Here is a 144179-nt window from a genome sequence, read left to right as displayed (position 1 = left end):
TTGGGTGGCTTGAACATTGAGTGAATAAGATTTTTCAAGTCATATTGTCTGCATATCTGGATTTGTAGATTATCTTCAAGAATTGTTCTTTTTTTTTATATACCACCACAGAAATAACCAAAATGACAGGATACTCTGAGATTCAGGATACAGGGACTCTGTGACTGACATTCTGAAATCAATTTAACTACAATTAAAGTTGTGCATGATGTGATGAAACTCAAATAACAGCATTACAAAATTAAAATAAGCTATTGATCGTATTGAAGCAATTTAGCAAAATAATTTACTTGCTTGTGGAAAAAAAGACTCAATCCACGTTTCTCTGCTCTATGGCGAAATGCCTGTCTGCATTCCCTGGTGTTTTGTCAATTTAGTTCTCTAGTTAAAGACTGAAATCGGGATCAGACGCAGGCATTCAGCCACTGACACGCTCCACTCAGGCTGCCAGAATGGTTCCTAATGACTTAGTCAAATGTCATCACACCATTTAATTGTTTTGTGATGAATGTGTTTTTTCCATTCATCAAATTGCAGGTGCCATTACAAATGATACACATATATTGAGAGATCTTTTGACTCACCAAATAATCAATGTTCTCCTCAAAAATTAAGTACAGGACTTTAGACTTTAGGGATTAGCTATTCATTTTCTATAGACCTTTCCCCTGACAGATGTTTGTCACTGGAAGTGTATCTCAATAGCCTTTTATACCTTTGTAATTAGTGATTTCCAAAGTGGTACAAACATTACATAATACCTTATATAAAAATGTTTTATGTAAAATGTTTTTATTTGCCTTTTATACATACATTATTTTAATTTATTTTGTTTACTTTGATTCAAAATAATAAATGGATATCTCTAAATCAGCATTACATGTATGTAAAAGTCATCACAACTGGATCAAGACAATTTACTTTCCTTAAATACATTAAACAATACATAAACAGTGTCCTGGGGTGGTCAAGTGGTATAAGCTGCTGCCTCTGATTTACATGTATCACTACAGCATGGGTTTGAATTCAGGCCAACTCATTTGGGAAAGAAAAATGATTTAATATATTCTAAACCTGCTGTCTCTTTCTAGTGGAGCATAACAAAAAATATCTATTAGTGAAATCATAATACAAATTTAATTCACAAGAAGCATTCACATGTTAACTTTAGCATTTTTTTTTATCATTGATGAACAGTTCCATGTCAACAGAAATAGGAATTATGTCTTAATAGCATTTTAAAATGGTGCCATTACTGCCAAGGGGAGGGATACAAATTTTACTTTTATTTAAGAATGATCCCGATATTACCAAGCACACTGTCATATGTGTAACTGCATCTATAATATTGCTGAGTAACCAGAATTTGTAGGGTGTGGATGGACTCCAGAATCGCATGCGTGTACAGCTGATTGTGGAGTAGTTGCTTCGTCCACAATTTTATTTTTTCAAATACTGACTTAAACGAAATGTTGATACCATTCAGTTTAAAAGTGGCCTTTAAAGTTAACTTGAGCTACCATTCAAGTGTTAATGAACTGTTGGCTACTTGAACTGTTCAATGTTGTGTTGCGACCTAAATGGTTCAATATACCTTTCTCAAATGAACAGAGGTCAAAAGAGGTGCCTAAACATTACAACACCCGTAGATATCACTGTTTCTCGAATTGGGTCACAGTCACAGCTCGTCCAGTAGGTTATCTCTTATTTATAACAGTCACATGTCTTCCAGTGGGTGACCACTTATATCAATCACATGACTTACAGTAGGTAACCTCTTATTTATGACAGTCATATGTCTTACAGTAGGTAACCCACCATCTGTGGATATTCCGCACTGTATGATCTGACCAAGAATATCTATTTATCTGTTCATGGTAATTGACTGGCCATGAATGGATTATGGAAAGCAAAATGTAAAGAGAAATGGCCAGAGTGAAAAGGAGAGAGACCAATCTAGTAAGAAATAGTCTTTATTATGAATTATGTGTCACCCCCCTCCAGCCTGCTGACAGCATGGTACAGCAAGCACATCAATAATCTCCTGTCTTTATGATCCTCAAGATGTCTGGCCCACATTCAGTGACCCTGCAAATAAACATCAGTCAAACCTCTTTCTCTCAACCAGACCCAGACACCCACTGTGGGATTTTATTATACAGCACATCCCTTTACATCTGTCTTCTGGGGAAAAGAAAAACAATTACCCTGACTCATACACAATCTAAACAAAAAGAACTGCCTTTATCATGTTAGTGTTAGACCGCTCGGTGGATTGAATGGTTGTGTAAAAAATCCAGCACTGTTCTGGATACCACTGTCAACACTGATATTATGTAATGGTTCTGGAGAGAAAGGATGTTGATCCAGAGCTATGCCAGCTCATTGGAAAATAACTGACTGCAACAGAGCTGGTGGTGGCTGGAGTGAGCGAGGGAGGTAGAGCGTGGGGAGGGTTGGGGGTGAGGGGTGGGGTGGGTTGCAGTGTTGAGAAAGAGTCCAGGATGAGGCTGCATTGGTTTATGGGACGGCGAGTCCTTTCATCTCCTCCTCTGGGCGTTTGCCTTCCCCTTGCCTCTTTCACAGGGTTCTCTCTCTCCTCAGTTCTGTCCCAACGCCACATCCCCTGCCAGACTCGTGCACACAAACTTTAGAACAGACCAGACCCACCAAGACACAGGGAAGGTCAGGAGGGGCGCTGGATGAGGCCGGCTGGACATTGGGGGAGGGCTGCATTTAGAAAACGTGTTTTTTTTTTTCTACCATTGTGATAACCTGTAGCAATAACCTAGCGTGCTGTTGTCCTTTCTCTCACCGGACTCCCCGATCTTCCCACGGGTCTACATGGTGGAACCAAACCTCCCTGGGACAGAGAGTGACGTGCTGTTGGTGACAAAGGGATTCTACGGGGAAAACATCTGTGAAATGACACACGATCCAAAGGCCACCTGACTGGTTAGCTTTAAGGTCAACACTAAGTCAGCTAACAAACACACACCCGCCTGGTGCCTTACCCGCACATACACACACACACACGCACACACACACGCACACACACACGCACACACACACACACGCACACACACACGCACACACACACAGGATTAGGAATTCCTATCCTTCCTATAACATTCAATTATTTCTATATTCTTTTCTATAACATTCAATTATTCCCATTTAAAATGCTACTTTCCCTACTGTACTCCTTAAACCAAACCCTCAATCCCAACCCTAACCCCAAACCCTAACCCTACTTCTAAACCATCAACCCAGAGAACTATCCTCCGAGGACGAAAAATAACATTTTTGTTGTTGGGATTGCCGAAATGGACCCAAGACTTAATTGTCCTTATTTTACTGTACCTTAGATATTATTATACGTGGGGATATTTGAAGCATTTCAGGCTTCAGTGAGAAGGAGCAGTCTGTCTGACCAGGTATTTCAGGGTTTTTTCTGGATCAATAAAGGGTGTGGGAGGTGATGAGTTCATGGTCATGGTGATTGGTGATTTCAGCCCCTCAGACTGCAGAAGTGATCATTTTAAGAGGTCACTATCTTGATAATGTTTAAGGCAATGTTCTACAATTCTACACATTTTTCCATGGAACTGAGAAAAACAGCACTGCAAACATGAGTCAGATCTTCCACATTTAGGTATCATGTAGCTGTCCTACGCATTTTTTTTTGCAACAGAACATTCTGGCAGTAGTCCATCGTCCGGAGAATATGTAACAATGTTTTAAAAGTCTTACAGATGTCCATGTTGTATGATATTTAAATATGACATATTAAGTCACTTAGCAGACACACATATCCAGAGCAACTTTCTGATAAATAGATGGATGATGTCATTTGCAAGCATAGGCCAATTCATCGTCATCGAAATTATGTCGATCAAAGCGTCAAACTGTCATTTTGACACAGGACGAATTGATTTTTTAAAATCTATACCACTTGCTTACTGCTAGATGAGGCTGTCAGCTTACCAAAAATACATGGAATGCCCATTGCTACTAGTAACACTGGATTGTTCCGCCTAAAAGGAATTTGTTAAGAACACATTGGCCGGCATCGTTCTTTGGATGCAACTTATTCCAAACCCAGCATTCTGATAACCCTAACCCCCGAACTGGGCTGGCACAGTGTTACCAGTGCATTTCAAACAAATACGCTCGCTCCTTCTGCCAGACAAACATCTATTCTGTCAGACTTTATTGAAATCCTGGTGGGTGATGATTTCCAGGGATCCAGAGGAGGGTTGCTTTACATTGAAGCTGGGGTTTCTTGCTGTGAGGCCTCTCTAAACTGACACATGTTTTCCATCCATATAGTCATTGATAGACAACAACCCCGGGGCCAAGTACACACATTCCAACAATCTATAATCATAGTAGGGAAAACCAAGCTGAAACTATTAGTGATCTTATAGAAGTTTTATGGATGAACGAGATTGTATAATGTACTGCATTTTCTCTGGCCTCTCATCCTTTACTTGGTTGTTCAGCTGACCTCATAGAGTGCTGTTAGATATCAAAGCCACCCCAGGATGTGCCACCATTATAGCAAAAATGTCATGGGATTTTGGTCCGCAGGTTTGGATGTGATGGAGCGCAACTCCCCTTCTCTTTTCCATTGCAAGTTGCAGAGTTGTAGGCATCTTCAGTGACTGAGGAGAACATTGAGGTGTCTGTGCATGTGTGTGTTATATATTTTCTGGGAGGGAGTGTTTTTACCGGCTGGCAATCAAGGTGTGCAGTTGGCTGAGGAGAAAAAGACTGAAGATTGCCGGGCAAAATGACGGAGATGAGACATGAGGTTGTTGGCAGCGCCAACCTCAATGGGACAGGTCTTTATGGTGGTAGTCACCAGCTAACACACAAGCAGTATGTTTTGTAATTCACTGGAAGCATGTGAGTGTATGTTCACATTTTACTAACTCGGCCAGGGAGGAAAACCCCCAGAAGGATAGTAAATAACAAAACATTTGACATTGTGGAACTTATTTCGCTGGTCCCCACTATAATTTGACCAAAAGGTTAGCTTTAGGGGGAAAATTTGAACTTCTCATAGAGAGAGAAGTAGAGTTAGGTATAAAGATAGGATTTAGGGTAAAGGGTAGGTATTTTTCAGGTTAGGGTTCAAGAAATATATAGATTTTGAATGGGAATATTTGTTTGTGTTCCCACAATGACAGAGAATTCTAAAATGTGTGTGTGTGTGTGTGTGTGTGTGTCAAAACGTATGTTTTCAATTGAGAAGCTGTTAGAATTTGGGCATCCATCAGATGCTACAGCTGGTAGGCAAAGAAATTTCTGTGCCTGAATGTAAGATGTGCTCTCTGAAGTTGTTGAAGCATGGTAACTGATCAAACAGGGTGCACACACACACACCAACTCAGACATACAAATGTGTGAGTGAGAGAGGGAATTGAGAGAGAGAAATATATATTGCATTCAAGGACTCAGTAGCCTGCTGAGAAGTTTTTACCAGACAATGTTGAAAACCTCATGAACTATGTTCAAAAGGTGGATTCCTAAAAAGACGTACAAAAATATTTCATGAAACGTTCCTTTGAACGGTTGCGTTGCTTTGAAAAGATCCCACTTTTCGGCTAAAATATTTTTAATAAGACAACATGAAAAATCTTTAATTGTCCTTCTGTTAAATGTAGGTATAGAAATGCAAGCATATCTTGTTTGTTTGAAATGGTTGCTTGAAATCTGAGTACCGTAGAAATCTCCAGACACTGGGTATCTTCAAGGTAAAGCTGTGCCAGGACCATACTGCAGCCATCTTCAGTTTCTGCTTATTTGAGGCTAAGTGAAATCCAGTTGGATTCAGATCAGGTAATTGACTTGGCCGGTTTTTTTACTTAAAAAACTTGTTTAGTAACTACAACAGTGTGTTTTGGATCACTGGTGTGTGATTAATCACTCTCCAATGAGTTTAGAAGCATATGGTTTTATCTCAGCTTCTGTTTCTGTTAACGGTTGTCAGTGGTTTCATCATAAACTTCAGTTTTGTCTCCCACATGGTGACCAGCTTGACTTGCATTGACTCTTCTTTGGTCGTTATGTTATAATACACCAGCAAAATAATCAAAATGCAAACGCAAGGGCTAGAATAAAAACTACACAATTACAGCTCTCAGCCTAAAATGTATGGACTATGTAAAATACAAGCTGCCATTTCAAAATGATTCCTCTGATATGGATAAAAAAGTACTTCAAAGCTTTAAAGCTGACCGTTTGCACTTTTACTCCATAGTCATTATATTCTGGGTGTTGCAATATACAGCTCTGGAAAAAATGTAGACCACTGCAATTTTTTCTTTCCTTTACAAAAAAGTTGGAAAGGAAGGTTTTGAGTGAGGAACAGAAGGGTTAAAATTAAGAGACCATTGCAAATTGAACGCTTCTGTTCCTCACTCAAAACTTTCCTTCTGAACTTTTTTGGAAAGGAAAGAAAAAGGTGCAATGGTCACTTAATTTTTTCCAGAGCTGTAAATCTATACAGTGGATATAAAAATTATACACACCCCCCGTTAAAATGACAGGTTATTGTGATGTAAAAGAATGAGACAAAGATAAATCATGTCAGAACATTTTTCACTTTTAATGTGACCTATAATGTAAACAATTCAATTGAAACACAAACTGAAATCTTAGAGGGGGAAAAATTAAAGATATATAACTGGGGATGTGGCTGTGTTCAGAATTAACCAATCACATTAAAACTCATGTTAAATAGAAGTCTTTACACACCTGCTATCATATAAAGTGACTCTGATTAATCACAAATAAAGTTCAGCTGTTCCAGTAGGATTTTCCTGTTTTCTTAGTTGCATCTCAGAGCAAAAGCCATGGTCCACAGAGAGCTTCCAAAGCATCAGATGGATCTCATTGTTGAAAGATATCAGTCAGGAGAAGGATACAAAAGAATAAGCAATAGATGTACCATGGAACACAGTGAAGACAGTCATCATCAAGTGGAGAAAATATGGCAAAATAGTGGAGACATTACCAAGAACTGGAGGTCCCTCCAAAATTGATGAAAAGATGAGAAGAAAACTGGTCAGGGAGGCTTCCAAGAGGCCAACATCAACATTAAAGGAACTGCAGACATTTCTGGCAAGTACTGGCTGTGTGCTACATGTGACAATAATCTCCCGTATTCTTCATATGAATGGGCTATGGGGTAGGGTGGCAAGACAGAAGCCTTTTCTTACAAAGAAAAACATCCAGCCTGGCTGAAGTTGCAAAAACAAACATCAAGTCTCCCAAAAGCACGGGGGAAAATGTGTTATGGTCTGATGAAACCAAGTTGAACTTTTTAATTCCAAAAGGTATGTTTGGCGCAAAAAATAACACTGCACATCACCCAAAGAACACCATACCCACAGTGAAGTATGGTGGTGGCAGCATCATGCTTTGGGGCTGTTTTTCTTCAGCTGGAACTGGGGCCTTAGTCAGGGTGGAGGGAATTATAAACAGTTCCAAATACCAGGCAATTTTGGCACAAAACCTTCAAGTGTCCGTTAGACAGCTTAAGATGAAGAGGAAGTTCACATTTCAGCACGACAACGACCCAAAGCACACACCCAAATCCACAAAAGCATGGTTTCACCAGAAGAAGATTAACGTTATGGTATGGCCCAGCCAGAGCCCAGACCTGAATCCTATTGAACATCTGTGGGGTGATCTGAAGAGGGCTGTGCACAGGGGATGTCCTCGCAATCTGACAGATTTGGAGCGCTTTTGCAAAGAAGAGTGGGCAAATATTGCCACTTCAAGATGAGTCATGCTAATAGACTCCTACCCAAAAAGACTGAGTGCTGTAATAAAATCAAAAGTTGCTTCCACAAAGTATTAGTTTATGGGTGTGCACAGTTATGCAACCAGGTTATTGTGAGCTTTTTATTTCCCCCCCTCAAAGATTACAGTTTGTTTTTCAATTGAATCTTTCACGTTATAGGTCACATTAAAGGTGGAAAAAGTCCTGACATGATTTCTCTTTGTCTCAGTCTTTTACATCACAAAAACCTGGCATTTTACCAGGGGTGTCTAGACTTTTCATATCCAATGTATATTCTGTAGCATGTGTGCATGAATACTGCATATACATGCACACATATGCTATATATTCTTTCTCCTCAATGAAAATAAATAGGAAAAATGTAATGTATTAAAAAGAGAACAGCAGAACCTATAGAATTGGGGGAGCACACTCCCCCATGTGTCATGCCCAGGGTGGGAATTGGGAAGCCACAGAGACAAACTGTTTAATTCATGAACGATGATATACAATCTGTACACTCAGCTCCAGACAGCTGGCATGACATCAGTCAGAAAGGGACGGTTCCCAGTTCCCACCCGGTCCCAAATGCAGTAAACAAAAAACCAGCGCATCACAGACAGCAGGAAGGAAAGAAACAAAGTGAGGTATTAAAGGGGCATTAGTCATATGATAGAAAGGCGAAACATGTCCGAAGCCAGCCATCAAGCCAAGATGAAAACATTCCACACTGTAGCATATCGCAGCACATCCTATCATGGGTGATCATTTATTATAGGCCAGTAACGAACCACGGTTTGTGGAGCAGGTTAAAGCATGTGACTCAATTATGTGTCTGAAATAAGGAAGTGTGCATTCCAGTGGAAGCACTCAGAGAACAACCGTTGGGCTGTATCAATTGTAGAACCAGTACAGAGAATGATGATGATATCATTGCTTTTGTTTGGTTTTGTAGTCTATGTGGTGTGTCTTACCTTTGTGGTTTAACTTTGTTCCCAATTCCTTAGCCAAAACCCTTACCCTTACTATATTTCCTCAATAACCTAAGTTCTAAGCCTAAACATAACCCTATTTTCTAACTCTACACCTAACCCGCAATGCCTAAATCTAACAATTACCCCCATTCTAACACTACGCTAAATTGTAAGTTTTCCACTAAACTTAACCTGAAAATCGTATTTTCATTAATGAGGACCTGGCAAAAGATTTTTGTTGGGACATACAGACGGGTGATACATTAAAGGAAAAACTAACATGAAGTGTCTCATTGAGGTGTTTGATCACAAGACGCCAGAAAAGCTTCAATGGGCATTGGCATAGATTTTATGAGCCAATGCTCCATTCTTCCAAAAGATATTCCCTCATTTGATGTTTTGAAGATGGTTGTGGAGAGTGTTCTCTAACATGTTGGTCCAACATCTCCCATAGTTGTTCAATTGGTTTGAGATCTGGTGACTATGAAGGTCATTGCATAAGATTCACATCGTTTTCCTACGCATCATTGCCATAACTTACAGTTGAATGTGTTTGTGGAGACAGGTAGACTGGTAACCACATGATGATTTTAGGAAACACAGACCACCTCTCAGCCCTCAAGATATAGTGCTCAGCTGTTAATTTGGCTGTATTATTAATTCCAGTCGGTCTCCCACAACCTCAGATGGGAGGACAGAATTACAATGATCAACAGGAAAGGTACACAACCGGAATGTAACACTCGGGCATCTCCCAGTCAATCCTGATCTGTCTCCATCTTCCCCTTCTCATTCGCCATCTGGTTTGGGTCTGAGTCTGCCAGATTCGGGGGGGAAACTGAAAGCGTCTGCCACCCGCCCTCCATCATGGTCCTACATCACTTCAAAGCAGAGAAGCATGCGGGAAGCGCCCATTCACCCATTACTTCAAACTTATTCAGACCCCTGAACAGTGTATTTCCCCATGCTGTGGCCCTTAGCAACCGGCAATCGGTAGAACAGGGACTGGTCACCACATCAAGCCACCTCCAGACTGTTAACTAATGCTCTCTCGCATATCTCCCTCTATCTAGATATACCATACTGTAACAGCCATGTGTATTTTATATTCGCAACTCATACCTCATTATCGTATGTTCACCACTCATATAATTGTACAGCTCTGGAACAAATTAAGAGACAACTGCACCTATTTCTTTCCATTCTAAAAAAGTTGAAAAGGAAAGTTTTGAGTGAGGAACAGAAGTGTTCAATTTGCAGTGGTCTCTTACCGTTTGCACTTTTACTCCATAGTCATTATATTCTGGGTGTTACAATATACAGCTCTGGAAAAAATATAGACCACTGCAATTTTTTCTTTCCTCTACAAAAAAGTTGGAAAGGAAGGTTTTGAGCGAGGAACAGAAGGGTTAAAATTAAGAGACCACTGCAAATTGAACCCTTCTGTTCCTCACTCAAAACCTTCCTTTCCAACTTTTTTGGAAAGTAAAGAAAAAGGTGCAGTGGTCTCTTAATGTTTTCAAGATCTGTATGTCAGCATTGTGTAAATTGTCAATTCTGTGCATGTTTCCAATCAATAGCAGCCCCATTAAACCAAGAACAATTCCAAGTATGGCTTCATTTAAAGGGGACTGTAATTCCAGTAGCAGACCAAACGGGCCATGCAAAGCGAACTAGCCAAATGACAAACTCTGGTTGGTTGCTACATATTAGCTGCCCAGAGGTGGAACTGCAGTGAATTGCAATATCAAAATAGTGAGGTAACCAGCTGCACATTATAATTACAAACCTTGGTTAAGCAAGGCACAGACAACAAGTCAAAGTAGGATTGTCTTTCATCAAAAGGAGCTTCTGTCTATATCAAGCCTCTCAGAAAACATTTAAAACAACATTGACTGGCACAACAGGAAATGTGAAGGAGCACACACACTCATATTATTTGCATACATCTATAAACAGACAAATATAATATTGGTGATAAATGCAGCTCAAAGTGAATTCCATACTGCTCCATATATAAGAGTTAAAATATTATGTCATTAGGGATTGTTTCTGTACACAAATTCTTGTAATTTTTCTTCCTGTTTTCTCCAGCTGATTTATGAAGGTCTGAAGACCCTCTGTGGTTTTCTGAGTTCACTGGCAGTATTGTACTGGTCTCTGGCCTCAGCTCTGCTTCGGGGACATTTTGGCTTAATACAAGACCATAAGTCTATGAAACTAACACATAAATTGTTAGAAACCTTAGCCTGATGATGGTCTATTGGTCCAAAGACCACTTTAACAGCTAAGTACAGCTGTAATAACAGTTCTGACCAGCTTTGTGTTCCTGATACTATAACTTCAGAAACATTGTCTTGTCGAACCAAAGTTATTTTCATGAGAAATGCACATAAATCTACCTAGGCATTTCTAACATACTAATCCATTTGTTCTACAGACGCTATTTACTGGCCTAATAATGAAGATATTCTGCTAAACTCCCAATTAAATACTTGCCGAACTGCCCTGTCCATCAATCAGTAAAGTCATGGCTAAAAGGAGGAGACTTCACTGTCATATGGTTATTCTAATATCAAACGACCATTAATGTATGGTGAGACATGTAAAACATGCAACACATTATTCCCTGTCATTGATTTCAGTCAGGAATATTCAAACTACAATGCATCACACTTTGCCACACTTTTCGTGGTTGTTCACATGCTACAAACATCCCAAATCATTAATTGATCATTTACAGTTGGTCTCAAGCTAAAGGTGGATTCATACTATTACAGACAATGAAATGTACCTTTATAATGTAAAGTTAAAAGTTGATTCCTATTATATGGCCAAAAGTACAGTATGTGAACACCCGACCATCACACCTACGTATATGAGGTTGTTGGACATCCCATTCTAAAACCATGGGCATTAATATGGAGTTGGCCTCGCCTTTGCAGCTATAACAACCTCCACTCTACTGGGAAGGCTTTAAACAAGATTTTGGAGTGTCTCTGTGGGAATTTGTGCACATTCAGCCAAAAGAGCATTTGTGAGGTCAGGCACAGATGTTGGATAAGAAGGCCTGGTTCTCAATCGTCGTTCAATTCATCCCAAACGTGTTCAGGGGGTTGAGGTCAGGGCCCTGTCCAGGCCACTCAAGTTCCTCCACACCTACCTAATCAAACCATGTCTTTATGGACCCCGCTTTGTGCACAGGGGCACAGTCATGCTGGAACAGGAAAGGGCCTTCCCCAAACTGTTGCCATAAAGTTGGAAGCAGATTATTGTCTAAAATGTCTTTGTATCCAGTACCATTATGATGATCCTTCACTGGAACTAAGGGGCCTAGCCCAAACCCTGAAACACAGCCCCAGACCACAATCCCTCCTTCTTCAAACTTTACCGTAGGCACTATGCATTCCAGTAAGGAGTGTTCTCCTGCCACATGCAGATTCGTCCATAAGACGTACAGACAGTGAAGCGTGATACATCACTCCACTGCTCCATAGTCCAGTTGCTGCGTGTAGACCACTCCAGTGTGTTTTAGAAGCTCTCGATGCACTGTTCTTGTGCTGATGTTGCTTCCAGAGGCAGTTTGGAACACTGTGGTGAGTGATGCCACAGATTACAGGCAGTTTTTACGTGTTACACGCTTCAGCACTAAGCAGCCCCACTCTGTGAGTTTGTGTGGTCTCCCACTGTTGCTCCTAGACACTTCCACTGCTTTCACAGTTATAGCACTTACAGTTGACCGGGGCAGATCTAGTAGGGCAGACATTTCACAAACTGACTTGTGGCAATGGTGGCATCCTAAGACAGTACCACATTTAAAGTCACTGAACACTCCAGTACGACCCACTGTACTGTCATTGTTTGTCTATGGACATTTCATCTCACCTGAACTCAATTATACCTTTGGCCATATAGTGAATATTATTATTTTTTTTTTTGGGAAAGCAGCTAAAACAAGCAAAATAACAATATCATGAAAAATAAGACAATATCCACAATGACGTGTAGCATCAGTGACTGTTCAGGCTGCTGCTATGATGAATTGCATAAAATTGTCAATACCTAGATATATTATCAAATATTACAGTTGTATTCCTAAGTATAAGAAATCAAACTCTTCACAAACAAACCTCGATGGAATGCACAGATGACCGTAATATAACATTCACATGAATGATAACCATTCAATGATGTTTTACATTTAGTGATGTAGTGATACAAAAGATTGGTAGCTAGTGAACTATTGACCTTATTCACCGCGCCTCCATCTTGAAATCCAAAACGAGGCTAGGGGGTACACTCTAAACCGGAAGTTCATTGACAGAGCGCAGCAGCGGGAGTCTGTCATCATGGCGATACCTGTGTGGACATCAAATCTTTCATGTCTTCCCGAAATAACAGTGGACTATGTCGAAAAATGGGCCAATAAGGACTGCATGATTCCCCGGGATGTTTTGCTGAAAGGATACAGCAACTGGTTTGAGGGATATGTGCACGACGTGGAAGGTAATGCACAGACGATCACAGCTTTTTTTCTGAAATCAACATTAGTTAACGTTACTTTTAAAGTTAGCTTGTTAGCTAGATAAAACAACAGGACGTGACAACATTACAAGCTGATGCTAAGCACTGTTAAGATATATTAACCACACCAGACTGACTGTTATTTTGAGTGTTAACAAAAAATTATTTTACCAACAGTCAAGAGGAGCGAGACAGTCAGTGTGAGAGCGTCGCTCAATGCGAAAAAACGAGGCACCTTACAACATTCAGGTATCATGACTGTGGATAAACTGCTCAGTTTGCGGAGTGGTGGCACTGCTAGAACAAATACGCTAGCTAAACGTTCAAATGTTCATCTTGATCGTTCATATCAACAGTTCATCTTGATCGTTCATATCAGCAGTTCACCTTTCCATGCTAGACTAAAAATAACATGTTATGTGCAGTTGAAGTGTATTGGACCCATCAGTCAAAATAGCTTGTTTCCAATGTGTCACTACAAAGCAAGGCAGGGTGCTACTGTTGGTTATTAAAATTAATAAATATTAAGTATAAGTTAATTTGTTTACAGGCATGGGTTACTCAGTTCACATAGCGATGTTACGTAGGGTTGGGGAAGGTACTATTAAGGTCTCACAGGTAACACAGATGCTAAAAACGAATCAGTAATGTCGTCTACTGGGATGCACAAACCCAGTAAAATGGATGTTACTGTTTATACGTAGTTGTGTGCTTAACATGGTCTAGATTAGCAATGGTTATTATCATAAACATGCACAGATCACGTCTTGTTTATATTTTGCTGTAAGTCACGGCGGCAGGACGTTAGCTGCCCAGGCTAGTAAAAAGAGCAACAACTTGCTTAACGTTACCCCCGAATCAGCCCTTCGCTTGTTATAACTTAAAAAGGTCCGGTTCGTGGCTAATCAAGTCATGTCTATTTAGCCAGAAGGTTTAGCTAGCTATCTCTATGACAGTTACCGTAAATATGGCTAACGTTAGCATCGTGAACTAATGTTAATATCTTACCTTGAAATGGCGACCGGGATCTCTTCTTATTTTATAAATCCATTCACGGCAAAGTACATGATCTTTGGGGAAACGATGGAAGGTTTGACCTGTATAGGATTTCTTTCTCTTTGAAGACGTACATTTGGGAACACAACAATGCGGCGGCATTGTAGGTAACGTTATGACAGAAGTCTACAGATGGGCGAGCCAACGTTACTTCCGTACCCCGCAGCCTCGTTTTGGTTTAAAGGAAGTGACGTGGGTGAATAAGGCGAATAAACTCCAGTGGGCCATTGTGATAAGACCAAAAATGACAGAAACAAAAACATGACATTTTTAACAGTGCATTTTTAAGGTTATATATGAGGATTATAGGCCATGGGAAGATTTCTATATTAAAACAATAATATTTCAACCAATTACCCTATTGATCAAATTGTTAAGAGCTTTTCTGAAAGGAGCATACATTGATCCTACCTACTAGCCCACTCTATGTAAAGCAAAGATCTTAGGAGAACATGGTAGCAAGACAAATCTTCAGAATTCTAGTTGGCTACAACAACCAGAGACTTACGAAGTGTTACTACAATAGAAGTACGTGCTGGCAAATAAGATGGTTGGTTGACATACCACATGGTTGATTGAGGCTATCTACACTAAACAAAAATATAAATGCAACATGCAACAAAATGTCTAAGATTTTACAGATTCTATAGAGATATTAGTCAATTGAAGGAAAGGCATGGCAAGTTTGTTTGTATAGCACATTTCATACACAGGGGCAATTCATAGGGCTTTCCATTAGAAAAAACAAACATCAGGCATACTAGAAATAATTAGCATTAAAGACAATGCATACAAATAAAAACATCACATTTAAGATGTCTAAAAGATTATTAAAATGTTAATAAAAGGCAGAAAGCAACATTAAGGTTTTAGCCTAGATTTAAAACTGGTCTATTTCTGGCACTTTGTTACAACTATGCGCAGCATAATGACTGAACAAAAGTCACTATGTCATTATACCATAATCTATGAACTTCATAAGAAGGATATGTACTTTTCTGGGATCTTATATTTTAGCTGATGAGACACAAAATGCACTAGTTCCCCATATTCTTAGTATACATTGTTTGCATGTTTGGAAAATGCTTATAGACAGGGTAGCTAAGGCAGGGCTTTTTAAAAATTGTCTTCGTCCTGCTGGGTGCTTGTCATGTTTCAAAGGCACTGCTGCCCACCTGCTGCACAGTTAATATAACAGGAGAAGGAATTATAAAATGTTCCCATGGGCCCAAAAAATATACATATTTCCAATGCGCCCATGCCAGTCTTTCATGAAGGAAGAAACTTGGCCTTAACCATATGGGTGTGTGGTAAAACTTAATGCGAAGACCAAAGGAAGTCCTTGATAAGAAAGATTTTGATGCCCATTGGCCATGAGGGATTACAAAGCCATTTTCAACCAATTCAAAGTGCATCAATCCACTGTCTGAAGGATCATCTACAAATGGAGAAAATTCCAGACCACTGGCAGTATACATAGGACAGATTGTCCCACCCAATTTGATTCCCATCAAGTGATCTACATGCCTCTCTTGACAAAATCAATGTCAAAGTGTGTTAGCCAACTGTTAGGAAGAGACTGCACATTTGGCCTACATGGGAGGTCAGGAAGAAAGTAGCCTCTGCTCTCAAAATTAAATAGACAAGACAAAACTGACATTTGCCAGACAACAGCTGGGTAAAAACCAAAAGTATTGGAACAATGTGCCCTAGACAGATGAATCGAAGATGGAGTTGTTTGGCTGCAATGCCAGGTGCCAATTGTTAATGTAGGTCATATCGAAACACTGTCATTGACCAGAGAAACCTCAAATCAGCTGTAAAGCATGGACATGATGATCTTATAATTTGGAGCTGCTGTTCTACCTCAAAGCCTAGCCAACTTGTAATCATTGAGGCAATTACAGTGAGGGATTTATTTTTTTTATCCCCTGCTGATTTTGTACGTTTGCCCACTGACAAAGAAATGATCAGTTTCTAATTTTAATGGTAGGTTTATTTGAACAGTGAGAGACAGAATAACAACAAAAAAATCAAGAAAAACGCAAACATTTGTAAATTTACTTTTTTAATGAGTGAAATCAGTATTTGATCCCCTCTCAATCAGAGATTTTCTGGCTCCCAGGTGTCTTTATTACAGGTAACGAGCTGAGATAAGGAGCACACTATTAAAGAGAGTGCTCCTAATCCCAGCTTGTTACCTGTATAAGACACCTGCCCACAAAAACACTCAATCAATCAGATTCCAAACTCTTCACCATGGCCAAGACCAAAGAGCTGTCCAAGGATGTCAGGGACAAGATTGTAGACTTACCCAAGGCTGGAACTGGCTACAAGACCATCGCCAAGCAGCTTGGTGAGATGGTGACAACACTTAGTGCGATTATTTGCAAATGGAAGAAACACAAAGGAACTGTCGATCTCTCTCGGGCTGGGGCTCCACACAAGATCTCACCTCGTGGAGTTGCAATGATCAAGAGAAAGGTGAGGAATCAGCCCAGAACTACACGGGAGGATCTTGTCAATGATCTCAAGGCAGCTGGTACCATAGTCAGCAAGAAAACAATTGGTAACACACTACGCCGTGAAGGACTGAAATCCTGCTGCGCCCGCAAGGTCCCCCTGCTCAAGAAAACACATGTACAGGCCCATCTGAAGTTTGCCAATGAAGATCTGAATGATTCAGAGGAGAATCATAGGTCAGATGAGAACAAAATTAAGCTCTTTGGCATCAACTCAACTCGCCGTGTTTGGAGGAGGAGGAATGCTGCCTATGACCCCAAGAACACCATCCCCACCGTCAAACATGGAGGTGGAAACATTATGTTTTTTTGCTAAGGAGACAGGACAACTTCAAAGGGACGATGGACAGGGCCATGTACCATCAAATCTTGGGTGAGAACCTCCTTCCATCTGCCAGGGCATTGAAAATGGGTCGCGGATGGGTATTCCAGCATGACAATGACCCAAAACACACAGTCAAGGAAACAAAGGAGTGGCTCAAGAAGAAGCACATTAAGGTCCTGGAGTGGCCTAGCCAGTCTCCAGACCTTAATCCCATAGAAAATCTGTGGAGGGAGCTGAAGGTTCGAGTCATCAAACATCAGCCTCGTAACATTAATGACTTTGAGAAGATCTGCAAAGAACAGTGGGACAAAATCCCTCCTGAGATGTGTGCAAACCTGGTGGCCAATTACAAGAAAAGTCTGTCCTCTACGATTGTCAATAAGGGTTTTGCCACCAAGTAGTAGGTCATGTTTTGCAGAGGGGTCAAATACTTATTCACTCATTAAAATAAAAATCAATTTATAACAATTTTGACATGTTTTTCTGGATATTTTTGTTGTTTTTCTGTCTCTCACTGTCCAAATAAACCTACCATTAAAATTACAGGCCGATCATTTCTTTGTCAGTGTGCAAACGTACAAAATCAGCAGGGGATAAAAAAAAAATTCCCTCACTGTAGCATGGATAAGTCAGAGCCCAGATCTCAATCTGATCGTTGTGTGAGGGGCTTGGTGCGGGCTGTGAATGCTAGAAAGACCTCAAACATGGCAGATTATAAGAAACAGCTTGATTACGTTTTTTTCTGATAAAGTGGGCAACACTAGCTATTGAAACCAGGAGTGTACTTGTTTTTTCTGCACTATGAAATGCATTTGTGTTGATTTTGGATAATTTATTTAGTGTAGCCTACAGAATTATTTATTTAATACTTCAATCACATTTGAGGAGGATAACAGAATTCCAGCTTACTCCCTTGTGATGAATGCTCCAATGGAGATTTCAGGAAAACTAGAAAATTTCTTAAAAGTTCCAGGAATTTTGCAACCCATCTCATGACGGTACAGAGAACTACCTCACTTCAAAAAGCTCTCCAACCATCAGTCTGCCCACTCTGCCTCAGATGTTTGTATATGTGGATGCACTTTCTCATCAGAGATTTTGCACTTACATGTCTCTTTGATGTCTAATATTCTCTTTGAACTGTCTCAACTAGAGGAGGTTTTTTATCAGAAAAACAGAGCTCTCTACCTATAATCCTCCTGTTAGTCCTTGGTCTACACAAGAAATCCAAGCTATTGTGACTCTCTTTTCAAAATTGGCTTTGTGGACTCAAAAATTGGCTTTGTGATCAAAAAGCAATCCTGGCAATGTTACGTGTTTTCTGTGTTGACCTCTATCTGAGGTAGATGATTACCTTCTTTTTTTTTTTTTACTATGTTGCACTTGACTGCTTGAATTACATGAAAAGCATGGCAGCAAAAACAACTGCCATAATAATGCAAAGAAATGAATGACTGTTGCCATGAGGAAAGTTTATTGGCAACCCAGCTCTGTACCAACACTTACGCAAGGATTCCTTTGTTCATTAAGAAATGCACTCCTCTGCTGCTCTCACCGACAAGCATTCTTTCACACCTCTTCCTGTCCTACACTGTCTCACTTTTCCATGGGATTTCTGGGTATTTACAGGCCAAAACCTTTCAATGTCTTGATAACATTAGTACCACCTGGTGTTGTATAGTATAATCATTCATTTTACATTGAAAGTGAATATACTTGCCTGGTATGGAACTGTAACACAGATATAATCATTAATCAATTCATTTGGGAATGTAATCTGTTTACTTTCAGCATAGATTTGATATAATACAGGTTTTTGAAGTGTTAAGGCATGTACAGGTCTGTACATGCCTTAACAATTCAAAAATCAATGTATACAGTATCTCACAAAAGTGAGTACACCCGTCACATTTTTTCAAATAATTGATTATATTATATTTAACACTGAAGAAATGACACTTTGCTACAATGTAAAGTAGTGAGTGTAAAGCTTGTATAACAGTGTACATTTGCTGTCCCCTCAAAATGTCCCCTCAACACACAGCTTTTTAATGTCTATACCGCTAGAAAAAAAAGTGAGTACACCCCTAAGTGAAAATGTCCAAATCTCACCTTTGTGAGATACTATATATATATACACTAAACAGAAGTATAAATGCAACACTTTGAGCATGTTTGGGATGCTCTGGATTGACGTATACGACAGCGTGTTCCAGGTCCAGGTCAGAGTGGCCTTTTATTGTGGCCAGCCTAAGGCACACCTGTGCAATAATCATGCTGTCTGATCAGCATCTTGATATGCCACACCTGTGAGGTGGATGGATTATCTCGGCAAAGGAGAAGTGCACACTAACAAAGAGTTAGACAGATTTGTGAACAACATTTGAGAGAAATAGGCCTTTTGTGTACATAGAGAAAGTCTTAAATCTTTGAGTTCAGCTCATGATAAATGGGGGATAAAGTGTTGCATTTTTTAAATTTTGTTCAGTGTGTGTATATATATATATATATGCACTCACCTAAAGGATTATTAGGAACACCTGTTCAATTTCTCATTAATGCAATTATCTAATTAACCAATCACATGGCAGTTGCTTCAATGCATTTAGGGGTGTGTTCCTGGTCAAGACAATCTCCTGAACTCCAAACTGAATGTCAGAATGGGAAAGAAAGGTGATTTAAGCAATTTGGAGCGTGGCATGGTTGTTGGTGCCAGACGGGCCGGTCTGAGTATTTCACAATCTGCTCAGTTACTGGGATTTTCACGCACAACCATTTCTAGGGTTTACAAAGAATGGTGTGAAAAGGGAAAAACATCCAGTATGCAGCAGTCCTGTGGGCGAAAATGAGGTCAGAGGAGAATGGGCCGAATGATTCAAGCTGATAGAAGAGCAACTTTGACTGAAATAACCACTCGTTACTACCGAGGTATGCAGCAAACCATTTGTGAAGCCACAACACGCACAACCTTGAGGCGGATGGGCTACAACAGCAGAAGACCCCACCGGGTACCACTCATCTCCACTACAAATAGGAAAAAGAGGCTACAATATGCACAAGCTCACCAAAATTGGACAGTTGAAGACTGGAAGAATGTTGCCTGGTCTGATGAGTCTCGATTTCTGTTGAGACATTCAGATGGTAGAGTCAGAATTTGGCGTAAACAGAATGAGAACATGGATCCATCATGCCTTGTTACCACTGTGTAGGCTGGTGGTGGTGGTGTAATGGTGTGGGGGATGTTTTCTTGGCACACATTAGGCCCCTTAGTGCCAATTGGGCATCGTTTATATGCCATGGCCTACCTGAGCATTGTTTCTGACCATGTCCATTCCTTTATGACCACCATGTACCCATTCTCTGACGGCTACTTCCAGCAGGATAATGCGTTGACCTTGGACCTTGGACCAACACCAGCAGATGACATGGCACCCCAAACCATCACTGACTGTGGAAATGTTACACTGGACTTCAAGCAATGTGGATTCTGTGCCTCTCCTCTCTTCTTCTAGACTATGGGACCTTGATTTCCAAAGGAAATGCAAAATGTACTTTCATCAGAGAACATAACTTTGGACCACTCAGCAGCAGTCCAGTCCTTTTTGTTTTTAGCCCAGGCGAGACGCTTCTGTCTTGGTCAAGAGTGGTTTGACACAAGGAATGCGACAGCTGAAACCCATGTCTTGCATACGTCTGTGCGTGGTGGTTCTTGAAGCACTGACTCCAGCTGCAGTCCATTCTTTGTGAATCTCCCCCACATTTTTGAATGGGTTTTGTTTCACAATCCTCTCCAGGGTGCGGTTATCCCTATTGCTTGTACGCTTTTTTCTACCACATATTTTCCTTCCCTTTGCGTCTCTATTAATGTTCTTGGACACAGAGCTCTGTGAACAGCCAGCCTCTTTAGCAATGATCTTTTGTATCTTGCCCTCCTTGTGCAAGGTGTCAATGGTCAACTTTTGGACAGCTGTCAAGTCAGCAGTCTTCCCCATGATTGTGTAGCCTACAGAACTAGACTGAGAGACCATTTAAAGCCCTTTGCAAGTGTTTTGAGTTAATTAGCTGATTAGAGTGTGGCACCAGGTGTCTTCAATATTGAACCTTTTCACAATATTCAAATTTTCTGAGATACTGAATTTGGGGTTTTCATTGGTTGTCAGTTATAATCTTTAAAATCAAAAGGAAAAAAACACTTGAAATATATCAGTCTGTGTGGAATGAATGTATACATTATACAAGTTTCCCTTTTTTAATGGAATTACTGAAATAAATCAACTTTTTTATGATATTGTAATTATATGACCAGCACCTGTATATATAGTTTTAATCATTTAACAAACAATCTCATCCAGAGCAACATACAAGAACAATTAGGTTTCAATTACTTTTAGGCTCAAGGGTACATACATTTTATTAGTTTTTATCTTGCTGGATCTTTGATATCTGATGTCCCAAGGACATAACTGGAATTATGAAAACCTCTTTCACACTAAGTCTTAATAATTTACCAAAAACATCCTTTGGAACTTGCCAGGAACTATTCTGAACTAAAATGAAAATCCAGAGAACCATGAAGACTTTTATTTGTTTGGTGGGATAATTCAGACAACCTTCCGCATGGCTGTGGTGTACCTAGCTGTTTGTTTATAATTCTAGGTGTGACCACACAACTCACGCATTGATATTTAATAGATTTTTTAAATAAACTCCTCTAAATGTCTCCAATTAAAGTAAATGTAAACAAACAGTAACCCAAAAGTGTGTTTATTCTAGATTGGGTGACTTGGATGGCAGCTTCGCAATCTTACCATCTAGCACAGGAATGATACACATGTCAGTGATTACATTCTACACTCAACTTCTTAACTTTTTGTTCACCTCCTTGTATGGAATGTTAAAAGTGCCCTGTGTAGAATCCTGCCTCTAACATTTAGAAGACTAAATTTTAAACAATGACACGACTTCGTCTCCTCCCCTTCCCTTACCAAATGACACCAGAATAGCATTAGCTAGTCCACGGGGGTTTATGGTGGGGGGAGAGCACTTCGATTGTGTAAAGTCAGTGTGAGGAGAAAGCATTTGAAACATTAACTTAAAACATTAACTGCAGATGTCTTCTTGTCATTTATGCTTCCAATTATGTAGTACAGTAAAAATCTTACATGAGTATCTATTCATATTCTGTAATTTTACAATTGTAGGCTACAGCCAAGAGAATTCCTGGTTGTATTCCAGTTACTGGAGTTCTGTATAGCAGCCATTGCAAGAAACTAGTGGGAATGTAATACACAGTAACCTTCTCCCAGTTGGCTGTTGTTCTCAATGCGCTGTAGGTAGGTCTATATGTAACTAATCCCATGTAAAAGTGTGCACAATTCCAAGAAAATAAATGCCCTTGAAAGTATGTTAGGAAAAGATGTTAACCATTGGGTGGTCTCCTGAATTTGTCTTCTGCCTCTTCTTATGTACTGATTTCAATGCCTGGGAAGTCCTGTAGCTGCGTGTGTGTGCATATGTGTGAGTGTGTGTGCATGTGTGTGCATGTGTGTGAGTGTGTTTATGTGTGTGTGTGTGTGTGTTGGCGTGCGTGCGTCCGTACGTACATGCACGTGTGTGTTTCATGAATACACACATCACGCTTTTGGCCCTTCGGACGGAGAACTTAGTGTTTTGCGGCCTGTAAAAGTGCAAATAAAAGTTAACTCAGTAGAATCTCGGTCATAAACTGAGAAAGAGAGGTTAGCGGGAGGTGTTTCCAGAGCTTCGGCTGAGTTTCTAACCCTGTAGGGAAATCACTCCGGCAACAGTTCTTGACATGAACATTCAAACGTTTACACAAACCGATCCATTCACCGCACTTGTTTGTTGGACAGCCTCTCTGTAAACTGTTCTATTTCCTTTCCATTTATATTGTTTTATGACAGAGGTGGAGTGTGAGGAATGGACAGAGGAAGACAGAGAACAGTGTAAGGTTCTTCAGTTGAGCTCCAGTTGCTCTCTGTGCTATTTATGGGCTCTGCATGTTTCTCCCCTAATGAGTCCAGCGTAGCTGCTCTCTGTTCGCTCAATGAAAATACGAAGATGCCTTGCTAGTTGCTGGCAAGGCTCTCTGTTTTCAAAATAAAGCTCTGCATGTGAGAACAAGGCCGCTGGGACAAGCAGGCAGATTGAAGAGCCACCCGGAACCAAGTAGCAATTCAGAGGGGTTGAATCAGGTCAGCGAGACTCCAACCCTCCCTCAGTTCACCCAACTGGGTGTCTTATCCCCAACCCCCGAGACATGAAAAAAACACGCTCAATCAGAGTGAATCAGCATTGCTATTTCTGTTTGAACTGGCTTGTCCTTCTGATGCCTGCCTGCCTCTATCAATTCTAATCACACTCTTGTGTTCACATCCCTTTAAGTGGCATTCAGTGTAAAAAAAAAATATTAATTTTTAACCCACACTGGCTGACAACTGTGGGCCTGGAAGGCACATGGACCTGAGGGTCAACTGGGAGCAATACGAACACAGCGACTTTTTAATTCTAAGGTCTGAATCTAAGGTTTACAATGCCTTCAGAGAGTATTCAGACCACTTTACAATCTCTAGATTGTGTTGCGTTTTTCCAAATAATTTATAATTAGAGTAAATTAAAATTATTAACTTAAAGAAATTTGCTTTTCACATGAGAGAAATATTGACTCCTGGCGTTTTGTATACAAATGCATAAATAAATAAATCAATTAGCCTTTCACTGTATAATTACATTTTACATTGTACTGTTCGTTATATGCAATATATTTAGACTTTTCCAGACAGTTTTCCTCTCCAGTTTTCTGATGCCAAATATGTATGAATAGATTTATTACAAAACTGTGTGACTTCCTGTGTTCTCATTCTTGAGTGACATGGCCATGGCTCAATAATGGTTTATATACAAACCCAAATAAGACATTCTTACAAGTCAATGAAATTAGGGAGACGCTGCTCTGCTTCAGGCCGTTCAGCAAAGAGCTATTGTGTATGGAAAATAATGCAGCATCTCCAGTGCAATGACCTCTTTTGCATTTGCTCATCAATCTCCTTAAAGACTCTTGGTGAGGAAAGCATCCCACCTGCCTGGGAACATGAGATCTCATATCACTTCTTTCACTTCTGACATTATACAATAACAGTAATTATGTAATAAATCTCTATATTCGTAATGTATATGCTATTGGCCAATGATTATATTGGAATAGGCCAATTCGGGTTACTGGGCCCGTATACCAATTCCAGAAACTGGAAGCAGCATATCATTTGTTGTCGTGATGCAATTACTTATAGGCTAGTACCAAACAAAGATCCTGGTTCTGGGAATTAGCAAATATAACTTTGCTTATAATATTCAGCCAAGCATCAGTTTTTGAGTCTCTTTAGGGGAAAGGTTCACAGTTTGGAATCAATTAAAATGTCAGCACATTTGCTAATTCCGTTTGCTGAAGGTGAAGTAAAGTTTACCAATAAAAAAATCACAATGTAGAGTAATGCCTTTAAGTCAAAATCAACTAATGTATTTCATTCCTCTCAGGGGAAAAGTAACATTACATGGAACGTGTGGAGTGTTAGAACACAATGACACTGTAAATGATCATTAACACATGGCTGTGTATGGCTTGTACACTCATGAACCTGGTAAACCAGAACAACATTGGTTTATAATGAAAGAGGGCAGGAACTTACCCCCAGTGTGAATGAGGAATTCTTTTTACAATGCTAGTGAATGACAAAAGGCAGGAATGAGTCAACACCCCAGGAATTGGATGGGAAGGTCGTGTCCCAGAGATAGATCTGGCTCATTACTGAACATAATGTAATCTCGGATGTAACCTCGACTGAGCTTACAGACGCCCAAGCTGCCAGACGGAGTTGCTAGAGTGCAAAAAGGCAAGAGGAAGACATATTCGATTACGAACACCACAAATTCAGACAATGCTGGCCAACTGTATATTGCAAAACATCTAAGTCTTATCAAGTATATTTATCTTGTTTTCAGGTTAAAAATCTTACTGTCCTTAAAATAAGATACATTTCCTTAACAAGCTACATTTATATTAGATAATGATACTTGGTTTGAGTAAATATGCCTTGAAAATCTTGTTTAGCATATAAATCTTGTTTTGAGTGGTTTTAGGTGAAACAAGTTCTGACTTAAGAGAAAAACTGAAACAGAATTTAGACATCAGATCAATATTATTAACCTTTTCAGATTGAAAACTGCTCTATATTTTCAGTCTGAATTGCTCACAGTTAGTTTTGTCAACTAATTTCAAGATACATGCCATTTTCAGATGCCTAAATTTACATGCTTGTGTGCTAGTTTCAAGAAGTCTTACCTAGTGTAATTTGTCTTGTTCCATTGGCAGATGCCCTCCACAGGACCCATGGGCCTATCTGCTTGTTGGGACAAATGAAAGAAAGTAAAAATTCAAATTAAGCTAATGGGTCATGACAAAGAGGAAAAGAGGGCAGGATACAGGGATGTGTCTGCAATTCTGTTACATCATCATGTTGTAGCTTGGCACCCATTCCAATTACATAAACTGTATGTAGCAGACAAAAGTACATTGTTAGGAAGAACCCTGGATACCTCCAAATTAAGCTTGTGAAGTGTTGTTTCATGGTCCCCTGGAGGTGTTTTGCTAGATCTTGGCTAGATTCTGATGGTCGCAAAGAAACAGAATAATATGACACAACAACATCTGACAACGGTCCTAAATTAAGTAAATGATGAGAGATCTAAAAAAGCTGTGAATTTGGCAGTATTGTGAAATGAATGTGTAGAGGATTTCTTAAACTCTTAAAGATTAGCACACTCCAAATGCACCCTCAGTGTCCAGAGCTGAGCCGTGAACCACTTGTCCCCCCACTGGGGATGAACCTGGCAGGCCAGTTCTTATTTGACCAGCATATGAAAAATATTGTGCAAGATGACCTACAGTGACTCTGCATACAGTATCCTATCCTTCTGCCTGGAATTTAAACAACAACCGTCGATACTGTTTAACCTTGTTTGCTTTTACAGTGCATTTATCTGCAAGAAAGTAAGCGTGGGTGGGTGCCTCTTCTTTCAAAACCAGAATATAATTCAGCGTATTAACAAATATTGATATTTGCAGTATATGCCTGGATCCAAAGTTTAGGTTCTAGGCACACAATCAATTGTTCATAGCTTTACAGGAAACAGGACCCTCACTATGTTTGGCGTGGAAACCAGTTTGTTCATTCATTCAGTCATTCATATCAAAGAGACTTGACATCTGTGGCTAAGGATAATTTGAGGAAGACACTAACTGAATTCTTTGCTCTCTGTTGTTGTGTTTCCATTTGTGGTTTTCGCACAAGTCTATTTAAGGACACTGACATGCTTTGTTCTCCCAAGGTTTAGTACCAAAATCACCCAATTCCCTAAATATTGCTCACGATTTTGACGATTTGTTTGAAGGTCAAAATCAAACCAAGATTCAGTTTACATCCACTATAAACAGTGCAGCGAAATGCTTATTGCCAGCTTCAAGTCTAGTACAATTGTTAATATCAATAATTAAAAAAAAACGTCAAACAACAACAGTGCATTTAGCGCCCTAGACTTGTCTATGTTTGGAATTGAGGGTCTAGTTGAGATGTATACCAAGTTCTTCTCAATTAGAAGACTCTAAATACCATTGCCAGCAACAACAAATTGTCAGACCGCATAATCTAATCCTGCCATCTGAAAAGTTATAGCAATAATTGTAACATATTTCTTGGGCTCCAAATGTTCCAGGGCAGAACTAAGATCTCACAAAACACTGATCAAAGACAATACATGTTCAGTGGACCAATCTGGACCAATCTACTAGTACAGTATAACCAGGTGTTGGTGTCTGGTGACGTGTATCACCGGGAACAGAAGAAATGAAGGTATCGTGGGCTGAACATTTTACTTGTTTCTTGAGTCAAAGAAAGTGACATACCCATGATTTTGTAGCATAGACACTTTGAAAACAATGTCCCAGTGTTGAATATGTACACAAAACTATCCAATGAACTATTCATTTAAAAGATTCCAAATTTCTTTGAAAGAAGAGATGGAGAAAAAGGCAAGGGCACCACATCGTGTACCTAAGAATTAGTGAAAAAACTAACCACTCATTCCATACAACACTGGAGTTTACATTGTCCAAACACAGAGCAGATAAGTCACCTTTGTCAACATTGCACTGGTTTCTTTGAAATGCAGAGAAAAATGGCACCTGTGGGGTGGCCCATTTTGAGCTATAAAGGATTTGATTCACAGCCGGTGGCCAGTGTTTTGTCCCAGACTGTAACCATCACTATAGAGTCCATGACTTGCATTCTTGGGTTTTCCCATGTGAATCTATGACAAACAAGTGAACACAGGACAAACGCTTGTTAGGCATAGAGTAGAACATAGGTTAGAGCAAAACAGTGTTCACATCTAAAGGTGCCCAGGCTCAACCATGACATATAACATGTCTACGTTGCACATTTATATTTCTGCTATTGGGAATATCTACACCAAACAAAGATATAAATGTGAAATGCATCATCTATATCAACTGAATGATTTCCTTATACGAAAGGCCACAGTAAAATATTCAAAATGTCATCTCATGTTCATCTCATCTCATCTTCCTCCGCTTCTCCGGTATCGGGTCGTGGGGGCAGCAGCTCCAGCAGGGGACCCCAAACATCCCTTTCCCGAGCCACATTTGCCAGCTCTGACTGGGTGATCCCGAGGCGTTCCCAGGCCAGTGTCGAAATATAATCTCTCCACAAAGTCCTGGGCCTACCCCGAGGTCTCCTCCCAGCTGGACGTGCCTGGAACACCTCCCTAGGAAGACGTCCTGGGGGCATCCTTACCAGATGCCCGAACCACCTCAACTGGCTCCTTTTGATGCAAAGGAGCAGCGGCTCTACTCGAAATGTTTGAAATAATATTTTTACTTCATAATGTATCCTTAGTATATATAACTATTGACAATTATCTTGCAGAAGCGCTCAGGGATTCCCTTTCAGGCAGTCGACATGGTGTCTCTCTGAGGTAATTTGTCAACTTGATGAAAGGCCCTCACAAATCCATGTCTGGCTTATCCTTTCTTCATGTTTGTTTTTATCTCATTATTAATGCTGTCAAGAAAAAAAGCTTTCAAGCCCATCACCTCATCTCACCGGAATGGGCCTAGACATCTAGCTAAACAGTAGTGGAGGACTGGCTGTTCCTTTCACATGGGACACATGACCTCACATGCCCTATATATTTAACCTTGCTTGAATATTTACCTAGTGGGCTGTCCTTAAACTTTTTTTTTATCCTACAGGACGTTATATGTGTATGTTTATGTTCAATTTTTAAAGACCACTCAGTGTCACCGTTCAGTTTTTCCAAGTAATAAAAAAAATGACTGAACCCATGTCTTTATTAAGCACTGTCCTCATGTCAATAACACATGCTTGGTACATTAGCTATATGCTCACCTACACAGGCTAGGGTTGGGCTGCCAGGCGACATACACAAGAATGACACACACAAACGCACACACACTTGGACCAATTATCTGCTGTGGCTTTTTATCCAAAATATCCCTGCTTGTCAAATGTTTAGTTCAAATTCAAATTAATGTTTAATTTGAAGTGCATGTTAACTTTAAAGATGTATTCCGTGGTTTTTGGCCACTTGGTAGAAGTGGTGCTTTCGAGCCAAAACCAAACACCAATAATTGTGTACTATGTCATTTACCGATATGTGCCCCACTTGCTTTCAAACTTGGATTTTCATTATGTATCAATCAATCAAATTTATTTATAAAGCCCTTTTTACAACAGCAGTTGTCACAAAGTGCTTTACAGAGACACCTGGCCTTAAACCCCAAGGAGCAAACAAAAGTAGTGTTGAATTTCAGTATGAAAGGGATTCTACTTGATTCTGCACATACAGTGCATTTGGAAAGTATTCAGACCCCTTTTCACGCTTTGTTACGTAACAGGCTTATTATAAAACAGAATAAATTAAATGTTTTCCTAATCAATCTACACACAATATCTCAATGTCAAAGCTAAAAAAATCTCATTTATATGAGTAGTCAGTCCCCTTTACTCATTTCTTTGTTGATGCACCTTTGGCAGTGATTTAAGAGTCAAGTCATCTTGGGTATGACACTACAAGCTTGGCACACCTGTATTTTGGGGAATTTCTTAAATTTTTCTCTGTAGATCCTCTCACGCTCTGTCAGGTTTGATGGGGAATGACGCTGCGCAGCCATTTTCAGGTCTCTCCAAAGATTTTTTATCTTGGTTTAAGTCTGGTCTCTGTCTGGGCCACTCGAGGACATTGACATTCATGTCCTGATGCCAATCCTGCCTTGTCTTGGCTGTGTACTTAAGGTCACTGTCCTGTTAGAAAATGAATCTTTACCATCCTGATCACTCTGAGCAGGTTTTCACCAAGAATCTGTCTGTATTTTGCTCTGTTCATCTTTCCCTTGATCCTGACTGATCTCCCATTCCTTGACGCTGAAAAACATCCCCACAGCATTATGCTGCCATCACCATGCTTGGAATGCAAGCATGGAATTAAGGCCAAATAATTAAATCATCAGAACAGATCATCTTGTTTCAAATGCTTTGAGAGTCCCCCAAGCAGGCTGTCATGTGTCTTTTACTGAGGAGTGTCTTCTGCCACCCTACCGTAAAGGGTTGACTGGTGGAGAGCTAAGATGGTTGTTCTTTTGGAAGGTTGTTCCATCTCCACACAGGAACTCTGGAGCTCTGTCAGAGTGACCAATGGGTTCTTATTCATCTTCCTGACCAAAGCCCTTCTCCTCTGATGGCTCAGTTTGGCCAGGTTGCCGGCTCTAGGAAGAGTGTTGGTGTTTGTGTTTTTGCCGGACCGTGAAAGCGGAGCCAACCGAGTGAATGGCCAAGAAGAGTGAATGTCTCTTACTGACTGAGTGAGTGACTATCCCGTGTTAAATAGCGTAGTGGTTAGAGACGCGGACCTGAAACTAATAGTTCCTGTGTTCGAATCTCGTTACAGTCAATGCAAATTATGCATTAGGATTTGTTCCATATAAATAAAAACTTCACTAGCTGTAACCTTCAGTATCTATGTTATAGTAAGCCTAAACTAAAACTGTTTATAATGCAAATATTTCTGGTGGATTTTCGAAGTATGCATCCGTGCATGATTTTTGCAGTAATATAGGCTAGATTAAAACCCCTTGGGCAGTAAAATAGTAGGCATTTTCACGAGTCTCTCGTCTTTTCACTTGACAAAAAAGTCAGTTCTCGTCACCTATATTGATAGTTATTGTATCAATGTCAGCTTTTGTGCCATGAAATAGCTTTGACTGTGTTAAGTAGTAAGATACTAGTAAGCCTATTAATGGCTAATAAGCGAAGTTAAAACGTTAATACTCCCTGTGGCGAAAACCATACATATCATAGATGCTATTTGTAGTGGAGGTAAACTTAATAAGAAACTTAAGAAACTTCAAACTTGGTGTGATGTTAAAACACGTGGTGTAGCGGTTAAAGACACAGCCACTCATGTGGGAGACTTCGGTTTGAATCCAGTGAGGGAGGCAACCATGTTTATCACGTTTAATTGTGGGCCAGCTGAACTACGCTTGCCTTTATTTCTCTGGTTTAAATTAGCAAAAAAATATATTCCTTTGCCATCATGGGTAGTGTGTGTAAATTGATGAGGAAAAACAAAAATGTAATCCATTTCAGAATAAAGTTGTAACATAAAACATTTGAAGAAAGTGAACAGGTTCTGAATACTTACTAAATATACTGTGTAATCAATATATTGCAGTCCAGCCCAAAATGGGAAAGTCTCAATATGCATTACTATCTTTCCCCTTTTTTGCTCTTCCTTTATGATTTCTACTAAGCTAACATGAAAATGTTTGAAGATGGTCACAGAAATTTTTGGTTTTAGGACCTGCATATGTAGGTAAGCAAAAATGAAATGTTCAAATATTTCAAAACACTCCCATTTTGTAACCTAGCAAAACAGTTAAAACAAATCTTTAGGAAAACTGTCTTGAACTGACACCAATATTTTTAAGAGAAGAATACAGAATTAACCTGAAGAACTTTGTAAGTGCATGAAAGTTACAAAAAAACATAAATTATGCACCAATGTCAATGGGAGGTAAGCATAAAAAGTTTCTAGTGGTGTTATTCTCAAGTGAGGATTCAGCTCTCAGACCCAGTGTGCAAACATTTCGGAGAAGAGAGGGCACAGACCTTTTTTCTTCTGGAAAATGTGGATGTGCTAGCCAATTCCTTTTAACAGTGACATGTTTTACAGTAAATGATCTGTGATTTTCCTTAGCGGAGGTTAATAAAAGAGGATGAAAAAAAACCTCCATTGTCAAGCTTAAAACAAAGTTATCCTTAAAAATAATTGGCTGACAGAAAACAAAACACCTGCTACAATTACGTCTTCTTATGACAGATACAAGTTTTAGGAAAAAGCACTCTCAACCCTCACTCAAGATGTTTCTGGGAATTTATTGCCAGAGCATGTCAGTTCATGTCAGAGCATTTTGTCTGAACCCATATGCTTTCAGAGTAAAAAATAAATCCAAGTTTTAACTTCATAAACCTGTGGTGAAGTGGATATCAAATTGTGCAAGATGTGTTAGGGAGGGTTGTTTTTCATTAGTATGTGTTTCGTGCAAATGTAAAGCCCAGTCACCAGTGGTAATAGTAGCCTTTTCTGGTCCCATGGACAGGGGAAATTCAGGTCACACATTTTCCTGCTAGGGGTCAAACGCAGAAAAGTATGTGCCTATTACAGACAGTTGCTTTGGATGAAAGTGCTTAACTGTACCACCAGTGATACAAAGCCGGGATGTTGTCATGTGTTGTGCTGGCATGTGCATTCAGCTTCATGCGGGGGCCAGAGGTTTAGGACACTTGACTGGCTCTTCTCTCCCAGGTTCTGTCCTTGTTTGGCCCCTGCATCAGAAAAACGTGGAGCACAGAGCTGTTACAGTTGAAGGGAACATGCACACAAACCCTACCTCAACCCTGACCCTCCCACTGAAGGGAGAGTGTATTTTTCTTCCAACTCTCAGGCAATGTAAGGTGAACAACCTCTGCTACTTAAACATACACACACACACACAAATGTGCCCCACGGATCTTATATTTATTTACCTTCCCACGAATGATTGATGAGGGTCGTCATCACGTCATCAGTGTCAGAAGCTGGGAGTCATTTTATGCTACTGTAGAACGGAGCAACTCATCTGGAATCTACTATCAGAACCAGTCATTACACACAGAACAAGAGAGTTTGGCGAGGTTTAAGAATGGCTGCCATGTTAGCAAATTTTTTGGATTGGATAATGTGTATATAAGTCTGTATTGTTTTGTATTGTCAACAGAGTGCAAATCTTCAGAAGTGCTGAACTTCTGAAGATTTAACAATGAATAACAATCCAGAGTTGTGAAATATCACTTGCGCTACGGCCATAGAGGAGAAAGTGAAGTTTCAGTCTATTTGTTGGTTTTCAGTGATGGCTAGCACAGGAGTTTTTCCTGACCACATTTTTCTTCTTTCCCATCACTAAAAGACCTTATCACAAAGCCTTTGGTTAACCCAATTAGGCAGATTAGGGTTGGTTTGGAACAAAACATTTGCACACCGTGGAGGTTGCCCAGAAATTCAGAATCATTGGTTAACAGGACAATCTTCGCCCCTCATTATCTCCACTTTAGGATGTTATTGAGGATTATCCCATTTACAGTACCAACTGCCAGTAAATGAACAACACTGCTTGGACTGCATCCTATATGCAATGTTTACTGTGTACTTTCAAATAGGTCTTGCACAAAAAGGTCATTATCCCATTATCACATAGTATGGAAATGTCAACATCAACAAAAACAGTGGAAAATCTGTTTTTTAACTGGTCATAAAATCACCTCAGCAGGTGGTGTATACATCTCTTTCAACACTACCTTTAATGCTCCCATACCATGTGGTGGATGTATTTCACACTTCCTCTAACTCTCCCATACCATGTGGTGGATGTATGTCACACTTCCTCTAACTCTCCCATACCATGTGGTGGATGTACGTTACACTTCCTCTAACTCTCCCATACCATGTGGTGGATGTTATGTTACACTTCCTCTAACTCTCCCATACCATGTGGTGGATGTATGTCACACTTCCTCTAACTCTCCCATACCATGTGGTGGATGTATGTTACACTTCCTCTAACTCTCCCATACCATGTGGTGGATGTATGTCACACTTCCTCTAACTCTCCCATACCATGTGGTGGATGTATGTTACACTTCCTCTAACTCTCCCATACCATGTGGTGGATGTATGTCACACTTCCTCTAACTCTCCCATACCATGTGTGCATCCGTGGGATGGATTTTGTGAAGCCCTGACATTTCAAAATGTTTTTGTGAGCTAAAGGATTGGGTTCAGTGTAAAGAATGAGGTTGGGGGTTAAGGTTAGATTTGGACATACAAGTTAGGTTATTGGGGTTAACGTTTAGTTCCTGAAAAGTTATGAAACGATGCGTGTGCATGCGTCTGTACCTACGTGCACAAGCTCAAAGCCAGAATCATGCTCTCTGATCTGTGAGGAGTCGACCTGACCTGAACCCTCTACCATAGAGAAGCATTTCCTCTCATCTCTCTCCCCCTCTCTCCCCCCTCTCTTTCTCTCAGTCTTTTCTTTCGCTATCTCTCCCCTCCCATCTGTTCTTTGCTCTTTTTATATTTCCTGCCCATACTCTCAGCAGTGTGACGTATACCCATTGCTCTCCCTCTCTCTCCCTCTCTCTCCCTATCTTTCTCTCTGACATCCACTCTCTTATGGTTCTGCTACCTCTGTTTTTCCCAACTCCATTCTGTTCTCTTTGCTCTGTTTCTCTCTGTTCTGTTCTTCTGTGTTTCTTTTTCTTATCTCTCTCTCTGTTCAATTTAATAAATGCTTAATTGATATGATTAGGCAGTTGTCACTGTTACCAAAGCAATGAATTGTTGTGAAACAATGTGAATTATTTGATGAAATAAAACATCTGAACATTTTGAATTTTGTTATAGACATAACCTGGGACTTCTGCAAAAAAAATATTTTAAGTGGGCTTTAATTTAACTTCACAAGATTAAGATCAAGATATTGATGTGGTAATTGTAATTGTTGTAAGAAAGTAACAGTGGCTAAAAGGGTCACCTTTTAGCAATGTCCATTTCTATGGCAACAAATCCTTTAGAACTAACCGGATATCTGAGGCAGGTTAACTCACAGATAAATCTGTTAAATCTAAAAGAAATGACTGAGAGTTGAGGACCACTGAAATTCGACTTGTTCCCATTAAAGGTTTTCATTTTTTTAAATTAAAACGTGTATGTCATTGAGCATTTTGTAATGACAGAATGCATTTCAAACTTAACACAGAATTTATAAACACCCTTTCATAGCATAACTTGCAAGATATGGTTCACTTTACGTTAATTATAGGAAATGTTTAATGTGCCACTGACCCACCAATTAAAGTGTGATATTTGAGCATTATTTTAATGCATCGCAGTGCCAGATGAAATACTTGAAAAGTATTTTATTAAAATATTTGCTCAGAGGATATCAAGGGGAATCCGTGAGGCTGACAGCTTAAGCATCTGCCTTGTAGGATGAATGTAATGGATGCTCTAAGCTCTGACAGTGGATGCACTGACAAAAAAGGGTTGGATTCACCTGTTATCAGTCTACATTGTTGCTTTGTGTACCTCCTGCTCACAACAAGTTAAACATGGATGAACCAATCTATAAAACAAAAATTTTGGAGTGCATCTCACAAATGCCCTGCTCCTTGGGTCCTCTCTCGTCACCTTATTCCCAAAACCGACTGGATGAGAGCTCTAGAGGTCCCTCCTTTCTAACCTTCTCTAGTTGATTCTGAAAAGTAAACAGGGAAAAATGAGAATAGACGCTGGAATTAGCCCAGAGAATAATCACTAGCCCAAAACAGAGAGCATATTTCAGTGACACAAGATAACTATTTTTGAATATTGTCTATTTTCCATGTAAGTTCATGTATACATAGCTAACTAGACATGCTTGCTGAGAAAACAGCAATGTGCAGCAAACAATAAATATCAAACTGATTGACGTTTTTTCTTATTAATTATTCTTATTATGTGGAAGGACTATATTTTTTGCTAAAAGAAGTGGGAGGGATTTGAACCCATGATGCAGCAGCACATGTGGACTGCCTACCCTAGACCCCAAACAAACCAATGGAGAACCCTAAACCCCAAACAGACCAATGGATAACCCTAGACTCCAAACAGACCACTGGACAACCCTAGACTCCAAACAAACCAATGGACAACCCCAGTCCCCAAACAGACCAATGGACTACCCTAGACCCCAAATAGACCAATGGACAACCCTAGGCCCCAAACAGATTGATGGACAATCCTAGACCGCAAACAGACCTATGGACAACCCTAGACCCCAAACAAACCAATGGACAACCCTAGGCCCCAAACAGACCTATGGACAACCCTAGGCCCCAAACAGACCTATGGACAACCCTAGACCCCAAACAAACCAATGGACAACCCTAGACCCCAAACAGTTGATTGTTGTTTGGCTGTGGTCATTGAACTGCAGGAAGCGACATTTCGCAATGTTTCAAAATCAATTGCATCATAAACAGTTTTGAATTAGTCAGTTTCTTTGGAAAGTTTCTGGATTGTATTTTCTTCATATTATTGTAAAATCTGTCTTCACTCTTTTCTTTGTTGCATTTAAGACGGGATGTTTATTTTAACTGATCTCAGTGTCCAAAGACACTGTCATTCTGGTCATTTTTGTGGTAGGGTATAAAAATGTATGATAATATCTTAAAATTATGTAGATGCAAATGTAGAAAATCACTTCACTCAGACCTGCAAATACCCAATGCTTAATTTAAAGATACATATTTTTTCCAACCTCTTTAAAGCTGAATGCAGGGGCCATGTTGTCATAATGCTCTCTAACCATGTCATAAAGTGTAACAGGATGGTCATTATGCTTCTTGACATTGTAATGAAATGTAATAAACTCGGTGGCTTGGCTGAATCATTGGCCTCTCTGCAAGACTTGTCACTGGATGCGGTTGCCAAAATGAGCGTTAGATACTGCGTTCAGAATCTACTGCACAATGCACACGGTGAGCAGTTGTTGACAAGACTGGTGTGGAACAGCTTGCATGACCCTGTCTGCAAATATATGGGGGGGGCCTGTGCAAAGAGTCCATGTGGGCCCCCCACGGTCATGGGCCTCAGTGCACTTTTATTGCTTGCACTGCCTGACCCAACGTCTATGATTAAGCTGGTCCAGTAATGTTGCACAGGACAGTTATGACACCTCCGTGAGTCTCTGTAGCGCAGCCAAAAATCTACGCTAACATAAAATACCATATTGCTAAAAGCATGATCTGTAAACAGGTGTTAAAGTTAGAGCTAATAAACACAATCTGAGAACCAGCTTTTGGTTTGCATTAAGCCGTAGAATGAGCTCAGCGTAAGAACAACATGTTTACTCAGCGTGAAAAGATTTGAAGGAGAACAACACAATGAAACAAACAACGAAACACTGTTGAATGAATGAATGCATCAAACCCACTCACTCATAAAATAACCAGTGCTTTAGAAAAAGGCATTGAACACCCATGGTTTTATAGTATGAATCAAGTTTTTAAGACCTCTGCTCCATGGATGCAGATTCCTACATGCTCTGGATTTTGTTCCCTTCAGGGCCTGTTGATCAAGGTCCTCTTGGATCGTCTTCAGCTTCCTGATTAGTACAAGAACACAGTACATGTACAGTGGGGAGAAAAAGTATTTGATACACTGCCGATTTTGCAGGTTTTCCCAATTACAAAGCATGTAGAAGTCTGTTATTTTTTATCATAGGTACTCTTCAACTGTGAGTGACGGAATCTAAAACTAAAATCCAGAAAATCACATTGTATGATTTTTAAGTAATTAATTTGCATTTTATTGCATGCCATAAGTATTTGATACATCAGAAAAGCAGAACTCAATATTTGGTACAGAAACCTTTGTTTGCAATTACAGAGATCATACGTTTCCTGTAGTTCTTGACCAGGTTTGCACACACTGCAGCAGGGATTTTGGCTCACTCCTCCATACAGACTTTCTCCAGATCCTTCAGGTTTCGGGGCTGTCGCTGGGCAATACAGACTTTCAGCTCCCTCCTTGAGATGCTTCTTACGGAGCCACTCCTTCGTTGCCCTGGCTGTGTGTTTCAGGTTGTTGTCATGCTGGAAGACCCAACCACAACCATTCTTCAATGCTCTTACTGAGGGAGGGAGGTTGTTGGCCAAGATCTCGCAATACATGGCCCCATCCATCCTCCCCTCAATATGGTGCAGTCGTCCTGTCCCCTTTGCAGAAAAGCTTTCCCAAAGAATGATGTTTCCACCTCCATGCTTCACGGTTGGGATGGTGTTCTTGAGGTTGTACTCATCCTTCTTCTTCCTCTAAACATGGTGAGTGGAGTTTAGACCAAAAAGCTCTATTTTTGTCTCATCAGACTGCATGACCTTCTCCTATTCCTCCTCTGGATCATCCAGATGGTCATTGGCAAACTTCAGACGGGCCTGGACATGCGCTGGCTTGAGCAGGGGGACCATTACGGCATAGTGTGTTACTAATGGTTTTCTTTGAGACTGTGGTCCCAGCTCTTTCAGGTCATTGACCAGGTCATGCCGTGTTGTTCTGGGATGATCCCTCACCTTCCTCATGATCACTGATGCCCCACAAGGTGAGATCTTGCATGGAGCCCCAGACCGAGGGAGATTGACCGTCATCTTGAACTTCTTCCATTTTCTAATAATTGTGCCAACAGTTGTTGCCTTCTCACCAAGCTGCTTGCCTATTGTCCTGTAGCCCATCCCAGCCTTGTGCAGGTCTACAATTTTATCCCTGATGACCTTACGCAGCTCTCTGGTCTTGGCCATTGTGGAGAGATTGGAGTCTGTTTGATTGAGAGTGTGGACAGGTGACTTTTATACAGGTAACGAGTTCAAACAGGTGCAGTTAATACATGAGTGGAGAACAGGAGGGCTTCTTAAAGAAAAACTAACAGGTCTGTGAGAGACGGAATTCTTACTGGTTGGTAGGTGATCAAATTCTTATGTCATGCAATAAAATGCAAATTAATTATTTAAAAATCATACAATGTGATTTTCTGGATTCCGTCTCTCACAGTTGAAGTGTACCTATGATAAAAATCACAGACCTCTACATGCTTTGTAATTGGGAAAACCTGCAAAATCAGCAGTGTCTCAAATACTTTTCCTCCCCACTGTATACATGTAATGCTAGTTGATCCATGAAATCAAGCTGTTCCAGTCATTTTATCTAGGCTGGCAGTTAAAAAAGAGAGAAGAGATTGAGTGGGGGAAGATGAGAGAAGGGGGGATAGTGAAAAAGAGAGAAACAATTGTGGATAAACAAAAGGGGGAAAGAGGACTTTTCTTTGTATAGGGTATACTCCCAGGTACAAGATCACCCAGTTTCTTACCACTACGTAGCTACACTGTCATGAGAAGGAATTCAAATTATTGTACTTACTACAGTCAGTCAACTTGACCATATTGTCACCAGCTGTAATTGTTGAGCCTAGTTAGGCCCCACAGTTAACAGGAAGGAGACTGGACAGTACAGAACAACAAAAATTACATTGGAGTTTTCTTGACATGTCTTGACAAAGCCTGGAAGATGGAAGATGTCTACTTAAACTCAGTACATAGTTCAGTTCTAAATCCGCTAAGTCAGTTTGTTTATTCATTATTTAGTTATGAAGGGAGAACAAAACAAATTACAGGAATTTGTTTGCCTCAGACAAATACTGCAACATTACCTTTGTATTTGTATACAAATATTTATAGCGACAACAGCTACCTGTGAACCGTATGTAGCTCCTAGCAAGCTTTGCGGACCTCTTTATTCTTTCCCTGAAGAGGCTCAATTTGTGTCTGATGTGCATCATGTGGCAGTTGAGCCAGTGACATTTCAAATTTTACATGGGGTGGCAAAAGGGTAGCAAGTTGAAATTCAAGGGTGGGCTGTCAGAATTATTACATGCCTGATCACAATTATTTGAGACAGATCACAATTATTTTTAAGACAACATCTTTTCTTTGCACAATATATTGATTCCAAAATCATGTTTCCAATCTGAATGAGGTATTTCTATGCCAGTGAAACGTCTCAACAAATACCATAGAGATAATGTCCATTTCCATCAGTCAGGATGTCTAGCGCATGATGTCTAGCACATATGAGCGTTTCACAGATCTGCGGGTAGTTTTCAGGCGCAGATCATTTACTGAAACTAATTTCCGTATGTTTGAACCTAGTTTAGAATAGTTTTACACCAATGCACTGTTATGTAATTTTGCAACATTATTTAATAGATTTGTCGCATCAACTCTGATCAACAAAAGAAAAAAAACACTCTGCGTTGGTAAAATATTTTTACTAATATTGTAATTCAACTTTTTTGTCATTTCCATCCATATTTCCTAATTCGAAAATGCACGGTAACATGGAAGGATATACATATATGTTGTCCCATTGCATATTAACGTTTGAAAGTGAAATTAATCGTTCTTGTACATTTTTACTGATTTAATTAATTGAGCGTTGAAACAGGTTTTGGTACGTTAGGAAGGCTATTTCAAATAACTAAGCTATAATATTTGCCGCAGATCAAGAGATGAAACATCACAGTGTGCAGGAAAATGTAATTGTTATTGCTTTTTGCGTTTTGTGAAGAGCAGTCGTTAACAACATTGATTTAGTGGTAGTTCAACAATGCTGAACACAACTGCACCGCCCTGGGTGCATTTTGGTTTTAAGCTAAACGAAAGAGGTGAGCCCAATCTTTTCACGAAGGTAAATTGCCAGATATGCACCAGATAGGGGGCGCTTAAAAGCGCTAACACCTCAAACCTGAAGAACCATCTTTGGATCCGTCACATGTAATTTTAGGCCTACAATATTATTTGGCTCTCATTATAATAGCGGCATACTATTTACAATATGAACAATTAAATCATTAACTGCAATCATTAACTGAATATACTGGGGATAAATATTTTGTAGCAATTCAATATATTGACAAAATTAAAATGTCAACTGTTTATAAAATATAACCACTATATCCAAGGGTTAAAATTAAGAGACCACTGAAATTGAACACTTCTGTGACTCACTCAAAACTTTCCTTTCCAAAATTTTTGGAAAGGAAAGTAAAAGGTGCATTGGTCTCTTAATTTTATCCGGAGCTGTATATTCCGAAAGGGTAAGCACAACAAAAGCTTTCATGGGGGCATCCATCTTTTTTTGACTTTGGACACTGGAACGCAATCAACTTGGGTTAACTCGGGTGTGACGTCATTCCCAGTTCTTACTTCAGACTTCCAAGGTAACTGGAACGTGCGTTATCATGGACCGACGCTAGTGTTTTCACTGGAAGGAAGGGGGAGCGGCACAGTGACAGAAGCAAGCGGACTCCGGGACTCAACCATCTTACAGGGATGGGGGAATCAAAGATATTGGAACGGGTTATCATACAGATTAACAACCAATGAAGAAAAATATAATACCATTTAATAAATTAAATATGAATATATTATAGCAGACACTCCTGACAACTGGGGTGGCGAGTGGGGTGGCACCTTGACCCTAATTCTTTCAGGTGGTTTCACCAGGGAGTTGAGCTGCATTCAGGAGACCCATTTTGCAGGTCTGGATTAGTTGATGGTCACAGGGGCTTTGGTCTCACGCTGAAATGGGATAAGGGCTTGATCACATCACACTACATATACCCAAAAATCTGCGTCAACCTCCGTTTTCTGGACATGGAGGCAGTTATTCAATACAAATATGTGGAGTCGGATCAATGGGGCACAAGTCTTTGCAGAATCTTCCTGTCTGCCAAGAAACTCATGTTGAAAGAACTTGTGCTTTGTAGAACAGGTTTTAGGTTAATGCTATCAGTTAACATCATGTCCTGTGTGAACCAGTTCAAATGGTTTGGTCCAGTGACTGCTGTGAACAGAACAGCTGACAATGCGAAAGATCAAGTGACTCCTTGAAAAGACAGCTGACTGAAGGAAATAGACCCCACCTGGGGCTGGCATGGGTTATGTACCAAAGAGAGAGAATGTTAAGTAGGTAGCATTTTAAGCTCCCTGAATAGAGTTGGGGTTGTGGCTACTCAATAGGCATGGGCTACTCTTTTGCAAGGGGGCAAAAGAAGTAGCTGTTTACTGCTTTTACACTGTTTGCAGGTATTTGAGCCAGCTAACCAGTAGTTAATATGAGCCAGATCCCGCCAGAACAGGATCCAACACCTCTCCGATTTTCCTCAGTTTGTTCCGGCACCTACTTTTCACAGATCCGGTCTGCTGCGCATGTCTTGTCTTTTTCCATCACTGTGTTCGCTTTGCACTGTAAACATTCCATTAGAAGCAATCAGAGTTCATAACAAGCCCGACAAGATTGTGAAAGTTTTTGTTGTCTGCTATTTGCGCTACCGATGTGCTTTATTCACGTCGATTTGACAACCAGATCCATGTCTCTAACACGCCCCAATGTGTTCCCGGGACCACCCGATTTACAAATTAAGCACTGCAGCTAACATGTTACTTCCCCTGTCCTTAACTTTGGACCCAGGGCAAATTTGGCAATCCATTGGTGATCAAATGCTGCAGTCAAGACAACTCTGGACCAGTGGCGGCTCCTGATTAGTTCAGTATTATGGGCCGTATCATATTCTTATTTTATTTCAACAGATGTGCATCCACTTATAGCTGAATATATAGCCTAATCACTCATAGTTGAACATGGCATTGACATATTAACAACCAAAGTCTAAGCCCCCTGAAAAAGAATAAAAAACATAGCTGACAATATTTCATCTCAAAACCTGTTAGTAGGTTAATGTAACACTCCATTGTATCAATAATGCTGCAACAAAGATTTCTCAGAACTCTGAATACTGTAAATGGTCATTACCTCAAATTGTTGACCCAATTTAGTTCAGAAACCTTCAGAATTGTGCAGCCACACAGCAATGCATTCATTCATACCAGGTTTACAAGCAGTAGACACTATACAAGTATATCGCTCTCTCTGTCAACTGATGCTGCAGCATGTGTGATGCAGATGTCCTGTTCATCCAACCTGGTCTCAGGAACCTACGTAGACTATTTTACGAAAATCCATGGCACCCGATTTCGTATGATATGTGACGTTACGTTAGGTTACGTTACAATGCGCCACCAAAACGTATGATGCATTACGAAATTATTCAAACGTAACATATCTTACGAACGCTATTACAACGTATCAAATGTTACAACCGCTATTAAAACGTAAAATAGAATACGAACGCCAGACAAACGTATGATATTTTATGAACGCTATGAAAGACGATTTTTTTGACAAAATGTTACACCTGCATTTTGTACCAGCAACATTTGGATTACAAGGCAGTCATCTTACCCTCTGACGCACACTAGACATGGTAATTAGGATGAGTAACAGCAATAGCAAGGTCATTAGTATATGTTATAAAAGCATTTTATCGTAAACGTTACGTTGACGTTAGACATCACGGCACTGGAGTTAGGGTTAAGGTTAGATCTCACAGCACCGGGGTTACGGTTAGGGTTTAGGTTTGGGCTACGGTTAGGAAACAAAAAAGGTTAGTTTAAGGTTACGTCTCACAGCTCTGGGGTTCAGGTTAGGGTTTGGGTTAAGGTTAGCTATCACAGCACTGGGGCTAAGGTTAGGGTTATGGTTTGGGTTAGGATTACAAAGAAAATCCCTTCAAACATATGTTGTGTCAACACCACTTGCCAAGACTAGTTACAGGTTCCCCAGTGGAGCAGTGGTTGCCAACATCGGCCCTTCACCCTCGGCTCTACATTTGCATGTTAATTTGCGCCTTCGCCATTTGCACAAGTGTAGCAGTTGCAAAGGTACTGAAAATAAGGAAGGGAGTCGGGGCAAATTAGAGCCTGCAGTGGTCCCTTCCGGCAAGTGGGCAACAATGCAGCCTCCACCAGCCAAGTGGAATCCCATTATGCACCACATTATATTGGAACTTAATTTAAGACAATATGTAGATTTTTTTTATACTTTGAAATGATGGAAGTTTTGTGTTGATCAGTGGCAAAAACGTATAAGTAAATCCATTTAGATTGCATGGTTCATGAAACACAATAACATGTGGGGGTGAATCATTTTCAGAGCCACTATATTTACAGAGTCACTCATTTCACCACCCTAAAATGGTCCATTAGCACTGTGCTTCAAAAGTAATATGATTACATCGCTACAGTCTCATTAGTGCAGCCCTATCCCATACTTAGCTATTGGAATGCAATGCAATCCAAGCGCTGGCTTTTTCAGTCTAAAATCCAGAGGTGCCACCAACAGATTATTTGGTGACTGAGGTTTTTTTGAACAATATTTTTTTCAAATATTATAAGACATTACAAACATGTAATGTGTTTTTCAACATATTTCATAAATCCTAAAATATGTTTTTTCATGAAACATGAAACATAAAAAAAAATGTATGATACATTTTGATCTTGGGTGGGCTAATCACAAGTGGGGGACTGCCTCCAATGCTCTAATGGTGGGCCGTCAATGCTCCGATGTGGAACGTGAACTCAAAAAATAGTGTTTTGAATGGTCATCCAGTTTAGAATTAATTAAAAGCGTATACCCAAACAGAAGATCACATTTGGAAATGACATTTTCTTCAGACATTTGGTTGTCTTGAAAGGACAGAATATTCCACAATGGGGAAGTGAAAACATGTTTTCATAAATATCTCATGTAAGTATTTAGACCCTTAATTCAGTACTAAAAGCAACACTGGCAGCAATCACGGCTTTGAGTGTTCTTGGGTATGTCTTTACCAGCTTTGGACATCTGGATTTGGGCAGTTTTTCCCATTCTTCCTTGTAGATCCTCTCAAGATCTGTCATAATGGATAGTGTCTGGGTGAACTGCGGTTTTCAGATTTCACCACAGATGTTTAATGGGGTTCAAGTCCTGCCTTTGGCATGGCCACTCAAGGACATTCACAGAGTTGTCCAAAAGTCACCACAGCGTTGTCTTGGCCGTGTGCTCTGGGTGGTTGTTATGTTGAAAGATGCATCTTTGCCCCACGCTGAGGTCTTGTGGCTCTGGATCAGGTTTTCTTCAAGGATATTTCTGTATTTTTCATCCTTCCCTCAATCGTGACCTGTCTCCCAGTCTCTGGGTTATTCCTGGGTATGTTTGGTATACAGTGAGGGAAACAATTATTTGATCCCCTGCTGATTTTGTACGTTTGCCCACTGACAAAGAAATGTTCAGTCTATAATTTTAATGGTACGTTTATTTGAACAGGGAGAGACAGAATAACAAGGGTTGAAGACCTATGATCTAGATAGTTTCCATTAAATTCACATTCTAGTTAAGGCTTCATCTGTTCAACCAGGGAATTGCTCATCAATCTGATATTAAATCTAGCTGGCTTGAACACTAAACATTTAATTGAGACAATGCTGAACAGTCAGGCCATTGCCAAGTCAGTATCATGTTTTAATTAGTGCCTAATGCAAAACATTGAGGGCCGGTTTCGCGGACGCGGATTAAGCCTAGTTTAGGACAAAAAAAGTTCAAATTCAATAGAAAACTCCATTGAGCTTGTTTTTTTTTTTTTATCCAAGACTAGTCTTAATCTGTGTCTGCGAAACCGGCCCTGAATGTTGAACATATTGAACATCTTGCAAATCAAGCAACCTATGGTGTAAAGGGAGAAGTGCCTTCTTTCTCAGGATAATATCATTAATGCCATCTTTGATGTGTGCTTTGGTGTGCTTTTTCACCAGTGCTATCAAAAAGTAATCCGAATATTCTACTGTTTGTAAACATTAACATTTTCTCTTGTGATTAGTAAATATGTACTGCGTTAGGTATTGTAATATACAAAAATGTAACACATGAAAACATTTAAAATTAAAATATCTGATCAGTAATCTTCCTGAAAAATAAAGAGGATGATGTCTTTGTGAGAGGAACTCCACTAGCGATTGAGGCCTTTCAGGTTGAGTTAGCAGTGACGTAAACCTGGAGCAGGTTAGTTCAAAAAGATAAGTTGTCATTGAAATGTACCAGCTAAAGTGTGAGCCAATTTCATATGACCGTTTATCCCCAGTTGAACTCCTAGTTGATCTAAGTTTCCTTGGCAACTCAGACCTGATTTCTTCCATACCCCTCTAGCACAATTTCCCACTGATGATACGCCCACATTCAGCGAGTTGAGTCCAGGATAAGCCACCAAACGCGATGAGTCACCCGAATCGCCTTTGCCTGTGAGGAGCAGTAGCACATAAATGTAACAGAGGGGTGATGACATCGAAATGCTGTTTCTAGGGATGTTACAATTATGACATTTTAATTGATGATTAACTGTCGCACAAACAATTGTGATTAATGATTTAATTGTTTATATTGTATGCCGCTATTAAAGTGTAAGCCTAATAGTAGTCTACTGTAGGCCTAAAAATACACGTGATGGATCTTGAGATGGTTCTTCTGATTTGTGGTGTTTGCGCTTTTGAGCACCACCTTCTGCTGCAAATCCGGCAAATTCGCCTCTTTGATATTATTGGGCTCAACTCTTTCGTTTGGCTTACAATCTAAATGGGCCCAGGGCGGTGCACATGTTTTCAGCTTCGGTGGACTACCCCGGGTTGGGGGGGGTTCCTCTCTAGGTATCTAAGTTTGGAAATTGACATAATTCACATGGTATATTTGAGACATTTCTAACATTGGCATAAAAGATTCCTTTACATTGGAATCAAAATATTGTGCAAAAAGATTGTTGTCATAAAAACAATTGCGATCTGGCTCAAATCATTGCGATCAGGTAATTATGCAATAATTGACACTGTCCTAAAATTTAAATGTATATTTCTTTCAAATATATCATTTTATGGCTGATGCAACGTATGGTAAGGAGAATGAATATCTCCATCAGCCAATGCAGCCTGATATGGAGACATCGCAGAGATGCATGGGAAGCATTAGTATGGTAGGCAATGATGGGAGAAGAGTGCATGGAAGTCTCACAGGAGTGCTACAGGCATGTAAAGGTCAACCGCAGTTTGAATAATATACTGTAGACCAGCATACAGGACTGAACACTCAGAAGGACGTGGTTGACCAATGAAGCATGGTATGTGCACCGATCAGATAAGTCTCTAAATAGGCAGTTACCATTTATAGAGTGAACATATTGGTTGGGTTTTCACAATCCTTACAAAGATGCATGGAATGTGAAAAACTGAAGATCGGATTCATATGTTTGTGACCATTTCAAGTGTAAAATGTACACACCACATGCAGAATTTCTTCAAATTTACATTGCTTAGATATGTTGGGATACATTTTTTTATGTTGGGTTCTGATGGGATATGGCAGCAGGAATAAGCTCAGTTATTTTCAGAATGTCTCAACTCTCATCAAGATAAACATCAGTGCTGGAGTTTGGAAAACATTATTGGTGTAACTATTAAGTGTGTAGCATTTTTTTAAATCCTCTGATCCCCGCCCCCATTATAAGAGAACTATGGGAGTTTGGTAGGTATGTCTCCTCACATTTATACCCCATTTAAACAGGAAGAACCCTAAACTTTAAAAAGTAAATGTCTATCTCATTAAATACATTTTAGTAGTAGTAACTACATAACATCTGCAAAGATTAGTAGAACTCATCATAAAGGTGGTACTAACTCATGTCCCACTACTATTTCATATCACTTAATGTTTTTGACTACAATTAGAAAATATTATGTTATTGAATAAATGTAACTTTATTTGTGCTTCGTCAATATAATTGTGAGCTTCTGTTCCGGTTGTTTTTTTTATTTTTATGTAGCCCCATTATGTTTGGTTTTTGTTTGTGTACCTACATGCAGCCTGTCCTTGTCCTTATTGTTTCCACCTGTGCCTTGTTGGCTCCCTCGTGTCCCTATTTAAGTTCCTCCTGCGCCAGTGTTTCTTGTTGGTCATTGTCGTTAGTGTGTTTGTTCTGTTGCTTGTTCCTGCCGTTTGTTCTTTTTTGTATTTTTCTTCAGTTAAACTTCCATTAAACTATGCTCACCCAGGAAAACCTCTGCGGTTCTGTCCCAAAAATATTAGTTGTGATTATTTAATGTTAAGGTCCATCTAAAATGTATTAAATAAGTTATTCTTACTTGATATTTTGTCTTTTACTGATAATAGTTAAGTAATAGGCAGACATGTTGATATTTGAGTAAAATACTTGATTGATCTATATTATATTAATTAATAATATGGAAGTTATGAATGCTAAATAGTGCCATGAGACTTCATTGCAGGAGAATTGTGAGTAAATAATTGTTTTACTTTTACATACTTTTACTTTTAGATACTTATAAAATGACAGATTGCCATATGAAGCAAATAAAAAAGTTACTATAAACTAGGTACACAAAATAAATTAACGATGAGGAATAATTTAATTACACAGGACCCTATATTTCTAGCTTGCCAACAACAAATCTTCATAACACACACCAATTAAAATGTTAACTTAAAAATATAATTTATATGGGTGGCAATTTCACTTTATTATTTTAAGTTTTATCACTAAAATACATTGAGTTCTTCAAATGATTTGTGGTAATGGGTATCTTATCAAAAAAATCTATTGTAAGGTCAGCTGATCACTTTTTACATTGTAGTGGTTCCAATATTTATAACACGTTTGAAAAATATATTTTTGTTGATAAAGGGTTGATTTCTCCTTTAACAATTTTTCCTCAATCAAAGGTTAGATAATTCATACATTTTCCGAGTGCATTGTACTTTCGCAAAGGTGGAGGGCTTTACAAACAATATCAATATTCTCCTGAGAATATTTATCTTCTAATTTTATATCTTCCTTTTGTCTCCCTCTCCCTCCCTCTCCCTCAGTGCTTTCCCCCTCGTTTCTCTCTTTCCTCATCACTCTGCCCTTCTCTCTATCTTCCTCTCGTCCTCGTCCTCTTTTCTCTCACCCTCCCACTCGCTTATCCTCTTTTCCTGTTCTGTCTCCCTCTCTTCTCACTCCCTTTCCTCTATCCTAATCTTTACATCTTTTCAATTTATTTACTCAGTTGGATTTTTTGTGGTGTTACAGGCAGGGAATGTTCTGCTATTTCTATCATTGTATTGACATATTTTACTGCTGCAACTTGAGCAAAACATTAGCACTCCCAACGCAAAACGAGTGGCACAGCATGATTTCCTGTAGCCATGTCTTATATTCATTCATTTTATTTAGTGAACGAATCAGGATGCTGCAATCGATATAATCCAAGAGGACCTTGAAGGAATCAAAATCCATAACACATGGGGATCTACGTGTGGGAATGTGCATCCATAGAGCTGAGGTCTTTAAAACGTGATTTATGCTATAAAACCATGGGTGTTCAATGCCTCTTTCTGAAGCACTAATGGTGAATGTATTAATGAGAGGGTTTGATGTATTCAATCACTTAACAGTGTTTCATTGTTTGTTACATTATGTTGTTCTCCTTTAGACACATGGAAAATACAAATGTTCACACTGAGTAAAAACAATGTTGTAAATGTTTTTTTTTTTAGATGAGCTTATCCCATAGAGCAGTGTCTCCCAACCTTTTTCAGTTACTGTACCCCCAAAATGTTTTTGCACTGCTTTCAGTAGCCCTGAAGTACCCCCTCATGTTAATTTCACTAGTCTATGGTGTCCTGAGTGTTTTCAAGTACCCCCTGTGGAGAGGCCAAGTATCCCCAGGGGTCCTAGTACCCCTGGTTGGGAACCACTGCCATAGAGTAATACTCTGGTTTCTTTTCAGTCTATTATTTAGTGCGACACACTGTCATACATACTCTTATCGAATCTACTCCTGAACCCAATCTACATTAAGGCCTCGTAGAGCTTATTTAGACTGCATCAATTGTTGTAAACACAATTTAATTTAAATAATATTAACATAAAATGTATACACATTTTTGAATCAACGAGTAACTCAATTTCCCTGCACCGCAAGACAAAACACGTGTGGGAACAAACATGGAGCTCTCTATCAAACGTGTGCTGTTGCTGGTGATAGTAGAAGTGCCAGTGTTTTTAGTTGCTTCCCAGCTACGATATTTTTTTGTATTCTGTTTACGGTGCTGGAAGGACTAGACCTACTAGTTACTGTATTCTCCAGTCCAACAGAAATGTCGTCTTAAGAGCAGAGAGTATTGGTCGGAGACGTGTCCAACATTACCTCGGAAGGTAAATAAAAAATGCATCTTTAGATCACGATGGGTTCGAGTCAGGGGAATAAGGGGACATAAGTTCATGACGGGTTTGAGTCAGGGGCATAAGGGGACATAAGTTCATGACGGGTTCGAGTCAGGGGAATAAGGGGACATAAGTTCATGACGGGTTCGAGTCAGGGGAATAAGGGGACATAAGTTCATGACGGGTTTGAGTCAGGGGCATAAGGGGACATAAGTTCATGACGGGTTTGAGTCAGGGGAATAAGGGGACATAAGGTAATGACGGGTTCGAGTCAGGGGCATAAGGGGACACAAGGGTCATGACAGGTTCGAGTCAGGGGCATAAGGAGACATAAGGTCAAGACGGGTTCGAGTCAGGGGCATAAGGAGACATAAGGTCAGGACGGGTTTGAGTCAGGGGCATAAGGGGACACAAGGGTCAGGACGGGTTCGAGTCAGGGGCGGAGCTTTAATGGTCACGATGGTTGCATGTCACAAATATCCACCAGTCAGGGGGGCCCACAAAAACACTTATTTTATCATTGAAAAACATGATCACAATCAAAATGCATCACAATACATTATTCATTTCTTTGTTGTTGATTTTCTATACACTAAGGGCCAGTTTCGCAGACACAGATTAAGCCTAGTATAGGACAAAAAAATCTAGTTCAGTAGAAAACTCCATTGAGCTTGTTGTTTTAGTCCTAGACTAGGCTTAATCTGTGTCTGTGAAACCGGCCCTATATGGTTTAGAGAATACTAATTTTGACATTGATGAGTGATAAATATATGCATGTTTCACGATTCAATAATGGATTGATAGGCCTAATGTTAATAATTCTACTAACAGTGACAATGACAGCAGTAGCTGCATGGCAGCGTAATCAAAATTATTCAGCAAATGATATTAAAAATCATTATTTGAAGGCTATGTGTTTGACATGGGAAATCAGTGATAGTAAGATTCTGGATTTTTTTTTTTTTGAGTTGTAATTCTACTACAGCCATCACTGGTGTTCCCACACAACACGTCTATTTGTTAACAATAGAAAATACAGTACCAGTCCAAAATGTTGTCTCACTTTTGACTGATGCTGTAGATAATATATTGACTATACAGTGGAGCCATATCACATTGGAACCAAGAGATAGCATTACCGGCATGGCTTCACAAGGTATTATATATATACAGTGTATCAGATAAACAAAATGTTCTAGAAGGAGTCACTCATTTCGTGACAACAAAAGTGCACCATTCTCAGTATCGTGCCTCCTTGTAATGTCTCTATCAGCCTCTCATGTGGAACCCTGCCAAATGCTTCCAGCTATAGAAAATACAGGAAATCAAAAACAGTCTCCTCTTCTGAGCCTCAGCCTCCAACTCAGGGAGGTGTTTGCTCAAAGTGCCATCTGAGGTAACACCTTCTCTCTTCCTTTTCCCTCTTTAACGATGGCTAGTTACCTGAGGTGATATCTGAAGTATAGTTCTCCCCTCTTCTGTGTCCTGACTCCCTTTTACTCAAGGCCATCTGACTAACCTTGCCTGAGAGATATCTGGAGACTTACATTAGTACAGCACCTCCTCTCCTCTCCTCCTGCAACTTCCACTTCCCCCCGTCCCTCTCTTCAGTCATTTCAGTGCATAGAACTCTGTATTCTCCTCCACTTCACCTCCTTCTTTTCACCCTGTCTTTCTCTTTTCCTCCTCCTCTTCATCTCCACTCACCACTTCTCCCCAATCTACCTCCCATCCTTGTTACGTGCTCTGTGCATAGCACCTCCTCTTCTCTTCTCCCCCATTCCTCTCCTCCTCACTGTCATTCTCAGTGCCATCTGAGGTAGCAGGCTGGGTCGGTTGGAGCGGCAGATTTACCCAGCAGCACACGTCACCAACAGGGGAGCTCAGAGCTCCCAAAATAGCCCAAACAGCACCAAGTGAATGGGGACCTAAGTGGCGGTTACCGAGGACAGATTCTGACAGGAAAATTGAGCTTTTAAGACTGTATGTGAACAAGCATCCATCTTGCCTCCCAGCCCCCTAAAATTATCACATATTTTCTATGGTGACGTTGGACAGCATCTCGTTTTGTTCCTCAGTTTACATAAAATGCTAAAATATCGTTGAATGCTACACATTTTATGTACTGTACTATTAACATGATGAAAGGGGGGTAGTAGATGGGGCATATGACATTTTGGAACATCATTCCTCTTTGTAGTTTTCTCCAGTATTCTCCATAATTCTGTTTTAGTTACTATATAATGGAGGGATATTACAGCGTGTAGCATTTTTTGGGGTATTGCAGACATTGATTTACAATGTTAGTAAAGTCATGCCGGTTGGGGTTTATGTAGAGCTTCACTCTGAAGGGTCCAGTATACATATTTAGACTACAAATCGAGCGCATGTAAATGGATCTGTTGATAAAAGTTATTTGACTGAATTCATCTTTTATACTTGCTATTTTAAACATTGCCATATAATTGCGAACAGGGACTTGTAGAATACTAATGTTGAGCTGCTTCATGTGTTCATCGTATGTGTCATACAGTAGATGCCAGTGGAATTCTGCTCTTGGCCTGTTCCATTTGCCTGATCTGAGAGGAGCCAAAAAAGGAGCATTTATGATGATGTATCTGTCCTTTGTTCAAAATGACATGATCCAATCTTTTATGAGTTTGTGTGTCTAGGGTAGAAGATCTTTCTTTGTCTGCGCTTTGGGCGTTAGCAAAGAGAGCTAACATTGTCTTTTGCAACGCATAAGTAGGCAGTGATGGAATGTACATGACACATGAAATAAAAGTGGTATTCAGTGTTCAATCTTTCATCAGTCCAGCCTGCAATCACCAGGCTCTATTTGAACAAACCGCTATAGCAATATAGATTTGAATGTATGTCTGCAAACATTTTCACAGGGATAATTGCAAGCATTGCAACTAGGCTTATTCCATTTTTGCTTAAAATGTTGAACTTGCTCAAAGCCCAGAAAGTTTTTGTTGAATGGTGAACATCTTAAATCCATTCTCTCATGGCATATTGAGAGGAAGTTGAGTTGTTGTTAATTTTCAAATGATTTACAAAAGATTACTGCTTATATAATAAACATTGAATATTATTAATATAATATATTAATATTGAATACAACCACTTTTTTATTTTCAAATTTAATCTGTTTACGAAATAGGTCAACGCTGCTATATGCCAAATCCTCCTTGTCCAATCAACACACTAAATGTATTTTATTTTCAATACAGAAATATGTATTGCATTTGCACGGCTGTGCTTGGACAAGCTAAATGTTGTAAATGGCAAAATTCAATTCTCTATTATAAACAAAATCAAACTTGTTAAACTAATAAAAGCTGTCTAGACACACTTACAGGCACCATAATTCCTCTCAGTGGGCATACTGTATGATATAGCACTATGGAGGATTTTAGGTACTTCCACAGTCTTCACATTAGGGGACAAAAAACTATAAAGAGGGGGAGGAAATGTCCAGTCCCCATTACAATACTGCTCTGTAAGTCTGGTACCATACATCTGGAGGAACTAGGCATGCTAAAGCTTTTCTAAAAACAAAGTTTCAAGGCACAAAATGCCCATCACTCTTGTTCCAGGTATGTGGGTACTGTTGGTCACGACTAGATGGACTCCACTTCCGCTGTCAAGATTCACTTTAAAACAAACTGCAATACTACTAAAACCAGCTTTTGGTTGGTCTTAAAGGGGCACTGTGTAGAATCCTGCCTCTAAACAATAACCCAATTTGTCACCTCATCCTCCTCCCTTACTGAACAAGATCCAGAATGATGTTATCTAGTCCAAGATGGTCTGGGTGGGAAGGATAGTACTGCGGCTATATAAGACGATTAGAAGGAGATTAGAAATCATGCAAACGGACTGGTGAGAAAGTTTAGGATACATTCTCTACAAAAATATTATTTGAAACACAAACTTCTCTAGTAGTCATATGCTTGTGCTTGTGTCAAAATCTTGCATATTGCCACTTCCAATATTACTATCAGTGCTTTCTAAAATCAAGCTGTTTAGGGACACCTCAGATATTGCGGCCTTTCCCATCTCAGTGCATGGGAAGGCATGAAACAGGTCAATGACCAATCCAGTCGCAAATGTTATAAAGTAGTGGAACGCTGGCTTTAACAAGTAGAAATTACCAACAAGCTTGTGTTTTACAATTTTGCTGGCTTAACAGCACATGAAAATGGAGGCCCACGTGAACTTGCGGTAATGGAAGTACCATTATACCTTCAACGAGCGCACAAATAGTATCTGATGAGGTCACTCAAGTGGAGGCTTGAACATTGTTTTCAGTGGGTTCCAAGTTAATAAAACAGACCCCTACGCTTAACCCGAACTAACACGTAGTGTGGTAGATAGACACAGTTAGCCAGCTTTTGTAACTTAGATCAGGGAGATCTTTAGAAGCCTGCATAATTGCACGCTGTTTTCGTTGCATAAGGGGAAAAAGCATGCAGGGTTTAATTATGAGCATGCAGAGAACAAAGGAAACATTGAGGGTTTTTCTTCACAGTACACAGTCGGCGATTCCTAGAATTTCAGCAACTATGTCTTTGTGAGAAAGCCCAGTTTCCAGAAGAAGCCTGTATAGCCTAATTTTCACAGATCTTTATGGTGATTGGCGTCTGGTTGGTTATTGTAACAAATGAACAATGGTTTAATGTATAGCCCGTTCCAATGGTTGTACTGGCCTCTCTCGCCGTTGCCTCTGGGGAATACCTTCCATCCATCCATCCTCCTTTTTTAATACCCCTTTTGGTTCAGTCGGGTCAGGATGGAGAGGACTAAGATTTGACTCAATTCAGCAAACCAGCATTTCAGTTTTTATGCAGTTTCATGGTCAAATGAACTCAGAGGCTGGTGTCGAGTGCTGTAAAGAAACCAGCAAACACTACCAGGTAACCTCCTGCACAAGTGTGCTTTATCTTTTCTGAATTAAATTGCAAGTGCATGGGGATGAATGTAGTAAATAAAGACACTGCCTAGACATTTCTATGGCAGATTTGAATGAATTACAGCCTTAAAGTTATGATGTAGGCCCCATTGTACAGCTACACAGCCAGTAATTCCTAGAAGTTCATAACTATGTCTTTGTTAGAAAGCCCAGTTTCCAGGAGAAGCCCTGTGCCCCGTTGTGCACAGATCTTTATGGCTATGTCTATGTTTGTTGGCGTCAAGCTGGTTTTTGGATTAATGACCCGTCCCCCTGGCCCGTTCCACTGCCTGTCCAGGCCTCCTCGGCCATCTCCTCACAAGACCTTCACTCCTCTGTTACCTTTGTTTATTCCTAGACTAAATGCCAATTGTCCAGGACAGTACAGAGGGGGTCACACGCTTTGACCTACATTAACGATGTAGACCTTTTTGCCATGATTGTTATCCTGTGGCCTTTAAGCTCAAAGGGCTTATTGATGTGTGTGTGTGTATGTGTGTGTGTGTGTGTACACACAGAAACATTTGCTCATGTACAGTATGAGTACATGTCTATCTATGTCTGCATCCATATTGGTGTGAGTATGTGTGTGTGTCTGTGTGACCACACTTCATTCAGCATGTTTCTGGGAATCAAACAAGCTGAGAAGCATTATTTGGAGGGTTGCCCCTCCATCAGTTCTGGGTAATGTGATTTCATTAGAATATTTTACTAAACAATAAATCTATCATCTCCTTGAAAGTTGCAGTGGAGAGAGTTGCCGGCCAACTGAAGGATTTGAGGCGTGTGAATATTGAGCAACAGTGAGGTAGGTTGGGGTTTGGCTCAGTTCCATGTGTGGCCAGTAGAGGGAGGCAGAATACCATCTGCAGCATTAATTACATCCACAGCAACACGTTGTGACACTGCCAGGGAAGATGTTCTTTTTGGTTGAAGGGTTGCTGTTTGGAGGAAATGTTTGGTGGGAAGCTGGCTAAACAAATATTGGGGTGAAATTAAATTTCCAGACCAAATATTACGGTTTCCATCATGTTTTAGGTGCTCATTATTGCAGATTATAAATTTTTACTATTACTATTTTATTGGGAACACCATGGACATGAGCCAGAAAGGGACTCTCCAAAGTGTCCTAGCTACAGTAATCTAGTGGCAGCTATCTATTTATTTATTTTTTGCTGTATTTTCAATTAATATTGAAGGGAGATTGTGTTTAATTTTGTGTTGTATTTAAGACAGCCTGGCATGAAATATTAAAATTATCTTTGCTTATTTTACCTACTCAATATAATTGGTACACTCAGTCAGGAAAACAGTGATTCTTTGGAGCATCGTTTCAGTTTTTGATTAAATACAAAATGTACATGTTGGTGGCCCATATATGTACACTGATGATAATATGACTGACATCAGATCAGACCTTAACTGCTCAAGGTTACAAACTCACATTGATTTAGATGAAGAGGAAGTGGGCCAAGGGGTTTCAGATATGGCAGTCACACCCCTCTTCTGCCCTGGGTCTGGCAATACATTCCAAACCCTGTGGTTAATATGTCAACATTATTAAGTGAGTTGTATTCGAGGATGGCATAAATGCCAATGATGCCATATAGACTACTACAAGTTGACTTAGAGGAAGTCTGTAATAATGTGAAAGTATTCCAAGACAAAGTTAACAGTCCCGAAACCGCTTTGAACAGTTCAGTTTCAGAGGCTATGTGGAGCAATGAATTGAGAACATGGAAAATGTCATAAAAGAACTCAGCTGGAGCAGGCTGTGGTGGAATGCATTGCTCTGAGAAATGGAAATGAGAAATGGGAGAAGAAAATTTCAAAAGTGAAATCCACTAGCACCCTTTTCAGTTATGCCCCTCACGTGAGCGGTATCTCAAGTGGACCTTCATCAAGTTCTCATTCCTCGTATCAAAAGCCCCTGATCCTTACAAATGTTCCTATATACGAAAACCAGAATCCCACAGATGTTTTGATTAATTGCTACCAGAGATGGGGACAAGTCACACATGGTCAAGTCCAAGCAAGTCTCAAGTCTTAACCATCAAGTCTCGAGTCAAGTCTCAAGTCACAGTTCAGATAAATCAAGCAAGTCAAGTCAAGGGTTCACCCTAAGCAAGTCAAGTCGAGTCCTTATAAGTTTCAAGTCAAGTCAAAGTACTAAAGAGATGAGCACACACACACACTGTCCTCTGTTTCTGACGTGCGCTCGGTGTGAAGCTCGATTTCAAAATCAAATATTTTTCTCCTCCGGGGTACAATTTTTTGGGGGGACGAAGCGGAGGGATCTTGAATCAGCCTGAAGGGGTTGTATTCGCTATAACAACCGCCTCGCTATACCTTATCCCGCTTATTACATGGCTACCTACCAAATAAATCAATAATTTGACACAAAATATTGATTTCAAAAGGAATTTATTGATTTAAAAACGATTGTATTGCTTCCTGTAAAGAAAATAGTCCGTTCCTTCTCTGGTTAGAATCCTGCTGCGTCCATAGCAACGCGCTGTTTTTCATGGCAACGGTATGAAGAAATAACACGCATTCTGCACTGGAATTCAGCCAATACATGTAATAAGGGCTAATAATAACAACAACCTTATAAACTAATTATTGTGACTGAAAACCTAATATGTAATTACGCTGTAATGATTCTTGTCTGTATGAGTAAAAAAAATAAACCTCTTCGAAATATTTAGGTGCTAGTAATCACATCGGCGCCTCCATGTTAGCCTTTCATGCAATAAAGTTAACTGTTATGGTGTAAGCACAATGCTTTTTAGTTTCCACAGGCAGTCCACAAACACTTGAAAATGCGCACATTTAATACAGACATTATGGCCTACGTGTAATACATGCCCGCTCATTTTAAGATGCCCATCAACATTAAAATTCAGGCTATGCCACTGTTATAGTCAAATTCCCTTACATCTATTTACCAGACGTATTCTGTAATGATAATGGTCACATTTCTATCAAGAAAAAATAAAATAAAATATGCAACCAAGGCCAAATTATGACAAAAGATTAATTCATTACTTCGTTATAGATCTTAGTGAAACTGAATATAAAGAGATTACTTTCTTACCTTTCCTTGTGGTTCTTAAAATGACGAATGAAATTTGACGTTGTTGCATATTTTGCATCTGGCAAATCTTTTTTTATTCACACGGTCCAGTTCAAAGTCCTTGTATCCAAACGATACAATTTGTGGAGCTCGACTAACGTTACTGTCTGCCATGTTTGGCGCGGTTTGAATTGTGCAGCGTTAAAGGCACATACGCTGATTAGTGCTGCTGATGTCACAACATATAACATAATTGTATTGCTGTTTGTTTATTATAAGTTCAAGTCATTGTCGAGTCTTCCACTTCAAGTCAAGTCAAGTCTCAAGTAACTTGTTCTCAAGTCAAAGTCAAGTCAAGTCATTTTCATACTTTGATCAAGCAAGTCACAAGTCCTGAAAATTGTGACTCGAGTCAAGTCATGTGACTCGAGTCCCCCACCTCTGATTGCTACAGATGTATTTTGTTAAGTAATGTGAAAACGTCATGTCTCTAAGACATGTTACTAATTTAGAGCTGGATGCAATCTTGTCTACCATCCTCACAGGCCTGGCCAGGACACGGTGGATAGAGCAAAAGGCCAATGTCACAAATTGGGCAGAAATTAAAAGATGTCTAACTGCTTTTTTACCCTAAGATTACTAAGCCAAAGTTGAAGAACAGGTGAGAACCACTTTTCGAGATCCAGCGTTGTGCCTGAGGTAAAAGCCATGTCAGTGATTGAAATGGTAAGAAAGATCTTGAACAACTGCACTCCTTCTTTTGCTCGCAACTTAAAAGCATCGCTCCTGACTTTTGGGCAGCTTGTGAAAGTCGGATGTATGGTTTAAAAGGATGTGGCTTCAAAGAAGTATAGTACTACTGGGCCATGGTGAACAATCAAGTCACAAGAGAGGAATTAGAAAACAACCCTGCTCCCCGCCTTGTAACTGGTCCCCAGTGACATTCGAGGGGCATCCAACATGAGGCTGTGTTAGATACAGGATCCACCTGTATCCTGATTCAGAGGCAACTATGGCAGAAGTTGGCTAAACCAGGAGAGCAGCTCATCACAGGGGACTCCAGAGACTTTGGTCTGGCAGATGATTAGTCACACACCACTGAAGGAAAAGCTAACTCACTTAAGCCTGGGATTGTGCGGACCCTGGGAACCGCTGTCATGGCTGAGGACCACCTGGCTTTTCTGCTCATTCTGGGTCTAGATTCCCTGACCAAAACAGGAATACAAATTGACCTTGAGGGACACAACTCCTTGCTGAAGATTTATTTCCTCAACAGCTTAGACCCAGGTGACACTGCAGGGCCTAAGCTACTCTAGCCTTTATGCTGCCATGCCCTTGGATCTGTCCACTTAAGGTAATTCCCTCTCAGATTCATCCACATATTTCAGTGACCTGCTCAGGAGTCAACAGGAGTCAACTCCCGCGCCAGGCCACCTGTTGGTTCATAGACGGTGGGAAGGACCATCCCATGCAGACCTCCATGCAGGCCTAGTCCAGTAATATAATCGAACCATCCCAGTCAACGTGACTGTGCCAGTGGTGTTGGTTGACAAAGGTTTCCTAACAGTTTTGTGCTGATTTCAGAGGTTTGACTGAATAAATGATTACCATGATAATTCTTGCTTGTTGCTTCTTGGTTCACTACATTGGACCTCCAGTTTGGCAATTGGCAAGTGGAGCTGGAGAAGATCAAAGATACATCTTTTGCGTTGTATCAGTTTAAAGCAATGCTATTTGGCCTTGCGAATGCTGAGTGACTTCACATAGGTAATGGAAAGACTGCTTGGGGAACTGCAAAGGGGTCAGCTGTTTTGACTATACACTGAAGTCTACTCCCAAACACAAATAACAGCATCTGTTTTCAGTAAACTTAATGATGCCAACTTAACCTTAAACATGAAAAACGTTCCAATTTCCTGAAGCCCCAGTTAGTTTCTTTGACACCTTGTCTCAGGTAAGGGTATTGAAATAGATCCAGACGGGACAACTGCAAAGACCAACTAACCTACTCCCATCGACCTAACCTACTCCCCATGACTTCCTCTACTCCCCACAATCTCCTCTACTCCCATCAACCTAACCTACTCCCCATGACCTCCTCTACTCCCCACAATCTCCTCTACTCCCATCGACCTAACCTACTCCCCACAATCTCCTCTACTCCCATCGACCTAACCTACACCCCATGACCTCCTCTACTCCCCACAATCTCCTCTAATCCCATCAACCTAACCAACTCCCCATGACCTCCTCTATTCCCCACAATCTCCTCTACTCCCATCGACCTAACCTACTCCCTATTACCTCCTCTACTCCCCACAATCTCCTCTACTCCCATGACCTAACCTACTCCCCATGACCTCATCTTCTCCCCTGGACCTCCTCTAATTCCCACAACGTCCTCTACTCCCAATGACCTACCCTTTTCCCCATGACCTCCTCTACTCCCCATGACCTACCCTTCTCCCCATGACCTCCTCTACTCCCCATGACCTACCCTTCTCCCCATGACCTACCCTTCTCCCCATGACCTCCTCTACTCCCAATGACCTACCCTTCTCCCCATGACCTCCTCTACTCCCTATGACCTACCCTTCTCCCCATGACCTACCCTTCTCCCCATGACCTCCTCTACTCCCAATGACCTACCCTTCTCCCCATGACCTCCTCTACTCCCTATGACCTACCCTTCTCCCCATGACCTCCTCTACTCCCCATGACCTACCCTTCTCCCCATGACCTCCTCTACTCCCCATGACCTACCCTTCTCCCCATGACCTCCTCTACTCCCCATGACCTACCCTTCTCCCCATGACCTCCTCTACTCCCCATGACCTACCCTACACCGCAGTGGCGGAGCTTAGCTTTCTCTCCCATGGGTGTGAACCTTAGCCGCAGAGGCCCCCCCACCACCACCCCTCATCGCAAAAGTCTTGCTACCAGATTTCCCAACTAAAAGATAGGTAGATAATAGAAGTATTTAATACTACTCACCCAAAAATGTACGGATGTTTACCATACCATGATGAACAGAAGTGTGTTATTAGGCTACAACAAAACGTACCTGCAGTTACAAAGCATCGCTGCTAGCAGCTTTTGGGCATGAATCATGACTGTAATTCTCTTTTGCTATAAACTGCAACGCTGCTCCTGTCATTGTTACGTCAGATCTATCCATTTTCTCTTGCTTCTGCTGCTCAACAACTTTATTCAAGACGTTTCTCAAGGGCACATATCATTATATACATTTTTGTATTGCTTTTCTTTCTTCTGAGTGCCAGACATATCTACATTCCATTTTTATGTTTTGTTACTTAATTTTCCACTGTCCAGATCCTTAGCAAACGAGCCGACCTGACGTTATACCCAGGGTTGCCAGATTCACTCACAATATAGGCACAATCATCCGGGGACTCAGCACACTGTCATTAAAAATCGGCCAATTATGTGGGAAACAGTTCCATCTGGCAACGCTGGCTACACTCCCAAGGTCACAGATTGGTCGATCATACAAATGCATTATTCAATCCTAAGAAATATAGGTGTTTATGACTTCAGTGTCAACAAAATTGTATGTAGCAAAATAATCATAACATAATTTTATTCTGCTATATTCTTCTGTTCTTGCTATCATTTTTTCAACCATAAGATAAACTTCTTAGGGGCCCCTGTGATTGGCTGTCATGGGTGCCGAGCACCCATCGCACCCATTAAAGCTTTGCCTCTGCTACACCGCATGACCTAGGCCCAGTTTCCCGATAACGTGGCACTTACGACGTTTTAACAACGCACGTCACCTTAAGATGGACTTTGTTACAACTGACTTACGCTCGTTTCCCAAACCACCACGTATGGTCGCTCTTTATAAAGTGCATTGTTAGTGCCACGTTAGGGCCATTTGGAATGGAATTAAGCATGCGTACGTTTAGAAAAATACCAGTCATTGCATTTCGATATAGCTTCATTACTTAGGATAGGAAAATGCAAACAATTATATTTACATACACTCATGCACTTGTTATATAATTTTTCTATATAATTTGGTCTAAATCAAAAACTGTTGTGTTACTTTTAAATCGCCTTAATATTAACTCCTACCATGTTGAGGGAGGCGCTATTTCACAAAAACAGCAAAGTGCCTGTAACGATGGACTAACGAGTGGTCCGGAGCACTTGTTGATTAATGAACAATGTTACGTGCCACTGAATTAAGAAACAATGCTTTCGGGAAACGCACTGATAAAACCGCGTGGCGGCCCCAGAACCACTTCTGGCCCCAGAAGTCTCTGGGGCCAGTATAAAAAATTCAAACCCAGGTTTGCTGACCTTGCCACACCACTTACCAACCTCAAGTGGAAAGGAGCGAAGTGGGAAGGCAGAGAAATGCCAGCTAAGTGTGGGCCAGCGGGAAACTGCTCTGGACTGGAAGGACACCTGGTGTACCCGCAACCTGATCTGTCCATACCATTTCATGTACACATGGTTGTTAGCGATGAGGGCACTGGACCAGTCCTGACACAGAAAACGAATGAGGAGAGTCACTGCCTCCAGAGGTCTGAAAGGGCCAGAGTACAAGTACAGTAACTCTGAAAAGGAGTGTGTGTCTGTGATGTGGCAGTGGAGTGTTGGCACCATTATTTGGAAGGTGTTTGGTTTGTGGTGTTTACCAACCATTCTGCAAAATGATGGACCCCTCTACTTTGAAGGACAATTGGACTGCAACCCCTCCAGTTCTTCAGTGTACATTACCATAACGGTTGTATGACTGTCCCAGATGCTGACTCCTTATAGGGTTAACCCTTTAGGGGCTGCCTAGGGAAGGCCGAAGACTGTTTGAGATCCGGTAAATGGCACGGTGGCCAAAAGTCCGAAGAGACATCTGGCAACATGTTAAAGATATCATCTGTCAGAAGATATCTTTGACATGTTGCCATCTGTCAACAGTACAGAAAACAATACATCTGGCAACATCTGGCAACAATATAAGCCCTTGATTGTAGACCACACAAAAGGGGTGGAGCATATTCCTCACAGAAACAGCAAAACTTCCCTCCAAAGGATAACTACATTATTGGTTAATTGAGAACACCCACAGACGTTCAGCCATTAAAGAGACTCTCCATAAGAGATTTTCCAGCAATCCATAGTTTTTCGCTGTATTTTGGACCAACTACTGGATTGACTTATTTTCGCATTACGTTTTCTTTTCTCCAGTTTGGAATATTTGAATGTACTTACTGTTTGCATTGTGTAAATGGGTTGAAATGTTTATTTGGTATGTAACTTCAGTGTGATATATCATACAAGGTTGTTTTGCCTACTCAATATTGAGTGTTTCTTTTGAACTTCAGCACTTGACCCAGGATCTGAGGTCATCTGTAGCAACTGTTCTACTACTATATATCTTTATCCCAGGTAAATATCAGCTAGATACGTTGAGCTTTTTACACTCTCCATGTCTCGTTAAAGCTTTCCAAAACCAAACGGCCCATGGGAATGTATTATCTCATCCTATACAGTACTCATTAGAGGCTAGCGTAAGGAGGGTGTTGTTTCGTGTGTAGAGAGGCAGGGACGGGTGTGTTTGTTCTCTTGTAAATGCATAGTGGACTTGGGGATAATGGCTGCACTTTAAAAAACATTTTAGCTGCAAAACATTTCATTAAACAAAATGGGTAGGGGCTTACATACATGAATTTGTCAATAAAACTAATTTTAGTTACAAAACAGTTTTTCACTTTAGAATGAGGTGGCATGAATAACATGGTCAACTCTAGTTAATGCAGTGTCTCCTCTTTCCACTAGATGAGGCTAGAGTTCTGTTCTTAAACCAGTAGCCCTGTTATTATATAATGCTGTTATAATGTTGTGGTCTTAACTGATAGTTAAAAAGTAAGGACCGCTGGTTTCAGCTTATTACACAGGTTGCTGTGTTATAATCTTCCTTTAATAGAGTGAGCATATCCAGCAGTTGATTGAGTTGGTTCAATTTATACACATTCAGGTTATAATACACTTCCCAAATTAAAATGTAAAACCTAAAGTTTCAGCATTACTATCTCAAATACATTCTATGCTGTATTTAACAGGAACACGAACAGTAAAACATTCTCAGTGACCAACTTCACTTTAGTGGATAAAAGTAAAATGGATGGCTAGTATATATATATAAGCATCTTCAGTAACCTCATCTCAGTATTCTACTAAAGATGCAATATTGCAACAATACTGCATGATGAGGTCAGAGTACATAATTTCTCTGTCACAGCCAGTGATGTAGTGGAACTGCAGTGACCGGTTGTGGTGCTAATTAGAAAAGCTCCCTAAACTTCCAATGAATTTTTCCACAAAAGGTTAAAAAAAAAAAAATGGTTGTGTTTATCTTCCATTACACCACTGGCCACAGCCATATAGACAGATCATTTATCAATGTCTATGTTCACACCATGGTCATAACACAATACCTGAGTAATACACAGAAAACAAGAACATCAACACAGATGAGTCATATTGACACACGACTATCATCCACGTTGTAAAGAGGTAAACAAAACTTACAAACTGTGGAAATATAATGGGGGTATATTAACCACCTGAGATAGATTGCAATACATGTTTCAAGCTCTCCTCATTGACCGCTAGATAAATTAGCATACGTTTTGGCCATTATTTCCATGAGTGTTTCACACTATGTTGAATGGGTGTCAACAGCAATATACATTATGCTCATATCAATGGCAATAAATAAAGCAACGAATGTCTTCGAATAACACCCACCGATTCCCTTCGTGCTAGCTATGCTACCGCTTAGACAATGGAAGGTAGCACACTGCAGTCACTAAGCCCGAAATGGACCGTGGTGGGCACACAATGACAAAGCCAATGAATATTGACTTTGTTAGGTCAGATTTTTACTCACTTGCTTACTCTCTGCAGCAAGTGACATGCACGATTATATGTTTGACTTTTGCAGTCATGTTTTAAGACTAGCAAAATCAATCTGGTATTCCACTATTAGGGTATAAACTCCATGTATTATGATAAAAATTGGTCTGGCACATTATACTGTAACTTCTACTCCTACATCCTTGGATTTAAAAAAAAACAAGTACTGCAGATTCTACTTTTAACACCAACATGTCAATTTTTCCCTGTTATTTTGTCTTGTCTTTGTTGTACGTAGCCATGCCAACCCATTAGCACCAGCTCCCCTTTGGATCTGAACAACCAATGTTTCAAATATGTGCTTCGCAGCTCATTGCTAAAATGCTACATATTGTAAATACAATATCTGGTTCAGACAGAAAAGGGCCTAAACTAAATAGCTCAACGGAAAGCTCCAGGTGCTGGACTTGCATTAATCCCTTTGTGTTCAGCTGACGAGTTGCTATCACCAGAGAGCAGCTTGCCTAAAATGATTATTATCTTTCTCTGCTTTGGTGGTGGAAAGTCAGGAAAAAATAGCTGCTTTTTGCCTTTATAGTAAGGAAAATTGGCGGGAAAACATTTGAGTCAATCATGCGGTTAATTGTATCTCAATGGTACTGGTATTTATAATTTCCCAGCCAATTAACAACAGCGTGGCTCTGAATGACTGACTTGTGCCAGAGAGACCGAGTGCAAACGCAGCTACAGCATCTTCGGTGTAGCTAATGCTTACTCAAACCCCAGTGAGGCCGGTCTGGTAGCATCAGAGTCTGGCGTTCTGAGAAACCCAACCAGCAGCTCGTAGGTAGCGAACACTACCATATTGACAGGGAAAGCACGCAGGCAGTTGATCCCCAGGCTCTTGAAGAACACCCCCGAGCCCTCCACCCTGACCGTCTCCATGATGCAGTGGATGAAGCCTGTATATCTCTTGACATCCCTGGCTCCGTCCATCTGTAGACGGGCCTTTATCACATCCATGGGAGTACCCAATGTCCAGCCGGCCATACCGGCCAGCCCACCTGCCAGCATCACCCCTGTCCACTCTGGAAACACAACTAAATTAACATATTAAAGGCACTCTACCGGCTAATAATAATAATAATAATAATAATAAGTATTTTTCATTTGTAGACTTGAAGGCGGGGAATTATTTCGAATGTTACAAATTGTTTTAATATGCAGTAGAACTCAACTATTTTCTGTCTTATGATGAGCATTGGGCCAATAATAAACCAGTCTGAAGGTCAAAAGGTCACCTTTGTACTGACAGAATCCCACCCACCTGGTCCTTTCCTCCCGGCTGGGGTGAACCAATCACAGAGCACGCTGTAAGTCAGGAAGTAGGTGGCGTAGGATGGTCCGTCCCTCAGAATGAGAGGTAGTGCCCCCTTGTAGAGCCCCAGCAACCCGTCCTCTCTGACGATGGTCAGCAGACAGTGGACGGGGCCACGATACTTGGGTTTGGGCAGATTGGCTCCTTTCCTGGTTCGCATTGACTCGGTCTGACACTGTAGCCTAACCTTCACTATGTCACCTGGTGACATCACTGTCACCTGAGAGACCAGAATAAATAAAAAGAGGACAGGACATTTTGAGGCTCTATGAACACCAAAACAAAGATCTAGATCTTCCCAAAGTATCTGCACATGTGTGGATTACGTGCTGTGTGCATGTGATTATTCTATACTCGGCTGCCCTAGTTGTCATTTAACAAAGTTACATCAAATCTGAATCAATGTCTGATTGCATAGGCTGAAGATCAAACTATTCTAATTAACAGAACTTTATAGCATGGTATAATTATTTGTTAAGACAAAATCACTATAGCCATTTTTACTCATGTGACTAAAACTCCTAATGCGAGGCCTGTGGGCAGCAGAGGGCCGCTGGTGGCCTTTTGTGTGGCCAGTGATTGCATTAAGCAATTGCATGAAGGTTCGCATTACTTTGTATTGTGGTGGGCCTTACACAGATGTGATAAACACTGCATTTACCGTACAATCACACAAAGCTCATTCTGAAAACAAAAAAACACAACAAAATAACTTTTCTTACAGTAGCCACACCCCCGGCTAGGCCAGAGAGGAAGATTTCTAGTTTGGTGTTTGGGGTTCCTGGTCCTCCCCTCAACTGACAGAGACACTGACGACAGTTCCGGTATGTTCCAAACACCACAGAGGAAGTCATGGAAACCGTGGTAACAGGCAGGAACATCCCTTTGAAAAAGCCATGGACCTCAAAATATATGTGAGAGGGTCATTGGTCATTGTGCTTCACAACTTTACTCAATAAGACTAGGATGATATTCAAAAAAGATTGCTGCTCACCCCTTCTTTAGATAACGTGGTCATGAAACACTGCCATATTCCAGTAAACTGCTTCTGAGTTTGTATCCTCACCTATCAAGGTAAAAGTAGCGTTCAGCCTAGCAAAAGCTTTCATCACCAGAATGATCGTACTCCAAAAAAGGCTCATGGCAGCATTTGCAGTTACGTATGTCATGTTTTTAAAACTTTAATGAAATATGTTGATATTAAAATGCTTACCTTGATCGTGTCAAGAGGATAGCCCACAGCAACACCACAGGCCCCTGTGTTGGAAAAGGAAATGGAATTTATAAATGTTTTGACAAAGATGTATGAAGCTGTCTATGTTTGGCAATACCTGAAAATGAGCAAATTCTTGGGGTATATTAATTCCACCAAACAGAATGTTGTAGTTGCAAAACTATGTTTGGGAAAATTACTCTAATGCATTTTTCATCAGACAATTACATACACAAGAAATTAATGTACGGTATTGTCACAACGTAATTCCACTTACTCCCTACAAAGACTGGTCTGATCATGTTGATATTTGTGTACTTGCAAACAGAAAGAAGCACACATGCCAATAGATGGAAAGGTGAATTAGTAAATAAACACAGCTTACATAAGCATACATAAACCAATTCAAAGCTTTTTATAGGTCACAATATGCGAGATAGACAGGTGTTAGCCAAGTTCTTCCTTTGCAGCTTTGCCTGTCAACAGTGGTGTTAAAAAGGCATTACAACTGTGTCAATTTACTGCCCATTAAGCGATTTACAAAATGTTAAACTGAAAAGTACCATTTTGTAGAGCCCAGGGAAGGTATATATTAATTGAACACGTGTTCTTGAAATGTTGAACATGTTTCATCACTCAAGTCACAAACGTGTTCATACATTGATGGGGTTATTGATCCCCTCACCACTCTTTGGAAGTCATGTAGTTTCCGCAGCAATTGATGAAAGTTCGTCCGATCAGAGCAGCACACTCAACGTAAAACCAATCCGCATATGCGCAGAATAAAACCAGATACAGAAAATCCGGAACCACCAAGCAGAGCCTACTACTCGACATTAGATGCAGATAATTGGTCAGGATAGACTGCGACTGTAAAAAAGGAAAAGCACTAAAACGAGCTGGGAAACTCCTCAACATCGTATTATGACGCATGGATTTGGACAAAATCTCAATCGGCTACTAACTCCTTACGAAGTACCTACCTCCAATGGATCCTGCCGCAAAATCGGCAAAATGCATTCTTTATCCCCCAACAATAACTTGTTTGAAATATAATCAGTAAAGGCTTTTCATTCTTCCTCGGGTGTCGTGTTTGTAATAGGCCAGTTCCAGATGGATTGAGGCTGACTTCAGTGCGTCCTTCATACCTAAATAATACCACGTGTAGGCTATAAGAAGCTATGTGCAGCTATTTGAGAGTTACGAAACAGAGCAGCCGAGTGTAGACGATTTACGTCGAAGTCGTTCGGGTGTTCGATCGGGCTGGATCTCTTACGTGACATAGAGAATCACTATTTAATTCCGTAATTATAATAATGAATCCCATACATTTGCGAGGTATGGTGTGTCTAATAACATTTACATTTATGAAACTCTGAAATTCGTGACACAAGAAAATGTGGACACTTTTAAGGGTTTGTAGATGTCTGTATATTCCAATGCTGTATATTCCAAAAACGGCGAAAAAAGTGTTTGACTCAAGATTTTTGGATTAAGTAATATGCTATGTATAATGTATTGTAACAAGTGGTTGAATCGAGAATGGTTGAAGGGTGATGTTGAATTGTATCCTCATAAAGCTTCAAGCCATTAGAAACTACGTGAGTGTTTAGCATATGGTAAACAATACCAACTTTCTGCTGCGAAATGCTATCCAGATCGTATACATACAGTGTTAATTTAAAATGTGAAATCGAATGTACAATCATATGTCATGCTGTTTAAAAAGTGGGCTGGTATAGTTGTTTTCATCAATGACCAAAAACATCCCATGGCACTGCTGACGCAACCTTGAAGTGGGAGTATTTTCAAATACAACCAATAAGCTTTGTGGTAGGGTGTATAAGAGGGGTGGCGGCAGTGGAACTGTAATTTGATTGGGTACGTTGATGACCTGAAGGAGGTAGGTACACCGACCTCTAATGTCATCTGTCAAAACGTTGGACTGACTGAGGCAGTGCCGTGTTTACGTCAGAGTGGGGCATTAAATTACTGAGGACAGTAGGTCGTGTAGCTAACTACCGGCCGCAGAATAGTTCCAATTCAAAGATATATTAGTTAGTAAGTTTGTATACATTTTCAGGGGGAGGAAGACTTTACCCAGCTAGCTAGATGCAAGTGACGTAGCTAGCTAGCTGGTGCGAGCTCTGTATTTAAGGTGTGCTTGTGAATCGAATTGGCTTTAACAAGTTAAGTTTTTTTCAAAGATCTGAAAGATCTGAATTGCACATTTGAGTTGGAGACTGGGGATGGACTTTCTTGCTGGCTGCATTGGAGGTAAGTTTGATTTGAAACACATCCAGTTAACTAGCCACTGCCGCCAATTAAATGTGAAGTCTCTAGCTGAAGCAAGTTAGCTAGAAAGCAGCACAGATCGGGACCCGTTGTTATCTTTACAAACTGTCCTCAACGATAACAATGTCCCCGTACTGCTTCATCCAAAATATCACCCGTTATCACAGACTCATACTCTTATCCCAAAATCTAATTATAATTTATCTTGTTGGAGTTGACTATTGTGACTTGACATGCTGACAGCACCCAGCGAAGTAAACGTAACCTAGTTAGCCGGCTATCAACATTGCACGTCTGATGCAATACCATTCAGTGATTTCAACCACATTGTACTTAGCGCCTATAAGCACATTTTCCGAATTCTGCCTAGCCTTTGAAAACACGTGACACAGTATCTGTCTGGAAATATCCAGACAATGCATGGAAAACAATCACTCCATCATGGCTTTCTGTAGCATGGTACATCAAATATATAAGCTTGTAAACTACAGCTTTACCGGTAGGCATGTCGGTAATTTGAGGTGGGTGCTATGTGCAGTATTTTAAGTGGAATGTATTAGTACACGACATTATTTCTGGGTTAGACATTAATTGGTCTTCTGTGATCTCCAATGTAAACGTGGTACTATTCTAATAAATGTGTTTATATGTGATCAAATCATGCTCTCCAGTAAGAATTATGTTGAAAGTCCAAACATATTTGTAACCTGGTGAAATCATTCTTGATGACTGCTCCATCAATCAATGATTTATATACCATCAGGTATCATGAAAGGTTACTCATCAATATTCAGTGACTCTGCAATCAGAGGACAAAGATACAATTACTTCCTTCTCCTTAGGATGGTCAGCTGTCTACTAGCATTTCTACCATGGGTGTTATTCAGCACCCCTGATACCTCCTTGGCATCCTTTTTGTACATCCAGCAACGAATGAAAGCCAAGTGGACTTGCGCTCCAGTAGCAAAGCAGACCAGAACAACTGACCTAAGATAGCTCTACTGTAAGAAAGATAGGCATTCACACACACCCCTTCACAGACCAATCACACTCTCCCTCCGTGTTGCTGACCTGCTGCCAGGGCTTGGCTGACAGATAAACCCTGTGGAAAAGGCACCCACATGCTCCACACGACTGGAATGGCGGGAAAAGCCATACATGGGTGTAAACTAATCTCTGCCGGAGAACAACCGCCGTGTTTGTTGAATCTGCTTTTTCAGGCATCTGAATCAGTCAGGTTGATTCACTTATGATGTTTACACATACAAGGAATGCTACTGTGTATAATGGGATTGCTAGTGGTTGACAAGATCAGGACATAATACACAAAGTATACACACAATTGCTATGGTTTATATAAAATGTGTGGTAAGCATATATGTAGTATATCCTATTTAAAGTACACATTTACAGTTGTAGTGTATGACTGTATGTGTATGCAGGGTTTAGAGCGCAGTACAGCTGTTTTGTTGACTGTTTGGAGGTGACTTGATGAGGTGAGCATAGTGGTGTTAGTATCTGTAGGACAGATGGTCCGTTGCCGAGGGCTACAGTACTGGGAAAGTAAATGTTCCGATGGCGACGTGTTTTGGTCCTAACTCACTTGTACTGCCAGCCTGCCTCTCTGCCCTGTAGAGGATCTTTTGGGGGGGGGGGGGGGGGGGGGGGGGGGTTAGTGGGTGCCTCAGGGCGGGAGGAATCTCTTGGTCAAAGCAGTCATTCTGAGGTGACAATAGGAGAATTAATAACCTCTGTAGTTACCTTGTATCTTGCAGCCACAGTGCCATTGCATAATTCTTTACTACAGCAAACTTGAATTAGATAATATTGGTTAATATCTATGTTTTTGGGTAATGTGACCCTAGTTCTCCCATGTCTGCCTGTTCCCAAGGACACAAGGAATGTTGATTTTTCCTTTGAGGTCACTTTGTTGAGTTGTGATCCCCTTGAGGCACCATATGCCTACCGTTCATTGACTGACTTAAAGAAAGGTGCGTGGCTCTGTTTGGCCAGCCGTGGCCAGTACTCTCCATAACATGGCATGCCATGGCAAAGGAGAGTACTGGCAAAGACAGGGAGTTGGTTGTAGTGTTTGCCTGGGCACAATTTCAGGATATTGTTGTTTTGGAATGTTCCGTGCCAATGTGGTGGGTTGTCTGCCAAAACGTCAGCCTACATAAAAGTCTTTGCCAGGACAGTTGTCCTCAGGGCTCAAGGCTGAGGTGTCAGCCTGCAGTCAGAGTCGGGGGAGGGTTTGGATAAGGTTACACCAGAATCCCAGAGTCAGTAGTGAGAGTTCCCAAACTGGCATTAAGACCAGGGTAGGGTACACCTGAACACTTGTGTTATTTTCTAAAGTGAACGTCTGGACTATTCCTGAAGGATCACTCTCTCTGTCATTGGCCAGATATGCAGAAACACTTTCTAGATCCAGATGTCATTACTGTCTGACCTGGTTTCAAAAACCATTTTTGATAATGTAATTACATTACTGATGTTTATTTTTGGCTTGTCTATCTCATGGACCAATAAAATAGTGACAAATGCCCCTCTCACTCAGCAAACTGAAGCCAATATAAAAATATATTTTTTCTGACAGTTTTGCTGTCTGTTCACATTTGCTAGTTGTTTATGTATCTATCAGGATTGTCTTTCATTTTGGCAGTCTGATGTGATGTCCCTGAGTTGATAGTTACCACTTTTAACATTGGCTATGTTTAACATTAGTGGACACAGCAATTTATTTTGTTTACATCAACAATTTGCTGGCCATATTGATAAATATTGATTTCCCTTTCTAAAATACAAGTTGACAAACTGTCTGAATAGTTCGTGAATCACATGGTAGCCTAATTTGGCTTCAAACACGGTGGTGGTCCGTGGATAACGTCACTGTGGAAGCCAGGCCAGGAAATGAGCCATAACCCTATTACCACCTATCAAAGCAGAGACTAGTAGACTAAAGTCACAGTGACAACCACGTTTGCTTCATCACAAAACCGAGCAGCAAATCCGTTTAGTGAAGTCCGTAACAGATTAGGATTTTATGAGAATCTCCATTAGCTACTGCCAAAAGCAGCAGCTCCGCTGCCTGGGCGCAAATAAACGCTAAAGGAGTACAAAATGAAGAATACTGATTTAAAAAATCTAGTATCATGTTGTCATTTAAATATCGCAAGTAACAAACCATTACCTTACGTGGCCTTTTATATAGCATTGCCAAGTTAAGCTGATTTTCTAAGCTAATTCGGGATAGTGCAGATTTGAAGCAGTTTGCTACTAAAAGACAATATATCCCCAAGATTATGAAGTTTAGATTTTCTGTGTGTTGATAGTTGTAAAACCAAATTCACACTGGCGTCCCTTGGTGTTTTATTTTGTTGCACTTAAAAAATACAAGGTTTATTCACATAGAACCTGTGGGGGAAACCCTGTAAGTTCTTCCAATAACTCTTAAGCAAATTTCTTAAACATTTTTAAAGAACCTTTCAGGGGTACAGTTTCGAGAAGTAGGTTATTCATATGGTCCTTTAATATGTAAAATGTCATAGGTTACTCGTTTTGTCCAGACAGAATCAGAAACATGGCTTACAAACATGACTCTGAGAGACAGAGGAGTGCTGACTTGCTCTCTTTAATGATGTATTCTCTGATAGAGATTAATCAAACTGCAAATTGAAGATGATGGCAGTGAATTATTTGTAAATGCATGTTTTTTGTCACACTAGCTTTCCATGACTAACTTAAATACATGCCAGTTTTGGAACAGCACATTGAAACACTTGCCCTTACATCCTTACCTTCAGGTGCTGCCGGAGTCTTAGTAGGACACCCTTTTGACACGGTTAAGGTAAGCTAAACCTTCTTTTGTTGATTTCATGCCATTGGCTCTATACAAATAAAGCTAGCAGTCAGTAAGAGTTATTGTTTGTCTCAGATCAACCATTAAAAAAATCTGTATTGTATGTTAAAGTTACAAATATTTTATTCTCCACAATATAACAGACACTTATATTAAAGCTGGAATCCTTAAAGGAATACATTTGGAGTTGTGATCATTTACAGCATATACCTGAGTCTGACAGACTCACAGGTACCAACTGTATGTCTCTGGTTGTAATTTGTCAGATGTTAAGCTAGCATATGGCTAGCTTTGAGCAATTACTGAAAGGCTTTTGTGAGTAATAGCCAACTCCTCTCCAAAGCAGGAAATGGAGCTTCTAACTTCTTTTAGCTGTGTGGTTGACCATATAGTCGTAGCTGCACATACAGTATATTATTGTGTATTTTGATTCTGTATTGTGTATTTTTATGTTATTAATAATTATGTAAAGTAGTCTTCGTCCATATTTCCCAATTGGAGCAGGGTCTGAGTGAAATTCTTAACCCCTGAAGTATCCCTTTTAATTGTGAAGCTGCCAAATCTGTTTGATTTCAAAACAACTCATGAACGTCATTGTACACAGGGTTGAACTGCAGAATATGTTTTGTATCTACAACGACACTTCTCCCCTTCAGTACAAACATTCAGTGTTCAGATTCTGAGGAGTCCATAGTTATTTGTGTTGATTGCTTAAACACCTTGCTTATATACAATGGTTTATGAGTCAACAAGCCCCTTGAACAGTCTTCACATTCTGCTGCCCTAAAATAAGGGATCAAAGGAGATCCATAACATCTAGACAGTGAGAATGTTTCAGAAGCGTTCTCTAATGAATAAAACATTTACCAAACAGAAACATAGATGTCTTAATTTTTACACCCTAGACTTAATGCTTAGTAGAAGCACGTTTTGCAGCCATTACAACTTAAAAGCTATTTGAATATTATTCTAAGAATAATGCAGATCACTTGGGATAAAGTTGTTTTTGTCAAAATTGCTCAAGCACAGTACGTTCGGTAAGGAGTCATTGATTAACATCAATAGTCAAACCTTATGTCTTTATGGACACTGCTGTAGTGGCAGAGAGACCTGTTAATTCTACAGGGTTCAAGGTGAGATTTTGGGCACACACCACCATGCTTGGTCATGATTGTGATGGGCTTTCAGATTATTGTCCATTTACCTAAAAGATACAGTTTACTGTTTCTTCAAATGGCTCTTCATGCAAAATGCTCAAAGTTGACACATTTTCATGAAGTCAATATCTCGTCTCCAGTGTGAAGCCCCAGTAGTTGTCTACAGTTTTCAGATTGTGAAATGCCCATATTTTTATTTAAATGTCTTCACGTAATTTCACTGAACATATTTTGTGCACTGAGGATATACGATCTACCATGTAATACATTATTTGGTTAATTACCTACAGATGTTCATGTTATTTTTAGTTAAAAAAGTAAATCTGGAACCTCTTTCACCATTGTGAGCTGATCAAAACTAGCAGTTTGTTTACAAACGACACATCAATACCCCTAGTGATACTCAAGGACTATTGAGGAAGAGCAAGAAAATGGCAAGCAAATATAGTGTCCTGTTATTTGGCTTTGAGTAGCTAAATATATTTGTATGTAGGCAGAGGATACTAATAAGGGTCTGGTCAAGTTGCTTTCAACACATACCTCTCAAATCAAGCCCACAACCCTCTCACAGCTTATCTGTAAACTATCTGGCTAGGTAGTTCAGTTAATATTTAAGACCAAACTTGAATTTTGCTTTTAGCAAGTCAACCAACTTCAGCTGACGCAGGGTTGCATTCCAGAATGGAAAAAAGGTAAATCACTTTTTAGATTTTCAGTCTAGTTCTTCAAGATCACTTTTACCCTTCTGTCCAGTGTCTGTGACCTTTTGCCCATCTTAATCTTTTCTTTTTATTGACCAGTCTGAGATGTCTTTTTCTTTGTAACTCTGCCTAGAAGGCAAGCATCCCGGAGTAGCATTTTCTTCACTGTTGACGTTGACTGGTGTTTTGCGTGTACTGTTTAATGAAGCTGCCATTTGACTAGACACTCATGTATTGTCCTCTTGCACATTTGTGCATCAGGGCCTCCCACTGCTCTTGCTATTTTGGTTAGACTGTTCTGTGAAATGAGTAGTATAGAGTCTTGTATGAGCTCTTCGGTTTCTTGGCATTTTCTCGCATTAAATAGCCTCAATTTTTCAGAACAAAAATAGATTGATGAGTTTTAGAAGAAAGTTATTTAATTCTGGCCATTTTGAGCCTGTAATCGAACCCACAAACACTGGTGCTCCTGATACTCAACTAATCTGAGGAAGGCCAGTTTTATTTAGGGTATCTGCGGGTCCTTAAAAGGTCTTAACAAATCTTAAATGTATTTATCTAAATAAAAGGCCTTAAAGTCTTAAATTGACCTATTTCGTCTTTTTATATGTCTTAAAAAATATTTCTGAAGTTCTGTTTGCACTGTGAATAGATGATGCAAAAAATGTGTGGATTGTGAACAGATTTTAGCTCTGTTCGTGTGGAGAGGAATCATGATTTCAGTCAGATTGTTAAATGTCATCAAGACACCTGACAGTTGGCTACTTTTCTCCCAACACCCATTGTTCATGAGGTAGATAGCTAGCTAGTACGCTAGGTAATGTAGCTAGCAACATAGTAGACATTGGCTGTTAAACATCCGCTGGTATTAATGGGATTTCCCAGCATTTCTGTTCTGTTTGGTCGTATCACAGACAACAGTCCCACAGAGTAAAGTCAGTAACGTTATTGTAAGCAGTAGGCTTACTGCTGTAACTGTGGGTACAGGCACATACAGACAGACCGCGATTATCGACAACTTGAACCGACAACTGACAATTCTACCTACCGTGTGCAAAAACTCATGCAGGGATTACATGAATGCAACTGTGGCTGAGTTTGCGTTAGTTAACAACAATGCTCTGGTGAAGCTAGGTTTGGTGTGTTGTCTAAAGATTACATTGCAGATGCTGTACGTTTTTGTAAAATAAATAAAAATGAAAGACAACTACATGAAATAATGCAGGTGGCTAGGTAAGCTGATTTTCTTATCTGTGTGTAATATTATTCTTGTTATAATTATTAGGCTATAGGCCTGTTACAATTTTATTAATTATTATAGTTATTATTAGTGGAACAAAAGTACAATACAGAACGTTAGTTACCGGGAATGTAACTCCAGTTATGAGTGGAGCGGAGCCCCCTAGAGGGGCTTTAGCTCCTAGTGGTTTACCCTTGCCACGTCCATACTGAAAACTCATTATGCAAGATGCGACAGCCAAACAGGGCACGCCTGCCCCTATATAAGACCCGTGAGGCCAGAGAACACCCTCCTGAGTTTATTCAGCATGACTCGTGGGACGGCATAGCAACAGGTCTATGGGGCTCAGCTCCACTCATATAACCGGAGTTACATTCCCAGTAACTAACGTTATATGTCGTGGAGCTCTGCTCCGTAGAAGGGCTTTAGCTCCTAGTGGTTCACGGCGGAGCAAGCGAGCCAAAGATGTACTCCCTGCCGGACCCCCTGTAAAGCTCACAGGGTCCTGTAGAACCTTTCCCCTAAAACCCCAAGATGAAACATCCCCGATAACTGACAAGGTCAAAAAGGGATGATCGAATGTGTTAATGATGGAATCCCCCTTCAGAGCAGGCCCATGAACACACAGGCCACCCCAGGGAGAAAGTATGGTGAGCTCAAGCGAAAGGGAAACATATCCGTTCCACATAAGCACAACAAAAAACACTCATGCACCACACATCACGAGATGAGGGGCATGGGGATACCAAAAAATACCCCAAGGAGGAGGCAAACCCACACCAAGTGTATTGGCAGGCCGTGACAATATCTCTGAACCAAGCAGGCTACAGGATTCTGTACTGTTAGGGAAAAGATAGAATCAAGGCAATTCTGAGATCTCAGGCAGCAGCACCAAGAACCGAATGAACAAGGGATGATGGAGACACGTCCAGTAAATAGAAACGCACAAACGGTGAAGGCGACGACCACAACGCCACAGTGCAAATGTCATCCACCCTGACCCCGTGGAAAAGGGCAGAAGAGGCAGCAACACCCCACATGGAGTGTGCACGGAGACCCTCCGGAAGAACAGAACCAGACGCCCCGTAGGGCAAAGTGATGCAGTCACAAAGCCAGTGGGAGAGAAGCTGCTTAGAAAGCGGACGACCCAACCGGGAATCCGAATAGACAGTTGGGGGAATCAGTCTGTTAGACCTGGTATGGGGATTCACAAAGAGGGTGGGTGTAGAATTGAGCCTGTCTGAACGGAACCGACCATGGGCGGTCCGCCAGCAACTGGATCATCTCTGGATACCAGATAGCCGCAGGGTAATCTGGTGCCACCAGGATGACCCGAAGCCCTTCCATCTTGATCCAAGCCAGCAGACGCACTTGCAGCGCTGTGGGGGAAACACGTAAAGGAGGCCATGAAGCTGGGGGGGGAATCCAACTGGGACAGGGAGAACCACAGGCGACAGTGTGCGTTCAGACGGCCCAGAGTCGCAGTCAGGGAGTGGAGGTGGGCATGTGCCCATAGCCAAAGACGTGTCGCAGATCGGTGGAGAGCAGGAGACCTGATCCCCCCTAGGTGATTGATGTACGTGACCGTAGCCCGGTTATCCAAGCGAACCAGGACATCCCAGCCCTTGTCCAAGAGTGCGTCAGCACCAAGTCCGGCTTCGATGACGTACTGTGTCGACCCGCTGGCGAGCAAACCAGGCCTGTAGGCTGCGCATGTGCAGTAGGCCCAGGGGGACTACCGTGTGCGCTGCGGCCATCATACCCAACAGGGACATGACGGCCTGAACCGGGCGCCCGGCACAGGTTGAGGGCAGAGAGCAGATCAAAAGCCTGCGTGTCTGAAAAGCGTGCTCTTCACCGTGTGTGCATGACCAGACCCAGGTAAGAAACCTGCTGGGCTGGCCTCAGCATGCATATCTTCCAATTCATAGCGAGACCTAATCGCATGAGAAGGGACACCATTCGGACAGTGTGTATCCTGGCCAATTCCAGGGATGATGCTAAAATCAGTAGGTCGCCTAGATCGGCTAAAATCCTGATGCCTTCTCTGCGTAGGGGCTCCGCTTCCAGACATTTGGAGAAGGAGCGTGGAGCCAGAGCGTAGCCAAATGGAATCCTAGTATACTCAAAGACCCTGCCCTGAAGGCAAACCGGAAAAACGTCCTGTGTCTGCGAACGATTGGGACATGGAAGTAAGCATCCTTGAGGTCTATGCTCTAACATAAATCTCCCAGCAGGAAGGCTTCTAGCAGGCGTGCGCATTCAGATTTCGCAAATCCAAGATCGGCCTCACTCCTCCCGTTCTTTTGGGAACCAGGAAAGTAAACGTCCTGTCTGAGATCCTCCGGGACCTCGCAGATCGCTCCTTTGCTCAACAATTCATCACCTCTGACAGTCGGGTTATGACATCACCGTCTCCACTATCCCGGAGAAGGGGGTGGAGCTGAGCGAAACTGAACCAGATAACCCAGTATGATCATTCGATCGAGCCAGGCTGACATGGTACGGTAATGACGTCACTGACGCTCTGAGAGGAAGAGCATGAAATTGGGGGGCAATTGGTCAGGAAAAGTTTCAATTCCATCTCTGCCCTTACCGCCGCCGAGCTCAACCCGAGAGGAAGAGACACTGCCCAAGGAAGGCAGGGAGAGAAAGGGATGAGAGAAAACAAGAGAGAAATTTTAAGCTGCGTCAGGAGGCGAACCTAAAAGACCCGAGCGCGCTAACCAGTGAGACATTCTGTTGCTCTATTGGCACCACGCTCTCACTAATAGGAACCATCTGCATACGCAGATGTTGCACCCTGAGTGGGGACGCATAGCTAAGGAGACGCAGAGTAGTGCAGACAGGAATGAGGTGATCAGAAGGAACAGGTAACAAAACTGGTGTTTGATCTCATCATAGCGAGCGGGATGAGAAGCCACCACGGTTACATCTGTAACACAAAGTGAACTCTCAGTACGCTCTGTAACCCGTGAACGGCGGAAGAGAGAGTAGCCCGTCATTTGCATATGCGTTTCAATAAAGGCGAGAGAATGTAACCCGGTTGTGCCGGGCAGAACTCTGAGAGCGAACAAGCTCGGGACTGGCAGGCAGCGGAATGAGAGACGCCTCTGAACCTGCTAGCCGACGCTTACGTATATTGGAGTTGGCGGGTAGAGCAGTTATACCTATAACTCCCTGAGAACCCCCACTACCCTGAACATAGCTGACATAGCTCTTACCATTACACTGAATAGGGAAAGGAATAGATTGTCCACAAGCAAAATATTAGAAGACCTGCAGGCTGCAGGGCGAGAATGAGGGAAAGCCGCTCATTCGTGCCACTGCTCATATCCAACGGGGCAGACATAGATACAGAGAGAGCACTCGCTGAGTCTCTAATAGCCACCGATGGAGGCACACTAGGGCATGCAAAAGGTACATGTGAATTAACAGGCTCAGACACTGCCCGAGTCTACACAAAAGCACAACTTACAACCGAGCAATGTGTAGCTTGTTTATTGAAACGAAAAGATAGTTGGGCCGAATCTGCGACGCTGTCAGACTCGGCCCTTACTCTGCTGATGGAGGAAGAGGCGAGGACGTGAGGGCAACGTTGCCACTTGTAGCCCGCTTCACGCCCAGTCAGGGCGGTCTGAGTTTCTTAGACGGCCCCGGAGTATCCGGTCTGGGAGCGGGTTGCCTGGGTCGCACGGGAGGAAGAGCAGGAGCCGTGGCAGTAAGAGGAGGACGCGCCATGGCAGCAGAAGAAGCGCTGCAGAGACTTGGCGGCCCTTAGCACAGGAGCCCGGGCGATGCGCAGAGGATTGTGAGGCTGAATGGAGCAGCAGAAGAGAGGTCGTCATCCCGTTCTATCGGAGTCAGAGGAGTCGGGTCCTGCGTAGGAGCGTCCTCCTCAGACATCTCGTCGCCGTCGCTGGAATCCAAAACGGCGGAGATGTCCACCTCTTGTTCTAAACAGTTTGCCCTCTCTACACGTGTAGAGAGGGACAAAGCAGCACAGGAGGAGCAAGCTGGGAGGGGTGTCGGTGAGACCCTCTTGAGCGTGGGCCGGTCCCTGGCAGGATACACAAACGGTGAGGATCCTGATCCGGAGACCGGTCGGGGCAACGGCAAGGGGCAAAGAAAAACTTCATAGTGAGACGTCGAACTGAAGAATGTCGACAGCAAAAATTCTCAAGCTGAAGCAAAAACAGTAATCAATAGACACTCAAAGTGTTTGCTGAATAAAAAGGGAGGGTGTTCTCTGGGCTCACGTGTCCAATATAGGGGCAGGCGTGGCCTGATTGGCTGTCCCATCTGGCATAATGAGTTTTCAGTATGGCCGCAGAAGCGGCCAGAGTAAATCTCTAGGAGCTAAAGCCCCTCTAGGGGGCGGAGCTACACGACATACAACCAGAGATGACTAGCCCTTTTGGCATGGAGAGAATTAAACCATTATATTAATGATGTGTACACTGATTGGCTACACACTGGTGGGAATTAAACCACATTGGAAGGAGATGCTGTAGCCTACGTCACTAACAATGCATGTAAATGCTAGTCACGTTCCCCTGTCGTTGCAGGCAGATATGGATGCACCTTAAACAGCTGCTTGTTTTGGTGATCATCAACAACTAATGTCTGTAGGTGCTTTGCTTCAGTTTAATTGGTGTCTTTATGTATTTTTTGCGTGGGGTTTTGTGAAATTGGTCTTAAATTGAAGCAAGTGTAATTAAAAAAGTCTTATGGTACATTCACACCGCGATGGCTCAATTAATTTCAATGAAGGGAAGCGTCGCGAGCGAGTGGAATCCGTGAGAGGAGAAGAAAAAGTTCAGATTTTCCAACTTCATGCAAATCACCTGCGCCTATCGCTGGGGACTGACCAATCATGAGATTTTGTGTAGGTGGTTGTAAAATGCTCACCGTGCAATTAAAATCATAAACAGAACTGATTTTGCGGTCCTTTCTAAAAGATTTAGTTTTAGTAGCAGTGATGGGAGCTATACGATTGCACGCTATTTTCTTACAGAGACGCAAAAAAAAAGCGGCATGGAGACAGGTGGCCGAGATAGATGGTGCTTCTGGTTACGCTAACCAGATACGCTAGCTGACTTGTGGCTACCTAATTGTAGCAAGCTGGTTTGCTAACTAGCATTGCAGGATGCAATAATTGGTAATCGCGAATCCCAGACATCCTATCCAGTTGACCATTCTTTGCCGTTTTCCTCTTACATTTTCTATATTAATACGTACAGCTAGAATATGTACAGCTAAGTTCATTTCGGTCCAGGCAACTTCTTGACCGTTTTCTCCAACCTTATATTTACCTGCTCCAACTGTTCCATGAAATTTTATATGTGCACAACACATTTTAGTAGGGTTCTACACCCATGTTTAGTTTTACAGTGAGGTATTATGTATAAATATTATACATTTATTCTATCAACCCCTTCCCAGATATAATAATGGCAATGTTGTTAGATCATCAGTCCAGACATGTTCTCCTAACCAATTACATGACATATCCTGTAATATACAAGTGCCCCATACGTAGCAAAAAATATTATACATTTTCAAACAAACCAGAACATTTATGTAATTAAATATTTTATTTATCACCCACCTCACACTCCCCAAGTTGGTCAACGGCACAAAATTAAAATCAGAACTGTGTGGGACTACATAACCATCAGGAAGGATAAAGTAGCAAATCTCACCTAGTTAACTCCAATGAAACTGTAGATCTTCAAAGGCAATAGCCACCATAAACAGTATTTTTTTCCCGCTAGTAGAGTTCTATTCTTCTCCAATCAGTGACATTTTTGTTCCAGCTATCAACTGATCAAATTTAGAAATATTGTCAAACTGGACATTTTACAAATACTTAAAATATAAGAACACAAGCCAATATGAATGCTTAACTCCTCATTGGGTTCTTTTCTTTTCAAATGGTGAAGAATTGTGAAATCATGAACAAAAGAAAAAATTCACAATAAATGTAAACAAACAATTAATATTATCCAACTGATAAAATACAATCACACAAGCAAAGACGGACACTTTACTCTTTCTTGTGAAGTATTTAACACTTTCAGAAATGAGTCTGAGTGGTCTTCAATTTTATATTCACCTTCCTCTGCCGTTAGACCCGTTGCTGCACTTGGACAATGTGAACCATTAGATTCAATTCGTTAATAAGTTATTTATATCACTTTTACAATTTTATCTAATGTCTTGTTGAGTCATTACTTGTGGAACTCATAGTAAAAATCTTTACATTTGAGTACAGGTGAGGTGACTCGATGTTCATCTATGTTTGAAAAAAGTTACCAACCAAACTAGTTGTTGACGTACTGTACTGTAGCTTGCTAGACAGTACTGTAATTCGATGGGAACTACCAAAGTGATTTTAGCTATATGACAGATATCTATCTGCTTTGTAAAGAAGTTAAATACGCTTAACTGAGATTCCTTGTCCAGAAATGATGACGGTGCTCCAGAAATTATGTCGGCTTAATGAAGCAAACTGATGTTTAACGTGGTACAGTAACGTTTGCTAGCTGCAGTGCTAGCTAGTTAGCCAGGTATACCTTCAAAGAAAACTTGCGCTACCTGCAGTAGTTAGCTAGGTATATTATAGTACTATAATGTAGCCTACACGACTACATTTGAAAATTGCAAGATTAGATAACGAAAGTATGATTAACATCAATGATTATAACATTTCTAAATAACAAGTAACGTAGGCTAACCACAGTAGCAGAAGAGTACTGGTGAAAACTCACAGACATGATTAAATCAGAACATAAATCAGAATGATCTTAAACTGGAGTAAAATAAATGTGATATAGCCACCTGTTGTGTCTGCTGAGAAACTGTCAACTTCTGACGACTATCTAGGAGTACAAACTAGCTAACAAGAAATGGCGGAACGCTCGGGCAGTGGCACATCTGCGCGTGTACAGTTTACACATTATGTACGCATTCCGTCTGTGTTATTGTGGGAGATTATTTTCAAATATTTTAATTGGTCTGAATTGCAGTGATTGGGGAATTCTTGTGACTCTAAAGATCTTCAGGTGAAATATGAAATATTCCGAATACGTGGTTTCCGATGTGGCGGCAGTAATGACTTTGTAAGCAAAGTACGTTGTAGCAACGAAAATTAGTTAATATTTCTTGGTTGTAGTTACGTAAGATCGTTAACAAACTGGTACGAATTGTTACATTGTCAGTACGTCGTGTAATTATCCTGGGGTTAAAGCCTATAGTTCACAACCCCTTGCGCAGTACAAGAGGAGGGGATTCCAAGATTCTCTCGTCTTGTCACTTGACGAAATAGTCATTTATCTTCACCTTTATATTGATAGTTATTGTATCAATGTCATTCATCAATGAAAGAAAATGCATGTTGTGCCATGAAATGAAATAGCTCTGGCCGTGTAAAGTTCATCTTCAGTCTTGTTAGCACGTGCTCAATTCTTATTCCAAGTAGTAAGTAGATACTAGTAGGCCTATTACTGGCTAATAAAAGCCATACAGTTCATAGATTCACAATCATCTGCTTAGTATGTATGTAGTATGCGATTTAAGATTCAGCCAATACTTTCGATTTCCATAGCATAGTGGTTAGCTATTCAGCTGTTATTGTATGGACTACCATCTACAGTAAACATTGTCAGGGGCGTTGGACTGGGGGGAAAAGGGGTACTAAGTATATAGGGCCCTAATGTGTAGAGGGGCCCTCAAAAATGTTTGAATCTTGAATAAAGTGAGGAGGGGCCCTCAGAGACCGCCTATGTACAGGGCCCAGAATTTTGTGCTACATCCATGAACATTGTACAAGACTACACTTGAGTTCTGTTAATAAATATTATTTTGTTCAAGTAACTTTTCTGGTTTTCTTAAGAGAAAAAAAGCTAGCTACAACTTTCTAGTTGACACTTAAGAGAAGACTATGAACAGTCATTTGTAAGACAAATTAAAAGGAATTAATGTAATTCAACTAAATATAAGGTGGCCAATAATGGGGGATGGTGGCCAATAATAGGCGGTTGTACTTTTTACCTTCGTCACTAACCAACTACCTGAAGATATTAATAGTTCCACACAATTATCAGAAATGATCATTAATGACATGCTAGCTAACATTTTTGTCACTAATAATCATTGTAAACATTTATATGATCAAATGATTACAAGTCGGTACATGAAGATGTATTTCAAAATTGCTGCTGGATATGCCGATAATACGGGTACTGCGAGAAGTTATGCTTTGGCAGTGTAAAGTCGGTTTCAACGGAACACAGTTGAAAAACCGTGCCTTGTTCACAGAAACATGTCAGTTTGGGTTTGAAGTCTAAGTATTCTCTTCAGAGGTTGGCATATCCGGTTATTGAATGTTTATTTTAAGTATAATACCGAGATTAATAGGCTAATGTAGACTAAATGTGTTTTGAAATGATTCAGAGAATTCATGTTTAGGTATAGAATGTGTATGTAGATTTATTTTCTGTAAACTGTAGTTGACAGAAGTATTTAGGCTATATCAGGGTCCAACGCTAACTTTTTTTTCTCTTTTTTTTCTGTGGTGTGACATCTGCTGGCCCGAACAGAATAAAAAATAATAATGTTGAAATTATGTCATCAGAATATTGATTTATACCACAGATTTGCTGTGATATGAGAGCTGATACAAGCAATTGCTGTTTACATAAATATGATGCAACATCATTACTTTTTTATTAAATGGTTTTCAAAATATTAGCTTCTATAAATATCATTATCATCTTGATGAAGATGCTTCCTTATTTAATGTGACATATAAATGTATGAAAATAAAATAATTGAGTTTATATATATTTAAATATGGCGCAATACACTACCTACACTAGTTGGTTGACTGGCTTCTTGTGTGTCACTGCTAGCAAACGCCTAGGCAGGCGTAGTTAACATGACACTTACTGTCAACGTGCCATGTCCGTATGGTGTCTGTATCGCAACCCACTCTCTTCCCTTTGCGTACATATAACACGGGTTCACACTTCACAATTTCGTGCTATGCATACGCCAAAGTCCCTTTTTGCGTACAGTGCAGATGCGATCTCCTCCCATTAAGAACTATGGTGAATAAATGCGATATTTAAGTTTTACCTTTACCCTTTGACTTTCTTTCAAGAAAAAAGTAAATCTATGGCTTTTAAACGATTAGTCAATCTTCGGGGAAATCCGTGCCTCGATGATGGTGACGTCAAATAGGTTTCAGTTGGTGCGTGTCAATGAAACGATTTTATTGACCATTATTATTAATGGGAGGAGATCGCGTCTCAACTGCACGCAAAAAAGGACTTTGGCGTATGCATAGCACGACAATGTGTGAACCCGTGTTATATGTACGCAAAAGGAAGAGAGTGGGATGGCATACTCCTGTAGTTGGCGAGTGAAGAGGATACAATAACTAAAAAAAGACTGACTGAAAAAGATTTTTGCCGGACCACATAAGCGGATGTCTCTTACTGAGTGAGTGAATGAGTGTGACAGACTGATCGACTGACTGCCCCTTGCATAGGGATTAGAGAATTGTGAACTGTAGGTCCAGAGTTCGTATCTCCTTGCAGGCGAAGCAATGTACACAGTATGAATTATTCTGCTTATTTCGTATATAGACGAAAACTATCGCTGTTCATGTTGTATGTTCCGATTTGGCAGGGGTTGTTTATTAAGGGAATGTACAACTACCATGATATAGTCCGTGAATATGGATACAGCAACCCACTCTCTTCCTTTTGCGTACATATAACACGGGTTCACACAATGTCGTGCTATGCATACGCCAAAGTCCTTTTTTGCGTGCAGTTGAGACGCGATCTCCTCCCATTAATAATAATGGTCAATAAAATAGTTTCATTGACACGCACCAACTGAAACCTATTTGACGTCACCATCATCGAGGCACGGATTTCCCGAAGATTGACTAATCGTTTAAAAGCCGTAGATTGACTTTTTTCTTGAAAGAAAGTCAAAGGGTAAAGGTAAAACTTTAATATCGCATTTATTCACCATAGTTCTTAATGGGAGGAGATTGTGTCTGCACTACACGCAAAAAGGGACTTGGGCGTATGCATAGCACGAAATTGTGAAGTGTGAACCTGTGTTATATGTACGCACAGGGAAGAGAGTGGGTTGAGTATGCAGTGGCGTAACTATCTGGTGTGCAGGAGTGAGTCGGGCGTCAGTGCTTGGCCTTTTGTTTTAAATCGTGTTTCTATTGTGTTATCACAATCAGAAGCCAGTACATCTATGTAAGGATCAGCTTCACCACGCTACGCCACTGCCAGAATGCAGCCTACTCAGTCTGAACGAAAAGGGTAAATTAAACCTTTGCTAACTTTACTGTAGTTAACGCAAGTTCAATATTGTAAGGGAGAGATTGGAATTTCACTAGACACAAAGGGAAATGGGGAAGGAGAGTAATTTTAATTTTACAAGAATATAATTTCAGTAGCCTGTCAGAATTTTTTGTTAGGATTTTTGAATTTGTTTGTTGACTGGCTGAACATACCTTATTTCTATATCACTTTTCCATTGGCTATTCAGTCAGTCCTCTTTGTACTTGGGGTATAAGGATCCTGTGCAATATAGTGGATAAAAGGCTAGAAAAACCTACAAAGAAACAACGTTCTTGGTGTGGCGGTATTATGGAAAGAACACAATTGTGACCTAAGTTCTTTACTGAAGAATTTACAAACCATTGTGATTCTGAGCAGGCTATGACATACCCAGTTGACAATATTTCTAATCAGACTGGTCGATGAGGCAGTAAGCCTAAAGAAGAAAAATGCTTAGTTGCAAACTCAGCATCCTTTAAAGTATTTTCTCAATTTTCTACTCTATAGGTCGGCAATGGCAACCTTCGCATGTTTCTTTTCCCTGCAATCAGCTTCTCTGTTTTTATATGAAGCCATCTATCCTGGATCTCAAAACATTTATCTTACACTAATATAGAATCATAGCAACTGTGATTATATGATAATATGGATTTTTTTGTAAATTAGAACAGTATAATTTGGATTATAATCTGGTTCAGTGCAGGATCAGGTCTAGAACTTCTTTCTTACTGCTTGTCTTTAGTTAAGGCTGATTAGTTGAAAAGCTTGTTAGTTGGTTGGATGGTATAATAATCCTCGGGAGACATATATGGATTCAAGTGCAGAGTGCTATGTTTATTAAAGGCAATGGTACAGGTAGGCACATCCAAGAGAATAGTCAGGTGCATCAATTTGAGTCGGGCTTACGGTGGCAGAATAGTAGATTTCAATGTCTGACTGGTTCCCCTCATGAGGTGTTTTTGCCTCGACAGAGATGACCGTTCCAAGGGAGTTCAGATCAGGACTTGACAGTTCTCTCCCCAGACGGCTAAGCCCCGATGTCGGAGTACTGGGTGTGTCTTCATCTAAAATGTAATCTCCCCAGTCAGATGTGCTGGATAGTTCTGATGTGATTGTTATCATAGATTGTCTATAGAATGTACTGCCAGCTAGTATCCCAACAGGGGTTTTGTCTCTTTTCTCTCCTGGAAAGGATAGGGATGGCACACCAGGCAGGAGCTGCCAGTCCATTTGACTGTACGTGGAACCTCTGCTGTTTCCCAATGACGTCAGTGAGCTTAAGGATTGGCAGCATTGGCATGAGGTTTGGAGAACCTGTGAAAGTTTGGTGTAAACCAGTTGAGAAAGTGAGAACAATGACTGTATGGAGCAGGAGGATGTGTTGCTAGGAGGCTGGGAGAAAGGCCCGTATGGAGACAAACTCTGGGGTAATGCTGACCTTCTCGACATGGGTTTTGCTTCCACCAGGATGATCTGATGTTCGAGATCCGGTTGCTCCTCCATTCTTCCCCTTATATAGTCTGTTTTTTTTCTGGGTTTGGAACCCGCTGGTGTATTTTCCTTCTTTTGGAAGACTGTACTTGTTGAATGGGAATAATTTTTGCTTGATTCTTCATAATCATGGTCCGGAGTTCTGGTTCTTGAGCCCTGATCTAGTGGCTTTCCCTATCTGAGGGGGATCTTTGCTTACCAGAATAAAAAGATGTTGCACTGCTGTGGTTCTTATTTAGATTTTCTGAGTTTGAGCTATAATCGTCCTTTTCATTACAGCTGACTCCACAACAGGACAACATACAAATAAACTGAAAGGAACCCGCTATCGGATGTTTTTTCTTTTTCTTCTGAGCTTTAACTTCCTGCTCTATATGCTCAGGTTGCCTCTTTGGAACATTTGGGCTCTGAGCTTGACCCATCTGAGATCAAAGTTGCTCTGCTCTGACAGTCTCATCTTCGTCTTGAATTTTCAGTCAAGGTACACAATACATAAAAATACTTATGTGCTCTCCTAAGAAATATGAAGCAATATAAGAAACTCACTGAAATGTATGCGCTTATTTAAGGAGGATTCTTCCTCCTTATATTCCTCCTCTATTGCAACCAGTGATGCAGTAATGGTAATAGTCAGTGTCGGCGTCACATATACATTACAACAAACTACAGTTAGTCCTATAGACAGGTCCGCGGGTCTTTAAAGTCTTAAATTAATGTGTCTAAATAAAAGGCTTTAAAGTCTTAAATAGTCTTATTTCGTCTTTTTAAAGGTTTTAAATATTTATTAAGTTATGTTAGCACAGTGAATAGATGATGAAAGTGAAACCATTATTTTAGTCAGGTTGTTAGATGTCATCAAGAAATGTGACGGTTGGCTGCTTTTCTCCCAACACCGTTGTTCACGAGTTAGATAGCTAGCTAGTACCAAGCTAGGTAATTTGGCTAGCAACATAGTAGTAGACTTTGGCTGTTAAACTTCCGCTGGTATCTATGGGATTTCTCTCCCGGCATTTCAGTTCTGTTTGGTCGTATCACAGACAACAGTCCCGTGGAGTACTGTCAGTAACGTTACTGTAAGCAGTAGGCTTACTGCTGTAACAACGGTGGGTACAGGCACTTGCAGACAGACCGCTATTATCGACAACTTTAACCGAGAGAAAAGTCTGCCTACCGTGTGTAAAACCCATGCAGGGGTTTACACATGATGGCTACTGCGGCTGACTTTGCGTTGGTTACCATAGTAACATACATGCTCTGGTGAAGCTAGGTTTGGCAGTTTGTCTAAAAATTAATTTACAGATGTTGTACGTTTTTGTAAATTAAACTACATGTTGGGAAATTGGTCTTAAATGGAAATCGACATGGTATTAAAAAAGCCTTAAAAAGTCTTAAAATGAACTTGCTGAAACAGAATTTCTAAGTGACCCCAAACCTTTGAACGGTAGTGTATGTATAGTGACTGAACTACCAAAATGGTAGTTGACAGATTTAACTAGTCGAATAATAAGCTTTTTTGACTTAGTTGACTAATTGTCACAGCCCTAATTTCGTTTTAGAGATTCTCAATTTGTCTTCCACAACTCACTTAGGCATCTAAAGCTTCTTCAATGGCTGATGCTCCATGGTCCTCCATTCCCATAACCGCTAATGCCTTGATAGAGAAATCATCAATGTGGCATAATCACCATAAAACCTAGCAGCAAAATCTGATCTCCTTTTGCATTACACCATTCATTTATCCCAAGAGGGATTTGAAATACACTTCAAATAAGGTCTGTTTCATTTAGGCTTACCGACTCAGCGTTTGTTCATCAAAAAATCCCCTTTAGATTAAATTAATTGTTTAATAACAGAAATGAACGCTTTTCAAGTTTTGCCGCAAGGTTTTGTGGGGATTATGACTCATTATTTCAATCAATAGGATCATTATCTTCCCATTGACTCGACTGTATCAGCTCCAGATTCATCGCAATTCTCTTTTGCCTGAGGCCATTAGAATTACGTAAGCTAAAATGAGTGCTCAGTGGCTTGTTGTCACCAAAAGTAGTTCTCCTTTTCTTTTTTCGTTTCACTGCCTTCATTTACAGTCATGTTGCCTATCTTGCTCTTCCATTATTTCTGCAGTATCTGACATAGCCCTCTCTTATGAGTGTCCGTTTATGCTTAGGGGCAATAGTTGACTGGTCTCTTAGTAATCAGCATGGGAAGGTTAATTTGTGAACTGTGTGGGCCTTACCAATAAAATAGTGCAGTGCCTCCACCTAATAGGTTACCTCCACCTGCTAGGGAGTCCGCCCACTCCGCCCTGATTGGTTAAAAATGCTAATTATTTTACCTTTTTGTAAACAAATTGGATATATCAATTTGTCATTGACCTGTATGGCTGAACATTTTGAAGACTGCTCAAGGGGGGTGAATGTACTTTCACTAGCATCTGTAGGTCTACTGACTGTGGAAGATATCCTTGTTGTAACAGGGACTTTCTTCATTTCACAGAAGAGGTGTTACTCTGTTAGTAGATACTGCCTCAGAACAGTACACTGTAGTAAGTACGGCCAAGGTCAATCTATTCACCAGTGTCTCTGTCTCACTTTAACTGTCTTGGTTTTGTTAAATCACAACAAGCACAAGAATATGACTTTTCCCCTATCAACAGTTAGCCATATTTAGCTGTTGGATGTATAAGTGTGTTTACCAAGTCGTGTCAGGATGTATTTGTTTTGTAGATACGGTATATTCCATTTCCCTCCCTTTTGTTCCTATGTTGTGATATCATTGTCAGAAAGTGTTTGTTGGGAGGGTTAGTTGGCTGTCAAGGCTCAATTAGACCTTTGACATTTGTTGTGTTCGTATTGCAGGTAAGACTCCAAGTCCAGAATGTTGACAAGCCTCTCTACCGTGGAACTTACCACTGTTTCCAGTCCATCATACGTCAGGAGTCAGTAAGTCACACAAAATAACCTTATATTTCATGGACAACTTTCCCAGTTTCACTTTAAACTGGTCATTAGCCCATGTCAATGTGTCATGTTTAACCACAGGGATACTGTGAATCTGATACTGTGAATCTAGGAGTTAGCGATGTTCTCTAAGATTAGAATTTTCTGTAACAATTAAATTTCTATGGCCTAGTCCATTATAAAACAGTGTCTTTATTTGAGTTTTGGCCTTTCACCCACACGTAAACTTTGTTTTAGGTCACTGAAAACGGACCTTTTTAAAAACCTTCATACCTTCTAGGGTGAAGATATTCAAAATCTCTGTTTTCAGTGTTTACATGTAGACAGGGAAACAGAGATTTTGGCAAGTAACGTCAGAGTTTGCACCCTTATCTCCTTTGTTTACATGAGGTGATTTTGTGCAATGGTGGACGTAGCCAAAATAGTGCTGGTTTTAATCTTGCTAACAGGACTTAAAAAAAAGAAATATATGTTTACACAAATGTACAGTTATTCTCCCATTATATTGAGGAACAGTGGTGTAAGAATGTGCTACGGAGGACACTGCTACAGCCAAATTATTGTTATCCTACCAGAACCAGTAATAACTTTTTCAGGTTTCTGATTGGCCAACATGGCTTTAAGTTTAGGGTTGTAGTGTCGCTTGTTGGTTTGGCATGCTCTTTGACAGTGCTTGACAGTGTGTTTTTGTGTTTTCATGTGGACAGGGATTTAGTACTTGTTATTTGGATTATAAAAAAAAAAAAGAAATACCTGTGTATGCGTGGACTAGGCGTATGTCAGTGTGTAGTTGGCCTCAGGACCCAGGGCCCTGCTTGTTTTCCTTCTAGCCCATTAATTATCGAATAGGGACAGATGCAAAATCATTAACAAAATTAAATGTAAAATTCTAGGATGCATTGCACCAGACCATATTAGCTTGCGCTAATTTACCGGTCCTGTAACTAGTGGCCAGGAATTTGAATCCTGGTTATAGCATACCAAAAATGCCCCGGGGTTCTGCTGAATGCGGGCTATTTGGGTCAGTGGCGCTTTAGTGAACCAGTGTATAGAGTTGTCTTGTCTCGTTGCTCTCTAGTGACTCCTTGTGACAGGTTTGGTGCCTGCAAGCTCAACGGTGGTTTGCGTTTCCATTTTTTGTCTGGCGGTGTATACATCCCTGTACTTCTGGATATTGTTGTGGTATTAATTAGGTTAGTGTGTCCTTAGAAGTGCTGGTGTAATTACTGTAGACATTTGTGGGTTAAGACTGTCAGGAAATTACGTTACCGATTAAACGTGTTCTGAGGAACAAGTAGCAGCCTGTCAGTCTGCACACAGTTGTGTGTTTTTCTTCTTTGTCTTTTGTTATATAGAGCTTATAACAGATTTTAAGAAGTTTGTACAAGGATTCAAAGACATGCACATTTCATTTTGAACACTTTGTACACTTTGTATCGAATACAGTTTTTCTTCCATCCAGGCTTATCTCATTCTCTCTCCTTCACCCTCCATCTCCCCTTACCCACTCTGTTGCCACCTCTGCCCAGATGTTCGGACTGTACAAGGGCATTGGCTCCCCCATGATGGGCCTGACGTTTATCAATGCCATAGTGTTTGGAGTGCAGGGGAACGCCATGCGTTACCTGGGCCAGGACACCCCGATGAACCAGTTCCTGGCCGGGGCCGCCGCCGGGGCCATCCAGTGTGTCATCTGCTGCCCCATGGAGCTGGCCAAGACACGCATGCAGATGCAAGGTAAGGGTGAACAACACATCAGGCTTTTCCACTGGAGAGGTGTTGTAATTGAAAAACGCTTGTAAACGGTTGGAATGAGAAGATGGCAGTCTTCGCACATTTTATCATGGCTTTACTTGGCTGAGGAATGATCAAAAAATGAATGTGAAACAACAGCTTTAGGAGCCTTTCATATCAGGATTTCCTGGCATTGTGGTTTGTAACGTTAATATAGCCATACCAGAAGGGTTCCCTGTTTCATTCATACCTATTCATTGGTTCCCAAAACCTCAGTTGGCGGAGCAAGCAAAAGATTGTTGAATCACACCATGTTTTCAATTCAGCCCGTGTCTACCTCTGTAGCAAAGACAAGTTGCCAAACATCCAATATGCTAGGAGTGAGTTCTTTGTTGTTATTTTTGGAGACTTTGCTTCTTGTTTGCAAACATTTCTAACTAGCACTCATATCATGATATCCTATTTAAATTTTAAACAAATTTATCACCCTTTTAGTTTAAGGGGTTCACCAATGGCACTACATTTCAATAAAAAGTTCTCAATACTTGGCCATCCATTTCATGTTTCCAAGTCATCCTATCCATATTGGTGCCAATCAATAGTTTTAAAAAATTCTACTGTGTTACAAAGGCACGGGGGAGAAGAAATCCAAGAGGAAGCTGTACAAGAACTCCCTGGATTGCCTGGCCCGTATCTACAAGCGCGAGGGGCTACTTGGGGTGAACCGTGGCATGGTCACCACCCTGATCCGAGAGACCCCCGGCTTTGGAGTCTACTTCCTGGCATATGATGTCCTGACACGTTCCATTGGCTGTGAACCCAATGACCCCTTCATGATCCCCAAGCTGCTATTTGCCGGTGGGATGTCTGGGATTGTATCCTGGCTGTCCACCTATCCTGTTGATGTGATTAAGTCCCGCCTCCAGGCCGACGGTGTGGGCGGGGTCTACCAGTACAGCAGTATCGCTGACTGCGTACGTCAGAGCGTGAGGAGGGAGGGGCTTCGAGTCTTCACACGAGGTCTCACCTCAACCTTGCTCAGGGCGTTTCCTGTCAACGCTGCCACCTTCGCCACCGTCACACTAGTGTTGATGTACGCCCGGGGGGCGGAGGAGCCCAAGGAATGTGAGTCAGCGACCCCTGGTGGTGATCGCCACACTCAGCTACAGCAGCAGACCCAAGCCTCCAGCCTGTGACCTGAAGCTTGGAAGGGTTACTCCCACCTGAGGTGCTCTGCGGTGCAGTGGGGTGGGTGGGCGGAACAAGGAAGGGGAAAACCGATTGTGGCCCAATTCTCTTTGAATCTCTGAATATGGAAATCTCTAGGCTCCTGATTCTGCTGTATCTAATCTATAAAAAAATATGCAGTGTATGATGTTGTAAATATCATCCACTGGGGGGGTTCAAATGTTCAAAGCAACTTTTATTTCATGCCTTATGATATTTTAACAGTTTTTCAGTTGTGAAGTCGAAGAAATAATATCTTTTGAGAGGTGAGACGAAGGTTCTGAACCCAAAGCATAATTGGTTCCCCCTTCTCTGTGAGAGCTCTGTATTTCTTCAATAAACCAAGTAAGTTGAGGGTGCGGTTATGGTTATGTCGCTGGTACTAACCGCTTTGGCCGCAAGTACTAATTTATTGGTCTGGTTATGCAGCTCTTTTGTAGCTCTGTCCTCTTTTTGCACAGGAAGAATATATATATTTAGATGTCTACTTTGGCCTCGAAGGACATTTTAGTAGAGTAGGACTGTACTTGAATTAAAGCACTTCATGTTTGAACTGAAACACAACCTTTATTTGATCCATTTGTTAAGGCCTACAATGTGAATTTCTTTGATGGAAACACAAGTTAGTGTTGGCAATTATGTCTTACCTTGTTGTGAGTTTTCTTTTTCTAATTGTATGTTTTATGGAAGAAGGTGATGGGGAGGGAAGCCAATCTTGAAGTTATTTTGTTTTTGGTGTATTAATTGTAAGTATTAGATTAATTGTATTTGTTTTTAAAGATTTGATTGGCTAAATTGTTCTGTAAACATCACATTTTCTAGATTGAGGACTATGGTTGTGTAGAGGTTCAGCCGTGTTTGGTCAGTATCATTTTTGTTGGGCCTCAGTGTTACTGTTGTTATTAAATATTCTGGGGTTTTATTTTGGGCTGATAACCTATTCTCTCATCATTTAACGGTTAATATATATGTTAACTTGTTTGAATTTTAAGGATTTTAAATGGGGCATATAAAATCCATATTCCTATTGGTTTGTGAGCAACTGAGACATGTTTGCCCTCCCTGGCAGATATCTCTAAGTGTATGATGTGTATGATAGGTACATTTGTATGTTTCAAATCAATGTTTTCATGTAGTTCGCTATAGACATCTGTGGACCCAGATGAACTCACAAACTGAATTGTCCAATGCATTGTTGCTGTAAGGAGCTATCATTATGAAAAATGACTCCTCGTAGTGAAAAATCACTATGATCTCCTTTGTGTTCTTTAAAATGTCCTTCTTTAAAATGTCCACTATTACATCATAATGATTGTCTCTCACATATCCACTATGACATCATATGTACTGAATTGTTGAATGTAACAGTGTTTTTAGTTAAAGGGTCTGTTTTCATTGCAATTCTTGTGAGACTGCTGTCCTTCAGATTGTAGGGAAATGAGGATAGAAGCATTGTGGAGTGATGTTCAGGATGCCTGTCGGATTTGCCAGTGTTAATTGTTCATTTTAGCCTCTTGTCTTTAACCACTGTTTTTATGTTATTTTTCTCATACTCATTTTTGTTCTCACATGGAACAAAAATGGTTATTGCAAATCTTAGGATACTTTCTGGAAAGATGCAATATGTACAGCTGATTATGTTATGGGAATGAATTCGATAATCTGATAGATTGTTAATATAAAGATGTTGGGCAAATGTGTATAGTTTAAAACCTATATTTTTGAATCTCAATTAGTTGTACTCATGGTTTGATTTGGACCAGTTTTGTGCGTCTTTCTCTGATCTTCTGGATTTTACGGTTACGAAGTGTGGAAATGGAAATCCCAAAAGAGTAAGAGACTGATTTTTCAATGTCTAACCAAGGAAGCAAAGACAATGTACATGTACTTCAAGCTTCAGTTCATGAGGATGAAAATGTAAATATCAATAAATGACTTACTCAGATTTTGAGATTGTTCCATGTTCTGAAATCCATAGTGTTTTATTTCATACCACATCTCACGGTAATAACAACCCAAACATATAGTAATGTCTATTTTGGGATTGATGTCTGCTGAATTGAGATCTGCACATTTGGGCATCAATGCATGGGGACGAGAGTGCTGAAATAATTAGGAACTTTTGTTCAGGTCATTGATTTTCTTCGTCGGCACTTGTGGCTGACCCTCTTATATTAAAATTGCGGGGTTTGATTCGGTATGGAGATCACCGTTGCTAATAATTTATAGAAATTTGTTCATGGTCAATTAGCCATATATTTGTGAGATTTCATGTTTGTTTTGTGTTATTGTCAGGCGAGAAACTTCACTAAAAGCAAAGTCTCTGAGGCCAGCTTTTCGCTAAAATGTCCTGGTGTTTGGTGAAGTTTGTGACAACATTCACCTTAACAAGGGCCCCAGGACCAGTTGAAGCAAACCATTCATGTATTTTTTCATGTTATTTTACTGCAGCACCATCTGGTGTTTGCCAAGCAACATTGCCAGTTAAAATGTTTTGGGAGTCTTTGTAACATTTTATTTGAATTATACTTAGTCTTTTTTGTAAAATCAAACTTCAGCAAAACATTTGGTCAACCTTAGCCAATTAGGAACCTGATGAATTAAAATAATTCTGTGTCTACTGTATATATTGTATAAAGTCACCCCTCAGTGTTTGTAGGCTACCGGAAATGTTTATACTCTTTACTTTGCTGTGACATGAACAAAGTCTCTGGCGTACAGGTCCAGTACTTTGGTACAGTAGGCAAGCTAATCCTTACAGATCAGACTGGCTTCACCAAACAGAACTCATTTTCAATCTTAGATACTGGATCATTTTAATAATGTACTTTCCATGGTTATTTAATGAAGACCCTGCTGGTATATTTCTTAATGCGAGAGAAAGCTTTTGATCAAGTGTGACATTACAGGCAACGTTCAGAAAATTTATCCAACTTCTTTGCACAAGGCCCTCCGTTAGAATACTCACAAATCAATCCCTGTTACTACGAGAGACCATGTGATCCAGAGTCACAGTCGTACTTGACTTGGTCAGTTTTTTGACACCTTTAGGTACAAAATTCATTGGAATGAGAGTGAGCCAATGCCCATGTTTCTCCCCAGACAAATTTACCTACATGGTATAATAAGTTCTTGAAAATGATCCGCGGCTTGAAGGGCTGACATTTTTCTGTTCGAGAGTAACTGATGGAATATCTTCCCACCAATAAGTGATCGAGTGGCACTGATCATTAATAGAATAGTGCATATAAGCTTTTGTTGATAGAGAAATTTATGTTTTTTTTTTTAAATAATATGCTACCTTTTGGTTCATCAGTGAAAAGTAAAAATAACGAATTAGTTTTTGGGATTCACCCACTTGATGGTCTTCGACAATCAAATGGGAAAGGCAGGAGAAGGATTGTCTCATTTAATAAAAAAACATGCAAACATATTCATTCTCCTTGCCACCACTCCTCAATAAGTTACCTATTAACTTTTTCAAAAGGTGTCCAGAGAGCAAGGAGGAGAGGAGGCAAGAGATGAGGTGGGACAATTTAAGATGACTTTTCCGTGGTTCCTGCTTCTGTGTGCAAGCTGCACACGACAACAAGATAAACACATTTTAGTGGAAGTATTGTATATGTAATTAATTCATAGTATTGTACCTGTTTTGGCATACTTCCCGTATTAAAACTGTGTTTTTCTTTGTTACAAAGGCACAGGGGAAAAGAAGTCCAAGAGGAAGCTGTACAAGAACTCCCTGGATTGCCTGGCCCGTATCTACAAGCGCGAGGGGCTACTTGGGGTGAACCGTGGCATGGTCACCACCCTGATCCGAGAGACCCCTTGCTTTGGAGTCTACTTCCTGACCTATGATTTGCTGACTCGTTCCATTGGCTGTGAGCCAGGCGACTCTTATGTAATCCCCAAGCTGCTATTTGCCGGCGGGATGTCTGGGGTTACCTGCTGGCTGTCCACCTATCCCGTTGACGTGATTAAGACCCGTTTCCAGGCCGACGGTGTGGGCGGGGTCTACCAGTACAACAGTATCGCTGACTGCGTACGTCAGAGTGTGAGGAAGGAGGGGCTTCGAGTCTTCACACGAGGTCTCACCTCAACACTGCTCAGGGCGTTTCCTGTCAACGCTGTCACCTTCGCCACCGTCACACTAGTGTTGATGTACGCCCGGGGGGCGGAGGAGCCCAAGGAATGTGAGTCGGAGACCCCTGGTGGAGATCGCCACACTGGGCATCCAGCCTGTGACCTGAGTCTTGGAGGGGTTACTCCCACTTGAGCTGCTCTGCTGTGTGACTCCTGTTTCGGCTATATCCAGATATGCAGTGTGAGACTGTACTTGACTTGTAAATATAACAGGGGAAGGCAACTACATTTAGCCGCTGGGCAATTCATTTCTGAGCTGATTGTCAGGGGTCAAGAACAAAATTTGGAAAAAGTAATCAACATTGCAAATTGACAATGTCTAAGCCCAACAATATATTGTATCCGATAAAATAATACCGTATACAGAAACACGATTACAATATATTTATATTTTGTTAGTTGGGAACCAGTTTAAGTGAATTCCTGGTGATTTTTTGGTGTGTCTAATATATTTGATATCCATTTTATGAAACTATTCCTCTCCTCCTGTTGCCAACCTGTGTTGTAACCCATGTTGAAACTACCTACATTGCTTGTCTAATGATATTTTACCAGTTTTGCTGAAATGGCGGGGCACTGATATTTGGAAGATGAGATATGGAAAGAAAATGAAGCTAGAGACAATAGTTTAACTCAAATTGTACTGCCTCAAGACTACTGATTACTACTGTAATGGTCTAGTTATGCAGTAAGAATATATTTTTAGTAGTCTACTTTGGCCTTGGAGGTTATAAACTAGCACATGCACTCATGTCCAAATGAAAAAAACCTGTTCTTGAGCAATACCTAAAACCAAGAACATGTTTTCTGATTGAAATAATGTTTACAATAATGCATCTATAATTATTTTGTTTTTGGAACAAATGTTTGCTGAATGTAAGGAGAGGAGACTTAGTAATGTTTTCATTTATATTTATTTTCCTTTATTTATTTATTTTTTCAGGCATTAAAATGGCACTGTGTAGAATTCTGCCTGTCAAAAATAATATGACTCGTCTCCTCCCCTATTTTTCCCTTACCGAACAAAACCAGAATAGTGTTAGAGGAGGCAAGAGATGAGGTGGTTTGTGGAGGGAAGACTAGTACTACGAGTGTCTATAGTAAGTATGAAGAGATTACAAGTCAATTAAAATAGAGAATATCTCAGGCACTTGATTTTTTGAATTGGTTTTAAATAAGAGACAATACAGAAGATAAATGGAAATGGCAAAATTCTAATAAGGAGCCATTAAAACAACAGAGAGAGACACCACTAACTATACAAGAAAAATGGAGACAACAGCGCCCAACAACACAGCATACTGTACATACATTATTAATAATAACAACAGGACCACATGGCAGACATACTATAAACAGGCACATGACATTATGTAGCTACAGGTTCCAGTAATGTCAAGATATTTTCGTCTTAAAATCTGTATGAATGAGAATAATAGCATTTTCTTTTTGAAGGTAAATGTCAAAAATGCTAGATGGATTATTTTTGTGTGTATAGCAGGAATGTTTGGTCCCTTTCAGAACATTATTATTATTATTGTTTGAGAGTGAATATTATAGTTGTTGCGGTTAAATAATCTTGTTGCGTCTCTTGGTTTAAAAACACATTGGTTCTCCTCCATATTTAGACTTGGCATGTTACTGTTAAGTTCTGGAATTTAGTATATGTATGACTATCAGTTTCTGTATCTGTTTACACTGAGTTGGCATTACACAGATTGGATTTGGCAAATCACATGGAGTCATTTTGGTCAGTATTTCTAGGAACATTTTCAAATAAGCCCTGTAGTATGAAATAAAGATGGATGACAGATAAAATAATAAATGGAGGAAAAAAACTATAAATAAAACAATTAAGCAAATAACATCCTATCACGCTCACTGACATGTATAAAAATGCTGTATGCCCAGGTGACCTCGATGTTGGATCAAGATGGCAAGTGGAAATCTAAGTGACTAAAAGAGGGTTCATTACTGGATATCTTGGATGTCCCCCCCCACATTGGAAACCTGGGAGATATTTTGGACTGGCGTGATAGACTGGCATCTCCACCACCATCATCAAAACACCAAACAAGGGACTATCTTTTGGAAGTCAGGTGTTCCATCCCTCCAGCAGAGTTCCAGAGACTTGTAGGATCTATCTCAAGGTGATTGAAGCTGTTCTGGAGGCTTGTGGCCCACACTTTATGTTGGTTTTTCCTTTAATTTGTCACCCATCACTATATGCAAGCAAGTTTATTTATAAAGCACAATTTATACATCGAAGCAATTCAATGTGCTTTGCAAAGAAAAATATATGAAAGTACAATAATATAAAAACAAATACTCAGATGAAAACATAAAAACAAATAATAAATAATAAAAATACCATAAGAAAACATATAAAGATTAAAAATGGGATAAAAACCTAGGAAGCTATAAGGCTAAACAGTGTGGTTAAGTTTAAGTGCACGTGAAAAGAGAAGTGTTTTTAACCTGGATTTAAAAATGTATACGTTTGGGGCACGTCTAAGATCTTCTGGTAGTTTATGCATAATAAATATGATATAATACAATTATCAAAAAGTTACTATAAAACAAATAGCAACAAATGTAAGAAACTGAAGTCCTCCAATAACCTGAACTGAGGAGTTCTGCACATAATTGCAGAATCAGAAACATTTATTACCTAAGTGCATTTTCAGTACATATCAGAAATGGTATTCTTGTGATAGAAACCATTTAGAGATGATGCAGAAAATCTATACGTTTACATACATTACATAATGATGGTGAGCATTATAAGATAAGAGTGTTGAATATATAATATACATGGTTTTACAGTTGATCACATTTGCGGTATCAGTACAGTATATCATAGAGATGTGCAGAGTAAAAGCTCAGTATACCTGTATAATGGCTTTAATGTTTTGCAATTTTACACACTGCTTCGACCATCATCCAAACCATGCCAAATGGTGTAATATGGGAGATTCTAAAACCTAGCTTTGTTAAAGTGTCAATAATAAATATTTTTCAATGATGTGTTTGAATTTGACTGTGTCAGTGCATTTGTTATGAAAATAATCCTTATCAAATTGTCATTTGTTTAATTATAGGCACCTGTATAAAACATTGTTCTAATACCTAATAACAGAATAAGATAAAGGGAAATCAAATTGGAGATTCCAGCGTTTTATGTGAGATAGGTATTACTAGCAAAAAGTATGGATTAACTTATAATTAGTTTGCTAGTAATTCCTCCTCAAATCAATTATATTGCTGCTGTTTTGGGGCTAATCAAAAATTAACAGTTAGATATACCTTCCATTCACCATTGCACGGGAGTCAAGAGGGGCACTGAGACCATGTTCCCAACTTCCCAATATATGTTCAACTATGTGAACAGAATATCCCTCCACTCAGTGTACAGAGTGTAAAAGACGCTGCTGAATGTGGTGGCAAATGCCCCACTGGAACACACAACTCATTCCTTCTGCAGGTCAACAATATAGACCAATATACAAAAACAATGTATAGGCATATAGACCTAGGTCACATGAGGGTACTTATGAGGAGGGATTGGTTATTGTGACAAGTCAACAGTAGATTTGCCGGTACTGAAGAAACCTTTTCTATTCTTTTAATTATCTTAATGGTCCTCTCTTTATAGCAAACTGACCGTTTTGAATTTGTACACACTGGGCTACCCATATAGGTCATTTAAGTGTTGAATGGAATGCAATGTCCCCATCTCTTTTGGGGACCAGGAAGTAATAGCTTTACCATCCATTCTGAGACTCTGACATGAGCAAAACTCAAAATGCCTGTTTCTGAAGAAGACAAGAAATCTCTTCTCAGAGGAAAGGTGCTGTAGCCACTGAAACGGAGGCATTTGATATTCACTGAAACATCCAGAGTGACACTGTGCCTGAGCACCATTAGTCACAACTGGCAGAATAAGGTGAGACCTGCTCCTTGTGGGCTGTGGAGACACCGGTCCATTTTAGAGTTGTTAGTGATGTGCCTTTTTTCATGTTATTTCATGTCCTCTGCTCTCCAAAACAAAGTACCTGTGGGTATGGATTTTTCTTTATTATGCTTTTTGTTTTTTTATGCAAAAAGGTTTCTCGTTATTACACTCACTTCAGTGGTTAAACTGACAGCAGCACCGTCTTGGCCTAGCCACTGGGTGGTGCCACTGGAATGAGCAGGAAGCAAAGTAAAGAGGGACCAGCAAAGAGGGACCTCTATCTCCCCAAGTCAAACGTGGGAGGGACTCTGGGTAGAAAGTTCCACCTTTTAAGCCATGAAGGTTTCAGAGCAGACCCACAGACTAAGTAAACCAACAGAATAAGACAGTTAATTCTCTTTACAAAGTCCCCAAGTTTGAAACTAACTCAAGGCAACACGTCAATTTGTTCAGACCCATGATCCAATTCCAACTGACAAAGGTTGGTTCCCAGGACATTTTTTGTTTTTTTTGGTTCAGGGATGGATACATATTCTTAGAATCCTATTTTAAGAAGTTTTAGGTGAGTTCACAATTATTGATAGCCCTGCTATAAACTTCAATTTGGGTACTGTAGTTGTTCAGATATGGTGGTTTCTCTCTATGGCTCCATCTGTAAGAAAATAAATGTAAAAAATAAAATAGTATTAGAAGTGGACTTGTAGCTAGATTATTATTGATTTGAATCCTGTGCCATAATAAATATACCACAAGAGGTGTATTTAAGATACCCACTGTGCCTTCCTCCTTCAGCATAACACACATGCACACCTTTTTAAATTCCCTACTATGCGGTCAATCCACATTAACCTAAATTCAAAATCACAGCTAAAACTCTCTCTGGTCCTTAAGCATATGATGTAAAGTAGGGGGCAGAGAGAAGTTGCCAGTAGGGGCCAATAGGGGGCAGAGAGACGTGGACACATTACGTTGGGACTGCATTCGATCCAACAAGTTACAACACCTGCATGTCCTCATAATCATGAGAACCTTAGAAGGAAAAACAATGTTTTCTGTCTCATCACGTCCTACATTGTTCATGCAAACAACTTGCTACATGAATGCATGTCATGTATCAACATTAACAGATTACAGTCAAAAACTGTTCCTGCAAACAAAGACGTTTGTATTGTATAATTGGGAGGTCAAGGTCAATTTACCCCAGGATTATCACACTTTTCCTGGGGGGTCACATTGACCAGTCTGTAATATTGGGGGGTCATGACCACCCCGTCCCCTCCTAATTCTACTCCCCTGTCTGCAAATAACGACATTAGTTAATGTCCTACTTCAACATGAGCAAATTACAGTTCACAATGTTAGTTAATGCATTTGTAAATCATTAATATAGTAATGGTTATCATTATTAATGATTTGTTAATGTCTTTTGTATTTGTTCATTTACCCTCATCGGAAAGCGTTTCCAAATGATCGGGTTAGAGTATTTATGTAAGCATTTAATTGTATTTTTTGATGTGGTCCTCACAAGCTTTATAATTAACTAGAAATGAGAGCATTCAGAAATGTCTTACATTCCAACATTTTGAACAGTGAGCTTGTACTAGAGCAGTACTCCTGAGTTAGCAGTAATCCTTTGCTGTCTTCCTGTGTTTACTAGTTGTGTGGCCCTCGATCTGTTTCTGGATATTTGAATGTACAACTGTGGTTTTGTTTTCCTTTTGAGAGTTTACTGCCACCACCACAAACTTGAAAGACCAGAGAAAAGAAAGAGGAAGCAGTCAATGGGCCAAAATATAGAAGGTGTGTAATCAAAGTTGATTTGTTGTCAACATAACAGAATCATGTCGAATAACCCTTGATGATTTTTTTTAGATCACTTGAATTAATGATTTATAAAAATCAAAGTGTTTATGTAGTTTAAAGTAGCAGGTTTTGTGTTAACATGTACAGTATTTGAGAAATTGACAGATTTTATACAATAGATAATGTCACTATTTTACAAAAATAAAGGGCATTAGCTAATCATTTGATGACGTCTGAGTATGAACAAGTTAAACCCAACAACACACTGAACCGAGGACCAAGCTCTTACAGACACGACAGTGAAATGGCTGGGGTCCATCACACTCTCATTCAACTGCTGATCCTAAAGCTTCTAAGTACAGGTTAGTGAACACTTGAGCGGACAGGAGGGTAACCATGCTTCTGAACCATGTGCTGTATGTTGTGTGTAGGTTTGTTAACAGGTGACTAAAGACTGATCTAGACTTTGAGGGGCTGTAACAACACATTATGTAATTACAATACATTATCTAATAACTTGAAAAAATTTAATACATTTTCACTTCATTTTGTAATAACACCCGCATTTTGTAATAATCTGCCAATATTCAATAAATGTCCTCGCATGTTGTAATAAATTATTACATAGTGCCGTGATTATAAAAAAATGTGGGAGTAGGAATTTTTTTCATTGAAAATATAATAATATGATGCATAATGTAATAACCAACCAAAATGCATGTCTTCATCTGTACAGTTATAATTTTAACAATAAAACTAAATTAAACTTCACTAATATCAAATAAGACCGCTATGACCTCTGTGTCCCCCTGTGTTATAGTTTACTTAAATAGCCACATAAAAGCGTTTATTTCTAGCAGGGATGACTACGACAATGGTCTTTTGACAGGGCCTCCCAAAAAGACCATCAAAATGCTTCAGCTTATTCAAAATGTCAGACCACCTTACCCTGATTCTTAAGTGACTACACAGGGTTCCTACACAAGGTTCAGCAACATAATTAAATACAAAGCAATGCTGCTTGGGGCTGAAACTGGAGAGTGCCCGGGCTAAACTGGGTGAAGCAACCCGTACTCTCTGGACCAGACAGACTGCCTCAAAAACCTTTGAATCAAGACTCATAATCACAGTGTTCATGGATGCTTTTAGTTCTATTTTTTACACCACTACTACACCACTATTTATTTATTCTGTTTTCTTAAAAATCAATTGTCTTTTCTTACAAATAGTCGACTAATTTATCGATTGCCTTTCTTTCATGAACTGTCTTTTATTAATCTAACGTTGTAAAGCACCTTGGATTACCACATTGCATAAAACATTTGCTATTTACTATATAAAGATTTAGAATTGCATTGGAAGAGGGAGAATCAGTTGTAGTGTATATCACTGGCCATTAGTTGAAAGGCAACATGTTAAAGGATATGTTATTGAGTATGACTAAAATGGTGTTTCTCTGCAAAGCACTGGATTTAGAGTTTCTCTCATTTAGAGTTTACTGTTGAGTAGCTCAAACCTTTATGCTAATAACCATGTGCTTGTTAACAAAGACAACACTCGCTAGCCTAGCAGATAATATTGGTCTTAAAAAGTTTCTGAGGGAAAACATTTTTTTCCTCCACTCTGTTCAACATCATCGGAATGTGTTCATAGAAATAGTTCACATATTTTCCAAATTTCCATATAGTATTTTTGGTAAGTTTGAGCTTTTGGAGAAAAATAGCAATAGCTACCAGGCCTGTCAGAAAGTAGGCCTATTAGGCCTACATAAATTTACAATGTCATCATCAGGGCTGCGAATTTTCATGCATTGACCGTGAGACTCACAGGATTGAAACTTTTCACATGCTCTCACACCACAGGTCCATTTTCTCACCCAGTGAGATGTTCAAGTATTTAATAGTTCTCATTTTATTTTTCATTTTTCCCCCTCGAAGATTTCAGTTTGTTTTTCAATTGAATTGTTCATATTATAGGTCACATTAAGAGTGGAAAAAGTTCTGACATGATTTATATTTGTCTCATTCCTTTACATCACAAAAACCTGGCATTTTAACAGGGGTGTGCAGACTTTTTATATCAACTGTACAGTTTCTATTATGCTAAGGAAGACAGTGACACTTGATGTAGTTTGGCCAGTGAAATATACAATGAGTACAGTAGATTAGTAGTATCTTTTAAAAAAGTTTTAGTCAGTACGATTCATGCTAGAATGAAATACATTTTTTATGAATGAAGACATCCAATTTGGTTGGTTATCAAATAATGCACCATATTATTAAATTTTCATTCCATAAAATGTCCAACTCCCACATTTTGTAGTAATCCCTGCATTATTTAATAATGAATGACAAAATGTGAAGACATTTATTACATATTATGTTCAAGCTGTGTATTACAAATTATTAGTATTACAGAATGCGGGTGTTATTACATAATTAAATGAAAATGTATGACATTTTGTCAAGTTATTACATAATGGGGTGTTATTACGTAATGTGTTGTTGCAGGGGCCTTTCCTCCTAAGACTCCCCCCAGACTCACATAAAAAGTACTCCTGGACTAAGAAATAAACTCAAATGAGGACCTACTTGGGCTCCGACATTTTATTTGATGACTTGTATTAGTATGTGTAAGGTAATTTGACTATTTCGGTGTCCATGGACAAATACTCATTCAATTGCAGGGGGTGAAGTAGATATGCCCTATGCTTCTGAACCATTCATGTCCTGGGTGGGTTTGTTGGTGGATAGAGACTTTTAATGTATTTTAGGGTTGCTTTCCCAGACTCAGATTAAGAAAACTCCTTGAGGAAGATGAAAACATAGAGTAGAATTGGAAAGGACTAGACTTTAGTTGTCCATCAGTTCTAATGGTTAAACCTCCTCTCAGTGATTAAAGCGTGAATTATATTGACCTTTAATTGTTCATCCAATATTTATGACATAATCTAAGTAATTAATCTGGTGTGTTATTTACATTTTGTGGGATTAACTATCTGACTCTTTAGGTGTCTTTGGAGAATCATCCTTTACATATACGTATAACATCTTGGGGGATGATGTCAATATGCCCTGTAAGAATTTGGTTTATCCAGTTAACTGCTCCTCAGTTGGATGGATTTTTGCCAAAACTGGGCTTCTTAATGCTATTCAAGAAGTCTCTGAAGGGAAGGTGAGAGTTGACTCAAACAGAGCAGAGAGACTGACAGTGAAGCCTGACTGTTCTCTAACAGTTCATAATGTCATCTCTGAGGATGTGGGAAGATACAGATGTCAAACTGGAAACAATGATACACTTACAGTTCTGTCTCTTCTCACCAGTGAGTATTTCTGATAATAGTCAAGGAGGAAGACCTACCACATCTGTATTCCTTGAAGAGAAAAAAACATTAAATTAAAGGTTATTTTTTGTTTCAGTCTCCTCATCCACACCAGAGTCAGATCTGAAGCCTGATTATTCACTAACATTGCGGTGTACTCTGCATATATTCTGACCATTATACCTATCTATTCTGATAATGTTACTATAATCTGAATAAATGAAAATGTTTTATAATGTTCAAGTTAAACATAAAAAGTGATCTTTTTCTGGTGATATCACTGATTTCTGAACTAGTATTTGTCTCTTTCACAAAAAAATTATGTTTCAACTCTACTGAACTAGATATTGATGATGATGACAAAGATGAAAAGGAGGGAAATTATGTTAAGAAAATACCTACTGTGTTGTGAGCCAGTTGACGTGACACAGGTGTGGCCTCTGTCACTCTCCATTAGGTGTTGACCAGTGGGTGGGGATCAGGGTGATGGTGTTTGTAGCTGTATTTATTGGGGTCACAGCTCAGGTGGTTCTCTTCATGAGAAGGGTTTGGACCCTAAGTGATACATAACATTTTTAATTTCCTTTTGTTCTGTAAGTAAGACTAGAATCAGTACTGATTTTCAGTTTTATGGTAAAGAAAAGCTCTTTACCCTTTTGGGGTAAAATGTATATTATATTATCTCTTTGTGATCGTTTATGATTTTGTAAGGAACAAAATGCAAGGAACAGTTGCATATAGTAGAAGCTATCAACAGGTATGTGAGTAAATACATTTACATTTCAGTTATTTCACAGATGCTCTTATCCAGTGACTAACACTATTAGGTTTAACTGTATATTACAATGACTGAACAGCAGATTTCTAACCTTTCAGGCTCAAGGGTTTAAACCTTCAACTTTATCATTACTAGTCAGTTGCTCTAACCACTCTCTGCCATCCCAAAGATTTTTATGATTAAATTCCAAAATATTCACTTTGATTGTTATTGTGAATATCATGTGAGTGTGAGTGTGTGTGTAGGGTCAGATAGCAGACACTCCTTCCAACAGGAAGCAGCATGAAGACAGACCCACAGAAGGAGTATGCAACCTTCAGATCAAGACTGTAAACCCCAGAAGACATGCCACCAGTGGTCTCTACACAGTCCCCAAGTGTAAAACAAACTAAAGGTAACAAACAGTATTGTTCAGAGGCGTTACCATTAATCCAAATATATTGATGTGTCCATTAAAGATAATGTACTCGTATAATCGTCCTCTGGCACAGCTAGAAGAGGACCGGCCACCCCTCAAAGACTGGCCACTCTTTAGGTTTCTCCCTTGGTTTCGACCCCACTAGGGAGTTTCTCCTGGGTAATTAGCATTCATTTGTTTTAGTGGCTTGCTATTAGGTGTTTCTGGGCAAGGTGTCTTTACAACCACTTTGTGACAACCACTGATGAAAACTTGGCTTCATGAAATAAACATGATTGATTGATAGAACTGCATTCCATCCTCAATTATTCAAGGACACAGCTAAATGACCTTTAAACTGATGAAACAACATTTCATTGTGCAACTAGGACAAACTCAATTTAAACACACTCTGGGAATTGCGTTAACAATGCAGTGCTAGCATATATTCCGTATGTTAGCGGTTTATCTCCTAACACGGTAGGCATTGTTCAGGTGTCTCATATGGTTCAGAGATGTTGTCTTTGGATTTCTTAAAAGGAAAGACCAAGATGAACATTTACAGACAATTTTGTAATTCATACAGCTTAAAAACACACACTCATCTTCAAACGTTCGGGGTCACTTAGAAATGTCCTTGTTTTTGAAAGGAATGCACATTTGTTGTCCATCAAAAATACATTATATTGAGCAGAAATACAGGGAAGACATTGTAAATGTTGTAAATGACAATTGTTGTTGGAAACGGATTGCTGATTCTTAATGGAATATCTACATAGGCGTACAGAGGCCCATTATCAGCAACCATCAGTCCTGTGTTCCAATGTCATGTTGTGTTTGCTAATCCAAGTCTATCATTTTACAGATCAAATTAGAAAACCCTTTTGCAATTATGTTAGCACAGCCGAAAACTCTAAAGAAGGACACCACGTTGTACAAGATCTTCAGTTTCGAGGCAATATCTCATATGGAATAGCTTTCATTTCTCAGAACAAGCATAGACTGACCAGTTTCAAAAGAAAGTTCTGAGTTTCTGGATATTTTGAGCTTGTATTCGAACCCACATTTGCTAATGCTTGAAATACTCAACTTGTCACGACCCCTCCTCCGTGACTTGTGTGTTTTGTGTTTGTTGTCTGTCTGTTCTAGTTTCCCGGGCAACGAGAAAGGGGGTGGGACATCTGCACTGGGGTTTTTTCTATGCCCAGCTGCTCCCTATCCTCAATCACTCACCTGTTCCTGCCCTGCTAATCAACAACAATATTTAGGAGGACCTCCGTCCCACGACCCCAACCCCTCCTCATGTGTCTCACCGTAGTTCTTGGCTTTTTCAATAAACCCTCTTTATTTACTTACTGTGTCACTCTGGGTTTGGTTTCCGGTCTCAAAAGCCTGACACAACTAGTCTAAAATAGTTTTATTGCTTCTTTAATCAGTTTTCAGCTGTGCTAACATAATTACATAATTTCTGATGTTCACATATTCTTTTAAAATGATTTACCTAGATTAGCAAACACAACGTGCCATATCTATGTAGATATTCTATTAAAAATCTGATGTTTCCAGCTACAATAGTCATGTGCAACATTAACAATGTCTTCAATGTATTTCTGATCAATGTTATTTAAATGGACAAAAAATGTGCTTTTCTTTCGAAAACCCCCAAAACGGTAGTGTACATTTTGACATTTCAAAATATATTCGTAAATGTAGGCCTATTGTTTAAAGGGATTGAATATCTGATGCTACTGTCAAATGAAAATATCTTACTGTTGTCATTTTTGAGGACAACACAGTGGTTCCACATCATTACATGTCTTTATCAATTAAAAAGAGGGAAATGATGTTTAGAAAACACACTGTGTTAAACCAGCCTCTTTGTTGTTAGCCAGGTGGAACAAGTCTGACCCCAAATCTGAATTAGGTGTAATTAAGTGTAATAACAAATGTTATGAAGGAAATGGTTTCTTTGGTGTCTCTTGCTCAGTGGTACACTTAGTTTACACCAGTGTTGGTAAACAGTCTCAGGGGTAGACCTAGTTTATATAAAACAGACATAGTCACTGGTGTAAACCAGGTTTATGAGGGTATTTAGGCTGAGATACTCTGGTGTAGATACAATTTGGGTTAGATGTGGTGCTGTACCTCTGGTCTGTCAGAATACCAGGGAGGAAGTGTTTTTTGTAAAAGTATTCCCATGGATTTATCTAGATGTCTCATGCCATTTCTATAAAGAATTGTGTGGTGGGAAAAGGTGAATGGGAAAAAAGCTAATTCTTTATACTACTGTGGAATTATAAGAGGAAAGACACCAACAGGACCAAATTGCAGAAATAGAACAAACAGACACAAGACATTAAGAAGCTACAGGTTCCAGTGATGTGAAGTTATCACAATCTCACACATTTTAGTTTGATTGATTGTGTATAGCAGGAATGTTTGGTCCCTATCAGAACATTATTATTATTATTGTTTGAGAATGAATTTTACTGTCATTGCTGTTAAATAATCTTGCTGTGACTCTTGGTTTAATAACACATTGGTTCTCATCAATATTTAGACATGTTGGATTTGAATGTGATACGAATGACTTTCGGTTTCTGTTCAAGTGAGTTGTATATACACAGATTGGATTTAGATGATCGCAGGGAGGCATTTTAAAATCCTTTTTCAAATAAACCCTGTAGCATGAAATTCTGATGGGCGACAAATTAAAAGAAAAAAAAACATAAATTAGTGGAGGAACAAAACAATTAATGAAACAATTAAGCAAATATCATCCTATCATGCTCAGGCTTTCCATCCCTCCAGTAAAGACTTGTAGAATCTATGCCAAGGCATATTGAAGGTGTTTTGGAGGCTCGTGGCCCAACACCTTACTGAATGCATAATAAATTGGAAATACTACAAATATCAAAAAGTTACTATAAAACAAATTGCAACAAATGTAAGAAACTGAAGTGCTCCAATATCCTGACCTAAAGAGTTCTGCACATAATTGCAGAACAATAAACCTATATATGTACTGAAAAGTGCATTTTCAGTACATATCAGAAATGGTATTCTTGTGATAGAAACCATTTAGTGACAATGCAGAAAATCTATACGTTTTCATACATTACATGATGATCGTGAGCATTATAAGATATGAGTGTTGAATATACAGTATCTCACAAAAGTGAGTACACCCCTCACATTTTTGTAAATATTTTATTACACCTTTTCATGAGACAACATGAAAAGGTGTAATTCACTTAGGGGTGTATTCACCTTTGTTGCCAGCGGTTTAAACATTTATTTTGAGGGGACAGCAAATTTACACTGTTATACAAGCTGTACACTCACTACTTTACATTGTAGCAAAGTGTCATTTCTTCAGTGTTGTCACATGAAAAGATATGTTATGAAAATAATCCTTATCAAATAGTCATTTGTTGAATTATAGGCACCAGTATAAACATTGTTCTAATACCTAATAACAGAATATGAGATTTCATTCATTTTATGTGAGATAGGAATTACTAGCGGAGATAGATAGGAATTACTATGGATTAATTTATAATTACGTTACTTTTTGTTAGTAATTCCTCCACAAATCAATTATATCGTATTGTTTCAATTTGATGTTTTTACATTTTTAAGCATCACAAAGGCAAACAAACGTAACTCATGCTTTGATGTTGAGGGACACACGGAAGCGCCATCCAGTCTTGGTTTTTTGGCAACCAATTGTCAATAGGACTGAATCAGTCTGGCATCTCACAATCCTGAATGAGCCAGCCAATTGACGTCTGCTGTTTTGGGGCTAATAAAAACTAAAACAGTTAGATACACCTTCCATTCACCAATGCACAGGAGTCACGAGTGGGAAACTGAGACCATGTTCCCAACTTCTGTTCAACTATTTGAACAGAATATCCCTCCACTCACTGTACAGTGTGTAAAGACGCTGCTGAATGTGGTGGCAAAATGCCCCACTGGGGGACACAACTCATTCCTTCTGCATGTCAACAATATAGACCAATATACAAAAACAATGTATAGGCATATAGACCTAGGTCACATGAGGTAACTGACGAGGAGGGATCGGTTATTGTGAGTCAACTGTATATTTGCAGATGCTAAAGAAACCTTTTCTATTATTTTAACTGTTCTAATGATCCGGTCCTTATAGCAAACTGTGAGCATTTTGAATTTGTACACACTGGGCTACCCATAAAGGGCCTTTAAGTGCAGAATGGAATGTTCCCATCCCTTTTGGGGACCAGGAAGTAATAGCTTCACCATCCGTTCTGAGACACCAACATGGGCAAAAAAAGAGGCCTTTGATATCCTCCAAAACATCCAGTGACACTGTGCCTGAGCACCATTAGATGCTCAGGAAGAAGCCTTTACTGTGCCAATGCCACATAAAAGCCTGGTTACAATATGCCCAACAACACCTTGACACACCTCACACCTTCTGGCATATTGTAATTTGGAGTGACAAGACCAAAATAGAACATTATGGTCACAACCATAAGTGCTATGTTTGGAGAGGGGTGAACAAGGCCTATAATGAACAGAATACCATTCGTACTGTGAAGCATGGTGGTGGCTCACTGATGTTTTGGGGGGGGGTGAGCTCTAAAGGAATGGGGAATCTTGTGAAAATTGATGTCAAGATGAATGCAGCATGTTATCAGAAAATACTGGCAGACAATTTGCATTCTTCTGGACAAAGGCTGTGCATGGGACACTCTTAGACTATCCAGCACGACAATGACCCTAAGAACAAGGCCAAAGTGACCTTCCAGTGGTTACAGCAGAAAAAGGTGAAGGTTCTGGAGAGGCCATCAAAATTTCCTGACCTAAATATCATTGAGCCACTCTGGGGAGGTCTCAAACGTGGGGTTCATGCTAGACGACCAAATACTTTGTATGACCTGGAGGCATTTTTCCAAGACCAATGGGCAGCTATACCACCTGCAAGAATTCGGGGCATCATAGACAACTATTACAAAAGACTGCACGCTTTCAATGATGCTAAAGGGGGCAATACACAGTATTAAGAACTAAGGGTATGCAGACTTTTGAACAGGGGTCAGTTCATTTCTTCTTTGTTGAATTTGCCATTCTGTTATGACCAACAGTTGAATGTGAATCCCATAAGAAAAAGTGTTTTGCCTGCTCACTCGTGTTTTCTTTGCAAATGGTATATACAGTGGGCAGAACAAGTATTTGATACACTGCCGATTTTGCAGATTGTCCCACTTACAAAGCATGTAGAAGTCTATAATTTTTATCATAGGTACACTTCAACTGTGAGTGACGGAATCTAAAACAAAAATCCAGAAAATCACACTGTCTAATCTTGTTTTATTCATCTCTGGAAAAGAAAGTGATCTAATTGCAGGTAAACAGCAAAAAATAACATTGTTTTAAACAAAAGACATCAACATAAATGCATATTCTAACTGAGGAAAAAGTTAGGACACCCTACCCCCTAATACCTAGTGTTACCCCCTAATACCTAGTGTTACCCCCTAATACCTAGTGTTACCCCTAATACCTAGTGTTACCCCTAATACCTAGTGTTACCCCCTAATACCTAGTGTTACCCCCTAATACCTAGTGTTACCCCCTAATACCTAATGTTACCCCTAATACCTAGTGTTACCCCCTAATACCTAGTGTTACCCCCTAATGCCTAGTGTTACCCCCTTTGGCTGAAATAACTTCAGTGAGACACTTCTTGTAACCCTCTACCAGTCTCTGACATTGGTCTGAGGAAAATTTGCCCCACTCCTCAATGCAGAATGCTTTAACCTGTGTGATGTTTGAGGGGGTTTCTTGCATGTACAACCCATTTCGTATCACCCCACAGCATCTCAATGGGATTAAGATCTGGGCTGTGACTGGGCCATTGCAGGACTCTCCATTTCTTAGTTTTCAGCCAGTCCTTGGTGGATTTACTTGTATGTTAGGGTTGTCATTTTGCAGGATCTAGTTCCGCTTCAGCTTTAATTTTCTTACAGATGGTCTCACATGTTGATCAAGCAACCTCTGATACACTGTAGAATTCACTATGGATTCTATGATGGTGAGCTGGCCAGGTCCTGCTGCACCAAAGCATCCCCAAACCATGACACTCCCACCTCCATGCTTCACAGTTGATATGAGGTTCTTTTCCTGGAACTCTTGGGGTGAACTAGCTTGGTCGGCCAGACCTGGGCATGTTGGCAGTTGTTTTGAATGTCCTCCACTTGCACACTATTTTCAGACAGTGGAATGGATGATTTCAAACTCTTTTGAGATCTTTTTAAATCCCTTACCAGACTCATAAGCTGCAACAATCTTCTTTCTGAAGGCCTCAGACAGGTCTTTTGATTTCACCATGGTGTTCACTCTCGCGTCAACAGTCAGGAGCACACCAAACTGAATGTCTGAGGATTAAATAGGGCAAGCCTCCTTAAAAATGCTGAGCACCTGATGTGATGCACCTGAGTGTGATTTCAGCCATTTTAAGTGGGACAAAATGTGGGGGTGTCCTAATTTATTCCTCACCAGAAATTGCATGTTTTTTTTATTACATTTAACAGAAAGTTAAAAAAAAGTATTTTCTTCAGTTTTACTTCTTTAGTTATATTACTTGAATCTCTCAGTATTGTTAAAAGTGATATTAAATATCCATATGTCTAAATATGTTAAAAAACACAAGTTTTCATAGGGTGTCCTAATTTTTTCACATGACTGTATCTATTTGATACATCAGAAAAGCAGAACTTAATATTTGGTACAGAAACCTTTGTTTGCAATTACAGGGGGACCTTGCGTGCACTGCAGTATTTTAATCCATGACGGCATAGTGTGTTACTAATGGTTTTCTTTGAGACTGTGGTCCCAGCTCTCTTCAGGTCATTGACCAGGTCCTGCCGTGTAGTTCTGGGATGATCCCTCACCTTCCTCATGATCACTGAAGCCCCACGAGGTGAGATCTTGCATTGAGCCCCAGACCGAGGGAGATTGACCGTCATCTTGAACTTCTTCCATTTTCGAATAATTGCGCCAACAGTTGTTGCCTTTTCACCAAGCTGCTTGCCTATTGTCCTGTAGCCCATCCCAGCCTTCTGCAGGTCTACAATTTTATACCTGATGACCTTACACAGCTCTCTGGTCTTGGCCATTGTGGAGAGGTTGGAGTCTGTTTGATTGTGTGGACAGTGTCTTTTATACAGGTAACGAGTTCAAATAGGTGCAGTTAATACAGTTAATGAGTGGAGAATAGGAGGGCTTCTTAAAGAAAAACTAACAGGTCTGTGAGAGCCGGAATTCTTGGTAGGTGATCAAATACTTATGTCATGCAATAAAATGCTAATTCATTATTAAAAAATCATACAATGTGATTTTCTGGATTTTTGTTTTAGATTCCGTCTCTCACAGTTGAAGTGTACCTATGATAAAAATTACAGACCTCTACATGCTTTGTAAGTAGGAAAACCTGCAAAATGTATCAAATACGTGTTCTCCCCACTGTAGTTATTGATGTGGACTTTTTTGTTCTGTCGTGTAAATATTACCTCATAGTACCTTTCCGTTAAACTGCCATTCAGTTCATAGTGGCTTTCCAAAATGTGACCATTTAGGTCATTTTTTCACTACTGAGCTAATTTATGCTGACCTTAACAAATAGGTTATTAGCTAATAAAACATTTATTTTCATTTAGATATTTTGATGTTGGTGTTTATTTTTTTACTTTACAAATTGAAGAAATCCAACAGAGGCATGTATTTAAGATACCCACTGTGCCTTCCTTTTCCAACATAAAACACACACGCACACTTTTATAAAGTCACTAATATACGGTCAATCCACATGAACCTACACCCAAGATCACAGCTAAAACTGTCTGTGGTCCTTAATCATATGATGTAGAGTAAATAATGATTTTCACTGCAAAAGTGTTGAAATATGTTCCAGTGTAAACTGTGGTCACAAGACTCATGAGCATCACTTCTGTTTCTGCTCAACTTCAGGAACAGAAGTAGTCTAACCTAAATGACAACCATGGAGAGAAGGATATAGCCATATTATTTGAATCTATTACTGATAGTACTGATACTGTCATTTTTTCATGGTGACAAAGCATATAAACTTATGCTTATGAACACAGTTTATACTGGAATGTGTTATTTTGACATAGGACATGTATTCATGTACATAGTAGTTTGCATGAACAATTGACTAAATAATATAATCTATTCATAAAATAATCCAAATTATTAATATGATTACAGTGGGATAACAATTGTCAATAAGGCAGGCTATATAATAGTTTAACCTCATTCATTTATGTTAACTAACATTGGGTATAGCAGTGGCTACTTGCTTCATCAAGTAGGTATGACACACAAACTGTATTGTCTCCTTTGTGGTTATGCAATGTTTCTTTGTAATGGGGAAGAAAGCCTTTTATTGAATGTCAGTTCTCAGAGGTTCTATGACTGAGATACACTTACTACTACTTACTGTTGGCCAGTAGGGGGCAGAGAGACATGGACGCATTGCGATGGGACTGTATACCAGAGATGGGGACAAGTCACACATGGTCAAGTCCAAGCAAGTCTCAAGTCTTAACCATCAAGTCTCGAGTCAAGTCTCAAGTCACAGTTCAGATAAATCAAGCAAGTCAAGTCAAGTCAAGGGTTCATCCTAAGCAAGTCAAGTCGAGTCCTTATAAGTTTCAAGTCAAGTCAAGTCACAGTACTAAAGAGATGAACACACACACACACTGTCCTCTGTTTCTGACGTGCGCTCTGTGCGAAGCTCGATTTCAAAATCAAATATTTTTCTCCTCCGCGGTACAATTTTTTGGGGGGACGAAGCGGGGGGATCTTGAATCAGCTTGAAGGGGTTGTATTCGCTATAACAACCGCCTCGCTATACCTTATCTCGGTTATTATATGGCTACCTACCAAATAAATTTATAATTTGACACAAAATATTGATTTCAAAAGGAATTTATTGATTTAAAAACGATTGTATTGCTTCCTCTAAAGAAAATAGTCCGTTCCGTCTCTGGTTAGAATCCTGCTGCGTCCATAGCAACACGCTGTTTTTCATGGCAATGGTCTGTTATCAAGAAATTCAGCCAATCCATGTAATAAGGGCTAATAATAACAACCTTATAAACTAATTATTGTGACTGAAAAACTGCCTAATATGTAATTACGCTGTAATTATTCTTGTCTGTATGAGTAAAAAAAAAAACCTCTTCGAAATGTTTAGGTGCTAGTAATCACATCGGCGCCTCCATGTTAGCCTTTCATGCAGTACAGTTAACTGTTATGGTGTAAGCACAATGCTTTTTAGTTTCCACACGCAGTCCACAAACACTTGAAAATGCCCACATTTAATACAGACATTATAGCCTACGTGTAATAATATACATGCCCGTTCATTTTAAGATGCCCATCAACATTAAAATTCAGGCTATACCAAGCCGTTTAAGAGCTTTCAGCTCGCAGTCCGCAGCTGCACGGATAGCTGTATCATGAGAGTTGTTTTGCAGCCCGTGTTCCGCTGGAGGACCGCTCGTAACAAAACGACTGGAGGTGTGCCGCTCTTCAATAGCCAGCGGACCGATAACAGTGTGATATCTGGGACTGTTATAGTCAAATTCCCTTACATCTATTTACCAGACGTATTCAGTAATGATAATGGTCACATTTCTAACAAGAAAAATATATATATATAATATGCAACCAAGGCCAAATTATGACAAACAAAACATTAATTCATTACATTAGTAACTTAATCGTTATAGATCTTAGTGAAACTGAATATAAAGAGATTACTTTCTTACCTTTCCTTGTGGTTCTTAAAATAACGAATCAAATTTGACGTTGTTGCATATTTTGCATCTGGCAAATCTTTTTTTATTCACATGGTCCAGTTCTAAGTCCTTGTATCCAAACGATACTATTTGTGGAGCTCGACTAACGTTACTGTCTGCCATGTTTGGCGCATGATGTCACAACATATAAAATAATTTTATTGCTGTTTGTTTATTATAAGTTCAAGTCATTGTCGAGTCTTCCACTTCAAGTCAAGTCTCAAGTAACTTGTTCTCAAGTCAAAGTCAAGTCAAGTCATTTTCATACTTTAATCAAGCAAGTCACAAGTCCTGAAAATTGTGACTCGAGTCAGACTCGAGTCAAGTCATGTGACTCGAGTCCCCCACCTCTGCTGTATACCATCCAACCAGTTCCAAAACCTGCGTGTGCTCATAATCATGAGAAGGAAAAGCAACGTTTTCTGTCTCATCATATACTATTGTGTTCATGCAAACTATGTGCTACATGAATGCATGTCCTGTGTCAACATGAACACATTACAGGGCAACCTGTGTGTTCCTGCAAAAAACTACTTGAGTTAATGACCTGCATCAACATGAACAAATGAAAGTACACACTGTTAGTTAATGGATTTGTAAATCATTAAAAAGTAAGGGTTATCATTATTAATGGTTTGTTAATGTCTTTGTTCTGCATTTGCTCATATTACTACTGTATTCCTTAATGTTGTATGGTAGATACACTCCGTGCAAGGCATCTACCATACACAATGCCTTAGGAAAGCACAGAACATAATGAAAACCAACAGCCACCCAGGCTATGGTCTGTTCACACTGTATTACCAGAATTACTCATAGTGTACCTATAATATTCAATACTTCTACCCATATTGAACTATAAATACCTGGGAGTGCACCTGGACAACAGACTGGACGGGACCTTTAAAACTGAGGCTGTCTAGAAGGTCAGAGCTGACTCTATATCTTGAGGAAGCTCAGGTCCTTTAATGTGTGCAGCAAGATGTTACATATGTTCTACCAGTCTGTTGTGGAAAGTGTCATTTTCTTTGCACCCATATGCTGGGGCAGCAGTAATAGAGCCAGTGACAGCAAGAAACTGAACAATCTGGTCTGTGCTGGGGTCTGCTCTGGAGCCCTTTGAGGTGGTTGTGGAGAGGAGAGTGTTGAAGAAATGATTCAACATCATGGACAACACCTCACATCCACTGCACAACCTACTGGTCGGGCAGCAGAGTGTATTCAGTTGGAGACTCCTACAGCTCCATTGTAACAAGGATCGTTACAGGAAGTCTTTCCTGCTCACTGCAATGGCTATAAATAATTCCTCCCCTCTGGGCAGGGAGAGGAGACTCAATGTAATTTAATGACTCCTGCACTGCACATATCCAATACTGCATAGTTGCACATGTGTATAATAGTTTCAATATATTTTATATTTTAGATCTGGGTTTATAATTGGATTTGTAGCCAAAACTATATTTACACCTGTAACAGGTTTCAACAGGTGTGAATTATATAAGCTGCTTACCTTTTTTGTTAGGTGTTGTACCTATCTCAAATCTCCATCCATCCATCTTCTTCCGCTTATCCGGGGCCGGGTCGCGGGGGCAGCAGTCTAAGCAGGGATGCCCAGACTTCCCTCTCCCCAGACACTTCCTCTAGCTCTTCCGGGGGGACACCGAGGCGTTCCCAGGCCAGCCGGGAGACATAGTCCCTCCAGCGTGTCCTAGGTCTTCCCCGGGGTCTCTTCCCGGTGGGACGGGACCGGAACACCTTCCCAGGAAGGCGTTCCGGAGGCATCCGAAAAAGATGCCCAAGCCACCTCAGCTGACCCCTCTCGATGTGGAGGAGCAGCGGCTCTACTCTGAGCTCCTCCCGGGTGACCGAGCTTCTCACCCTATCTCTAAGGGATCGCCCGGCCACCCTGCGGAGAAAGCTCATTTCGGCCGCCTGTATCCGGGATCTTGTCCTTTCGGTCATGACCCAAAGCTCATGACCATAGGTGAGAGTAGGAACGTAGATTGACTGGTAAATCGAGAGCTTCGCCTTGCGGCTCAGCTCTTTCTTCACCACGACAGACCGATACATCGACTGCATTACTGCAGAAGCTGCACCGATCCGTCTGTCAATCTCCCGTTCCATCCTTCCCTCACTCGTGAACAAGACCCCTAGATACTTAAACTCCTCCACTTGAGGCAGGCACTCTCCACCAACCTGAAGTGGGCAAGCCACCCTTTTCCGACTGAGGACCATGGCCTCGGATTTGGAGGTACTGATTTTCATCCCCACCGCTTCACACTCGGCTGCAAACCGTCCCAGCGCATGCTGAAGGTCCTGGTTAGAAGGGGCCAACACGACAACATCATCTGCAAAGAGCAGAGACGAAATTGTGTGGTCCCCAAACCTGACACCCTCCGGCCCCTGGCTGCGCCTAGAAATTCTGTCCATAAAAATTACGAACAGAACCGGTGACAAAGGGCAGCCCTGCCGGAGTCCAACATGCACTGGGAACAAGTCTGACTTACTGCCGGCAATGCGGACCAAGCTCCTGCTTCGGTTGTACAGGGACCTGACAGCCCTTAGCAAAGGACCCAGGACCCCATATTCCCCAAGCACCCTCCACAAGATGCCGCGAGGGACACAGTCGAATGCTTTCTCCAAATCCACAAAACACATGTGGATTGGTTGGGCAAACTCCCATGAACCCTCCAACACCCCGTAGAGGGTATAGAGCTGGTCCAGTGTTCCACGGCCCGGACGAAAACCACACTGTTCCTCCTGAATCCGAGGTTCTACTATCGGCCGTATTCTCCTCTCCAGAACCCTGGCATAGACTTTCCCGGGGAGGCTGAGAAGTGTGATCCCTCTATAGTTGGAACACACCCTCCGGTCCCCCTTCTTAAAAAGAGGGACCACCACCCCGGTCTGCCATCCCAGAGGCACTGTCCCCGACCGCCACGCGATGTTGCACAGGCGTGTCAACCAAGACAGCCCCACAACATCCAGAGACTTGAGGTACTCAGGGCGGATCTCATCCACCCCCGGTGCCTTGCCACCGAGGAGTTTCTTGACCACCTCTGTGACTTCAGCCCGGGTGATGGACGAGTCCACCTCTGAGCCCTCATCCTCTGCTTCCTCAATGGAAGACGTGTCAGCGGGATTGAGGAGATCCTCGAAGTACTCCTTCCACCGCCCGACGACATCCTCAGTTGAGGTCAACAGCTGCCCACCTCTACTGTAAACAGCGTTGGTAGGGCACTGTTTCCCTCTCCTGAGGCGCCGGACGGTTTGCCAGAATCTCTTCGAGGCCAGCCGATAGTCCTTCTCCATGGCCTCACCAAACTCCTCCCAGGCCCGAGTTTTTGCCTCCACAACCACCCGGGCTGCAGCCCGCTTGGCCTGTCGGTACCCGTCAGCTGCCTCAGGAGTCCCACAAGCCAACCAGGCCTGATAGGACTCCTTCTTCAGCTTGACGGCATCCCTTACTTCCGGTGTCCACCACCGGGTTCGGGGATTGCCGCCTCGACAGGCACCGGAGACCTTACGGCCACAGCTCTGAGCGGCCGCTTCGACAATGGCGGTGGAGAACATGGTCCACTCGGACTCAATATCTCCAACCTCCCTCGGGATCCAGTCGAAACTCTGCCGGAGGTGGGAGTTAAAGATCTCTCTGACAGGAGACTCGGCCAGACGTTCCCAGCAGACCCTTACAGTACGCTTGGGCCTGCCGAGTCTGTCCAGCTTCCTCCCCCACCATCGGATCCAACTCACCACCAGGTGGTGATCAGTTGACAGCTCCGCCCCTCTCTTCACCCGAGTGTCCAAGACATACGGCCGCAGGTCAGATGAGACGACAACAAAGTCGATCATCGACCTGCGGCCTAGGGTGTCCTGGTGCCACGTGCACTGATGGACACCCTTATGCTTGAACATGGTGTTCGTTATGGACAAACTGTGACTAGAACAGAAGTCCAATAATTGAACACCACTCGGGTTCAGATCCGGGGGGCCGTTCCTCCCAATCACGCCCCTCCAGGTGTCACTGTCGTTGCCCACGTGGGCGTTGAAGTCCCCCAGTAGAACAATAGAGTCCCCAGTCGGAGCACTTTCCAGCACCCCTCCCAGAGACTCCAAGAAGGTCGGGTACTCTGCACTGCCGTTCGGCCCGTAGGCACAAACAACAGTGAGAGACCTATCCCCGACCCGTAGGCGCAGGGAAACGACCCTCTCGTTCACCGGGGTAAACTCCAACACATGGCGGCAGAGCTGGGGAGCTATGAGCAAACCCACACCAGCCCGCCGCCTCTCACCATGGGCAACTCCAGAGTGGTGAAGAGTCCATCCTCTCTCAAGGAGTGTGGTTCCAGAGCCCAAGCCGTGTGTAGAGGTGATCCCGATTACCTCTAATCGGAACCTCTCAACCTCACGCACCAACTCAGGCTCCTTCCCCGCCAGCGAGGTGACATTCCACGTCCCTAGAGCCAGTTTCCGTGTCCAGAGATCGGGTTGTCTAGGCCCCTGCCTTCGACTGCCGCCCGATCCTCTTCGCACCGGCCCCTTATGGTCCCTCCTGTGGGTGGTGAGCCCACGGGAGGGCGGCCCCACGTCGCCCGTTCGGGCTGAGCCCGGCCGGGCCCCATGGGGGAAGGCCCGGCCACCAGGCGCTCGCATACGAGCCCCAACCCCGGGCCTGGCTCCAGGGTGGGGCCCCGGCTGCGCCATACCGGGCGACGTCACGGTACTCAAAATGTTTTTCTTCATTAAGGGGGTTTTGAACCGCTCTTAGTCTGACCCGTCGCCTAAGACCTGTTTGCCTTGGGAGACCCTACCAGGGGCATATAGCCCCAGACAACATAGCTCCTAGGGTCACTCGGGTACTCAAACCCCTCCACCACGTTAAGGTGGCAGTTCTTGGAGGGGTATCTCAAATCTGTTTGGTGTAAAGTGTGAGTTACTGTAATTTGTGTGTGTGTACTTTCTGCTGTTGTGACACAGAAATGTCAATAAAATATCTATCTACACTCACCTAAAGGATTATTAGGAACACCTGTTCAATTTCTCATTAATGCAATTATCTAATCAACCAATCACATGGCAGTTGCTTCAATGCATTTAGGGGTGTGGTCCTGGTCAAGACTATCTCCTGAACTCCAAACTGAATGTCAGAATGGGAAAGAAAGGTGATTTAAGCAATTTTGAGCGTGGCATGGTTGTTGTATTTCACAATCTGCTCAGTAACTGGGATTTTCATGCACAACCATTTCTAGGGTTTACAAAGAATGGTGTGAAAAGGGAAAAACATCCAGTATGCGACAGTCCTGTGGGCGAAAATGCCTTGTTGATGTTAGAGGTCAGAGGAGAATGAGCCGACTGATTCAAGCTGATAGAAGAGCAACTTTGACTGAAATAACCACTCGTTACAACCGAGGTATGCAGCAAAGCATTTGTGAAGCCACAACACGCACAACTTTGAGGCGGATGGGCTACAACAGCAGAAGACCCCACCGGGTACCACTCATCTCCACTACAAATAGGAAAAAGAGGCTACAATTTGCACAAGCTCACCAAAATTGGACAGTTGAAGACTGGAAGAAGGTTGCCTGGTCTGATGAGTCTCGATTTCTGTTGAGACATTCAGATGGTAGAGTCAGAATTTGGCGTAAACAGAATGAGAACATGGATCCATCATGCCTTGTTACCACTGTGCAGGCTGGGTGGTGGTGGTGTAATTGTGTGGGGGATGTTTTCTTGGCACACTTTAGGCCCCTTAGTGCCAATTGGGCATTGTTTAAATGCCATGGCCTACCTGAACATTGTTTCTGACCATGTCCATCCCTTTATGACCACCATGTACCCATCCTCTGATGGCTACTTCCATGTCACAAAGATCAAATCATTTCAAATTGGTTTCTTGAACATGACAATCAGTTCACTGTACTGAAATGGCCCCCACAGTCACCAGATCTCAACCCAATAGAGCATCTTTGGGATGTGGTAGAACGGGAGCTTCGTGCCCTGGATGTGCATCCCACAAATCTCCATCAACTGCAAGATGCTATCCTATCAATATGGCCCAACATTTCTAAAGAATGCTTTCAGCACCTTGTTGAATCAATGCCATGTAGAATTAAGGCAGTTCTGAAGGCGAAAGGGGGTCAAACACAGTATTAGTATGGTGTTCCTAATAATCCTTTAGGTGAGTGTATATTGATCATATTCCCAATTCTACTCTTTTTTAAATAATTGCTGCAATTTTATATTAAATATATTATTGCTATACTTGCTATATCTATAAAATTCAATACTTCTACCCAAACTGTTCATATTCCCCATACATGTTTTTGTAAATGCTGCTAGTTTACATTGTTATCTGTACTATACTTATGTTGTTGCTACATTTGACTACGTAAAGGTCATATGCCATGTCACAAAATTTCATTGTGCAGGATGACACTGTGTTATCCACTGCGTTTGAAAATAAACGTATAATAATGAATGTACCTTTATCGGAAAGTGTTTGTGACGGTGCGAGTGGAACGAGTGTGTAAGCGAGGCAAAAAAGGAAGGAAAAACGATCAATAAGTCTTTTCCGTTTCTTAATATCTGGCAAAAATCAGCACCTCACGTAAACAACATGCAAACAATAATCTGTGGGGTGCAGTGGAGACAACAACACATATAAACACAACTAAATGATGATGGGGAACAAGTGAGTCCTCTGGGAGCGCTGCTGCCATCAGTCTCCAGCCAGTGGTTAGAAAACTGGTGAGGTGGAGCGTCGAAGAGGAGTGGCGTTACGGTGTAACCAAGTGACGATTTAATAGAGTATATATGTAAGCCTATACATTTTTATTGCATTTTGCTGTGGTCCTCAGAAGGTATTTCATTTATATTAATAGATATTTAATATGCCTAAACACGGAATTCCAAGCCTCTAGGACCAGTGAGAGTTATATCATACAGTGAGGAATTAATTTTTTTTGAACCCCTGCTTTTGTACGTTTGTCTATTACTAGCTAGGCCATTCCAGAACCTTAGTGTGCTTCTTCTTGAGCCACTCCGTTGTTGCCTTGGCTGTGTGTTTTGGGGCTTTGTCATTCTGAAATACCCATCCACGACCCCTTTTCAATGCCCTGGCTGAGGGAAGGAGGATCTCACCCAAGATTTGACGGTACATGGCCCCGTCCATTGTCCCTTTGATGCGGTGAAGTTGTCCTGTCCTCTTAGCGTAAAAACACCCCCAAAGCATAATGTTTCCACCTCCATGTTTGACGGTGGGGATGGTGTTCTTGGGGTCATAGGCAGCATTCCTCCTCCTCCAAACACGGCGAGTTGAGTTGATGCCAAAGAGCTTGATTTTGGTTTCATCTGACCAGTGAGTAAGTGAGGGAGGGCGGGGTCAGGTGTGGACGGTGGGTGAGTAAGTGAGGGAGGGCGGGGTCAGGTGTGGACGGTGGGTGAGTAAGTGAGGGAGGGCGGGGTCAGGTGTGGACGGTGGGTGAGTAAGTGAGGGAGGGCGGGGTCAGGTGTGGACGGTGGGTGAGTAAGTGAGGGAGGGCGGGGTCAGGTGTGGACGGTGGGTGAGTAAGTGAGGGAGGGCGGGGTCAGGTGTGGACGGTGGGTGAGTAAGTGAGGGAGGGCGGGGTCAGGTGTGGACGGTGGGTGAGTAAGTGAGGGAGGGCGGGGTCAGGTGTGGACGGTGGGTGAGTAAGTGAGGGAGGGCGGGGTCAGGTGTGGACGGTGGGTGAGTAAGTGAGGGAGGGCGGGGTCAGGTGTGGACGGTGGGTGAGTAAGTGAGGGAGGGCGGGGTCAGGTGTGGACGGTGGGTGAGTAAGTGAGGGAGGGCGGGGTCAGGTGTGGACGGTGGGTGAGTAAGTGAGGGAGGGCGGGGTCAGGTGTGGACGGTGGGTGAGTAAGTGAGGGAGGGCGGGGTCAGGTGTGGACGGTGGGTGAGTAAGTGAGGGAGGGCGGGGTCAGGTGTGGACGGTGGGTGAGTAAGTGAGGGAGGGCGGGGTCAGGTGTGGACGGTGGGTGAGTAAGTGAGGGAGGGCGGTCTTTAAGCAATTCTAATTCTGGCTGGTTTTAGAATTTGGTAGAGAAATTTGCAGCAGTGAACTGGTTAGTTGCAGAGTGTTTGAAGCCCCTGGGGACCTACCTAATCGACAAGTCAAGTGATCTAGTGGTGTTAGAACGTTGGGGATTCTTTCACAAGTTGCATCTAATCTCGTTCTAATCATTGATCTGAACTGGCCGTCAGATGTATCTTTGTTGTTCTGAATATTTGAGCTTTTTTTTTTTTGAACTATTATTTTGCAATCAAATACGACAGATGCTCTCAAGACGTTTTTGGGGAGAGGCAAAGAAGATGCTGCTGCCACTGAAGGAGAACCATCATGACGGGAATCAATCCCCTCTGAGAGAGAGAAGCCCCGTGATTCCGTTTTATTTGATTACACATTAGTAAATAATGTTTTTATTTTATATATCTATTCAAACAGCACACTATGTTGATTCTCCTTTATTGTTTACATTTTTTGTACACCTGCTATCACACTTGTATTTATTTTGTGTTTATTAAAGTAAAATTAAGAAGTGTTCTTTCCCATGAAGTTGGCCTATTTTTTTTGGGGGGGGGCAACATTTTAAGGTCTCACCTAGGGCGCCAGATTGACCAGAAACACCTCAGTGCACACATATACAGGTGCTGGTCATAACATTTAAATATCATCAAAAAGTTTATTTATTTCAGTAATTCCATTCAAAAAGTGAAACTTGTATAATGTATACATTCATTCCACACAGACTGATATATTTCAAGTGTTTATTTCTTTTTATTGTGATGATTATAAATGACAATAAATGAAAACCCCAAATTCAGTATCTCAGAAAATGTGAATATTGAAGACACCTGGTGCCACACTCTAATCAGCTAATTAACCCAAAACACCTGCAAAGGCCTTTAAATGGTCACTTAGTCTAGTTCTGTAGGCTACACAATCATGGGGAAGACTGCTGACTTGACAGCTGTCCAAAAGACGACCATTGACACCTTGCACAAGGAGGGCAAGACACAAAATGTCATAGCTAAAGAGGCTGGCTGTTCACAGAACTCTGTGTCCAAGCACATTAATAGAGAGGCGAAGGGAAGGAAAAGATGTGGAAGAAAAAAGTGTACAAGCAATAGGGATAACCACACCCTGGAGAGGATTGTGAAACAAAACCCATTCAAAAATGTGGGGGAGATTCATAAAGAGTGGACTGCAGCTGGAGTCAGTACTTCAAGAACTACCACACACAGACGTATGCAAGACATGGGTTTCAGCTATCGCATTCCTTGTGTCAAGCCACTTTTGAACAAGACACAGCGTCAGAAGCGTCTCGCCTGGGCTAAATACAAAAAGGACTGGACTGCTGCTGAGTTATGTTCTCTGATGAAAGTACATTTTGCATTTCCTTTGGAAATCAAGGTCCCAGAGTCTGGAGGAAGAGATGAGAGGCACAGAATCCACATTGCTTGAAGTCCTGTGTAAAGTTTCCACAGTCAGTGATGGTTTGGGGTGCCATGTCATCTGCTGGTGTTGGTCCACTGTGTTCTCTGTGGTCCAAGGTCAACGCAGTCATCTACCAGGAAGTTTTAGAGCACTTCATGCTTCCTGTTGCTGACCAACTTTATGGAGATGCAGATTTCATTTTCCAACAGGACTTGGCACCTGCACACAATGCCAAAGCTACCAGTACCTGGTTTAATGACAATGGTATCCCTGTTCTTAATTGGCCAGCAAACTCGCCTGACCTTAACCCTATAGAAAATCTATGGGGTATTGTGAAGAGGAAGATGCGATACGCCAGAACCAACAATGCAGAAGAGCTGAAGGCCACTATCAGAGCAACCTGGGCTCTCATAACACCTGAGCAGTGCCACAGACTGATCGACTCCATGCCACGCCACATTGCTGCAGTAATTCAGGCAAAAGAAGCCCCAACTAAGTATTGAGTGCTGTACATGCTCATACTTTTCTTGTTCATACTTTTCAGTTGGCCAACATTTCTAAAAATAATTTTTTGTATTGGTCTTAAGTAATATTCAAATTCCCACTTGGCTTCAAACCAGGACCTTCAGCATGCACTGGGACGGTTTGCAGCCAAGTGTGAAGCGGTGGGGATGAGAAGTACCTCCAAATCCGAGGCCATGGTCCTCAGTCGGAAAAGGGTGGCTTGCCCACTTCTGGTTGGTGGAGAGTGCCTGCCTCAAGTGGAGGAGTTTAAGTATCTAGGGGTCTTGTTCACAAGTGAGGGAAGGATGGAACGGGAGATTGACAGACGGATCGGTGCAGATTCTGCAGTAATGCGGTCGATGTATCGGTCTGTCGTGGTGAAGAAAGAGCTGAGCCGCAAGGCGAAGCTCTCGATTTACCGGTCAATCTACGTTCCTACTCTCACCTATGGCCATGAGCTTTGAGTCATGACCGAAAGGACAAGATCCCGGATACAGGCGGCCGAAATGAGCTTTCTCCGCAGGGTGGCTGGGCGATCCCTTAGAGATAGGGTGAGAAGCTCGGTCACCCGGGAGGAGCTCAGAGTAGAGCCGCTGCTCCTCCACTTCGAGAGGGGTCAGCTGAGGTGGCTTGGGCATCTGTTTCGGATGCCTTCGGAACACCTTCCTGGGAAGGTGTTCCGGTCCCGTCCCAACGGGAGGTGACCCCGGGGAAGACCTAGGACACGCTGGAGGGACTATGTCTCCGGGCTGGCCTGGGAACGCCTCGGTGTCCCCCCGGAAGAGCTGGAGGAAGTGTCTGGGGAGAGGGAAGTCTGGGCATCTCTGCTTAGACTGCTGCCCCCGCGACCCGGCCCCGGATGAAGCGGAAGAAGATGTATGTAATATTCTAATTTTCCGAGATACAGAATTTGGGATTTTCATTATTTGTCAGTTATAATCATCACAATTAAAATAAATAAACATTTGAAATATTTCAGGTTGTGTGTAATGAATGAATATAATATACAAGTTTCACTTTTTGAATGGAATTACTGAAATAAATTAACTTTTTGATGATATTCAAATTTTATGACCAACACCTGTATATTATCCTGAGAGAGATCAAAACAAACCGTTTCTTTGTATAACATTCAGGTTTGAGGTTCATTTATATTTTGGATAACATAAAGCATTGTGATTGTTCACCAACAAAAAAACATCTTTAGAAATATGATCTGCCTAATAATTGTGCACGCAGTGTAGAGCAGTACTGCTGAGTTAGCAGAGGTTCTTCACTGAAAGAAATGTCTTCCTGTGTTTACTAGTTGTGTGGCCCTCGATCTGTTACATCCTGTTTTCCTTTTGAGAAATATACTCCCACAAGTGGCGTCGTTAGGCCTGGGCATCCAGGGCTATAGCCCCTGATCTGAAATAGACCAAAAATGTATAAATACAAAAATATCCCCTGATCGATTAATCTATAAATCCAATCACGCACTATGACAATATAGACGTGTAGGGCGCTAACGTGTACATTCAAAACCCTGTATTTTCTGTCCCAGGTAGGGCGGGGTGGTGGGCTAAGCCCCGAATATATTGTGATCCTAGTGACGCCTCTGACTCCCACCACCAAAAACGTGAAATACCAGAGAAAAAGAAAGAGGAAGTGGTCAATGTGCCAAAATGTATGTGTGAAATTCAAGTTGTATTTTAGTGAACATGACAGAATTGATGTATTTGGATCACTTGAATTAATCATTGTGTTTATTTAGACAGCATTTTAAATAGCAGGTTCTGTGTCAACATGTATAGTATCTGAGGAACAAACAGATGTTGTATAATTCCCCCCTTAAAAAAGTAGAGGGCATTAGCCAATCAAGTAGTGACGTCTGAGTATGAACAAGTTAAACCCAACAACACACTGAACCGAGGATCAAGCTGTTACAGATACAACATTGAAATGGCTGGGGTCCATCACACTCTCATTCAACTGCTGATCCTAAAGCTTCTAAATACAGGTTAGTGAACACTTGAGCGGACAGGAGGATAACCATGCTTCTGAACTGTGTGCTGTATGTTGTGTGTAGGTTTGTTAACAGGTGGCTAAAGAATGATCTAGACTTTGAGGGGCATTTCCGCTTAAGACTCCCCCAGACTCACATAAAGAATATTCCTTGACTAAAATGTAAACTCAAATGAGGACCAACTCATTCTTCAACTTTATATTGTATGATGTGAATTAGTACATGTAAAGAAAATCAATGCTCAGTTTTCAAACACCATTTATATTTACCTCTTAATGTTGATCCAATCTTAATTACATAATTTATGTAATCATTTTCATTAGTTGTTAAATTAATTTGACTATTTCAGTGTCCATGGACAAATGCTCATTCTAAAATTGCAGGGCATGATGTAGATATGCCCTATGCTTCTGAACCATTCATGTCCTGTGTGGGTTTGTTGGTGGATAGAGACTTTTAATGTATTTTAGGGTTGCTTTCCCAGACTCAGATTAAGAAAAACAGTTAAACCTCCCCTCAGTGATAAAAGCGTGAATTATATTGACCATTAATTGTTCATCCAATATTTATGACATAATTAAGTAATTAATCTGGTGTGTTATTTGCATTTTGTGGGATTAACTCTCTGACTCTTTAGGTGTCTTTGGAGAATCATCCTCTACATATATGTATAACATCTTGGGGGATGATGTCAATATGCCCTGTAAGAATTTGGTTTATCCAGTTAACTGCAACTCAGTTGGATGGATTCATTTAAAAACTGGGTCTCGTAATGCTTTTCAAGAAGTCTCTGAAGGGAAGGTGAGAGTTGAATCAAACAGAGCAGAGAGACTGACAGTGAAACCTGACTGTTCTCTAACAGTTCATAATGTCACCTCTGAGGATGTGGGAAAATACAGGTGTCAAACTGGAAACATTGATTCACTTACACATCTGTCTCTTCTCACCAGTGAGTATTTCTGATGATTGTCAAGGAGGAAGACCTACCACATCTGTATTCCTTGAAGAGAAAAAAACATTAAATTAAAGGTTATTTTTTGTTTCAGTCTCCTCATCCACACCAGAGTCAGATCTGAAGCCTGATTATCCACTAACATTGCGGTGTACTCTGCATACGCCTCTTGGACCTGGAATGTGTAGATATGGAGAATTGGATAAAATAAGTCTGGGATGGGTGGATCAGACAGGTGCTGATCTACAGGATGTCTCCAGATACCATTTCACAGTCCATTCTACATGTGACATCACTCTGGAAGTAACACTCCAGAGGGAGGACATCAACAGGAGGTGGACGTGTCAGCTGACTGACAAGGGAAAAGTGAAAACCTATATTTACTTCCACTCCACATTGTCAGGTAGAGCTATATATTCTGATGGTTAAACCTCCTCTCAGTGATTAAAGGTTAATGATTCATCCAATATTTATGACATAATTTAAGTTATTAATCTGGTATGTTATTGGCATTTTGTGGGATTAACTCTCTGACTCTTTAGGTGTCTTTGGAGAATCATCCTCTACATATACGTATAACATCTTGGGGGATGATGTCAATATGCCCTGTAAGAATTTGGTTTATCCAGTTAACTGCTCCTCAGTTGGATGGATTTTTGCCAAAATTGGGCTTCTTAATGCTATTCAAGAAGTCTCTGAAGGGAAGGTGAGAGTTGACTCAAACAGAGCAGAGAGACTGACAGTGAAGCCTGACTGTTCTCTAACAGTTCATAATGTCACCTCTGAGGATGTGGGAAAATACAGGTGTCAAACTGGAAACATTGATTCACTTACACATCTGTCTCTTCTCACCAGTGAGTATTTCTGATGATAGTCAAGGAGGAAGACCTACCACATCTGTATTCTTTGAAGAGAAAAAAACAAAATAAGTTATTTTTTGTTTCAGTCTCCTCATCCACACCAGAGTCAGATCTAAAGCCTGATTATCCACTAACATTGCGGTGTACTCTGCATACGCCTGGTGGAGCTGGAATGTGTAGATATGAAGAATTGGATAAATTAAGTCTGGAATGGGTGGATCAGACAGGTGCTGATTTACAGGATGTCTCCAGATACCATTTCACAGTCCATTCTACATGTGACATCACTCTGGAAGTAACACTCCAGAGGGAGGACATCAACAGGAGGTGGACGTGTCAGCTGACTGACAAGGGAAAAGTGAAAACCTCCATTGACTTCCACTCCACATTGTCAGGTAGAGCTATATATTCTGACCATTATACCTATCTATTCTGATAATGTTACTATAATCTGAATAAATGAACATGTTTTATAATGTTCAGTCTTTTTCTGGTGATGTCAGTCACAGTCAAGGAGGCAGAACACAGGCATCGAGTGGTAGCAAGACTTTTAATCAGGGGTGTCAAAAGTACAAAGTAGAAGTACTCGGCTGTGTTCACCAGTTTTGGGAGGTTCCTAAAGAAGGGTTAAATGACCATGTAAACAGAGTTCATAACTCATCAGTGTCCTTAATTGATAATTTACACTCTTCCTTTTTATTTAATTGATCACTAGTTAGTTTTGAACTCCCTTTACCTGGTTATTTAGATCTTAATTGGATACTTCCCAAAAGTGGTGAACACAGCCGAACCCAGTTGAGTACTTTTACTTTGTACTTTTTACCCCTCTGCTTTTAATGTAGGATGGCAAAAACAACAACACAAAGGCTCAGCACAACCATAACAAAAAGCACAAACAATGATCCACCCAGTGGTGTGAACATCCATCCATCCATCCATCCATCTTCTCCCGCTTTATCCGGGGCCGGGTCGCGGGGGCAGCAGTCTAAGCAGGGATGCCCAGACTTCCCTCTCCCCAGACACTTCCTCTAGCTCTTCCGGGGGGACACCGAGGCGTTCCCAGGCCAGCCGGGAGACATAGTCCCTCCAGCGTGTCCTAGGTCTTCCCCGGGGTCTCTTCCCGGTGGGACGGGACCGGAACACCTTCCCAGGAAGGCGTTCCGGAGGCATCCGAAAAAGATGCCCAAGCCACCTCAGCTGACCCCTCTCGATGTGGAGGAGCAGCGGCTCTACTCTGAGCTCCTCCCGGGTGACCGAGCTTCTCACCCTATCTCTAAGGGATCGCCCGGCCACCCTGCGGAGAAAGCTCATTTCGGCCGCCTGTATCCGGGATCTTGTCCTTTCGGTCATGACCCAAAGCTCATGACCATAGGTGAGAGTAGGAACGTAGATTGACTGGTAAATCGAGAGCTTCGCCTTGCGGCTCAGCTCTTTCTTCACCACGACAGACCGATACATCGACTGCATTACTGCAGAAGCTGCACCGATCCGTCTGTCAATCTCCCGTTCCATCCTTCCCTCACTCGTGAACAAGACCCCTAGATACTTAAACTCCTCCACTTGAGGCAGGCACTCTCCACCAACCTGAAGTGGGCAAGCCACCCTTTTCCGACTGAGGACCATGGCCTCGGATTTGGAGGTACTGATTTTCATCCCCACCGCTTCACACTCGGCTGCAAACCGTCCCAGCGCATGCTGAAGGTCCTGGTTAGAAGGGGCCAACACGACAACATCATCTGCAAAGAGCAGAGACGAAATTGTGTGGTCCCCAAACCTGACACCCTCCGGCCCCTGGCTGCGCCTAGAAATTCTGTCCATAAAAATTACGAACAGAACCGGTGACAAAGGGCAGCCCTGCCGGAGTCCAACATGCACTGGGAACAAGTCTGACTTACTGCCGGCAATGCGGACCAAGCTCCTGCTTCGGTTGTACAGGGACCTGACAGCCCTTAGCAAAGGACCCAGGACCCCATATTCCCCAAGCACCCTCCACAAGATGCCGCGAGGGACACAGTCGAATGCTTTCTCCAAATCCACAAAACACATGTGGATTGGTTGGGCAAACTCCCATGAACCCTCCAACACCCCGTAGAGGGTATAGAGCTGGTCCAGTGTTCCACGGCCCGGACGAAAACCACACTGTTCCTCCTGAATCCGAGGTTCTACTATCGGCCGTATTCTCCTCTCCAGAACCCTGGCATAGACTTTCCCGGGGAGGCTGAGAAGTGTGATCCCCCTATAGTTGGAACACACCCTCCGGTCCCCTTTCTTAAAAAGAGGGACCACCACCCCGGTCTGCCATCCCAGAGGCACTGTCCCCGACCGCCACGCGATGTTGCACAGGCGTGTCAACCAAGACAGCCCCACAACATCCAGAGACTTGAGGTACTCAGGGCGGATCTCATCCACCCCCGGTGCCTTGCCACCGAGGAGTTTCTTGACCACCTCAGTGACTTCAGCCCGGGTGATGGACGAGTCCACCTCTGAGCCCTCATCCTCTGCTTCCTCAATTGAAGACGTGTCAGCGGGATTGAGGAGATCCTCGAAGTACTCCTTCCACCGCCCGACGACATCCTCAGTTGAGGTCAACAGCTGCCCACCTCTACTGTAAACAGCGTTGGTAGGGCACTGTTTCCCTCTCCTGAGGCGCCGGATGGTTTGCCAGAATCTCTTCGAGGCCAGCCGATAGTCCTTCTCCATGGCCTCACCGAACTCCTCCCAGGCCCGAGTTTTTGCCTCCACAACCACCCGGGCTGCAGCCCGCTTGGCCTGTCGGTACCCGTCAGCTGCCTCAGGAGTCCCACAAGCCAACCAGGCCTGATAGGACTCCTTCTTCAGCTTGACGGCATCCCTTACTTCCGGTGTCCACCACCGGGTTCGGGGATTGCCGCCTCGACAGGCACCGGAGACCTTACGGCCACAGCTCCGAGCGGCCGCTTCGACAATGGCGGTGGAGAACATGGTCCACTCGGACTCAATATCTCCAACCTCCCTCGGGATCCAGTCGAAACTCTGCCGGAGGTGGGAGTTAAAGATCTCTCTGACAGGAGACTCGGCCAGACGTTCCCAGCAGACCCTTACAGTACGCTTGGGCCTGCCGAGTCTGTCCAGCTTCCTCCCCCGCCATCGGATCCAACTCACCACCAGGTGGTGATCAGTTGACAGCTCCGCCCCTCTCTTCACCCGAGTGTCCAAGACATACGGCCGCAGGTCAGATGAGACGACAACAAAGTCGATCATCGACCTGCGGCCTAGGGTGTCCTGGTGCCACGTGCACTGATGGACACCCTTATGCTTGAACATGGTGTTCGTTATGGACAAACTGTGACTAGAACAGAAGTCCAATAATTGAACACCACTCGGGTTCAGATCCGGGGGGCCGTTCCTCCCAATCACGCCCCTCCAGGTGTCACTGTCGTTGCCCACGTGGGCGTTGAAGTCCCCCAGTAGAACAATAGAGTCCCCAGTCGGAGCACTTTCCAGCACCCCTCCCAGAGACTCCAAGAAGGTCGGGTACTCTGCACTGCCGTTCGGCCCGTAGGCACAAACAACAGTGAGAGACCTATCCCCGACCCGTAGGCGCAGGGAAACGACCCTCTCGTTCACCGGGGTAAACTCCAACACATGGCGGCAGAGCTGGGGAGCTATGAGCAAACCCACACCAGCCCGCCGCCTCTCACCATGGGCAACTCCAGAGTGGTGAAGAGTCCATCCTCTCTCAAGGAGTGTGGTTCCAGAGCCCAAGCCGTGTGTAGAGGTGATCCCGATTACCTCTAATCGGAACCTCTCAACCTCACGCACCAACTCAGGCTCCTTCCCCGCCAGCGAGGTGACATTCCCCGTCCCTAGAGCCAGTTTCCGTGTCCAGAGATCGGGTTGTCTAGGCCCCTGCCTTCGACTGCCGCCCGATCCTCTTCGCACCGGCCCCTTATGGTCCCTCCTGTGGGTGGTGAGCCCACGGGAGGGCGGCCCCACGTCGCCCGTTCGGGCTGAGCCCGGCCGGGCCCCATGGGGGAAGGCCCGGCCACCAGGCGCTCGCATACGAGCCCCAACCCCGGGCCTGGCTCCAGGGTGGGGCCCCGGCTGCGCCATACCGGGCGACGTCACGGTACTCAAAATGTTTTTCTTCATTAAGGGGGTTTTGAACCGCTCTTAGTCTGACCCGTCGCCTAAGACCTGTTTGCCTTGGGAGACCCTACCAGGGGCATATAGCCCCAGACAACATAGCTCCTAGGGTCACTCGGGTACTCAAACCCCTCCACCACGTTAAGGTGGCAGTTCTTGGAGGAGAACATACTCAACTAAAATAGGGTCCCCAAATAGAAGCAACGATGTAAAGCTGCCTCTAACTTGGGAAAACAAAAAGCAACTGTGAAGAGATGTCCAATGGCCTATCCTCTGTCATGTCCTGACTATAGCACACAGAACAGCACAGAGATGGCTAGAGGACTCTCCTCTGTCAGGTCCTGACTATAGCACACAGACCAGCACAGAGATGGCTAGAGGACTCTCCTCTGTCGGGTCCTGACTATGGTCCACACACCAGCACAGAGATGGCTAGAGGACTCTCCTCTGTCAGGTCCTGACTATGGTCCACAGACCAGCACAGAGATGGTTAGACGAGTCCTCATATCCAGGACCTGACAACGTCATTGTTTTCTGAACTAGCATTGTCACAATGTATTTGTCTTTTACACTACTAATGGATGTTCCAACGTTGCTGAACAATAAATTGATGCTGATGACAAAGATGAAAAAGAGGGAAATTATGTTAAGAACACATCTACTGCGTTAAACCAACCTCTTTCTTGTGAGCCAGGTGACATGTGACACAGGTGTGCCCTCTGTCCTTCTCCATCAGGTGTTGACCAGTGGGTGGTGATCAGGGTGGTGGTGTTTGTAGCTGTATTTGTTGGGGCCACAGCTCTGGTGGTTCTCTTCATGAGAAGTGCGTTTGGACTGTAAGTGATCCAGAACTTTTTTACTTTCTGTTCTGTAAGTCAGAATAGAATCAGAACTGAATTTCATTCATACATGTCATAGATATTTAATGTTTTATGGTAAAGACATTTTTAAATGTTATTATATATTTGTGATCATTATTTATTTGGTTTCAGAAATAGTCTAATAAGGAACAGTTGCAAATGGTAGAAGTTATCAACAGGGATGTAAGTAACTACATTTACATTTATTTAGCAGATGCTCTTATCCAGTGACTAACACTGTTAGGTTTAACTGTATTTTACAATGACTGAGCTACAGATTTCTCACTATTCCAGCTCCAGCTTTTAATCCTTCAACCTTTTAGTCACTCGTCAGTTGCCCCAAACACTATCTGCAGTCCCATAGATTTTAATCAAAATATTTCACTTTGCTTGTTATTGTGAATATCATGTGCATGTGTGTCTGTGTGTGTGTAAGGTCAGATAGGAAATGTCTGCTATGCTTCCAACAGGCAGCAGTGTGATGAAGACCCACAGACCATGCAACCATCAGAGCAAGACTGTAAAGCCCCAGAAGACATGTCACCAGTGATCTCTACTAGAGTAGCGACATACAATGACAATAATCGTGACATTTAAAAGATGAAATATTGATATCATGTTAATAATACACATATGATAATATCGTATTCACTAGGCAAAGCTTCAGTTGAATTTTCCAAAATCCCCCGTTGTTTTTTTTAATACTTTATTCATGTCACTTATAGACAAACAATGCATGTGCATCAACAAGGAGACTGGACCTATGTGCCTACTCACATGGAAATTTGGTATTTTTCCAAAAGGCAGAATTCCTATGGATTTACCTAGATGTCTCATGCCATTTCTGTAAACAATTATGTGGTGGGAATGGAACAAAGGAAAAACATTTATGTATCAGCCAGCAAGTGAACATTCTGTCCTCAAAGTTGATTTGTTAGAAGCAGGAAAGATGGACAAGCATAAGGATCTGATCGACTTTAACAAGGGCCAAAGTGTGAAGGCTAGATGACTGGGTCAGAGCATCTCCAAAACTGCAGCCCATGTGGGGTGTTCCCGGTCTGCAGTGGTCAGTTACCTATCAAAAGTGGTCCAAGGTAGGAAGAGCGGTCAACTGGCAACAGGGTCACTGGCAGCCAAGACTCACTGATGCACGTGGGGAGCGAAAGCTGGCCCATGTGTTCTGATCCAACAGATGAGCTACTGTAGCTCAATATGCAAGCAAGCAAGTTCATTTATATAGCACAATTCATACATCGAAGCAATTCAATGTACTTTACAAAGAAAAATATATGAAAACAATAACATCAAAACAAATACTCAAATGAAAACATCAAAGCAAATGAATACATCATAATAATAAGAAATATAATAAGAAAACATAAGAGGTTAAAAGTGGGAAGCTATAAGGCTAAACAGTGTGGTTAAGTTTAAGTTCTCAGGCATAGGCACGTGAGAAATGTTTTTAACCAGGATTAAAAAATGGATACGTTTGGGGCACATCTAAAATATGCTGAAAGGTATGCTGAAAAAGTTTATGCTGGTACTAATAGAAAGGTGTCAGAACACACAGTGCATTGCAGTTTGTTGTGTATGGAGCTGTGTAGCCACAGACCACTCAAGGTGCCCATGCTGACCCCTGTTCACTGCTGAAAGAGCAGAACTGGACTCCAGAGCATCAGAACTGGACTACGGAGCAATGGAAGAAGGGGGCCTGGTCTGATGAATCACGTTTACTTTTATATCACCAGGAAGTTGATAGATATTGGGCATGAAAAGTAACTGAATTAAGCTTGACACAATGTATGAGAGTACTAGCTATCTATCTCTATATGAAGGACACTAGTTATGAAATGTGATGTCCATACCTCCTGTTACGAATTTTCCATGTGACTGTCATAGACTCTATGAATAGACCCATGGGCCATAGGTTGGAACATACCATTGTGAGGAAGCCTGTCTTTACCTGATGATACGCATGTATTTTAGTTCTATTCTCTTGTTAGAGGAGTGGTTTGTTATCTTGTGCTATATGAGCTATATTACCGTATTGCAAGCAGTTGGCATCCACTATTGAGGGGCCCCATACATCCTGATAAGCTGTGGAGAAGGAAACTCTAGAGGGGACAGCACCAGGCCATGTAAGGTTTGGATATGGAATACACTTATGTGATTGGAAAACAGACAGATATTGGAGGGGATGTGCTGGAGGATAAAAGACTGTGTTAACCTTGTTATTATTGGAGAACAGGTAAGAACTATTGAAGGTCAACATCATAGACTCATGCTGAATAAAGATGGCTCTCCCCTGACTTCTGGTTGCATTCATTTTGTTCATGGATCAAAAATGGACATAATCTAACAATGGCCAAGTGCGTGTTCGTCACTTACCTGGAGAACACATGGCACCAGGATGCACTATGGGAAGAAGGCAAGCTGACAGAGGCAGTGTGACGCTTTGGGCAACGGTATGCTGGGTTATCCTTGGGTCCTGCCATTCGTGGTGATGTTACTTTGACACATACTACCTACCTAAGAATTGTTGCAGACATCTTGGTGCCACATACCACGGCACACCCTCAGAGGTCTAGTGGAGTCCATGCTTCGGCGGGTCAGGGCTGTTTTGGCAGCAAAAGGGGGACCTACATAATATTAGGCAGGTTGTCCTATTCTGGCTGATCGGTGTATGTTTCCATATGGAGCTGCCACACAGCTGACAATATGTACATCTGTCCAGGGTTCTTCGGACAGGAACAAGGGTTTGTTAATACAAAGACTGAAAAATAAACTAGCAAATGGGAGACTGATATTTTATTAACACACTAATAAAGATGAGACAATGTAATTCAACATGTATTTGAAAGTGACATTTTCACTGGGCAGTTAATTTAACAGTACATTAAAGATTTTGTTGTTTGGCAGATCCTTGTACCTCATCTAAGTGTTAATCAAAAAATAATGATTGTTATACACTTCAGAGTGAGGCTAAATATGACAGATGAATCAAATGAGTGAGTGAGATACTGGAGCACCACCTCTACATTTACATATAATGTGCAAAACTTGCGGATATGTTTCCCATTTTAGAAATGTGTTGATCTCATGTCACCACAAACTCTGAGAAGCAGAGAAAAAGGAAACAGGAAATAATCAATGGGCCAACACATACAAACACAAATAAAGTAATTTTTTATTCAACATGAAATCACAAGTCAATTAAATAGAGAATATCTCAGGCACTCGATTATTTGAAACATTAACTTAAAACAATAACTGCAGATGTCTGACCGTAAAATATTAACAGAACAATATGTAGGCAAAGACACCAAAAGGACCAAATGGCAGAAATAGAACAAACAGGCACAAGACATTAAGAAGCTACAGGTTCCAGTGCTGTGAAGTTATCACAATCTCACACATTTTACATTGATTATTTTTGTGTGTATAGCAGGAATGTTTGGTCCCTATCAGAACATTATTATTATTATTGTTTGTGAATGAATATTACTTTCATTGCTGTTAAATAATCTCTGACTCTTGGTTTAATAAAACATTGGTTCTCATCAATATTTAGACTTGACATGTTACCCTAAAGGTTCAGGAGCTCACTGATTAACCCAGCGGACGCCTACCAAAGGAGAGCATCGAAACCAAATGTTCTGGCAAAAACTTGTCTTAAAGATCTCTCTGACAGGAGACTCGGCCAGACGTTCCCAGCAGACCCTTACAGTACGCTTGGGCCTGCCGAGTCTGTCCAGCTTCCTCCCCCGCCATCGGATCCAACTCACCCCCAGGTGGTGATCAGTTGACAGCTCCGCCCCTCTCTTCACCCGAGTGTCCAAGACATACGGCTGCAGGTCAGATGAAACGACAACAAAGTCGATCATCGACCTGCGGCCTAGGGTGTCCTGGTGCCACGTGCACTGATGGACACCCTTATGCTTGAACATGGTGTTCGTTATGGACAAACTGTGACTAGCACAGAAGTCCAATAACTGAACACCGCTCGGGTTCAGATCAGGGGGGCCGTTCCTCCCAATCACACCCCTCCAGGTGTCACTGTCGTTGTCCACGTGGGCGTTGAAGTCCCCCAGTAGAACGATAGAGTCCCCAGTCGGAGCACTTTCCAGCACCCCTCCCAGAGACTCCAAGAAGGTCGGGTACTCTGCACTGCGGTTCGGCCCGTAGGCACAAACAACAGTGAGAGACCTATCCCCGACCCGTAGGCGCAGGGAAATGACCCTCTCGTTCACCGGGGTAAACTCCAAAACATGGCGGCAGAGCTGGGGAGCTATAAGCAAACCCACACCAGCCCGCCGCCTCTCACCATGGGCAACTCCAGAGTGGTGAAGAGTCCATCCTCTCTCAAGGAGTGTGGTTCCAGAGCCCAAGCCGTGCGTAGAGGTGATCCCGACTACTCGTTTGGGCTGAGCCCGGCCGGTCCCCATGGGGAAAGGCCCGGCCACCAGGCGCTCGCGTACGAGCCCCAACCCCGGGCCTGGCTCCAGGGTGGGGCCCCGGCTGCGCCATACCGGGCGACGTCACGGAACTCAAGAACATTTTCATCATTAAGGGGTGTTTTGAAAATTAAGAAGTGTTATTTCCCATAAAGTTGACCAGAAACGCCTCTGTGCACACATATACAGGTGCTGGTCATAACATTTAAATATCATCAAAAAGTTTATTTATTTCAGTAATTCCATTCGAAAAGTGAAACTTGTATAATGTATACATTCATTCCACACAGACTGATATATTTCGGTTTATTTCTTTTTATTGTGATGATTATATTTTTGAATATTTGAATATTGTGAAAAGGTTCAATATTGAAGACATCTGGTGCCACACTCTAATCAGTTAATTAACCCAAAACACCTGCAAAGGCCTTTAAATGGTCACTTAGTCTAGTTCTGTAGGCTACACAATCATGGGGAAGACTGCTGACTTGACAGCTGTCCAAAAGACGACCATTGACACCTTGCACAAGGAGGGCAAGACACAAAATGTCATATCTAAAGAGGCTGGCTGTTCACAGAGCTCTGTGTCCAAGCACATTAATAGAGAGGCGAAGGGAAGGAAAAGATGTGGTAGAAAAAAGTGTACAAGCAATAGGGATAACCACACCCTGGAGAGGATTGTGAAACAAAACCCATTCAAAAATGTGGGGGAGATTCATAAAGAGTGGACTGCAGCTGGAGTCAGTACTTCAAGAACTACAACGCACAGACGTATGCAAGACATGGGTTTCAGCTATCGCATTCCTTGTGTCAAGCCACTTTTGAACAAGACACAGCGTCAGAAGCGTCTCGCCTGGGCTAAATACAAAAAGGACTGGACTGCTGCTGAGTTATGTTCTCTGATGAAAGTACATTTTGCATTTCCTTTGGAAATCAAGGTCCCAGAGTCTGGAGGAAGAGATGAGAGGCACAGAATCCACGTTGCTTGAAGTCCTGTGTAAAGTTTCCACAGTCAGTGATGGTTTGGGGTGCCATGTCATCTGCTGGTGTTGGTCCCCTGTGTTTTCTGTGGTCCAAGGTCAACGCAGTCATCTACCAGGAAGTTTTAGAGCACTTCATGCTTCCTGCTGCTGACCAACTTTATGGAGATGCAGATTTCATTTTCCAACAGGACTTGGCACCTGCACACAATGCCAAAGCTACCAGTACCTGGTTTAATGACAATGGTATCCCTGTTCTTAATTGGCCAGCAAACTCGCCTGACCTTAACCCTATAGAAAATCTATGGGGTATTGTGAAGAGGAAGATGCGATACGCCAGACCCAACAATGCAGAAGAGCTGAAGGCCACTATCAGAGCAACCTGGGCTCTCATAACACCTGAGCAGTGCCACAGACTGATCGACTCCATGCCACGCCACATTGCTGCAGTAAATCAGGCAAAAGAAGCCCCAACTAAGTATTGAGTGCTGTACATGCTCATACTTTTCTTGTTCATACTTTTCAGTTGGCCAACATTTCAAAAAAAAAAATTGTATTGGTCTTAAGTAATATTCAAATTCCCACTTGGCTTCAAACCAGGACCTTCAGCATGCACTGGGACGGTTTGCAGCCGAGTGTGAAGCGGTGGGGATGAGAATCAGTACCTCCAAATCCGAGGCCATGGTCCTCAGTCGGAAAAGGGTGGCTTGCCCACTTCAGGTTGGTGGAGAGTGCCTGCCTTAAGTGGAGGAGTTTAAGTGTCTAGGGGTCTTGTTCACAAGTGAGGGAAGGATGGAACGGGAGATTGACAGACGGATCGGTGCAGATTCTGCAGTAATGCGGTCGATGTATCCGTCTGTCGTGGTGAAGAAAGGATTTACCGGTCAATCTACGTTCCTACTCTCACCTATGGTCATGAGCTTTGGGTCATGACCGAAAGGACAAGATCCCGGATACAGGCGGCCAAAATGAGCTTTCTCCGCAGGGTGGCTGGGCGATCCCTTAGAGATAGGGTGAGAAGCTCGGTCACCCGGGAGGAGCTCAGAGTAGAGCCGCTGCTCCTCCACTTCGAGAGGGGTCAGCTGAGGTGGCTTGGGCATCTGTTTCGGATGCCTTCGGAAAGCCTTCCTGGGAAGGTGTTCCGGTCCCGTCCCAACGGGAGGTGACCCCGGGGAAGACCTAGGACACGCTGGAGGGACTATGTCTCCCGGATGGCCTGGGAACGCCTCGGTGTCCCCCCGGAAGAGCTGGAGGAAGTGTCTGGGGAGAGGGAAGTCTGGGCATCTCTGCTTAGACTGCTGCCCCCGCGACCCGGCCCCGGATGAAGCGGAAGAAGATGTATGTAATATTCTAATTTTCCGAGATACAGAATTTGGGATTTTCATTATTTGTCAGTTATAATCATCACAATTAAAATAAATAAACATTTGAAATATTTCAGGTTGTGTGTAATGAATGAATATAATATACAAGTTTCACTTTTTGAATGGAATTAC

The 144179-nt window shown here is 41.3% G+C and overlaps 3 protein-coding genes and 2 long non-coding RNA genes across 13 annotated transcripts; 2 read left to right on the top strand and 3 right to left on the bottom strand.

Moving 5' to 3' along the window:
• Positions 1 to 25067: 25067 nt before the first annotated feature.
• On the bottom strand, positions 25068 to 26200 carry LOC109616847. 2 transcript variants are annotated; one of them, XR_002198129.2, is made up of 3 exons: positions 25810 to 26200; positions 25556 to 25613; positions 25068 to 25091 (listed from the first exon to the last, which is right to left on the bottom strand). It is a non-coding gene; the product is annotated as an uncharacterized LOC109616847 (long non-coding RNA). The 2 variants fall into 2 exon arrangements; XR_002198130.2 differs by having other exon boundaries at positions 25079 to 25091; positions 25556 to 25616.
• A 19159-nt stretch (positions 26201 to 45359) lies between these two features.
• On the bottom strand, positions 45360 to 68353 carry slc25a47a (solute carrier family 25 member 47a). 4 transcript variants are annotated; one of them, XM_034287953.1, is made up of 6 exons: positions 68138 to 68353; positions 67155 to 67198; positions 66936 to 67007; positions 66664 to 66843; positions 65891 to 66161; positions 45360 to 45672 (listed from the first exon to the last, which is right to left on the bottom strand). In XM_034287953.1, the coding sequence occupies exons 1-6, from the start codon at positions 68172 to 68174 to the stop codon at positions 45461 to 45463; spliced, it is 816 nt and encodes a 271-aa protein (XP_034143844.1). In that variant the 5' UTR covers positions 68175 to 68353; the 3' UTR covers positions 45360 to 45460. The 4 variants fall into 4 exon arrangements, with proteins under 4 accessions (XP_034143844.1, XP_019911592.2, XP_010902976.2 ...); XM_020056033.2 differs by lacking the exon at positions 45360 to 45672 and adding an exon at positions 63585 to 65663; XM_010904674.3 differs by lacking the exon at positions 45360 to 45672 and adding an exon at positions 63585 to 65651.
• A 688-nt stretch (positions 68354 to 69041) lies between these two features.
• Positions 69042 to 100603, top strand: LOC105030675 (mitochondrial basic amino acids transporter). Of its 4 annotated transcripts, none has more exons than XR_004574742.1 (6): positions 69042 to 69431; positions 73256 to 73299; positions 91135 to 91218; positions 92766 to 92973; positions 97896 to 99440; positions 100252 to 100603. XR_004574742.1 is itself a non-coding variant. In XM_034287856.1 (6 exons), exons 5-6 carry the CDS (start codon positions 92766 to 92768, stop codon positions 98471 to 98473), a joined length of 786 nt encoding a protein of 261 aa, XP_034143747.1. In that variant the 5' UTR covers positions 69042 to 69431; positions 73256 to 73299; positions 90773 to 90821; positions 91135 to 91218; the 3' UTR covers positions 98474 to 100603. The 4 variants fall into 4 exon arrangements, 3 of the variants coding, with proteins under 3 accessions (XP_034143747.1, XP_019911946.2, XP_019911947.2); XM_034287856.1 differs by adding an exon at positions 90773 to 90821 and having other exon boundaries at positions 97896 to 100603; XM_020056387.3 differs by having other exon boundaries at positions 97896 to 100603.
• Positions 100604 to 102775: 2172 nt separating this feature from the next.
• On the bottom strand, positions 102776 to 107969 carry LOC105030674. Its single transcript, XR_004574757.1, has 3 exons — positions 107823 to 107969; positions 107459 to 107471; positions 102776 to 102947 (listed from the first exon to the last, which is right to left on the bottom strand). It is a non-coding gene; the product is annotated as an uncharacterized LOC105030674 (long non-coding RNA).
• Positions 107970 to 130142: 22173 nt separating this feature from the next.
• On the top strand, positions 130143 to 132304 carry LOC117593282. Of its 2 annotated transcripts, XM_034287639.1 has the most exons (5): positions 130143 to 130446; positions 131090 to 131401; positions 131499 to 131807; positions 131947 to 132110; positions 132260 to 132304. In XM_034287639.1, exons 1-5 carry the CDS (start codon positions 130389 to 130391, stop codon positions 132260 to 132262), a joined length of 846 nt encoding a protein of 281 aa, XP_034143530.1. In that variant the 5' UTR covers positions 130143 to 130388; the 3' UTR covers positions 132263 to 132304. The 2 variants fall into 2 exon arrangements, with proteins under 2 accessions (XP_034143530.1, XP_034143529.1); XM_034287638.1 differs by having other exon boundaries at positions 131947 to 132283.
• Positions 132305 to 144179: the final 11875 nt, after the last annotated feature.

The sequence above is a fragment of the Esox lucius genome, chromosome 18 (assembly GCF_011004845.1).
Source record: "Esox lucius isolate fEsoLuc1 chromosome 18, fEsoLuc1.pri, whole genome shotgun sequence".
NCBI lineage: Eukaryota > Metazoa > Chordata > Actinopteri > Esociformes > Esocidae > Esox > Esox lucius.
The sequence above is the reverse complement of the archived record's forward strand: the minus strand, read 5'-3'. Positions and strand labels throughout refer to the sequence as shown.

Bases quoted from the DNA above. Each gene is read 5' to 3' on its own strand.
- slc25a47a (XM_020056033.2), bottom strand. From the start codon at position 68,174: ATGCATTTTGCCGATTTTGCGGCAGGATCCATTGGAG. The intron at 67,008-67,154 runs GTAAGCATTTTA...TTACCTTGATAG, and splicing joins ATCCTCTTGACACGATCAAG to GTGAGGATACAAACTCAGAA. The intron at 66,844-66,935 runs GTGAGCAGCAAT...ATATATTTTGAG, and splicing joins CCACGTTATCTAAAGAAGGG to GTCCATGGCTTTTTCAAAGG.
- LOC105030675 (XM_020056387.3), top strand. From the start codon at position 69,404: ATGGACTTTCTTGCTGGCTGCATTGGAG. The intron at 73,300-91,134 runs GTAAGCTAAACC...TTCGTATTGCAG, and splicing joins ACCCTTTTGACACGGTTAAG to GTAAGACTCCAAGTCCAGAA. The intron at 92,974-97,895 runs GTAAGGGTGAAC...TTTGTTACAAAG, and splicing joins GACACGCATGCAGATGCAAG to GCACAGGGGAAAAGAAGTCC.
- LOC117593282 (XM_034287638.1), top strand. From the start codon at position 130,389: ATGGCTGGGGTCCATCACACTCTCATTCAACTGCTGATCCTAAAGCTT. The intron at 130,447-131,089 runs GTTAGTGAACAC...CTGACTCTTTAG, and splicing joins CCTAAAGCTTCTAAATACAG to GTGTCTTTGGAGAATCATCC. The intron at 131,808-131,946 runs GTAGAGCTATAT...CTGACTCTTTAG, and splicing joins CTTCCACTCCACATTGTCAG to GTGTCTTTGGAGAATCATCC.